The 140,137-nt window shown below is 44.7% G+C and overlaps 3 protein-coding genes across 5 annotated transcripts; 2 read left to right on the top strand and 1 right to left on the bottom strand.

Moving 5' to 3' along the window:
* Positions 1-45,976: 45,976 nt before the first annotated feature.
* Ahcyl1 (adenosylhomocysteinase like 1) lies at positions 45,977-85,845 on the top strand. Of its 2 annotated transcripts, XM_020176955.2 has the most exons (17): positions 45,978-46,377; positions 71,663-71,774; positions 73,927-74,070; positions 75,039-75,139; positions 75,540-75,642; positions 76,858-76,952; positions 77,731-77,837; positions 78,655-78,771; positions 79,026-79,089; positions 79,822-79,910; positions 80,285-80,355; positions 80,713-80,807; positions 80,891-80,989; positions 81,367-81,435; positions 81,981-82,059; positions 82,972-83,092; positions 83,825-85,845. In XM_020176955.2, exons 1-17 carry the CDS (start codon positions 46,258-46,260, stop codon positions 83,829-83,831), a joined length of 1,593 nt encoding a protein of 530 aa, XP_020032544.1. In that variant the 5' UTR covers positions 45,978-46,257; the 3' UTR covers positions 83,832-85,845. The 2 variants fall into 2 exon arrangements, with proteins under 2 accessions (XP_073906901.1, XP_020032544.1); XM_074050800.1 differs by lacking the exon at positions 83,825-85,845 and having other exon boundaries at positions 45,977-46,377; positions 82,972-83,096.
* Positions 83,023-109,846, top strand: Strip1 (striatin interacting protein 1). Of its 2 annotated transcripts, none has more exons than XM_074050799.1 (21): positions 83,023-83,092; positions 94,129-94,198; positions 94,894-94,968; positions 95,282-95,416; positions 95,520-95,640; positions 96,445-96,513; positions 97,773-97,879; positions 97,976-98,103; positions 99,789-99,971; positions 100,309-100,526; positions 101,768-101,833; positions 101,943-102,006; positions 102,951-103,022; positions 103,483-103,557; positions 103,746-103,843; positions 105,016-105,142; positions 105,345-105,445; positions 106,127-106,193; positions 106,689-106,793; positions 107,391-107,595; positions 108,917-109,846. In XM_074050799.1, exons 3-21 carry the CDS (start codon positions 94,929-94,931, stop codon positions 109,162-109,164), a joined length of 2,229 nt encoding a protein of 742 aa, XP_073906900.1. In that variant the 5' UTR covers positions 83,023-83,092; positions 94,129-94,198; positions 94,894-94,928; the 3' UTR covers positions 109,165-109,846. The 2 variants fall into 2 exon arrangements, with proteins under 2 accessions (XP_073906900.1, XP_020032548.2); XM_020176959.2 differs by lacking the exon at positions 83,023-83,092 and adding an exon at positions 91,339-91,547.
* A 5,093-nt stretch (positions 109,847-114,939) lies between these two features.
* Alx3 (ALX homeobox 3) lies at positions 114,940-125,353 on the bottom strand. The gene is made up of 4 exons (XM_020176964.2): positions 125,077-125,353; positions 119,433-119,749; positions 116,480-116,608; positions 114,940-116,087 (listed from the first exon to the last, which is right to left on the bottom strand). Exons 1-4 carry the CDS (start codon positions 125,351-125,353, stop codon positions 115,779-115,781), a joined length of 1,032 nt encoding a protein of 343 aa, XP_020032553.2. The 3' UTR covers positions 114,940-115,778.
* Positions 125,354-140,137: the final 14,784 nt, after the last annotated feature.

Raw genomic sequence — 140,137 nt, 5'->3', positions numbered from 1 at the left:
ACCGGACAGCATTGTTCAAAAGACAGCTCCTTAGAGAGACTTTTGAAGAAACTCACATTTTGTCCTTCAAAGTCCAACTCAAAAAGTCTTCTCCTCTGAGGAGCCTCCCCAGCCTGATTCAGGCCTCTGAGGCCCAGCTACGCTTATTTCCTTCCTTCCCTATTAGTGCCTATTTGTCTGTCTGTCCCACCTGGCTGTGATCAGGAATGGTACTGTGTTCCTCCTCATATCTCAGTACCTGGGATTATTTGGTACATGATGCTCAATAAATTGGGTCAAAGAGTTAACACTGGGCATATGAATAAAAACTTGGAAATGCAGTTTCTGACTAGGCTGAATTGGTGGCCTTTTCTAGGGGCCTCACTGGTGGCAGCCAACAGAATATCTAGTATTTACTAGTTAATATCTAGTAACTACAGGCCAGTACCCACCCAGAGGGGGCATTTTCAGCAGATGAGAGTCTCTGGCTTCAGATGGACATACAGCTAGATTAGACCCCTACTTGATCCCAGACTGTGATAGATAGAATGTAGATTTTAAAGCTTTTCAGTAAGGATGAGGGGGGAAAACCAAACAAACAAAACCCTTCCCCTTACCTATTTTTCCAGAAGCCCCAGAAGGCCAGACACTCTCAAAAGGCCTTTCCTGAGTTTTACTTGCTGCTGGGGCTGCTTGGAAAACATCAGCGCTATAGAGCACTGTTTGCTTTGGATTCACAATGACAGAACATAGGTCCTTGGCTTGGGTGTCTTATTGCCTGGCTGTGTGAACTTGGATAAGCTTTTAACCTCTCTGAGCCTCAGGTTTCTCACCATCTGTAGAACTACTTTTAAGTGTATGAAGCAGGTGTTCCTGGACTGAGGTTCAAATGAAGTGACAAACCGCAAAGCACATGTTCTGATGCTGCCCCTGTCCACTGGTCCTACAGTGTCTGAACTGAATAGTTCCTCAGGCAGGGCGCACAATGGGGAAGCACAATAGTGTCAGAGCCTGGCTGTTCTCCTTGGAAGGTGGCAAGGCTGGGTGCTCCCTGCAGGGGACATTAGGATTCCTATACCAGGTAGCTAAGGGTTTCTGACTGGAGGGTGAGAGGCCCTGGGTTGTGGCAGGACTGGTTAGCTGGCAGGGTTGGGTACTTGGAGTATATAAGCAGAAGGGCGAAGCCAAACCTCTAAACCCCCATCCGGCCAGAGGCAGGAAAGTGAATCAGAGGAGACCAGGAAGAAGCTGAGGTTAACCTCGAGCAGATTGGAGGGAACGCTGGGGTCTGGGTGAGGCCTGGTGGGCATCCCACGATCCCTGGAACAAGGGTGGGCAGAAGCTAAGCAGCCCTGGGGAAAAAGAGGCCCCTTTTCCAGGCAAGAGCCCCTCCCCTGTCCCAGCAAGGACCCCTCTGCCAGAGCAGTACTGTTGTCCCTTCATTTTCCTTTTCAGTTTCTCTGAGGGGGAGGATGTAACAGGCTCTGCTGCCCAGGATGCAGGGACTGCTGAGGGAGCAGTGTGGAAAGTCCCACAACAAAACAGCTGACAGGAGAGGCCCAATCTCTCCCCCTGTGTAGACCATGGCCACTGGAGCCTGGTCCCTGATCTGGGACTACAGGAAAGCCCACAAGCTGACCCTGTGGCCCTGTCTACAGACCACGCTGTCTCTGCTCCACAACCGGGTGACTGGCAATCAGAAAATGTTGTGGATGACAGCTGCTGGAGTACATAGAGCTCCGTACAGACAGCCATTGGCAAGTGAAGGCCTGACGGGCAGGGTGGGCTCTGTGCCTCCTCACTGGGCACAGCAAGCAAGGGTCAAATGTCATCATGTGCATTCTTTGTGAAAACTCCCCATAAGGAGCACAAGAAACAGCATCTAGATGCTTCTATCAACTTTCCAGAGTTTTCTAAGCAGTACTCAGAGAAGGGGAGGGCCATGGTCTGCAAAAGCTAAAGGAAAATCTGAAGACACAGCAAAGTCCCATAAGGCCTGTTAGGAAAAAAGACACAAAAACTTGGAGCAGGGCATGGTAGCACATGCCTGTGATTCCAGCACTTTGAGGCTGAGGCAGAAAGATCTCAAGTTCATGTTCAGCCTGAGCTACCCTGTCTCAAATAAAAGAAAGGAAAAGAAAAAAAAAACTCTAACAAGAAAAGAAGTTCAAAGATCCCAGTGTACCCAAGAGGCCTCCTGCAGTCTTCTTGTTCTGCTCTGAGGATCCCCCAGTATCAAAGCAGAACATCCTGACCCCATCATTGGTGGTGCTGTAAAGAATGGAAACGATGAGGAAGAACCCTGTTACAGGTGACAGTCTCATGAACAGACAGCTGCTGAGTTGAAGGAAAAACACAAAATGATATTGCTGCCTACCGAGCTAAAGGAAAACCTGACGCAGCAGAAAAAGGAATCCTCAAAGCCAAAAATACCAAGAAAAAAGGAAGAGGAGGAAGGTGAAGAAGAAGATGATGAATGAGTTGGGTCCAGTACAGTTTTTTCTGTTTATAAAACATTTAAACCCCCTCTGTACAACCCATTCCTTTTAAGGAAAAAAAATTGAAATGTAAGGCTAACATTTGTTTTACAACTTTGCAGTGACTTTTTGTTTGTTTGTTTTTCTATAATTAACACTCTGCCAAATGAGTCTTTATTTTTTGGGCAGGTACTCTGCTACTTGAACCAAGCCTCCAGCCTTTTTTGCTCTGGTTATTTTGGTGATAGGGTCACACTTTTTGCCCAGGCATGCCTGGACCACCATCCTCCTATTTTATGCTCCCTGCTGTCACTGGTATGACAGGTGCAAACCACCATGCTCAGCTTTTTTCTGTTGAGATGGGGTCTCTTTCAGAGTTTTTGCCTGGGCTGACCTGGAACTGCAATCCTGATCTCAGCCTCCCATGTAGCTTGGCACATACCTCTACTTCCAGCTATTAGTTGAGATGGAGTCTCACGAACTTTTTGCTGGGTTGGCCTCAAACTATGATCCAACCTCGACCTCCCAGGTAGCAAGGACTACAGGCATGAGTTGCCAGTGCCTGGCTCTAAAGTGTCTTTAGATGGCTGCATCCCAGTGGCAATTTCAATAGCCACTACCCTTGCCTGGTTCAGAATAGAAGTTGTAAATTGGCATGGAAGGTCAAAGCAGATTCTTGCTGGTACATAGCACAAATTAGTGATATTTGGGAACAGTAGTTCTTTCACTTTCTCTTGTCCGTGATGATGCAACTTATATGAAACAATTGTTCTGTTAACTGAATCCCGCTCTGTAATTGAAAAAAAAAAAAGAGTTGCAGTTTTGTTAACATTGTGGAAGCTTCTAAGTACAGTTTTTTTCTTACATTGACTAGTTTACCATGAAGGGCACAATTTAGGAACAGACAGATGGAAGAGATAAGTAGGCTGAGGTATGGGGTGGGTCAGCACGGTGCATCCATGCCCTCTCAAGACTGCTCCCTTCAAGCACCAACCTTGAAGTCCTACAATATTTGATTTAAGAAAAAATTGTTAAGCTGGTGCAAGTGGTTCATGCCTGTAATCCTAGCTACTCTGGAGACTCTGGTTGGGAGAATGGCAGTTACAGGCTAGTCAGTCCAAGCAAAAAGTTAGTGAGACTCCATCTCATCTGATACCTGGGCCTGGTGGTGTACTTCTGCCATCTGAAGTTATGCAGGAGGCTGAGATTGGGAGGATCACAGTTCCAGACCAGCCTGGGGGAAAAAAAAGTTTGGGAGACCCCATCTTATTGGAAAAGAGCTGGATGTGATGGTATGTGCCTGTCATTTCAGCTACTGTGGGAAGCATAAACAGAAGGATTGCAGTCCAGGCCAGCCTGGGCAAAAACAGGACCCTATCGCAAATACAACTGGCGGGGAGAGGGTAAAAGTGTGGCTCAAGTGGTAGAACCACGGTCTAACAAGAATGAAACCCTGAATTCAAACCCTGCTACTGACAAATTTTTTTAAAATGAGGTATGGATTGGGGTGGTGAAGGAGGCTGGGTCAGGGGAGTTACTGGGTGAATTCTTGGATAAGGATGGGTGGTGACTCTAAGTTGGACTCCAATTGCGTTGGTCTACTGTCCCTGCCCTGCTCTGATATCCTGGACACCTGCTCCTGGCCCATCTACTTTTTAGCCTCTTCATGTATGTGCAGCTAGTGAGGTTCGTGAAGGCAGCACCTTGCCCACATTCATTCATTCATTCATTTCCCCATTTGCTGTTAGATATTAAAGACAAAGTGATAATTGAAAGAATAAGTAGAGGAGGCAGGTATTAGTCAAGCAACCACACAACTACCTTGCCATAAAATGTGGATGGAGGTAGGAAGATATAGGTGCTGTGAGAGCTAGGGATGGAGGGCATGCAGGTAGGTCTTCAGGAAGATGAAGGTAGAGGAGGCCATAGAGGGGTTACAAGGAGTGAGAAATGGTCTACTGCTCTTCCTTTTCCAAGGCTGCCAACAAGATGGAATGAGAAATTATTTATTAATTACCTGGTATGTGTGAGACACTATAAAAATGCGATCTGCTGGGTGCTGGTGGCTCACGCCTGTAATCTTAGCTACTCAGGAGGCAGAGATCAGGAGGATCGTGGTTTGAAGCCAGTCCAGGCAAATAGTTCGTGAGACCCTATCTCAAAAAACCCCTCACAAAAAATGGCTGGTGGAGTGGCTCCAGGTGTAAGCCCTGAGTTCAAACCCCAGTACAGCAAAAAAAAAAAAAAAAAAGCAATCTTAGAACTGAGAATATAGCTCAGTAGTAGAGTAATTGCCTAGTTCAATCCCCAGCACCACAAAAAAGGCAATCTTAAGCCATTCTATTATCCTAACATATCCTTGAAGTCAAGTGCTAATGTCCTCTTTGACAGATATAGCAACTAAGGCTTAGAGAAACTTAACTCAGTCAAGCTCACCACAGCTGGTATGTGGCAAAGCCTGGATTCGATCCAGATCTGGCTGTATTCAAATCCCACACTGTCACAGCATCACACTTTAGTAGGTATTTAACAGATGCTTCTTGCACAAATGAACAGCTTGGGTCAGTCTGATGGGCTTAGAGGATCTTTGGGGGCTTTAATACTGTCTTTTTCTTCCCATCAGAGAATTGTGTAGCCTGGAACTGGCAGAAAGTGGCTGTGACAGACTCTTGCTGGTAACCCTAAATTCACCAGGGAAGGAAGAGGGGTCCTCCCAGGTGGTGTGCCCTCTGCCTGAGCATCTAAGAAAATATCTCTCTTGACCGTCACCTCCTCCCTCTGACTTCCTTTGGCTTGAATTCTTTGTGACCTGTGTGTTTTCTCCATACCCATTCTTTGGGAACCTTTGAAGCTCCTGGTTAATTATTGGCCCAGGTAACATCTGGACACTGATCATTCCAGCTGGCAGCAGGCATTGGTATTATTCTTCCTTTGCCTGATCATGACCTTCTTGGAAGCTAGAAAATTGTTACCCCACACCCAGCCAAATCTCTAGAGGAGATTTGGCCTGGGCTGGGAATGCATGGGCAAGACTGGATCAGGACCACTGAGTCTGCAGGCTCAACATGAGCATTCTAGTGATTCTGGGGAGGCAGGCCAAAGGCTGGAGGCTAGAGGACCTTGGAGGTGGAAACAGAGCCTCCCTCTGCTTATGGTATTTGAGGACATCAATGGGTTAGAGTGCTCAGTCCATGACAGTTATCCTGAAATGAGTTCCATACTGACATGCAGGAAGCCCTTTCTGTTTACTCCCCCAAAGAAAATCTTCAGGCTTGAAGATAATTGGTCAAGTCCTGCACGATGCTCAGAGTATTTTTGCATAGCAGGAACAACAGCAACCCATAGGGGAAGGGTAGAAACCTGATTTCCAGTGGTGCTGCACTTTATTATTTGAAATGTCTAGTTTTCAACAACAAAAATGCAAGGTACATAAAGATATAAGAACATATGCCCCATACACAGGAACAAAAACAATCAATAGAAACGGTCCCTGAGGAAGGTCAGATATTGGATTTACTAGACAAAGACCTCAAATAAAATGTTTTAAATGTGCTCAAATACTAAAGGAAAACATGTCTACACAGCTAAAAGGAAATATGAGCCTGTTGTCTCACCAAATAGAAAATAGCAAATAAGACGAGACATTATTCTAAAAAGAACCACACAGAAATTATCGAATTGAAAAGTACAATAACTGAAATGATAATTTCACTAAAGGGGCTCAACAGCAGATGAACATCCAGAAGAAAGAATCAGTAAACTTTCTAGGTGCTGGTGACCCACGCCTGTAATTCTAACTACTTGGGAGGCTGAAGTCAGGAGGATTGAGGTTGGAAGCCAGCCCAGGCAAATAGTTCACAACACCCCATCTCCAAAATGACCAAAGAAAAATGGACTGGAGGTGTGGCTCAAGTGGTAGAGTGCCTGCTTTGCAAGTGCAAAGCCCTGAGTTCAAACCCCAGGCCCACCAAAAAAAAAAAACAAAACTTTAAGGCAAATCAGTAAACTTTAAGGCAAATCCACTGAGATTATCTAGTCTGAGGAACAGAACAATGAAGAAAATGAACATATCCTCAGAGACCTGTGCAATGTTTTCAAGCACACTGACCAACACATGTCTAATGGGAATCCAAGGAAAGACTATTTAAAGAAATAATGCTTGAAAACTTTCCAAATCTGATGAAAAACATTAATCCATACATCCAAGAAGGACAAACTGAAGAGATCCATACATAAAAACATCATAATCAAATTTTTGAAAGGCAAAGACAGTCTTTTTTCTTTCTTTTTTCCGCAGTACTAGAGTTTGAACTCAGTGTTTTGCCTTTGCTAGGCAGACACTCTCCCACTTGAGGTCACTTTCAGCCCACAGAGACCCTTGAAAGAAGCAAAAGAAAAATGACTTGTCCAGTTCCAAGAATCCTGAATAAGATTAAGAATTGATTGTCATAAGAAACCAGCGAGGCTAGAAGATAGTGAGACGACATATTCAAAGTGCTGAAAGAAAAAATATTGTCAGGGCTGGTGGAATGGCTCAAGTGGTAAAGCACCTGCCTACCAAATGTGAGGCCCTGAGTTCAAACCCCAGTACCACCAAAAAAGGAAGAACAAAGAAAAAAATTGTCAACCAAGAAGTCTATACCTAGCAAAACTAGCCTTGTGTAATACCAAAATTAAGTTGTTTTTAATTTGAGTTGCTTCAAATGCTAATGGTAATCTCCATGTAACCAATTAGGAAAATAACTAAAAAATGTTTAATAAAATAAAAGACAAAGGAATTAAAATGATACACCAGAGATTCTTTTCTATGAAAGCCTCTTTCTCCAACAAATGGGAGGCTTGTTTTTGTTTTATTTGTTTATTTTGTGGTACTGGGGCTTGAACTCAAGGACTTCACCTTCAGCCACTCCACCAGTCCTATTTTTGTGAAGGGTTTTTTGAAATAGGGTCTCAAGAACTGTTTGCCCAGGCTGGCTTTGAACTGCAACCCTCCTGATCTCTGCCTCCTAGGCAGCTAGGATTACAGGCATGAGCCACTGGTGCCTGGCTTCATTTTAAAAACATAAGCACAACATTCTTACCACTTTTGAAAAAATTAATAATCCCTAAAGTAATCAAATATCTCAGTATTGGCTGGGCATCAGTGTCTCACACCTGTAATCCTAGCAACTCAGGGGGCAGAGATAAGGAGGATTGCAGTTTGAAGCCAGCCCAGGCAAATAGTTTGTGAGACCCTATCTTGAAAAACCCATCACAAAAAATGTGCAAAGATGTAATTTGTGATGTTAACAGTTTAAAAGAGGGATTCATTAAGCTACTTAGCAGGCAGGAGGTCCTGGGTTTGATTTCCAGCATTAGAGAGAAAGAGAGAGAGAAAGAAAGGAGAGAGGAAGGAACAGATCTTTACGGGAGCAAAGTCTGGATTTTTAATTAGAGTATGGGAGCAAGGACTGGTGAAGTGGCTCAAGGTGAAGGCCCTGAGTTCAAGCCCCAGTACTGCAAAACAACAACAACAACAACAAAAATCTAAGTATTAACATTTCTCTGTCTTCATGGTTTTTTTAGCACTTGTTTTAATGTGAACCCAAATGAACCTAAATATATATCACTCATACAACTGTTTGATGATAGAAATATTCATTCATGTAACTGACTGATGTCTTATTCATCTCTTTTCATTCATGAGCTTCATCCATCTCTTTCCCCCATCAGTCTACCTGCCCAAAAAAAACCCAAAAACCAAAACAAACCAACAACAACATCAAAAACAGGCTCATTTGACCTATAGAGTTTTCCAGAATTTGGATTTTTCTGACTGCAGCCTATTGTGTCACCAACATGTTCTTCTGTCACCTGCATGTTCCACTAATTGAAGTTATATCTAGTAGATGACTTAATCAAATATTTCATAAGTGTGGCTGTGTGTCCTCTGATTAGGAGGTACATAGGACTGCCACCACATGACATTTTTGTTGTTGTTTGGAGGTACTAGGATTTGAATTTAGGCCTTCATGCTTGCTAGGCAGGTGCTGTACTGCTTGAGCCATGCCTCCAGCCCTTTTTGTTCTGGTTATTTTGGAGATAAGATCTTGCTTTTTGCCAGGGCCCACCCAGAATGCAATCCTACTATTTTAGGCTTCCCTCTGTGGCCAGCTTTGTTCTTTTGAGATGAGGTCTCAAGAATTTCTTGCCCAGGGTTGGCCTAAAACTGTAATCCTTCCAATCCCTTAGCCTCCCAAGTAGTTAAGTTACAGGTGTGAGCCACCAGCACCAGGCTTCCTTATGACATTTTACTCTTGGAAATAGCTTAAATGTCTGATACTGGGAGAATTATTGCACAATGATAGCTCATCATTGCAGTGGAATTCCTTTCCTTTTATTTATTTATTTTTTGTGTGTGTGTGGTGCAGGGGATCAAACCTAGGGGCTTGCACATGCTAGGCAAGCGCTGTACCACTGAGCTACACCCCCAGTGCTACAATGGAATTTTATGTGGTCATTACTGATTTGAGTTTTCATACTATTGAGTGATATGAGGAAATACTTATCATATAATGATGCTAAAGAAAAATAGGAATAAAAGTTACATACAATGTAGCATGCATTTACCCATGGAAAAAAGATTAGACAGCCGCTAATTGCAAGGAAAAACAATTGTGTTAGTAAAAACTAAGGATGAGAATCATAGGTGATTTTTTTCTTCATTCATTATTTTCCCTTTTTCATAATACATTTATATTACTTTTATAATCAGCAAAAATATTTTGTAAAACTTCTATTTCTGGGTGTGAAGTTGTGATTTTTCTGAAGTTATCCACAGGACCACAAAATGTCACCTTGAGGCAAGATTTAAATCGACTAAACAGAGGAACCATAGAACAAATTACTAGTCAGTTGCTCTTTGGCCACTGGTTGTTTGATGTCTCTAAATGGTCATTTTGGTCACAGAAAGCAGTCTGCCTCACAGTGGGGGAGACAATTCATCAGGAAAGCTAGGCGAGCAGACCCGTTGGCTCAGTGGCCTGGCTGAAGGTCGTGAGTCTTCAGAAAGCTCAGTCTTTACCTCCTTGGATTCTCTTCCAAATCATTCATCACGAGACTTCACAAATACAGCCACAGATGTGCAGTCTCTCCCACAGAAAGGACACTGGGGCTGGACACGGCCTATTACAGGTCTTGGCAGCAGGCCTAGCCAGTGCAGCAGCCCACCATGGGCTCAGGTTTGAGGGTCCCTCCTCCAGAACAGCAGGACCAGTTGGCAGGTTTGACCTTAACAGAAGAAGAAACAAGATCTCCATTTCTGATTTTAACCTTTTTCTCCTTCCCAGTCTAGGTTAGCCAAGATAAATGCCCTGAACACAGTAAACATCAAATACTGATCTATAAGAAAATGTTTGATTGTAGGATTGGTGAGATCACATTCTAGCTTTAATCTTTTTTGGGACCCAGTTTCCTCCAAAGTCCAAGTGACACGGATCAAAGGGACCTACCTCCCTAGGGCACTGTGACAAGGGTTAATGCTATTGAGAATTTTAGGTGTTTTGTTTTTGCTTTTGTTTTTGTTTTTTTGGTGGTACTGGGGTTTGAATTCAGGGCCTCATGCTTGCTAAGCAGATGCTCTATCACTTGATCCACTCCATCAGTGCTGTTCTGTGTTGGTATTTTCGAGATAAGGTCTTAAGAACTATTTCCCCAGGGCTGGCTTTGAACCATGATCTTCCTGATCCCTGCCTCCTGGAGTGACTAGTATTACAGCGAGCCACTGGCACCCGGCTGAGAATGTTAATTTTGTGTTGAGCTTTCTTTAAGTCTTTTGTAAGCACCCTGTAATGTTTTCCATGAATGAGTGTAACTGCTGGGAGAGGGCTGTTCAGGCTTTTGAATGGCAGCAGATAGACAGACACTTCTCTTATGTCTGGCACCCTGGAACGGGAAACTGTCAGCTGAGCATCCCCTTCTCCCAGCCACTTTGAACACTTTACAATCACTGTGAGGGCACTCTAGCAGCTGCAGGAGACCACTACAACCAGGACCCTGCTTGAGGAGGCCTTGCTCCAGTCAGAGCTGCTCCAGAAAACCTGTGCCATCTTGGAAGACATCACTCCAAGACAAACCTGGGTGAACTCTGGATGTCCCTGCCTCACCCTGCAGCTACTCTCACCCAGGTGTGTGTGTGTGGTGGGGGGAACCTTCCCCCAGTGCCTTAGCAGAAAGCTTGTCACATTTGTCACATTCTTACAAATGTGAAAACTGTGATTGATCCTTGTGTAAGGCTGGTGATTGGTGGAACTCGAGGTTGTGCTGTGATTGGTGCATTACGATCACTACATTTGCATGCCACACCCAGACCATATAGGCCTCTTGGGCACTGTAACCAGGCTGTTCATCTTGTCTTGTGAGTTAGTGAGAGGCACCCTGTGCTGCCCCCTGGTGTTGTAACATTAGGCCCAACACAAGGTTTCCTCAAATGGCCTTTTCTTGCCTACTTATGATCTTCATGGGTAGAGCAGGCTGAGCTGGTAACATGAAGAGGAGATGGTGGCTGTGACAGAGAGCAATCAGCAGCAATGATGGTGGGGAGCAGAGGGGGCTGAGCTGATGGGCAACTGAGTTATGAAGAAGGCCATGAAGAGCTGTAGGCCCTGACTGCTGCCAAGAGCTGAGGATTAAACTAGTTACTGAATGGTGGAGCACTGGCAATCAGAGCCCAACACAATAGCCTCTAATCTGAGCATCTACAGCCATGACTTGGAGTTATAAGCTTCTGAGTCTGTCAGTCCTGCCCATCAGCCTTTGGCACTTGGGGGCCCAGGTCTGCCAATGCTAGAAGAGGTTACTCCTCAATGACTCATGAGTTCTAAGAACAGAAAAATTACTTTCTGTACAGACAGGCAGGGAAATGGCTCAAACTCCATCACAGGGTTTGTGGTGAAGTGGTCCTGTGGAGGAGGTTCCCAGCAAGAGAGCTGGAGTCCACAGCCACGTATAGATTGGGAGGAGATAGAGGGGTGGATGGAGAAGTCCCAGGAAGGTCACTGGATAGGATAATCCTCAGTGTCTCTCCAGCCCTCCTGAGATAATGGTTTGAGGGTGGGTCATTTTTTTCTAGGCCAAGTGGGGAGTTTCTAGTAAATAGCTAAAGGTGGCTGTCTATTTTTCTTTAGGGCCAGGTGGAGAGTTTCTAGTAAGTCACCTTCTAGAAAACTAGTTTTAACTTGTATTCCCTTTGTTCACTGTAACACCAGCTAGCTGACTGGTAACATGAGGATGATTTGAACTATACTAAGAAGTGACATTTTTGTTTCCTCGCTTATAAGTAATCCTTTAAACATATATCCCCACTTATACACCACCGGACTGCATCAGTGCCCTTACATCCACAAATCCCACTCAAGGAGCAAAATGCACAGAGGCTCAAATCACTAAGGCAACCCTCCATTAAACCAGACTCTGCCTTGGTTTTCCATTAAGTGGATGATTTAGTTTAAAGCTTTTATCTTTCTGTTTATAAAGTTAGCACAAGCTTATTGTATATAAGAAACTACAGAAAGGTATCAATGAAAAAATTAAAACCTTTTTTTTTTGGTAGGATTGGAATTTGAACTCAGGGCTTCATACTTGGCAAAGCAGCCACTCTACCACTTCAGCCACACCTCAAGTTCCTTTTTCTCTGGTTTTTTTGGAAATGGGGTCTTGAGAACTATTTGCCCAGGTTGGCCTCAAACTGTGATCCTCCGGATCTCAGCCTCCCAAGTAGCTAGGATTGCAGGTGTTAGCCACCAATGCCTGGCTGAGAAGATGAAAATCTTAATCCCACCATTCAGAGATAACCACTGCCAACTTTCTGTTGTATTTCCTTATAGTATTTTAATAGTATGTTTGTTTTTACATGGTTGATAATGAGATGTATATACAGTTTTAGGTCAGTTTTTTACTTAATGTCATAGTTATGAACATATTCCCGTATCACTTTGATTTCTTTTATGCAGATTTTTTTTATTCTTTAACTTTCTATGCTTTCTGAGCTAATTAACCAACCAATCCACATTCATATATAGAGCTTCTACAGGAAGATGCAGTGGTGTCTTCAATGGCACTATGTTTCTGTCTATAAGGGATTTGAGGAAAGACAAAGTCTTCAGACACAGCAGGAAGGAAAGAAACCACATGTTGTCTAAGGAGTGAGAAAGAGACCATGAATGATTCTGGAGACCATATCTTCTGATCCAAAAACTGGGGCACAAAATCTAAGCAAAGTGACTGTAAGTCATTTAATGTTTTTGTGCCTCAATTTCCTCATTGGCAAATTGCCATGAAGGATTATACAAGTATTTGCCTTTTCTCATTATTATTACTGTTGTTGTTATTTGAGAAACATAGAAATATTCCAGAAACTGTTGCTTAGCTATCAAAATATTTGCATTTCTAGTACATTCTAGTATGAGGAAAAATACTGGAAATTTGAACCGTCCTCCAAGATTCAGAATAAAAGATCACCCATACTTAGAGAAAGGGGAGGGGAAGAGAGAGAGAAAGATAGAGGCAGAGTCCTTCCATCTAAAGATCAGAAGAGAATTGGAATGGATTTTAGAATCTTCCTTAAAAATTATGACTCTTCGATTTCAAAGTTCAAGTACTGAGGTAGAGGTACTTTACCTAACACCTCCCAGCGCCACCAGACTGCACTTCAGGCACAGAGCTGGCCCATAGAAGGTATCAGAGACCTCCTTGGACTTGCAGAAGAAGACAGATACAACTTCCAGACCAATTATTTCCCTCTTTATTTTTCATCAGGAACTAAGCCTTGAATGGTGCCTTTTGTTCCAGAACAAACATTCTCTACCAAGTTTTCAGCACCATGTAATTTGATATGGCCCTATGAGCAGAGGTCAAATAGAACATAATTTAAACAGCGGTTGACTTTGTGGCTTACACTGACAGACCAGCTCTTCTCAGAGAATTTTCTTCTTGTCCTTTTTATGGTTTGACAATGAGAAATTTTCTCATTAAAAAAAAAATTTTCTTAATGTGAGGAGCATTTTTAAAATAATAATAATAATAAAAGATGACTGAAGTCTAGCACTTAACTCCAGCCTGGTGTTGAAATAGATTGCTGACTGGAGTTGCACAATCTGGGTTCTCCCCAGGACACTGTAACGAGGAGCTGGGGAGCTGCTCTCAGGTGGAGGTGGTGGAAGCAAGGAAGCCAAGGATTAATCTGAGGATTAAGAAGGTTTATGGAAAAGCTGGGTTCAGCCTTACAAAGGTGCCAACCTCCACACCACTACCCCCTTGAGGCTCAAGGTAACCTACAAAGGATGCAGTAACCTTTACCATTGAGGCCCAAGCTACCATTTATCCTCATCTCGGATACATGTCTACATACATGGTTTGTTTTCTCTTTCTTTTTTTCTTTCTTTCTTTCTTTCATGGGGCTGGGGTTTGAACTCAGGGCCTTGCACTTACAAAGTAGTTGCTCTAACACTTGGGCCACCCTCCAGTCCATTTTGCTCTGGTTATTTTAGAGATGGGATCTCACAAACTATTTGCCTGGGCTGACCTCAAACTGCAATCCTCCTGATCTCAGCCTCCCAAGTAGCTAGGATTACAGGCGTGGACTGCTGGAGTCTGGCCACATGTCCACATCTTTTGATGTTCCTCTTCCTTTCCTCCCTCAGGATCTCTACACTTGAGACTTCCACTTTCTGTGTCACTTGCTAAATCATCACTCTAGAAAACCTTCCTGATCCCTCTGGTTGAAAGGTGATATCATCTGTCACTCTCTCTGGCTCTTCCATAAGCGTTTTATCTTTCTCATATGTCTTGAAGCTATTTAGATGCTTGTCTTATACCTTATCACCTTTTACTTCTATAGTGCTTTGCTTTAGAAAAAAAGTACAAAGCAATTTTTTCATGTATTTTGTCATTCAGTCCTCACAACATCTGATGAAGTAACTTTTTATGATCGACCTAGCAGTACCTAAACCCAAAGAGTTTAAATAACCACTCCAATGAGACAATAAGCCAGGGATTTTACACCAAGTCTCCTCTCTGGACTGTCAGTGAGGACAGTAACTCTGCCTTAATCATCTTCATAGCCTATAAACCCAACACTGGACTTGGTTCAGAACAGATGTTTAAGAGATGCTGTTCAATGCAAGAGTGTGTATGACCTTGAACAATCCCATTCCTCTCCTACTGCGGAGTGCTAGCTAAGATGGCCTTGACAGTCCTTCCCAAGTTCCTTCAGTGAAACAGTTAATGTCATTGCCTCTCTGAAATCCCTTCTGGTGCACTATGTGTCAGCAGGGCCACTGCAAGGCATCCTTCCCATTCTACGGCCCTGAAGCACTGATCACTCATCTATTAGTTTCCTGTTGCTGCCATAACAAATTTAATGGCTTAAAACAGCACAGACTTATTCTCTTACAGTTTGGAGGTCAGAAGTCTGAAAATGAGGCCTGGTACAGTAGCTCATGCTTGTAATTCTAGCAACTCAGGAGGCAGCCTGAGCAAAAAATTCACGAGAATCCATCTCAACCCATAGCTGGGCGTAGTGACATGCACCTGTCATCTCAAATAATGGGGAAGCACAAATAGGGGGATCACAGTCCAGGCCAGCCTGGGCATACAGTGAGACCCTTTCTCAAAAACAGCCAGAGCAAAAAGGACTGGAGTTGAAGCTCAAATGATAGAGTACCTGCCTCGAAAGTGTGAGGTCCTAAGTTCAACTCCCCAGTCTGAAAAAAAGAAAGTCTGAAGCCTATCTCATTGGCTAAAGGCAAGGTATAGACCGGGTGGCTTATTCTGGGGAGAGAATGCATTTCCTTGTCTTTTCCGTCTTCTAGAGGCCTCCTGAATCCCTCGGCATATGGCTCCTTCCTCCATCTTCAGAGTACATCACGCCAATCACTGCTTCTGTGACCACATCCCTTCTCTCTTGTGGTCAAATCTCCTTCTGCCTCACTCTTATAAGGACCCCAGTGATTACATTTTTTGGCATACTGAATATGATAGCATTCAGGGATGTGACATCTTTGGGAGGCATTATTCAGAGTGATCTTTGCACTTACAAGTTTCCTTTTATGTGTACACTTGCTGTATCTACAAGACACTGTGAGCAACATGAGGGCAGGGCTGTACCTTATTTACCTCTATATTCCCATTACCTAACACAGCCCCTCACACACAGGAGATGTTTACTAAATAATTACTGTATGAATAAACAAGCCTACATCTATGGACTCCTATTGCTTCTGCCTTAAGAATCATCTCAGCACAACATTCCAAAGAATATAATCTAACTTCCAAACAAGGCCTTAAAATACATGTCAGTCTCTAAAGAAACTCTTCCAGGGACAAAAAGGAGGAGGTTACACAGTACATTACACAGCAGTGCTTCTTCAAAATGCTCTGGAGACATTTCTCCTTCTCCAGCCCTCTCCACTCACTCTCTTCCATTTGCTTACCCATCTGCCCAGCCAACTTTATAATTTTTCCCAGGGAAAATGCAAGAGCATGAGGATTTCATTTTAACACCTCAGCCAATGGGCAGACTGTCACCAGGACAGAAAAATCACTAGCTATATCCTAAATTCTTGCGTGTGTTCCTAGATCTACCTCTCACACAGTGGGGTCTGCAAGACACCGTGGTCTAGTGCCCAATGGTCTCATGACTCCAGTTGGGACCAGGCCTGCCTCACTAGAAGCAGTTCAAGAGGAATTGCCTTCAGCCAGGGCCCTGAGGCTGACGGTGACACCTGCCTGGCAGCCCATCAGAGACGGGAAGATTCAGGACATGTCCATGTACGTCCCCAGCCACCCCAGCATCTTCAGGGTGAATAACGTGAGGGTCTTTATTTTCCCTCCGCCTAGATTAACAGTCAGGGTAAAATCCCAACTGGTTCAGTCACCCTCATCTATAAATTCCTCATGCTGTCACCTAAGCCACCCCTTACTGGATCACTGTGCTATGTTTCTAGGCACTTTGCCACATGGGCAACAGACCCTGGGTGTATTACAATGACAAGAGGTAAGAGCTGATGAGAGTTCCAGTGCAAGAGCTTTCCCTGAGGTGTTGCATCCATCCACATGGCAATAGGATGAGGTAGGTAGTATTGATATCACACATTTTCCAAGCAGAAACTGAGTCATAGCAAGCCTAACTGACTTGCCCAAAGTCGCACATCTACTAAGTGGTAAAGTCAGAATTCAAATCCAGGCAGTCTGGCACACAGGTAGGCTGAACCTCTCATGTCCCTGTTAACCTTGAGTATGAGTTGGACAAATGAATGGCAGTCACTCTCCTCCTTACCATGTGTTCTAGTTAGGGCCTTCAGGCATTCTGGATCATACGCAGAAGGCCCTGGGTCCACACAGAATTCCCCAACATTGGACCCTTACTCTGGCATGTGTCCATCTCCAATGGCTGCCACCTCCCTGGCTCAGTGCTCCCTAGTTCTTTAGTTTCCAGCAGCATGGAGCCAATGAGATGATGTATTGCTTCCTTTTCAGTGGGCACACAAGAAAGCTTCCCAAAAATGCCCTGGAGACATTTCTCTGTCTCCTCCAGACTCCTCCTCTCACTCTCCATTTGCCTGTCCAGCCACTGCGCAGTCAACTTTATAATTATTTCCAGCATCAGGATTTCATGTTTATACCACTCTCCCATTCTCTGATTTTTCAGTCCTGCCTGCCCAGGTATCTCCAGGACAAGGACATGATGCTAAATGAAGAGCACCCATGACACTAAATGAATCAAAGCTGCAAAACTTAACCAGGAGTTTCTTGGATTTTTTTTTTAAGTCTGGAGTTGTGATATGAGCCTGTGTAAGGTGCTTTTTCATCTTGCACAAGTTCTGGACTGTTCATTGTCCCACAGACTAGAATTCTTATCCCAAGGGTGACCTCTCTTGGCTTTGTTACAGAAAGATCACATTTCAAGTTCAACATCTCAAATAGTACCTCTGCTGTGTTGACATTCGCATACTTGAAGGTTAAAAGAATGGCCCCACATTGTCATTTTTAATGGTCCAACATGTTATTAAAAGAAAGTTTACCTCCAAACTCCTTCATTATTTGGCATTTGGGTCATTTCCAATTTTTTACTTTTCTACACAGTGTAAAAGAGGTTGGTTATTTTGCTTGCTTAATTTGTGGCTTATTTGCTTCCTTGAAGATAAATTTCTTAAAGTGAAATAAATAATCCAGAAGAGCCCAGAACAGTGGTACATATTAGTAAACCCAGCACTCAGGAGGCTGAGGAAGGAGGATTGCAAGTTCAAGACCAGCTTGGACTACATATGGAGTTCCAGGCTAGTTTGAGGTACAGAGCAAGACCCTGCCTCAAAAAAACCCATAATAATAATAATAGCAGTAATCCAGAAGATCTGAACATTCTTACGGCTTTTGATATATGTAACTTTATTGTTTAAAAAATTGCATAAACTCGCATTGTCACCGAAAACATATAATTTCGTTTTCCCAATTCTGTCAACATGAATGAAGCTTATTATTTTTATTTGCTGTTTACTAGCTTAATAGTTCTACAAATGACACCATAAAGTTGTTTCGATATGCTTCTGTGTATTGCTTTCAAGTTGTATTTTTTTTATGTAATTATTGTTCTTCCTTTCTTTTGGGGAATAAACCATTCACCTCCTTCAGCAATTTCTGGAGTGGAATCCAGGCACACAAGCTACATATTTGTATAAGATCTTTCCTGGTTTGGAATAAGCTTTTAATAATTATATTTTTCATATGTCTTTTATTTCTACAGGTTTGTTTTATATAAGTCAACTGAAAATATCCTAACAGTTTATATCCATCTGTATTAGGAGAACCTCACTGAAAGATGACACCTGACCAAGACCTGAAGTTGGAGAGGAAACGGGCACGCAAATGTCTGGGGATAAGGATCTCCCCAGGAGCAGTTAGTACCTAATGTAGTACAGGCACAGCAAAAGGTCATGGTGGCAGCAGTAGAGTGAATGAAGGACAGAAGAGGAGAGGCCATCAGGTAGGGAAGGAAGGGCATGGACCTTGTGGGGCCAAGCCTGGTATTTACTTAAGAGAGGACTGGGAGGCCTTTGGATGATTTACACAAAAGAAAGTCAGCATCTGACTTAACAGCTTGCCAAGGCCAGGGCCACTCTGCTGAGAAAGACCATGAGGGAGCAATGGCAGAGACAGGCAGATATGTTAGAGGAGCCTGTGGTATGGGGCAGGTGCAATGATGGTTCAGGCCATCATTGGAGGTGGAGGCGAGGTGGCGAGAAGTGGTAAATTCTAGATGCATTTTTGATCTCTCCTATGGAGAATCAAAGAAAGAAGGCCAAGAATGACTTCATAAACTTTAACCACACCATTGGAAGGGTGGCTACATCAGCTAGATTTTGGGTTTTATTTTGTTTTGTCACTATGATAAAATACCTGGGGCAGCTTGACTTTGTAAAGTAAAAGCTTTATTTAGCTCACAACTTTGGAGGTTCAAGGGCGTGGCACCTGTGTCAGCCCAGTTCTGGTGAGGGCCCTCTCACATCTGGTGAGTGGCAGTGGGAGAAGCATGTGTGTGAACAAGTGACCACAGTGGTGAACAGGAAGCCAGATTGCTGCATGAGGGCAGGCTCGGGCTTTTATAATAACCCTCTACCTGGAGTATGACCAAGTGGTCACAAGAGAGTACCCTTTGTCCCTTCCCAAGGGCAGCATCTTCAGTGGCCTAGGCCCCACCTCTTAAAGGTCCCATCAGCTCAACACCACCACACTGAAGACCAAATTCCCAACACATGAAACCTTGGGGAACAAACCAAATCCAAGTCATAGTAGTGGTTTTGCCACAGTAGTGGTTTTACCAGGTGGAGCAGTCTGTAGGAAGGACAGAATTTGGAGCTGGTCCTGTGAAGCTTAAGATGTTATACCAGGTAGATAGGCTATGCTGATTTTTTTTCTATTTAGAAACCTAAAGTTTTGATAAATGTGGTTTTTGTAATACATTTTGAGTCCTATTTTTCCTCTTCTTTAAAATGAATATCAATTATTTGACTTCTGTAATCATTTTGTAGGGCCTTGAACTAGTTTTGCAGTAAATCTATGAACTTTGAAATACTGTCATATTTATTGAGTTTTGCTTTTCTAATTATGATCTGGTATATCTCTCATCTGTTCATATCCTCCCTTACTTTTCCTGTTATGGTTGAATAGTTTTGTTGGAATAAATCTTGTGGCTCAAGGAAAGTCCTCAAGCAATTTATTTTTGGTTCGTGGTGATGAATGGAATTTCTCTCTTTTTTATGTTTTTATTAATAAGCAGTTAAGCTATTTTTCACTGACAGAAATACAATTGCCCTATGTGGGTTTCTTTTGGCTCACATCTTTGCTGAATTCATTTATTATGTATAGTAATTTAAGGGATGCTTTTCTTGGAACATTAATCATGTCCACTGGAATACCTTTTTTCACCCTTATATTTTTATGTCCTTCCCAAATAGTTATTACCAGCATTTCCAACACCACATTGAGAAGACCAGCCATGAGAGAATCCTCTGTTGGGCTTTCGAGGACAGAAGGTCTCACACATCTGGGAGCGACATTATGTTTCATCTTAAGTACATGGTTCTTCTCATTTGAGAATAAAATTCTCTTCACCTCACTGTGAATAGCTAATAAATATTAAGCTTTAATAACTGTCCTTGCAACAACTTTTAAAATTGCTTTTCTTTTCAATTTTCCCTCTTTTAAAAGTGAAAAGCATCTAGTTTAATGAAGTGCTAAGAAATACAAGTGCAATTATATTTTAACTTTTCTCTTTAATTTTTACCAACTTTTTGCACATCATTATTATTACGTTATTTGGGACATAGAACCTGAGAATTGCTGATCACTCATTGCTCAGTGTATTTTATATTTGTGACTGTAAAATGTACTTTATTTGATTCATGGTTTTTATATACTTATTAGGGAACGTAGGATACTCCCATCATTTTAGTCTTTAAACAAACCATTTCTGGTTTTAATTATTTTTCTTGTAGGTAATGAATAGTTGTATGTCCTTTGAGTTTTTTAAATTCAGTCTTTAAACTTACTCCCTCCTCGTAGGGAGGTGAATACCCTTGGCATGAAATGTGAGTGATTTACTGATCTGACATTTCATTGCCTCTTATAGCTATCCTTTTTGATCATTCTTGACTTTTCTGTTTTTTCTAGCTGGACTCTGTCAAGAAAGAGAAGCATCAAACTCTGTGGTTACACTTTGACACTCTGGAATCCTCCTTGAGATTCTAGTTTTTTAGATAGGATTTGACAGATATTGGAATGCCAGGGATATTTCTTGCCTGCAGGGTTTCATTTATATGGGGTAACAAACCTGGGAAGTACATGTTATAATTCATTTTACAGATTTGGATCAAGGATCAAGGAAGTTAAGTGTCCTGTCAATGTTCTACATTTAGTAGAAATTATGGGTAGACCCATAATTTAAACTTTATTAGCTATCACATTACCAGAGGTTTTTACTTTGATTAATTAACCTTGCCTTTTGGTAATCCTAGTGGGTTACTGTCTCCTAAGGGGTTTTCTGCTCTTCAGACTTTTTTGTCCCTGGGTGTGGCTTTTGTGTTCACCAGACTCTGCTGATATACAGTGTCCAGGTCCCTTCTTTGATTTTCAAGAAGGGAAGATGAAATCGATCAATCTCAGTTGCTCACCAGCAAAGGAAAGGCTCAGATTCAAGCGCGCTCCTCTCTGGAGTAAGTAACTTCCATGACAGTGTTTCTGTAGATGAGGCCCTGGACCGCCTGCTTCAGATGCACCTGAGAATTCAAGTGCTCACTAACAAAACAGATCCCTGGGCCCCGCCTCAGACTTACTGAGTCAGAAATTCTGGGGACAAGTTCAGAATCTTAACTATTAACAGTCTCTCCCCACCACACCCCATCGTGATTCTAATACACACTCAAACTTGAGATCTGCTGCCCAACTTCAGCACAGTGACTGTCCTCTCTATCGAATACACCCTAGGACGACCCTCTGTGAGTCATGTCCTTGTGTCCCTTGAATATGGGTGGAATCTGTGAGTTTCATCTAACCAATAGAAAACAGCAATGAGTCACTCATGTTATTTCCTTCCATGTTGTGTTGTGTGGTGAGATGTGTTGTGATCTAATGTGATACGACGTTATTCATCGGACTAGAGAAGGGATTCTCTTGCTGACCTTGAAGAAGCAAGCTGTCATACTGTGAAAGCCTGTCAAAGGACCATATGCCCAGGGAACATGGGTGACCTGTAGAAACTGGGAGCCACAAGGAAAGGGGGCTTCAATCCTACAACCACAGGAACTGAATTATATTAACAGCCATGTGAGCTGGAAGAGGACCCCAAACTCCATAAAAGAATGTAGCTCCAGTAGAAACCTTGGTTGTCACCCAGCAAGGCTCTGCCTGGTCTTCTGACTCACAGGTGTGGTGAGATAATAAATGCATGTTGTCTTAAGCTGCTGAATTTGTTGTAATTGGATTCATGGCAGTAAAAAACTGATGCACCTGCTGCTACCATTTGGATCTAGAATGTCCCCCAAAGACCAATATGGTGAAGGCTGGAGCCTCAGCTTGGTGCTGATGGAAGATGGTGGAAACCTTTAAAAGGTGAGGCCTACTGGAAGCTTTGGGGGGCATGCCCTCCAAAGAGATAGTCTGTAGTCTGATGCTGGTCATTTTCCTTCCCACCACGGTGAGGTAAGCTCTATATGTCCTCCCACCATGATGTTCTGCCTTCTCTACAGACCCAAAAGCAACAGAGCCATACAACCATGGACTGAAACCTCTAAAACTGAGAGCTAAAAATAAACCTTTCTTCTTTTTAACTGGATTATCTCAAGTATCTTGTTACAGTAATGGAAAACTGAATAACATGTCTCTTTTCTCAAAATTTCAACACTCAACTTTCTCATAGCATTATTTACAAACTTGAGGAGAGAGATTTAAACTATCTATTTATCTTTTTAAATTTTAAATGTTAAACAGTTAACACACCACCAGATATTCATTATAAAATTTAAAAAAGACCAACAATACCAAGAATTGGCAAGCGTGTAGAACATTTAGAATTCTCATGTAGGGAATGGAAAATGGTGCAATCATTTTGGAAAACTGGCATTTCTTTCAAAATTAACATATAACTCCCATGTAACCTAGTAGCTGTACTCCTAAATATTTACCCAAAAGAAATGAAAATCTATTTCCACTCAATGATGTGTGGACAAATATTTGTAACAGCTTTAGGCAAGTAGTTCAAATCTGTAAACAACCCAAATGTTCATCAACAGTTGACTGAATAAACAAAAATGTGGTACATTCATAAAATAGAAAACAATTTGGGAAGGAACTATCAATGCACATAACAGTACAAGTAAATCTTGAAGTGATATGCAAAGTGCAAAAGCCAAATACAAAAGAATACATAGTGTATGATTTCATTTACATAAAATGCAAACTATGCTCTCATGACAAAAAGCAGACCAGTGGTTGCTAGGGACCAGGATTCAGAGAGATGGAGGGCGGCGAAGGGAGTGAGGAATCTTTTGGGAATGATGTAAGTATTTCCTATCTGGATGATTTTGCAAAGTATATACAATTTTCAAAACTCTCTGCATTGTGCATTTTAAACATTTTAAATGGATGTGGTTTATCTGTCCATAAATTATTTTCCAATGAAGTTGAAAAAAATAGGCAATACATCCGCATGGTATGAAATTCAAAATATGCAAAGTCTGCCTAACCCCAGAGGCAACCAGTGTTGACGGTTTTCCATGTATATTTCTGGAGATGTTTTTAGTTACAATAAACTGCAGATCTTTACCTATTTGTACCTTAAAAAAGAAACTTCCTCTTTATTTTTTTAAATAGCTGCATAATACATCCATTGTGGATATACCATAATTTACTGAGCCGGTCTCTAATTGATGGGCAGTGCAATGATTTCTGTTCTTTGTACATACAACAATGAGCAAGGCTAAAGAGTTCATGCATTTTTTTACCACCGAAGGTATTGCTAAATTTCCCTCCCATACAGGTTATATCAATGTATGCTTCCACCAGCAATGAGATTTCTATTTCTCCACATTCTTGCTGGGACAGCATGTTTTAAAACTGTTCAAAAATACAAAATTAATATTTAATATTTTTTGTAATATACAAAATTATATCACTATAATCTTGTGCTTCTTGTTAGGAGCAAGATTGAACATCTTTTTGCATTTTAAGAGTCACTTACATTTAGAGTTGCTTTAATAGTTTTGTGTGTGAACTACTCAAATCTGTCCAGTTTTCTGTAGGGTTGTAGGTTTTCTCATACTGTTTTAATGATAGCTCTTTATTTGTGATCTTGGCTCAGATTCCCTAGGAAACAGAGCCTGATGCAAAGCTTACATTCTTTTGCTTTATTGAGGAACTACAATACCAAGACAGCAGAGCGAAGGGGAAAAGCTGGGTGTGGTATGAAAACCTGTAAGGAAGGCAGAGGCAGGAAAATCATGAATTCAAGGTCAGCCGAGGCTACATAGTGGGACCCAGTCTCAAAACAAAAAGAGTGAAGGGAGAATTGGAAGTGAGACCCTAAAGGAGGGAGAACACAAAGTGTTACCATATGGAGTCAACCACACCTTCATGAGCAAACAGTCAGTTGTTCAGGTAAGTGAGTGTCAAGGGTGTGAAGACGTTCAGAATGATATACTCTAAAACATGCTGCATTGCTATGTTGATTATTTCAGGCTGAAAACACTGGAGAAACTGAAGTTGCAGAAAAGCTAACTGATGTGCATTTTCCTACCTGTAGCAGGCTGTAAAATTCTCTTAGGAGAAGCATCTTCCCTATACCTAGGCAAAGAATAGCCCTTAGCACGAGACTGGGAATTGTTATAGCAATGGACCTGAACGAGTAACTCACTAAAGTGAACGTTATTTCCTGTTAGCGTTCTACCCTCTAGCTGTCTCCTGGTAACTACCTTAGAATTCACTGTCCCTAGCCCAGATCCCTTAGTCCTGTGATTTCTTCACAAATTTATTACTCTCTGGCTAAAAAGTCTAAAACCTTTCTGCTTTGGCCATTTCTTTGGATCTGCACTCATTTGTGAGGGTTTCCATGGGCTGCAAAATTAATATAATTTTTGTTTTCCTCCTGTGAATCTGTTTTGTGTTAATTTGGTTCCTAAACCCAGCTGAAGACCCCACCTAAGAACTGAGATAGTTCAATGAGATAGAGGCAATGATTAGTCTCCTCTACAGTGGAAATGGGGAAGCACGGATTTCATCTGCAGTCTCTAGTCAACATTTGTCTCCACAGGCAAAGACCCTACACTTGTGAGATGCTTCTCCCTGTACAGCTGGAGGAAGCCAGGTCTCACATCTGGTGGCGTGGTGTTTCATTTGAGTCCCAAAGAGGAAAGCATCATAACTCCCAGATCTAATCATGGATACCATTTGGTCCTATCCCAGCCTTCATCCTGGTGGAGGTCAAAATGATAGCTATAGATACAGATAGAATGATATATAGTTACACTAATATACCAAATTATCCTTTTTGCTGTATTATAAGTTTCAGACTTCCTACTACCCCTGCTTGCAAGGTCTAAGACATGATTTATGGGAGAGAGTCATACAATTGCAGAACTTTGTCCTCTACTGTTGTCCACTCTACAGAGGGCAATAGCAGCCAAGTAAGAGGCAGTTAAAATATGATTAATAATGCATTTTATAAGACTGTATCCAAAGATTTATCTCCTTAATTTCAACAAGATGTTCCTAGTTATGGAGACATCGCTCTGTCTTGACATATTGTGGTTTGAATTATACCTTCTTTCCCTGGAGAACATTGTAAAATATAACACAGTTTTAGATGTGCTATTTTTACTTGGCATAGTCCATGAAATATCCTCAAAGGTATTTTTAAAGTGCAAAAAAAGAGAGAATAAGTCCAGTAAGACAGGGGTGAGTAGGAAAAAGAAAAAAAAATGTTGAAAAGAAATGGGACTTCAAAAAATCTTTTGTCCTCCAGACCTAACCAGTCCCTTGCTGGAATGTACTTTTACACCCATCACATTGCACAGGTGTACTTCTACACCCTTCCAGCATAACCCCGGTACAGTCTTGATGGCATTTAACTAATTATGGTCCATTTCTCCTGGCCAGACTGTAAATTTCTTATGAACATAGAAGGAGTCTATGCCTTTAAGGCCAGGATTTCACCTTGACCCTGACACAGAGCAGTTGCTTTAAGCCATTTCTGGATGAATGAAATAAAAAGCGATATGAATCGACCCAAATCACCTTCCCTGAAACCATTTTCTGACACCATCATTTCTCCCTTCACCCCACCTGAACAGGGTTCCACTGTTCACTTCTTCCCCACTTACTCATTTTTGTATTTAGCTTTGTCACGAGAGTGTGAGCTCTTTGAAAAAATAGATTCTCTTCGTCACTTTTTAATCCCTAGCACCTAATATGCATACACCCAGTAAACATTTTCAGAATGAGTGGATGAATGAATGAACTAATGAAGTAGAGTTACAAGAGGTAGACTGTGAAATGGTCTTTAAATTATTAAGGGTAGTTAGTGTATCTGGTCTTTATGTCCATAAAAGACAGACTTCTCTTCTTAGAGGAGAAATGTGGTTAAGTAGAAAGAGGATGTGCTTTGGAGAGACAAAATATGAGTTCTAGTTCCATTTCTGCCACTCACTTTGGGCAGGTTACTTCTCTGAGCGTCACACTATAGCTGGAAATGGTTGAGATTGGAGACAACGTTGGGAAAGTCCCACCATGGGGATGGGCAGGTAGGCAACTATACTTTGCTATTATTATTATTATTATTATTATTATTTACATTTGTTGTTATTAAGAGGTAAGGGAAATACATAGAATGAAACACTATTAACTTTGGAATTAGGTAGCTTTGGAGGAGATGGTTTGGCCAGGGAATGGAGTGGGATAGGGACCTCCAGTAATCATCATGGTGACAACAGCCAACAAATACTGATTGAATGTCTCTTCTATTGAGCACTCCACACACACCATTTCATTAAGACTTTACAACAAATCTTAACATCAGTAGCATTACCCCTGATTGTCAAAATCAGGAAGTAGAACCTTAGAAATCTCTGAATTTCAGGTCACAGAGCTGGTAAGTGGTCGAGCTGATTTCCACCCCAAATCCGTCTGATTGCAGAGTTTGTGCCATGTTTAACTCCTCTTCTCCTGAATAACCCAAGAGCTGATAATATTCTGGGAATAAAACATCGGTCAGAGATCCTTTAAGAACCTAGAGGGGGAGTGAAGCTAGGCTGAGATACTGTTTGTCGTCTCCCTGTGCTTATCACTCCTACTGTTGTAAATAAGTCTTAGCATTTTCAACAGCTGAGCTTCCACTGGACTACATGCACTGCTCTGGGGATGGAGGAGTGAAGAACTTGAGGGGGAGGAAAAATCTTCACCTGCATCCATCTCTTCAGCAGCAGAAAGTTACCAGTGGTTTTAGGAAAATGGCAATTTTCACAGATTTACCCTTCCCCAGCTCATATCAGATGTTTTTGTAAGCATGCCTTACATTCTCAGAACATTTGGGACGTAGAGATGCACCTCAGGCATGGCATTCAAAGCTTCATGTGGCTGCCATCTCCTTTGATCCCTTCTCTAGTGCATAGGCTCTTAGTCAAATATTTTCTTCACCACAGCATAATTTAGAATCTGATTCTGAATTCCTATGCATTGTTTGTCAAAATCACAGTAGTCTTCTCTCGTCCAACCAGATGGTCACATCTAACCTCACAATTCCCAGCAAGTTGCAGGGTGCCTTTTTAGGTACTCAGTAAGTACGCCCTGAATTGAGAGGTTAATTAAACCAGCAGGTTGTAGCAGTATCATCTCTTGGCATCAGTATTATATGGAGTCAGTGTTCAGGAGGGGCAGAGAGAATTGTGGAGCAGGAAAGACTTCTTTAAAACCTCTCAGTTTGTATGTATGCCTCTCCCACAGAGAGTCCTGTTGGAAATAAACTTTTCCTGTGTGTCTCCACCACAGGAGGGGCATATGGCTGGATACAAACTGACTTCTCTGCAAATGCCTCTCCAAAGGACACCATCTATTTACTCAGCAAATATTTACTGAGCAAAATGGGAGGAGGAAGAGCATACCAAAAATAGAGAATGGCTTGAATAAAGCTAAAGAGAAAAAGGGAAGTCAGGGGTATGCATGGAGTACAGTGAGTAGTGAAATTCAAGTGAGAGAATCTGGAAGGTAGGAAGGAAATAATTAAGTACAGCTTTGGATGCCTAGTGAAGCAGCTTGAGCTGAGTCAAGGCAGGGTCAAGAAAGATTCTGAGCAAGTGATGGACATAATCAAAAGAGCTCATTAGAAAAAATTAATCTGTCAGTAGTGTTTAGATTGGACTGTGGTAAAGAATAATCACATAAAACAGCCAGCAGTAATGGAGTACTTACTAAGCACCTAGCAACCTGCCAAGTCTTTAGATACATTGTCTCACTTAATAAAAGTAACAGAATTCATTTAAGATATAATGCTTGGCCCATGGTATTTTCCAATCCTCACAAACCACCCTGTAAATTAGGTGTTGTTATTTTTACTTCGATTTTATAAACCCAAGGTCAAACAGCCACAAGTGGCAAAGCCAGAATTTAATCTTAGGTTGATCTGACTCCAAAGCTGATTTTTAAGGCAGGGGATGTGAGTAATTATGAAAGTTCTGACAAGTTGTAATGAACTAGTAAAGGATCAGGAGGGAAAAAAATGGATGTAAAAACTAAGTTATGGATACATAATAGACATGATATGACAACTGATAACGCCTTGGATAGAGAGAGTGGATAAAGATGAGCCAAGGTTTTGAGTATGGTGATCAACAGAAGGCTGGCACCATACCAAAACTCAAGAATATAGAAGGTAAGATCAGTTAAAAAAAAATTCTTAGTATGTTGCGTGTAGTATGTTGATGACCTAATCAAGAAGAAATGCCAAGCAAACATTGGGAAAAAAATCATCTTATTTTTTACATTCCTTATTATTCCTCATTATTTTATTTTTTAATTAAGAATTTTGTGGTGAAAATACATAATATAAAGATTACCATTTTAACTATTTTAAGGGTCTTTTAAAAATAGCATAAAATTGATTTCCAGTTTCTCATCAAGTGTGTAAGGAGTTTAGAAGTCATCACTTCATCTTCATAGGTAAAAATCTGAACACACTGAAAAATCAACTCTTCCTAGATCTATCAGAGAAGAGAGGTCACAGGCAAAATTACTGTCCCCCAGATTGGAAAAACAGATATAGAGAATCACAATTTACATTGATAAGAACAGAAACCCATGAGCAGAAAACTCTCCAATAACCAGAGTAGAAAACCTAAAGTGTAATTGATGACTTGCTAGAGGCTCAATGTAGACCAGTCTGAGATAAAAACTCCGGTCAGAGATGGTGGGGAAATCTTTGTAAGTTTTATCTCAAGAGATCTACCAGGTTCTCACAAAGACTATGGAAGAAAAATCTCACACTTCTGGGGGAATGCAACCATTTTGAAATATTAATCCCAGAGCATTCTGTTCTTAACAGGGCCTACCCTCAAGGGAAACCATTTTCCTAGAAGCTAATGGAGTTTTATCAGAGCCTAACAACATGGAAAAGAGAAATACCCAACTCCAGCCCACAGTAGCCATCCTGTCCCACATAAAGTGTTAGAGAGAGAGAGAGAGAGAGAGAGTATTCTGTGAGGACCACAGCCTAGGGACCTAATTTAATTTTATAGAATGCTTAGCTTCCCCCCACATCCTACCATCACCCCACTAAAAACCACTTACCAGCGTTCCTTTCATCTATTACACTGTGTCTGAGAACACTAAGAAGGATAAATGCCAATAGATAAATAAATAACATCAACAACAACAAAAACTGCACCTGAGCCTACACACCTGGGCATATCCTGTTCACACTGCAGAAAATCAAAGGTGAAGAAAAATCTTAAAAGAAGCCAGAGGATACAATCCTTATAGATAGGAATTACATTCAACTTCTCAGAAACCATGCAAACAAGAAGAAAGTGAAGTGAAATATTTAAACTGTTGAGAGCTTTTAAAATATCAGCCTACAATTCTGAGAAGTTATCTTTCAAAGGTGATGGAGAAGCTGGGTGCAGAGGCATGGGCTTGTATGTAGTCCCAGCCACTTGGGAGGCTGAAGAAAAAGGATCACTTGAGTACAGCAGTTCAAGGCCAGACTAAGCAATACAGCAAGACCCTGCCTCAAAAAAACATAAACACAAACAAAAACAAAAACTAAGGGAAGTCAGCTGTAATGACAACACCTATGATCCTAACACTCAGGAGGCTGGGGCAGGAAGATTGAGAGTTCAAGGCCAGCCTGGGCTACATATAGAAAGTTCAAGGTCAATCTGGACTACCTAGTGATCCTGTCTGCAAAAAAAATTATAAAGATAGAAAAATTTAAAAAGCAAAGGAGAATAGAGAATTTCTCAGACAAAACTAGGGAAATTTGGCTTTATAAGAAATGTTAAAAGAAGTTCGAAGGGAGCAGCCCAGCTGAGGTCTCTTGCCAATGTTGCTGCCACCTGTCCCCAAACACAGAATGGATCTTTTCTAACTTCTCCAAAGGCCTTTTTGGCAAAAAAAAAAAAAAAAAAGAAAGAAAGAAAAGAAAATAAAAAGAAAAAGAAAGAAAGAAAGAGAAGGTAGAGCAAGAAGAGAAGGAAGGAAGGGAAGAGAGAACGAGAGAGAAATGAAGGAAGGAAAGAAGGAAGGAAGGAAGGAAGGAAGATGCATCCACACGGCAGCCCTGGAAAGATGACATTTCTTTACAAACTGAAGCTAGGTGAAATCATGACCACCATTTCCACCATAGATTTCAACATGGAGATTGTTGATTAAATCAGTTTCATCCTGTGGGAGCAATGACCGAGAGCATATGAATAAGGCCAGTGAGGAACTCATGAGGAGGCTGGCCGAGACTGTGTTCCAGAACACCAACCTCCTGGTGTTTGCCCAATGCCATGAACGCCACCAAAATCAGACAAACTAAGACTGTGCTCTCTATGCCACAGGAACTGGTACATTCAGGCCACCTGTGCTGCCAGTGGGGATGGGCCCTATGAAGAACTGGGCTTGCTGTCCGTTCATCTCTGCAACTAAAAGTGAACCAGAACTCCCTCTCCCTCTTAGTCCTTCCTCTCTACCCTCCATTTTCCTCTTATGTGGCAAATGTGTGATTCTGTGGTCTTGTATTCCAAAAGTTGTCTCCATGTACCTTTTCTTTTTCTTGTCTTATTAACTAGGACTTTCAATACAATGTTGAAAAGGAATGATGAGAGGGGACATCCTTGCCCACTCCTGATCTTCCTGGAAAGCTTCTAGTTTCTCACCATTACTATATTGTTAACTATGAGGTTTTCTGTAGATGTCCTTTATCAAGTTGAAGAAGTTTCTTTTTTTTTTTTCATTAATTCACTGAATAAATATTTATTGGTCAACTGCTCTGAGCCAGGCACAATTCAATAGATTCAGGGTAGATCCATGAAGAAAATCAACAGAATTCTTTCTTTTAATGAGCTTTCATTCTAGATTAGACAAGAAATCACAAATTTAATACATAAGTAAAGTATGTAGTATCCCAGAATTTTCTTTTATTGTGCATTGGTGTGAGCTGGGACTACAGGTGCTGTCGTTTGGCCATATGCTGACCTTGCAATAGCCCCCAGCTTACCTGTAGATGATCATGTGAGCACGACAACAAGTTCAGTGTTATGGAATGCAGGTGACCCAAAGAGACGTGAGTCCCGGAGGCTCTACAGTGACTATACAGTGGATGGTGGCTTATTTGTCACTGTCTTTCCAGTTCCCACAGGGCAACAGCTTATCTGAGGGACTAGCATTCAGGTGGTTACTATAAACCCTACACTAGACACAGTCTCCCTTCGGTGTGTTCAAGTGTTCTGCTTCTCTTGTATTTTTAACTATTTTTTTAAAATGCAATGAGTTCAGGTTAGTTAGAAGCTAACTAACAAATGGATCCTGACACCTGATCTACAGTCCAGGGGCTCCCAGAGACCAGCACCTCCAAATCCCTCCTCAATACTGGATGTTAATTAATTCTTTTTTTATAGTTAAGAAAAGCTGAGTAATATTGCATAGTACAAGAAACTGCTTCAGGAGAAGCAGAAACTATTTACATTAAGTAGAGGTCTGGTTATACACATATAGCATGGTTCGTGTATTCACACTGGAAATGAGGAAATAAACCTGTCTTCATTCACAGATGACATGATTGTCTATGTAGAAAATATGAAATAATTAACAAAAAACTGTAACTAATAAGTGATTACAGTAAAGTTTCAGGATTACAGTTAACATATAAAAGTTCAGCTTGGGCCTATATACCAGCAATGAACAAATGGAATTTGAAATTTTAAAAAAAATCACAATACTATCTTCATTAGCTCCCCCCAAGAATGAAACACTCTGGGATAAATCTAATAAAGTATGTATAAGATCAATATGAGGAAAACTGCAAAACCCTGATGAAATAAATCAGTGAATTAAATAAATAGAATACTCTCACGATTGTCAAGGCATAAGTTCTTCCCAACTTGATAATCACTACAGATTCAAGACAATCTCAACCGAACTTCCACAAATTGTTTAGAATATATTGATAAACTGATCTGAAAGTGGTATAGAAAGGCAAAATATCCAGAATAGCCAGGAACCATGGGATGGGGTGATGAACTGGCAAAGAACAAACAAGTTTTAGGGCCTTGAAGTTGTTCTGTGTGATACTATAAGGGTGTATACATGTTGTAATATATTTATGTAAACTGATAGTATGTACAATACCAACAGTGAACCCTAATTTAAACTATTGACTTTTGGACAATAATGATATGTTAATGTAGGTTCATTGTGTGGAACATATGTACCATTCTGGTAATGGATGTTCACAGATGGGGAGACTGTGTGTGGGAGGGCAATGGATACATAAGGAGTTCCTTTATCTTCTCTTTGATTGTTTTATGAACCAAAAACTGCTCTAAAACTTATTTTTCTTTAATTTAGCATTAGGTTAAATTGATGTATGTGTGTACTTCTGTACAATATAAGAATAGTTTCATCACTCCCCAAATACTCCCATGCAATCCCTTTGTAATTATACCTTCTCCCTACCTCTAACCCTTGCCAACCACTCATCTGTTCTCCCTCACTGGAAAATGTCACATAACTGGAATAACACAGCATGTAACTTTTAAGACTGGCTTCTTTCACTGAGCATAATGCCATTGGGATGATACACCATGTTACTTCACGTATTAATAAATTGCTCTTTTTTTTAACACATTGTGTGATAAGCCACAATTCATTTTATCCATTTATTTATTGAAGAACATTGGAATTATTTCAGTTTTGGCAATTATGAATGGAATATCCTTGCGCAGGTTTGTTTGTTGGTTGGTTTAGTGGTACTGGGGATTGAACCCAGAGCCTTGTGCATGCTAGGCAAGCACTCTATCACTGGAGCTATGCTCTCATCCCCCTTGTACAGGTTCTCGTGTGAACATAACTTTTCATTTCTCTAGGTTACTTATTCACAGGGGAAATTGCTGGGCCATGTGGTACTTTACGTTTCATTTCATAAGAAGTCAACTTTTTTTGGTGGCTGTACCATTTTGTATTCTCACGAGTAATGAATGAAAGTTTCAATATGTGAACACATCCTCACAGCAGTTGGTAATTTTCTTTTAGTCATTTGAATATAAGCATTGTGGTATCTCCTTGAGGTTTTAATTCGTATGTTTTCCAATGGCTAATGCTGTTGAACATCTCTGCTTTGTATGTCCTCTTTTAATTCTTGCTCATTTTTGATGAACCGTTTGCTTTCTTATTGTCCAGTTTTTTTTGTACTGTCTAATTTTGAGAGTTCTTTATATATTCTCAAGTCCTTTGTTGTATTTGTGAATATTTTCTCCCAGTCAATAGCTTTTCACTCTTGTGTATTTTATAGCAGAATTTGAACTTTGATGATGTCTTACATATTCATGGTTTCTTCTATAGATTGTGTTCAACATTCCCAGTGAACTGTCTCCCCTACCTTGTAAAATATAAATCGGCCATATTTGTGTCTATTTCTAGACCATTCTGCTTCATTAATCTGTGTGGCTCTTCTGTTGCCAATGTCATACTGCTTTGATTATTGTAACTTTGCAGTAAGTCTAAAAATCAGGTAGTATGATTGGTCCAACTTTTATCTTCTTTTTCAAAATTGCTCCAGCCATTCTACCTCCTTTGCTTTACTGCATAAACTTTAGATTGACTTGTACAGGTCTGCCAAGGGTTTTGATTGAAATTGAGCTAAATTTATCAAGTTTGAGAGAAATCCATATTTTGGTGGGGGAGGGGTACTGGGTTATGAACTCAGGGCCTCGCATTTGCCAGGAAGGCATGCTACCATTTGAGCCACACAACTGGCCCTTTTTGCTTTATATATTTACAAATAGTGTCTTGCATTTTTACCCTGGCTGGCACTGACTGAGATCCTCCTATTTATGCTTCCTGCCTAGCTGGGATGACAGGTGCACACCACCACAACCAGCTTTTATTGATTGAGAGAGGGTCTCGTGAACTTTTTACCCAGGCTGGCCTTGAACCTTCATCTTTCCAATCTCCACCTCAAGTAGTGAGGATTACAGATGTGAGTCACCACACCCAACCAAGAGAAATCTGTATGCTACCGAGTCATCAATCCCTGAATATGCTATGTCTTTATTTACCCATGTCTTCCTTCATTTCATTCATCAAAGTTTTGCAGTTTTTCAGCATATAGATCCTGTACATGTTTGGAGAGATTTGTATGTATATAGACATTTCATTTTTTAGCTATTTTAAATGGTGTTGTTTTTATTAATTTTGCCTTCCAACTTTTATTGCTAGCATATGGAAATAGGGTTGATTTTTATGTATTGCCCTTACATCCTGCAACCTTGCTGTACTGACTTATTGTGTGTGTGTGTGTGTGAATTCTTTGAGTTTTTCTACATGGACAATCATGTCATCTTTGAGTTGGGAGAGTATTATTTCTTTCTTTCCAGGCTTTATGCCTTTTATTTCTTTTTATCATAAATGTCAAATTTTGTCAAATGCATTTTATGCATTGATTGCTGGATTCATATGGATTTTTGCTAAATGACAAATATGGAATTACATCGATTGCTTATCAAATAAGCCTTTGTATTCCCTCAATAAACCCCACTTGGGCATGGTGTATTATTCTCTTTAAATAATGTATCATTAGATTTGATTTTCTAATATCCTGTTGAAGACTTTTGTGTCAATGACCCTAACAGACATTGGTCTGTGGTCGTCTTTCGGTTTGTTTTGGTACAATATACCCTGTTGATGCACCGATCCTTTACTTAAAAAGGATTGAACTTGAAAAATGACAAGGATTCTACAAACATTCCATAGATGGCATATCTTGGATTTGGTGCTGGTAGCATTTGCTGGTCTGTGAATTGATGCAACTTTATGTTTTGCTCCTAAATCCAAAACACGGATGGGAGTTATGCTATTCTCAATGATAAATGACTTTTGTAATCTCACTGTCTTTTTGCCAATCATTAAAACTGGTCTTCCTGGATGACACAGTGCAGTGATTGACGAAACAGATGTTTACTTTTTACCAACCTGATCTTTTCCTTCTGTTTTGCCACCACACCCAAAACAAAATCTACCAACTGTGTCACCCAAGACTCCTGTATTGATCACAACTGTAGATTCCAGATAGCCCAAGGGCATGTCTGCTCCTTTTTCTTCCAGAAAAGCACAAATCTTTCAGGTAGCCCAGACCTTCAGAGAAGCCTGCATTTGGCTGTGTAGACTGCCCACCTGAGGCCTGTGGTTATTCAGGTAAGGGCCAGCCCAGGTGGTGAGCTAAGGGAGAGGAAAGCATGTAGAGGGGAAACTTCTACCAGGAAGCTCTCCTTCAAATGCTGGGAGGAACAGATAAGAAGTTAGCATCCTTATTTAATTTTCAAAAAAATTGCAATTTTTCCTAAGAATAATGGGGAGTCCTAACATCTATGAAATAGTGGGAAATAATTCTCTGAAATACTTAAAACTCATGAAGAGCTTTATATAATCAAATCATTTAATTCTGGCAAAAACTCAATAGGGTGGGTCCCTTTGTTATGGTGATTTTACTTGGAAGCTGCTACAGGGCTGCAGGATAACACGGACTGTACCATATGTGCAATTTAAAAAAACCCACGTATGAAAATATCATGTGGAATTAGGGTCCCTACTCTAAGTCTGGAGTAGAGAGATATTTTTGCTTTTGTTACATATACATCTGCTTGTTTAGATTTTTTTGGAGGCATTGGGGTTTGAACTCAGGGCCTCACACTTGCTAAGGAGGCACTCTTACTGCTTAAGCCACTCTGCCAGCCCTTTTTTGTATTGGGTATTTTTCAAGATAGGGTCTCACAAACTATTTGCATGGGACTGTCTTGAACTATGATCCTCCTGATCTCTGCCTCCTGAGTAGCTAGGGTTATAGATGTGAGCCATCAGTGACAGGTTGCTCATTTAGCTTTTAAACAAGTATACACTACTTTTGTAGTTAAAATTTCTTATTAAATTTTTCTTCAAATCATTTTCCCGAAAAAGAGGTAATATGCACTTATAGAATTTTTTAGAAAATGAAAATAAGCGAAAATGAGAAGATGAGTGACCTATAATCTCAACACACAGAAGAAATAAGCAATATAATTATAAATTGTAAATCTGTAATTTTATGCTTATAAAAAAAGTCTTGGGGGTCACACTGTGATGCTGTTTTAAGAGCTAAGTTTTCTTTTTTTTTTTTCAGGTGGTAATATTATCATTCCATATCATTAAATATCCTTCTGCCTGGCTGCACAATATTGCCTGTGCATGGCTGACCCCAAATTTTTAGTTAGCTCCTGCTGAATTGTTCTTTTGCTTTAAGAAGTATAACAGGGTGAATTAATTAAACATTAAATGCGGTGGAATAACCAGATTGAGAAATCAGTCATATCTTGTTTTCTTGGCTGTGGGCTCTTCAGAAAAGAATGTAAAGTATTTTCCCCACATCCTCCCAAGAGGGTAGCCAGGGTTTCAAGTATGGGAGGTCAAAGAGGTTGAGAGATGGTTTTCCAGTTGGGAAGTAAGAGTTAGATTACCTGTGAACAGTGGCTTCCAAATCTGGGAAGAAGGTTAAGAGAGCCCAAGTGTCCACAAATGCAGAAGTTAAGATCCAACTGAAACCCCTCCCCTTCCCTGGGACTGGTAAAACCTGACTTTCAAATGGCTGTGAGAAGCTGGAAGAAAGACCACTACGGGGCCAGCTGCTGGGAGAGGCTGTGGTGAGTGGGCAGCTGGATAAGCAGCGCCTGCCCGCAGACAGGGAGAACCAGCATCCCACGGGTAGCCAGGAAGCAGCCGTTAACAGCTGGAGCTCCCCAGAATCAGGCCCAGTCTTACCAGATGAAGCCCTTTGCTGGCTTGGGTATTTCTGCTTTGCTTTATTTTGGGGGAAATCCAAGGAGTCAAGGGAAGGAGCTTTAATAATGATATTAGACTTCTCACCAACTGTGAATGGGGCTTGGGACCAGATTTTGATAAATGTGGGGAATAAACAATATAGGCCTTTCTTTCCCATCAGGTGTCACAGAGTTATTCATTCCTTGTTTATATGCAGCACCATAAGGGACACTCATGTGACTTAATCTTTGGTTCATCTATGATTGGTGACTTTACTTCAAAGGACATCTTGGCTAGCGTGTCAGGGCCAGCCTGACAGGCTTAAGCCTCCTGGTTTAAGAGACCTGAGTGGAATAACCTAAGCCTGATCCTTGCTCTATCATGAGTGTGCATTATGGCTCCAAGCAAGTTTCTTCATCTTCCTGTGCTTCCATTCACTGATCTGTAAAGCTCTGTGAACCAAGAAGTCTTTGCCACTTGGCAGTCCTTGGTCTCCGGGAACTCTAGACAAGCTCACACACCCATGGAAGCTGGAAACAATTCCATATCCTCCCATGTACTCCAGTCAAACCAGATTGCTGGCCATGTTCCAGAACATACCATAAACTTCATGCCTCCATGATTTTGCTCTCGCTATTCCCTCCATCTTGAATGAATGCCTGTCATTTCTGCATTTTGAAGTCTTACTCATCCTTTAAGATTCAACACAAGAACTCCCCTTCATAAGGCAGGTTCTATTCCTCCCCTAGGAAGCCATCTTTCTTTTTTCTTCCACAGGTATCCTATGCCTGTGAGCAGTCACCTGCAAGCTTCCAGAAGGCAGGGTCTGGGCCTCATTTATCTCTGCATCTCCCCACAGGACCCAGATCAAGATTCAGAGAGCTATAGTGCGGCCAAATATTTGTGGAACTAAATTGGGACTAGGCCTAGGCTTGGATATAGTTCCAGGCTATTTCAGGCCCTGAAATGGGTGGGGTGATGAAGGAATAGTGGGCCTGGGAGATAAGAGTTCTGAGCAGCATGGGACCTGGATTTCACTGCCTGGAATGGCCTCTCTGCCCCAACCCCTTGATGTCTCCCCCTCTACAGAAACAGGAAAACACTGTGTTCTTGCAACTCTCCTCGTGCAGTCTTTTGGGCCCATTGGGGCCCTCACTCCACCCACTCTTTCCCTGTGCTTCTATAAAGAAGGCAAAGCCTTGAGCAGGTCTTCCGGAAATGGTTGGAGGGGCTTTGGGGACAAGGTCCAAGCTCCTGGTCTCTGGCTTGAGCCCCACTCTTGGCCTAAAACATTGTGTTGACCCTTTGTCGGGACTCTGTTTGGAGTGTAGAAGTGGCATGAGCTCATGCTGGAGGCTGGGGAACTCTGTCCTCACCACTGCAGAATGGGACAAATGCTGGGGGTGGGGATGAAGGAGGTTAACTCTTTTCTCAGGAAAGAGGCCAGGCTTGCATTGGGTATGGTAGAGCCTGCAGGCGTTTAGAGGCTACCCAGGCAGAGTACCTGGGCATCATGGAACTCTAGAGAGGTTTTCAAGATCAGGGCAGAAAGACATGGGGGCAGCCTTGGGAATCTATGATGGTTGTTGGAAGGGCTAAGAGGGTGAAATGGTTAATGGTTTGTTGAAAAACAGGGAGAGTCTCTTCTCTAGGGGCCCAGCTGGCTGCAAAACCAGGAGCACAGACTCCAAGGGTGATGCAATGGGGCCCGCCCTGCACACCAGAGAGGGTGAGGAAGGCAGGCTCCCACCCAGCAGCAGTGTCTACACTACCACCAACTGACCACTTTCTGGCTCCAACAAACTAGCCACAGGGCAGGACCTTTGGGGTAAAAAGGACAAGACCCCGACTGCCTGAGCTTTGAGAAACTGCAGCTTCTGGCTATTCCACTCCATCCAACCTCAGTGCTTTACCAGTCAATGCAAACTTCTCACGAGATGTTCTGGAAGAGTACCCATCAGCGTTGCTAACCAGACTGGCCATCCACATCTCTTCCCATCCCAGGACCACTTCCAGCCTTAGGGAAAGGTGGCAGGTAAAGAGAGGCACAAATAGACAAGCTGGCACCCCTTCCCTGCTAGCCCTCTCACCATGGGAAATGACACAGTATCCCAAAAGGAGCTAAAAGATGCAGCACAACTCCAAGGGTAGGCAAGTGGAGGTAGACTGCTGTCCCCTCCCTGCCCTGCAGTCTGATCTAGTCTCAGTGGCAGGAGAGTAAGTATGCCATGTACCCCTGAGAAGGACTTTTCACTTGGAGCACACGGAGAAAGAAAAGAGGAGCCTGTGGGAACCCAGATTTTCTGGTAAAGTTCTGGTCTTGACTCTAAGCCCCATGAAGACAGGAATTGTGGCTGTCTTGTTTCTTATGAGATTTCAGGCACCTAGTACAGTTCCTGACACAAAACCAAGGGTCAATAAACTGACTAACCAGCCAGAGGCTGAAGTCCAAGGGCAGTTTCACAATTTCGGCTATTATGTAAATTCCTTAATAACCGCCATACACACGCACACACATGGACACACACACACACACACACACACACACAGAGGCAGAAAAATACACAAAGAATGACACAGGATCATCAGAGCAGAGTTTATTTATTTATTTATTTATTTATTTATTTATTTATTTATTTGCAGTACTGGGGTTTGAACTCAGGCAGGCACTCTATCACTTGAGTCATACCCCCAGCCCTTTTTGCTTTGGTTATTTTTCAAATAGGGTCATTTACACACACACACACACACACACACACACACACACACACACACACACACATACCAGGACCAGCCTGGACCGTGGTCATTCTATTTATATTGATGCCTAGATCATTCTATTTCCTGCCTAGTTGGCATGACAGGCACATGACACCACACCCAACTTTTATTGGTTGAGATAGGGTCTTCCTGACTGCCTGGACTGGCCTTGAACTGTGACCCTCCTGATCTCAGTCTCCTGAGCAGCTAGGATTATAGGCGTGAACCATAGCCGGGCAGATTCTTCGACTTTTGTTTATAATCACTGGATGTCTTCCCGGTCTTAACTTTAATAGGCTGCAGACTTGAGGAACGAAGAAAGATATATCAGGATCTCTGATTCAACCCAGAAGAAAGCATTTGAGGAAGCTTCCAGGGGCTCTGGACACACAGTGACCAGACCTAAGACCAGGTTGGAGCAGAGAAGTAATAGTTGCCCATGGCTTTGGCAATCATGGTCTTCCTTTTTAAGAAAACCGAGTTCAAGTGCAAACAAGTACTGAATACCAGCTAAGACTATCCTCTCTGGCAGGGAGCAGGCTTCTGCTTACTCCTGCCATTCTGGGAGGCAGGGCACAGATAGAGTTCCAAATTCTAGACAATAGCTCTTTTACCACTCAGATTTTTAGCTGGGACCCACATCTTAGTATCTTATGTTTGCACAAATTACTATTTGCAGTGCAGCTTGTTTAAAACTCTTTTGTATTTGTTACCTGCTTGGATTAGTCCATCACAAGCTCCAGTTGTGATGGGGCACAATTTTACATGAGGAAACAGGAGTCTGGAAAGGTCCAAGATCCTGGTGGCTGAGTTGGTAGCAGAGTTAAAATTGAAGCCCACATCTCCATTCACCACCCAGACCTCCTGGTTCCGCCACACCATTCGCTCCCCCTCCCACCCCTCCCACTTCCCACCTCAAGAGTCAGCCATCAGGAGTCCCCCAGCTCCTGATACAGGACCTCGGATGCCCTGTGGCCAAAAGGACCTTTATCCAGCCATTGTTTGCAGCCTGGACAACTGGCCCTATGATTTATATTATTGCTTCCTTTCTCTGTCAGGACCTGTGCTGTGATCCAACTTTGGCTGTTGTGCTTGAAAGGAGTCCATACCCACTCCCCACCCCATACCTTTCTCTCACACACACACTCAATTCAATTGCACTGAATTGGAACCAAGTCAAATGCACAACAACAGGAAAACAGTTAAATAAACTCCTAAGGCAATACAGAAAATGACAAGTATGTAGACAATCTCTGCATGTGATCATGTGTCTTTGAAATATTGTCACTCGAACAAGGCAGAGCACACAAAGCGACAGGCAGCTACTGATCACAGGTGTGTAAAAATGAGTTTCTGCAGATGAACAGGAGTGAACTTCGAAACATGAAGAGGGATTTTTTTTCTCATTACAGAATTTTCTTTCTTATAATGTTTAAAACAATAAGTTGCAATATAATGACAAATATGACCATAATGAGCAGAGAGAAGCGTGGAAAGAAGAGCATTTCCCTGCTGGAGTTGCAAGGTGGGAAGGAACGAAGGCTGGGAAGGGGTGTAGAAAGTGCAGTGGGAAGTAGGAGCCAGGCATGTCTGGGAGCCCTGCTCCAGGGGCTTCCTGGGGGCCAGCTGCTGACTATTAACTCCTGAGTGCTTCTCTAGGGACACCCTAAACATCAACTACCATGTCAATAGTGCCTCCTGGAGCTGTGCAACATGGCTCCTTCTGAGACTGAACGAAGATGAGAGGCCAGAAAGGGTTTACCCATTCTGGAGATCTGGAGGCTCTACTCTGTCACCGACTTCCACACTCCTTTTATCATTCAGCATCACTATAATTAGTCTGCACCTGAAGTGATGCCTGGCTGGCAGGAGGTAAAAGGCTTACAGAGCAAGTACAGTGCTTCTCTGGTGGGGTGCCAGGCTGGCAGGAAGAAGGCATGTGTAAAATGTACAAGCTAGACTCCCTCAGGGACTGTGCCCTGCCACCCAGACACATCAAACTCAACATGTCACAAGCTGACCCTGTATCTCAACGGCCCTTCCACAAAGACCTATGTCTCCCCTCATTCTTCCCAGCAAGATGGATGTCACACCATGGCGTGCCAGGCCCTACCCTACAGGATTCTGCTCCGGTTCAGCCATTGCTCTTTGCTGCTTTGCACCTGATGCCCCAGGTGCACTGAAACAGTGACACTTCCCATGATTCACCAAGCTGTCTCAATGGCTCACCTTTTCTAAAGGATTCAGACTGAATCCCTTCTCTGTCTCATCCAACTGCTTATCTGTCAAGATAGCTCACAAAACATCTTCCTCTTTGACACCTTTCCTGGTCATCCCCTCAGCCCCACAGCATCTGTCCCCAGGTAGTGGTCAGTGATTCATTTTGTGTCTCAGGTCCAACATCTAGCTCTGCTCCTGGCACATCTTCAGCATTCAGTACAGTCACGCATCACTTACTGATGGCGATACATCGTGAGAACCACACAACTGGGCCATTGCATCATGGTGCAGACACCTAGAGTGTATTTACACAAATCTAGGTGGTGCAGTCCAGTACACACCAAGGCCAAGTAGTGTAGCCATTGTATCTAAGCTATCAACCTGTACAGCCCATGACTGTACAGAACACTGTAGGCAAGTGTAGCACAATTGTAAGTATTTGTGCACCTGAACATATCAAAACAGCTGTGTTTACCTCAGTACCAACAGAAACACGCAAATGACGTGTTGTACATGAAATTTACAATGGCTGCTACATCACAAGGTGATAGGAATGTTTCATCTCCACGTGGAATATCTTATGGGACCACTGTTTTATATGGTCAGTCAGTCATTGAAACACCGTTATGCAGCACACGACTGTGTATATTTTATGACTAAAAGAAGAAATGAATGAACGAGGAGGATAAATTTTTGGGTGGACAAAGAGTGAACCTGATTAACCATACCAAGCCCACGTGTGGAACCCCAGGATCACATATTTGTTGAAAGCTTTCCCCAATTCATCTCTATCTTCAGGCCACTCCTTTCTAGGGCAGAGTCCCCTGTGGTCTCCAAGCCTTTTGAAGATTTCCCACCATCACACATAACAGGTGGCACTACCCTTGGGTCCCTGCTCTTCTCAAACACTGGCCCCTGGATGCCTCTCTCTTCTGTGGGTAGACTGTGCTATTCAAGTGGGTGAGCTTGCTAGCAGAGGCGCTGGAGTGGGGAGGGAAAGAGGCTGAAGACAAGTCATTTCTTGACATCCATGAGTAGCAGTCTCAGCTGGGCCATGTGGCACCATCCTAGGACTGTGGGGGCGGGGAGAAAGGGGAGCAGCATGCAGTGATTCTCATGCTGTTATGTTGTTACATTCTCTGGCTGGGTGAGCCTTTTGATCTCCAGTTCACACGTGGTTAGGGACAGCAGCCACCCATGTCCTCCACAGTGGCTAGTATCCAGGAATGCCTGGACCCTGGTCTGACATGAACACAAGAGGCCTATTTCCTCTCCAGCAAGAGGGGAGGGGGGAGGCAGACGCCTTCATATGGCCTCATGAAACTGAGCACCTTCAGTCCCCTAGGATAGCTCATCAGCCTCTGATCAGGCCCTGGGGTAAGTGCAGTCTGACCTGCAGGCTTCCTTCTAGGCCTAAACTTCTAAGTAAGGCCCTGTCTCCTCTAGCTCTCACCCTAGATCTAGATCTTATCCCCTCACCCCTCTAGATCTCATCAGCAATGGCAGTGTCACTGTGGGCCTAGATCTAGGGTGATCCTACCCCTAGCTAGGATCTAGTATGGGAGGGGGTAGTAGGGGGAACAGAGGGACAAAGGAAGTTTTAAAAACACCAAATTATCGGCACCAGTAGCTCATGCCTGTAATCTTAGCTACTTGAGTGGCAGAGATCAGGAGGATTGCAGTTCTAGGCCAGGTTGAGCAAAAAGCAAGACTCTTTCAAAAATACTCAACACAAAAAAGGGCTGACAGAGTGGCTCGAGTGGTAGAGCACCTACCTAACAAGTGTGAGGCCCTGAGTTCAAACCCCAGTGCCACAAAAGATAGAGACACGTGTGCTTGTTAATAACGATAATGTTATCTCAACTCATCTATTTTTCTACTCAAGGGACTTGGACTTTTCATCCCTGGTTTCAACAGGCTCTGCCTCTGGTCTTTAAGCAGGCAGCACTGATCCATGGACTCTAACAACAGTTTGGGCAAACCCACAAGGATGAACACTCCAAAGACACCTGAGTGAAACAGGTCATAGCTCCTGGTCCCCAGCTGGGAGATGAAGAGAGAGGGCCCTGTGGATGAATCTGATATTCTCGCCTCCATCTCTCTGCCCCTCCTGCTACAGGAATGCCCCTGACAGGGAGATCTGAGTGCTCCAGAGTGGGCAGATGAGAGAGTCCTAATGGCTCAAGAGCAGAATCTGCATCCTTCCAGGCACTTCCGCATCGCCTTTCAAATATATTGCCTCATGAAGCTGGATAGTTGGAACAGGGGCTTCTGAGACTTCAGGGACCCCAGAAGTGACTGTTTCACACCCTCCCCAACCTGGAACATAAACAAGTTGGGGGAAAAATGTCATTTCAGACCACATTTTTCTTGACAGTGTCAACTCTATTAAAAACCTGGTGAAGCCAAGCATGGTGGTACATGTCCGTAATCCCAGCACTCAGGAGGATGAGGCAGGAGAATGGAGAGACCCAGGCCAGCCTGGCTTACAAAGTGAAACCCTGCCTAAAAAAGCCCAAAACACCCAAACAAAACACCTGGGTGAGTTCCTGAATGTAAAAGAGTGGGCTTGGTTGGAGAGGAATTTAGGAAAAGGCACTTGGAAGACTTGAATTGCACAGCACCGTGGAAAAGAATGTTCTGAGTCCACAGAGGAGGGAGGGGGAGGGGAAAGGATGAGAGGGGAGTAAGTAACAGGAGGGAACTAGATGGGCAGTGGGATTGAGAACTTTCTGGCCATTGAGAAATCCCACAGTGGGGAGACAGCCAAAATAACTTTTTCAGAACATTTCAGAAATGTGATTTAAAATTGTTTGTTGTGTGATGTAACCTCTCCCCTGTGACCCACAAACCTTCATTAAAAGTTCTGCTGCATGTTACAGCCTCATTTTTGTGGTTGCTTTGGAAGAGGGGTGGGGGTTGAAAAGAGAAGGGACTGAAGTAACAGCAAGAGCTAAAGAAACAGCCACATGACCAGAATAGTGAATAAAATTCCAGACAAGGCAGAAAACTAGAGCCAGAGGTGACCATGAAACTCTAAGTCCCCCCAGTAATTCGCAGAAATCCTGGGGAGGGCATTGGACTTTCCACAGGACATGTGAATAGGAGCCAATGTCATTTGAATCTCAAAGGACAAGCTACCTCAGCTGACACTAGGTTACAGACAGGCTTTGCAAAATATAAAATGTGTCATGTGCGTTTTTGCCTTAGCACAGGGACTGCACATAGCAGGGCTCAGGAAGAGAGTGAGTGGTCCATCGATGCCAAGGATGGATGCCCACTAGGACCTGGCAGAAGCCAATGCCCAGGACACACGGAGCAGTAAAGCCAGTCCGGCTGGGGCTTCTCACTCTGCCTCTGCTTCTCCACCCTCTGATCCATTAGCCCCATCCTAATGACCTCTTCACATCAGCGCTCTGGTCTGAAGGTCTTGTAAACAGGCAAGGCCCAGGAGGACATGCTGGTGGAGGAGGTCACAAAGGGCTGTGCAGAAATCAGAATGCTCTGAGTTTGTCCTGTTCCCTATGAAGTCAAAGAGGAAAACACTGCCCCTTGGGAAGGGGCTTCTGATCCAAAGGGTCTGGGGCAGGGATAGAGAGTGAGTGGGGTGTTTTTTCCTAGAACTGGCTGTAGAATATATCCTGTGTGGCTCTGGCCTTTGCTCCCAAGCATCACTTATGCCCCTCTGAGGCCTCGCTGGGAACCCCATAGCCTAAAGACCCTCAGATTCTGGGCATCCTTACAGGAACCATGCGCGGCTCGCAGGGCTGATGGCGCCACCTGGCGGCGGAAATGGTACGATTCACCCTGGGAACCTCATCACCCGCGAACGGGAAGGGAGGAGGGGCGACTTCTGCGGCCCAGTCTAGCGTGGTGACGTCACGACAGGACGCCGTTTCTCCCCGCCTCCTCCCACCCCCTTCGGAGCTGCCAGTACTTGACGTGGCGTCACCGCCCTCTACCCTTACTTTGCGTGCGTGTTTGCGTGTGGCGGAGGTGGCTGCGCGGGCAGGTCGGGGCTGCGCGCTGCTGCCTCTGGTGCTGCTGTGGCCGCCGTCGCTGTCCGGCAGTCTTGGGCTAAGGAGCAGCCCAGGCGCGGGTCGGAGCACTCCAGAAGCCCACGCAGCTCCGCGCGGGGTCTGGCGGGAGGGTGGGCGAGCGCGTGTCGTAGGGCGCCGCGCGCGCGGGCGGGCGGGCGCCCGTGGAGGGAAAGAGGCGGGGGCGGCGGGTCAGCCGCGGGCCGGCCGGCCGGGGGATGTCGATGCCTGACGCGATGCCGCTGCCCGGGGTCGGGGAGGAGCTGAAACAGGCCAAGGAGATCGAGGACGCCGAGAAGTACTCTTTCATGGCCACCGTCACCAAGGCGCCCAAGAAGGTGCGGGGGCTCTGGGTGGCGGTGGGGGCCGGGCTCGGCCTCGCGGAAGGGGCGCGAGCAAGCCCGGGCTCGGGTCGTTCGAGACTTCAGGGACTAGGGTTTGGGGTGATCAGGGATGACTGAGATGATGTAGGGGGTGGTGGTGAACGACCCCTAGCCTATCCCCGGCTCAAGAGGCCGTCACTGACCTCGCTTTCTTTGTCCCTCGGCCTGAGTCTTCCCGGATCTTTTCGAAACCCTACTGGGCCAGGCCTTAAATTTGCGACTGACTTCCTGGACGAAGGACCTTGAAGAGGAAAGTGGGAGGGAGGTGAATCAACTCAGCTGACCCCTGTGACCTATCCAGGGGTGGGGGGAGGTGTACAGAAAAATCTCCCCTCAGGTGAACGGGTAAATCTGGTAGGGCTTTCTCGGGCAAATCTTTGGGATCAGTGGCCTTTTACCCAATAACTGCGTGATGGCTTAGAGGCAGGAGAAAGGAATGCATGGAACTAGCTCCTTTATGCAGGTGAAGGTGGTGAGAGCAGCTTGAGCTGGAAAAGCAAACCGTGATTTTCAGCTACTAAGGTCTTCCACTTGCTTCGAGCAAAGTATGTAAGAAACGGACATTTGGAGGTTGGTGACAACAGTCACTTGTCGTGGATGCAGGTTGATCCTAGAGTCATGTGAATAAATCACTTAGACATCCCTCCGGGAAGGAGCTTGGGTGGGTTGGAGCGGTGGGTGGGAAGGAATGATTGCTCATTCTTCTCAGCACTTACTGAGGCAGAACAAGTGTAATCTATTGTGCAGTCGATTGAGCTCAAAGGACATCCTTTTAGTTCTCTTACAAATGGCAACCTCTGGAGGTTTTAGTGCAGCTCGCTGTCTTGTGTGGTGAGACTGGTGTCCCCAGTGTTTTCACATCTTTACTTTCTACTTACTTGGCACCCAGTTAATGGAGAACCTTTGCAAAGAGGTGACCTTTGTGAAGCCAGTGAGAACTGGCACAAATATTTCCATCCTGTATAAAGACTCTGAAAGATTTCTCTGCCTACAGTGTTTGGTGGGATGTAAGGCTTGTATATGCTGAAGGTTTGCAGGAATAGTTAACAACCTTTGAGGCTCCCACACCTGAACTACTTAAGTGGGAGAGGTGGCTTGTTTTTGTAAGGGAACTAATGTGCTGCTTCAGAAATGAAATGCAAGATTGAAAAGACAAGGCACTATTGTGTGCTTTAGCTCTGTTTTCTCACAAAATTAAGATTTTATCAACAATGCATTTACAAGATTGTAGAAGATCCCTTGATCCTAAGGAGTCTGATTAACCTTATTTTGAGTGCTCTCAGTTCAGCTGACTATTAGGGCAGTAACCCTTTGTGATCTGCACTGTTCTTTATAAAAACAGTTAAAGTACTTATAAGAGGAATGCTTAACTCTCCTCAGATGAGTTAGGGGGAAAGAATGGGAAAGCCTAGAGAGCTTAATTCCCTAACTCTTCCTTTCCCCTGGCCCACCTCTTTTGTCTAGTTGCTTCAAAGTCTTAGACATCTTCATTGTTACTTGCCTTTACTTTAGTAAGCCTATATTCTTAAAAGGCCTGTACTTCTCAGCCAAAGTTTGTATTGTAGACTGGAAGCACTCAGAAAAGCATGGACTCTTGCTTACCATTGTATCTTGTGCCTGACTCTGTACCTTGCATATACTAGATACCCATCTGGCTAACCAGTAACTGAGAAGCTAAATTGCTGCCTACCAGGAATAAATACCCTTTTCCTCTCTCTTTCTCAGGAGGAATATCGCTAATGTGTATTATTGTGAGGCCAAGTGTTAATGATTTTAGAGACTCATGTTGCATTAGCTAAAAGAAGTCAGTCTGCCAGGAATGTGGGAAGACCCTGTTGTAAGTTTCTGTTTGCTGGTAAAAGTGCCCCTGTGTTATTAATCTTGTTCTCTCTGAGTTTTATTGTGCAGCATTTACGTAGCGCTTGTATTAAAGTGCTTTATGGTGACTAATTACTCCTTCCCCCAGTGATGATAAAAGGCATTTATTTAGTTAATGGACCATCTGAGGACTAGTCAAGGTCACATAGCAAGTTCTAGGTAATCTGTTTTTCAGAATTTCAGCTGAATTGGACATTATGATTTAAGTCACTTTTGTACCTCATCCATGTGTGGATAACATGAGAAAGCATGGGAAAAAACAAGAGAAAAAAAGTAGCTTGGCTTGGTACTGAATGGTGTGAGAAAAAGACCTCTTCAGATAGTGTAGTCCTTCACCCATGAGGGTTCCATCCGAGCCCTACACTAAGTAATTCTTGGCTCGTTCCTGTCCCTGGGGCCCCTCAGGAATTGAAGACCTTCCTGGTGCCAGAGGATATAGGTTACTTCAGGGTGACTTTAATGGGCTTCAGTCACATCAGATCCTAGTGTAATTCTGACCAGCTTTTTTTTACCGTGTTTACTTAAAGTAGACTGAGCGCCATCAATTAAAAGCATAGATACCTGGATGTTCAATTTTCTATGCCATGGGGTCCACCACAGTGCTATGTAGATTGTTAGCTTGACTTGAAGCTTGAGATGTCTGGCTATCCAAAAGTGAGCAGAATTGCTACCCCTTAAGTAAATAGCTCTGTACCTCAGTTTCCTCATCTGCCAAATAAGTGCCTGTTGTTTGGAACAGTTAGAGATAGGGACATGTTGGAAGTTAAACATGTTGGGGATTTGGGGGTTCCCCCCCCAGTACTGATGTTTGAACTCAGAGCCTCGCCCTTGCTAGGCAGGCACTCTACAACTTGAGCCCCATTCCCAGTCCTTTTTGCTTTATTTTTCAGGTCGGTCCTGGGCAGAGATCCTCCTACTTTTATCTCTTGAATAGCTGTGATAACAGCAGCACAGCAGCACTCCTGCCTTTTTTGTTGAGATGAGTGTCTCACTGACTTTTTGCTCAGGCTGGCCTGAACTGTAATCCTCCTGATTTCTACTTCCTTAGTGGCTGGGATTGCATGCATGAGCCAACACACCTGGCTATTTTTTTTTTAATCTATTATATTTATATTCCTTGTTTTTTTTTTTGTTGTTACTTTTTTGTTTGTTTGAGCTAGGATCTCATGAACTATTTGCCCAGGCTGGCTTCCAGCCGAGATCCTCCTTATCTCTGCCTCCTGAGTAGCTAGGATTACAGGCATCCACTGGTATCCAGCAAATTTGCATTTTTTTGGTGGCACTGGGGTTTAAAGTCAGGGCCTCATGTTTGCTGGGCAGGTGCTCTACCACTTGAGCCACTCCAACCCATATGCCCTTTTTGCAGTGGGCATTTGAGGTGGCCTATAACAGAACATAAATATGATGTAATTAGAAAGACAAAACTAGAAAAGGGGGGAGGGGGGATCTGATGAGATTGATTATCACAGGCAACTTGAAACATCCTAGTAGCCAGAGATGAAGGGAATCGCAGAAATAGTTTCCCTAGCAAGCACGGGAACACAACTTTTCCTGACACAGCATTCTAAAGGAAATTAGAGTATTTATGAGTCACATTGTAAGGCTCCTTTAGGACTTACAGTGATCACCATTGTGATCGTATGGTTGAGAAAATTTGAGTTGGGAAGAGGAGTCTTTGAGTTGTAAGAGTAAGTGTACATCATACCACAGCACAACTGAAGAAGATCCATTTAATGTTGGTAGTTATTAGTCAAATCAAATAAGTCATCTAGTCCCTATAACCACTGGCTAGTTATCCTTCTTTTTCTGCTACTTGGTATTACAGGGATGGTAACTGTCCTTGGACTTTCAGAAATTGACATTGTGTCAAATTGATTCTTTTTTAATAGAATAAACCCAAATCTCCAACTTGTTGAAACCTTCTGCAATAGATATGTTTCTCTGGGATGCCCATCTCAGAACATTGACTATTCTGAACTTCTAAACATTTGCAGAGGCCTGGGCTGAGTGACACATTAAGCATTGACCTAGGATCTGTGCAGCCAGACCTTCACCAGTAGCAAAAACAGGAAGGGAGAATACAAGAAAAACTTCTCTTGCTTATAGGCTATCCTTTGACTAAAACATGTAGCACTAATTCATCAGGAGGGTTAGGAAGCACACCAAGCATAGTCCAAGGAGTGCTGCATAGGTGTTAACTTGACCACTAAAGTCCAGGATGCCCCTTTTCTCTTTGGAGTTACCTTATGGTGAATTCTCGGGTGCAGTTTTGTAAAATTCTGTTTAGGATAGCTGCTGTTTTACTGGCTGTTTTTGAACAAGAGTCAAGATGTAAGAAGTTTTTGTTTTGTTTTGTTTTGTTTTTTAAATGATACTGGGGATGGAATCCAAGATCTCAAACATTCTAGGCAAGTACTCTACCACTGAGGTACATACCCAGCTCAGATTCTCATTTTTAGATTTCTTCACAGATAGTGATTTCCTTTCTTTTTCTTGCTTGGTTTGGTTTAGTTAGTTACACTCCGGTTTCCAAATTTCTTTGTTCTAAGTTCCTCCAGGCATTTAGCTTGTAACAGAAATCTGTTCATTGTCTGGAACTTTTGCTGTTAAGAGTATAAATATGCAGATGGGCGCCATTGGCTCCATGCCTGTAGTCCTAGCTACTTGGGAGGTTGAGGTCAGCCCTGAGTTCAAAACCCAGTCCCACCAAAAAAAAAAAAAGATTGTAAGGATGTACCTTTTCTCTTATCAAGGGGATATCATTTGGATCCAGTGTGTTACCCAGTATATTCTTGTCAAGTTGATACAGAGAATCATGTGACTCCAAAGTTGCCAGTGAGTCCCAATAAGTTTATTTTGCCACCTCTAATAGTTACTGATCTGTGAACAAGCACTTTAATGCACTTTGGGGGTTAACTTGTTTCCAGCCTGAAATCTAAGTATCCAAAGTCCAAGACAGATTCTTACCACAGACTTTCTTTCCACTTGTCACCACCCTAGCATAGTAAGCTGCTAATAAAAATTCACATAGAATTTCGGTCACCTTTTCTCTTCTGATTCTAGATTTCCCTTTCACTCACTCAGGTAGTTCTCTTTTTGTCTCAGACTGTTACATAAGACGTCTTTAACCTCTCCCTCTATTTCCAAAATCTGAGTAGTAGTACAATGTAAGTTGGAGTTAAGTTTATTTTCATTTTTTATCATGTAATAGCACTGAGATCTTGGACAAGTGACTTAACCTCTCTGGGCCTCTGTTTTCAACTGTATAATGAGGAATAATGATAGCACTATCTACGTAGATTTTTTTTGAGAGGACTAGCATTTAGTAAATACTAGCATTATAATGTGTTTACTCCTTCATACCTAGGGTGATTGTATATCATGCTGTGCCGAGGCAGTTATGGTCTATGCCTGTTATCCTGACATGCTGTCCAAGGAGTGCCTCCTTACATGCTAAAAAGTACCTTGGTTTATGTGTTCACCCTATTGGTGACTCTGGATGATGCAACATAATAGTTCAAGCAAGAGCCAAGTTTTGAAATATTCTTAAAGAGCCAAATCAGGATAATTCTATCGGCATGTCTTTTCATCGGGAAAATTTTCCGGCAAAAAAGTTACTTTAGGTGGTGCATATAGCTATTGAACACTTCAGTATTTGTTTATTTCCATGAGGTGCATAGACCATGAGAGCTAAGAGCTTGTGATGGAGTGAGATATGCTGTGCCCTAGCCCCATTCCTCATAACACTTAATGCACCCATAGAATGGTGGTATGTGTCAAGCGTTCAGTCAGCCTAAGTCTGGAAGTTTATGTCCTCAAATTGCAATCATTTGAGGGCCTTTGCAAACTAGAGTCTTTGAATTATATGAAACAACTCCAAAAACTCTTCTTAACTGTGACTTTATCATTTCATCATCACCTTCTGATCCCCTCCTTGTGTACTCTAACTCCTTCCCTAAGGTACTTTTTCTCACTACTGTAAACAGCCTGCTCCTGGTTACGTATCATGATTTTCTCCTGCAGGTTTGTGTGCCCTTCGCTCCATAGCATCCACAGAACAGGGCAGAGCACCCATGCCTTTGTTGAGACTCAGAATGGTTTCATTTTTCTTTCTATCTCTGATCAATTTTTCTGAAGGAATCAGCCTGTTGCTTTAATCTCAAAATGTGTGTAATTATTGGTTCTGCCTAGAAGTATACAGAAGGGCTTAATCATTTACTAGCCAAACCGGACTCAAGGTTAAAAAGCATAACAAACTACTGGTAATAGTATTCAGAATTCAAGATTGAGGAAAGGCCTTTGACAGAACCACAAATGTAGAACTCTTCAAGCATGTTCCTGCTTTCTTGTGGTGAAAGTCCCAACAAACTCCTCAGTTAACGTGCCTGTGTATGTAACCTGTGGTACTTACTGGACTTAGCATGTTCCCCTCTACCAGCTCAAGCCAGTTTACTTCTTTTAAAATGGACACCCTGTACTCAGTTTTGTGCTAGAAATGAGGCTGAGTAAACAGGAAGGTTTGGAACAACTCGCTGTTTCATGCTGTTCATCTTGGACCTGCCTCAGGCTTAATTCTTTACAATCTGAAGAACTGCCCAGCAAGAGCATGCCTTTTTGTTTATTTTTTTCCCTTTCTCTGCTGAACCTCCAAGGATACAGAGACATCAGTGGAATCCAACTGAGCCATGGAAAAGTGGCCAGTGTCAAGGAAAACGCTAGTGTGCCAACCCACAGTGGTGCTTGGTGCTTTGTGAGCTAGATGGTGAGTCAGTAAGTGGCAGAGAGAAGGGGGTGAAGCCTTGGAGGAGATAAGACTAACCTGCATTCAGACCTCCAGAATGAAGCTGTTCGTACTATTTTGAGCAATGAGAAGATTTTGAAAGTTCTGTATTTTAGTAAATAGCTCCAGCTCTTCCAGTACTCTTCCAGTTTTCCATGGGTATAATGGAAATTACTTTATCCCTTCCTCCCATAACTGGCTTGACCGCAAGTCACCTTCAAGCTTTTGGGCCATGACCTGTTTGCATTATGGCCCCAGGAGCCTAATTTTTTTTTTTTTTAAAAGACACCTATTGGGAAAGTTTGTAGGGCAGAGATTCTGATCTGCCTTCTTTGTCCAGCTCCGCTTCATCTCCTTCCTTAGAAGGCTTTAAGGAAAACTCATTTGGACTCTCATAATTTTTATTTTTGAGTATGTAGAAGAGATACTTGTTTTGAATTTCAAAATGCCCATGCCCATCTCTTTCTAATTTCAGAAAAGAGATAAGTAAGTTGACACATTTGTGTGGAAGGTAGGGAATAGGCTTTATTTTTGCCAGTTTGAGGGAATGCTCTTGGGAGTTAACAGGATTAACAGACTGTAGAATAATGGTTCTTAATCTTTTGAGGCACAGATTTCATGAAAATCTTAGATCCTTTCCTCAGGAAAATTCTAGAGTACAAAAATGCTCATGTATTACAGAAAGTTTATGGGACTTCCTGAAATTCATCGTGGATCCTGAGTTTATTGTTTTTATTTATTTTTTTGGCAGTAGTGAGGGGTTTGAAATCAGGGCCTTGTGCTTGCTATGCAGGCAGTTTACCACTTGAACCATGCCATACATTGGGTCCTGATTTTAAAAATCTTGACTTAGATGGTCAGGCTTAGATAGTCTGAGCCACGATATTTTTTTCCTTTGCAGGTCCAGAAACTACCTTTAAAAAAAAAACGTTCTAGTCTGCAGTTGTTTGTCCTATGTCTGAGAACAAAGCTGAGGCTGTTGGTGTTGTCACCCTCTTTGGGATGCTCCTCAGCTTTCCAAGAGACTCATTATAAACGCTTTGAGGATTTCACTCAGGAACTTTTGCACACCAAAACCAGCATTTCTGCAACTTCTGGGGAGTTTTGTACCATGTCAGCCCTACCGCTTTTCATGTAAAGTGTGGATGCCCCTAAGGCTCCAAATGTTTCTATAGAGTACTTGGAATAGGGAGCTCACGTACTAGACTATCAGTTAAATGAAATAATTTGCTTTACTTTGTCTCTCAAAAATAAGTTTGACTTCAGTATTGCACTTCTCAAAAGTATTTTAAGACTGAGCTGATGAAATCTGACTCTTACTCGTTTGACTTCTCTATATGGAACAGATTGAGGTCACACATGTCTTATATGTAGTGCCTGGCACGTGATACTGTCAATATATATGTATCTGTTATTGAATAAAGTAGTGTGAGGTGATTATCCTTGTGAGGAAGTAAGTTGGACTCATGTGGTGACTTTGACTCATTTTCCCTTATGTTGGGCCAGGCCTGTTTTACTAACTTAGATCCTTCCTTCATGGGTAGATAAGGGAGTACCAAGAACTGCAGGTGAGAAATTGATGAGAATTTCCAGCACTTTTGTAGAGCCCTTTCTGTTGCCAGAAATAGAAGGTAAGGGAGGAAACTGTACTGAATGTGCAGTCTGGGAACATAAGGCAGTGGGTTTAGACATAATGAAGAATGCGCTTTGGATTTCTCACCATTGAAGCCAGCAGATTTTAAGCCCTTTTCATTAGGGACTCTCTGCCCAAAGTTGAAGTTGGTATCCTGGTCTACATATGCTGTGGATTTACAGAGCAGGGAGCTTCACTTAGGGAGTTTGAGCTTTGGGGCCCAGGGATGAGCTGAACAGTTTGATCTTGAAGTATATGTTGAGACCCTGAAAGTAATAAACAGCAGCTCTGCCTGGCAGTGCTGGGTGCCTTCTGGATCATCTGTTCTACAACCCTGGCTGCCCATTCTGAGCACAGGCTGAGCTTAACATTCAAAAGCCATATGTGCCCTTGTGCTTGAAACACACCTTTATAATCCTCTGGGAACTGGGCCAGTGCTGTCCTAGCCAGAAGTTCTGGCTCTAGTTGGCATGAAATTCTGAGTTGTATCCTTAAAGTACATGACTTTGGCAGGATTCAGGGGAAAGGGAGACCTTCAGAATTTTGCTGTTTTGGAAGGTGAAAGAGCTGCACTGTAGAGATGGCAGATGTGTGCAGTTGCTCTGGTAATTAATTCAGGTTCCTGTCACTGGCCAGGTGGTTCCAACTTCTGATTCAGTATTTGAGTTCTCAGTGCCGGGCTTCAGAGCACCAAACTTAGCAGTCAAGACAGGAAGATGGTCAGTGTGCACTTACGGGGAGAGTAGCCCAGCTGGCTTTCACATTGGACTAGATGAATGGTGGATGTTCATTGTGCTGATCAATACAGTGGCCTTGGTAACAGACTTGTAGCTGCTGTAGAATCTGTTTACTTCAGGTTTGTTTCAGAAAAGAGACGAAGTTGGTTGGGGACATGGTGTTCTCACTGTAATAAGCCAAATTGTAAGTCCAAGGCAGATGCATCCTGGAGGAGCTGACCTCACTACACCCCTTCCCCAGAATTTCCCAGAAGGAAACATTACTCTGGAGGTGCTTTCTGTTCTTGTTTGCCAGCTGAGAACAAATTGAGGTTGGCAAAGGCTTGGTTATTTGTGAAGGTGGGGTGAGGGATGTTTACAGATCATAAAGGTAGAAGCAAAGCACCTGCCCCTTATTTCTCTACCTAGTTGGTAACTGGGAATGAATGGTGGACGAAATTAGTTTCAGCCCTTGAATTCAGGAGCAAGAACTCCTCCTTCTTGGGGAGTATGAGGTTCATAATTCTGCACATTCTTTTCTCAGTTCATGGGGAAGGGATTAGCTCAGTGCTGGGCATGATTGGAATGAAAGCATATTGCCAGTTTTTACTGAATTTGGACTAAACCATGGTGAAAATAGACTTCTACCTTCCTCAGATAGGCTTTTTGTAATGTTCTCCTAACCCCTTTTGGATCCTTCAGATGGGTTGTCTGTACTGACAAGTGGAGTTGTTATTAGAGGTAGAATCTCTACTTTCTTTGCCATACTTGTTTGATCTCAGAACAGGGCTTATCTAGCCCATTTGTTCCTTGTGCCCTTTGAGTCACTTTATCAAGCACCTGGTAAACTCAGTGGGCTTCTGTTTGCTTTTCAGGTCTTGCACAGATTGTTTTGTAATTCAGTACCTCTTATGGGATAGGGAGGAAAGGAAGGTGTAGGTCACATAGGGAGCTTTTTCAAAATAGTTATTACCTGGACCCTAAACTAGACTTAATCAGAATGGCAGAGGGGCTCAGGGAAAGGGGATGGGTGGAGAATGGGTTGGCATTCTGTCAGCTTCCCCAGATAACCTTTAAAGATTACAGACTTAGAACCATTCTTAGATTATCTACAAAAGCTGTCCAGAGTTGTTAGAAAATTTGATATTGGGATAGGAATGCAGCTACCATGTGTGATAGGTGACTTGGACCCTGAGGAAAGACTTTGTCTCATGTGAGAAGTCCTGAAAATAGTCTACCCTTATTCTTCTCCAAGGTGTTAAGAGTAAGTCATGAGCAGAAATCATGGAGCCCTATCAGGTTAAGTTTGAGTACCTGCTATGTCCCAGGACCTGTACTAGACATCAGTGAACATAGTTTTGTTCAGATCATGTAGAGCCCAGATCTTGTGAGGTAATTATTTGGGTCGTTTAAATCTGGTTCTTAATCATTGATGTTTAGAGTGCTGTCAGAGCTGTGTACACATTCCAGAAAAGAAAATGCACATATACATAAAAATTTGCATGTAAAGGGGAGTTGTCAGCCTGAAGCCCATCCATGGACCCAGGCTAAGAACCTAAACTGCTTGTCTGGAACTGAGGATGTGGTCATTAGGGTAAAAGTAGGCCCTGACCTGGGTGTTGGAGATAATTATCTCCTGGCCAAAATGGGCTGTAGTTTCTTCATCTGTTCAATGGAAACTGGGGGGTGTCTCCAGAAAAAAGAACGACCAGGACTCTAAGCCAATAGCATTTCTTGAGTCTAAATTCTATTTGAAATTGCTAAAAATAATTCTGACTCTCTGTACTCACCTCCACTCACCTCTAGTTTCTCATTGGCCAGGTTTCCTGAACATGGTGGATTAAAAATCAGGTCCAAATATGAAAATTTCCCTAAAATGCTAATTTATATTATGAATTCTTTAAAGCGATAGTAATATTATAAAGATTATGAAAGGACATTTTAGTGAAATTCTGGCTTCATCAAAAGCACAGAAAATTACAAAAGAAGTTGATTGAGGAGTTGTGAAAATAGCCAAAAAGTAAAGATCAGAAACAGAAGAGAGGAAAAAAAGGAAGAAAGAACCCAGAAAGACAAGTTGACTTAGCTAGTGAGCAAGGTAGCCATCCAATGTGAGCAGATCTGAGACTCAGACCAAAAAAAAGACATTTTTAGTCTTGAAGGGGTCTGTTGCTAAGTTATTATAAAACAAGACCCAGGATAAAAATATGAGGAGGGCAGATAAGGGTTTGCTTTATTTATACCAATGTTAATCTGTCTCTGTCCCTGGAAAAGTTTGTGTTTGACTCAAAGAATGGCCAGACTCTGCCAAAGGTTCAGTAGAATGTGTAACATATACCGCAGAGACGGGAATGAAAGTCAGTTCAGAGCACTGGAGAAAAGAATTAAGAAGAAAGACATGGTCAGATTAGAGGTTAGAGCACAATGGGCAACCAGAGCCCTGTGTCAGTTTTGCCTTTTCCTCTCTGAAAACTGATCCTAGGATAATCACAGGCCAAGACCTCTTTACTTTAGGATGATCAGTGCAGGAATATTCGTTTCTCTGCCCAAGGTCTCAGGGAAGTTTAGCCACACTGAGATTGCTGAATAAGGACTATCTATAGTGAAGGTGTTCCAAGCTAACCTGGTATAGACACAGATCCCATTAGCAAACAGAGCCTCAGCCTTCCTCAGAGAAGTCAGGAGGCTCTACCTGGTTCCAGTTCTAACTGCTCTGCAGCATGTGGAAAAACAGGAAGTCTTCCACCCCCTGCTAATATAGGAACATCTCATGGTTTGCTCAGTGATGCATTAAAGCTGAGGGGAGTATAGTCACACACCAATTATCTTTATTTTCTGTTTGTAAAGAAGCCCTTTAAAATAACCGATGAAATTTCAGACTTTGCTTACTGGGACTATTTAAGTCTATTTTATAGTTCTTTGCAGCTTGTGAAGCTATATAGTTAAAACCTGACGCTCAGTTTTTTTTAATTCTTCTTGTTTGTTTTATTTTTTATGATACTGGGAACTGAAGTGAGGACATTGCACTTGCCAGGCAAGTACTCTAACATACAAGTTATGCCCCAGCCCTCTTCTTTTTATTTTGCTTTTGAGATGGGGTCTTTGCCTAGGCTGACCTGAAGCTGGAGATCCTCCTGCCTCTAACCCCCAAGTAGCTGAGATCATTGGTGTGTACTACCCTGCCTAGCTGTTTTTGATTCTTAAAAATCAAACATGGAAATTTTTTAACGTGCTTTCATTGAACATTTTATTTTTTTCCATTTTTTCAGCTTTTAAAAAATATAATTGATAGGGCTGAAGGCATGACTCAAGTGGTAGACTGAGTTCAAACCCCAGTACCACCAAATAAACAAACAAATAAATAAAATTGATGAATAAAAAGTTGTGGTCTATATTCAAGGTGTACAGTGTGATGCTTTGATATATGTATACATTGTCAAAGGAGTATCGTGATCAAACTAATTAGTGTACCTGTTACCTCATAGTTAATTTTTTCGTGTACATGGTGAGAATACTTAAGATGTACTCTGGGCAAATTTCAGCTGTATGATACATTAGTATTAACTGTGATCACTGTGCTGTACATTAGCTCTCCCGAACTTACTCACCTTACTACAAGGTTACACCCTTGGTCCAGTATCTCCTCATTTCCCCCACCCTGCTGACCACCCTTCTCCCTGGTTCTGTTTTCTTGACTTTAGATTTCACATGCAAAATCATTAACTTTTAATGATTTTAATTACATCATTTAATTGAATACTTCAAATGTCAACATAGCTATGAAACCAAGATTCAGTAATCACATTACTTAAGTCCAGATTATTTCAATAAAATTAATCTTATAAGAACTGTTTTTTTAAGTCATGAGTCTGTAGAGAGATGTATGCATCAATGACAAAATTTATCTTTATTTTAACCTTACTCAGATTTAACTTTTTTGTATTGGGAAAATTCAATTTCACTAGATCTTTCTATGTTAGAAAGATTCAAGGTGGCTTGAAAAGGGTGTTTCTTGAGTGTCATACCACAAATGCACAAGGAACCTTAGTGGAATGTTTTCAGCTTGAGGGCAGGTTTTCTGATTGTGCTAAGTGTTGGTGTGCAAAAGAAAACTTCCCCCATCACCATTCAGCACAGGATAAATAACCCTTTAAAAAACACATGTAAAATATATTGTCTGTTGCATGTTTTAAAGTATGGTGCCTTCTCATGAAAATAACCAGTGAGTCTCCCAGGTGTCAGCCCCTTCCCCCCCAACAAAAGAATCATAGATCAGTTTTAACTATATTAAATTGAGGACTTCCCTGTACAAATAAATACAGGTGACATTAATGTAAGTAGGAAATACTGCATTGATTTTTGTGTAGTAAGTGGTTAGCATTAGATTGCCAGTACATTCTCTTCCTCCCCACTCCATCCCCAGAAGACCACAGAAGTATGAGCTGGAATGGAGTTCTGGTCCCATCAGTTTTGGATTCTGCTAATTCTCCTCCCTCTTTCCAAGTCTAAGCAACAATACCTCTCAATGGCAACTCATTAGCAGCTTTAGAACATTACATTTCTTTGTCTGGATCATTTTGTTTCTCCCAAAGTCAATTCTTTGACTTCACCGAAGCTCACAGATGTTCTTCAGGTATGGTAAACTCAGAAAGTTTTAATGTAACAGTAGCCTGTCCATAAACTGACCCCTTGAAAAGTCAGGGGAAAGCTGTTGTCCCTGGCCTATTCACAAAGAAGGAAAATAGTACTGGGCTGAGATTTTTTTTTTTCATTTTTTGCTTTTTTTATTTTTCAAATTGCCTTAAGCCAGTCACTTAACCTCTTTCCCTGTTCTGTTTTCTCGTCTGTGAAGTGTAGATGCAGCCTTCAAAAGATTCCAGAATGTTTTGAAAGTACAAATCCTCTGTAAACCATAAGTCACTAATGTTGAAACAGCGCTTAAACTAAAAAGTCAAGGAAATCTAGGTATTTAGGATCTTGTCGTTTGCCATACTAGTAAGTATAGATTTTCAGCTTTTCTAACCAGCTTTAGTAAAATACTAATCTAGTGCTCTTGCGTTGTGAAGCTTGTACTTTGTATGCCAAGAGTTCAACAAAAATGACTTCGAAACTATTTAGATCAATAATATTCTAACAGTGGTATTTATTGATACAATTTATCAAATAACTTTACAAGAGATCTTTGTCCTTATGCTTCTGTCCACATTACTTATTAGAAAATGGCTGTTCATAAAGTCATAGGTCAGAAAAAAACCAAATTCCTGTATTCTTTTCTGGGAGGTAGACAGGATGGGGTGTTGTACAGTATTCATCCTGGAGCAATAGGTAACTCTTAGTTTTAGATAGCTCCAGAGAGGCCTCAGGCAATAATCCTTTTCAGCCTGCTTGTTTCTTCCAAGCCGTCACAGGTCATGGCTTACTGAGATTGTTATGTAAAATTGAACATACACATCTCAGGTTAGAAAGCCAGAAAGAATGGCAGATACCACCTCTCTGGAATGAAGAATACAATTATGTTTTAAAAATGGCTTGACATCACAGAGTGATACTGTCTCTCTAGTCTTTCCTTCTGGAGGTTTATTTAAAATTGTTTTTAAGAACTCTGGAAATTAAAATCAGTTGTAGCTGATCTTTAAAGGGCTCTCGCTTTGTCCTTTGAACTTGGATGAATTTTGAAAGGTTCCATTGGTTTTTAGAGTGTTTAGAAACAGTTCCTTTCACTGCATAGTCACTATTTAACATTAGGTCCTTAAAGTTAGATTGATTTTATGTTGGGTTTAGATGGCCCTTTCTTCCCGTGAGCCTATAGTTCATGGGAAGCTGTGGATGGTGACTAAGAATCTGATTCGGTTCCTGTCGTATTAGCCTTGTTGGATGTCAGCCCGGAGTTCAGAAGACTGACTCTTATAGACTTGACTACCACACAGTGAGAGCTGCTTCTAGTTCATCTACCACCCATGCACACTTGCAGGTACTTTCCATTTCTTGCACCTCTATCAGACAAGCCCAGCCTTCCCAAATGCCAACCTGACTCGGCCTGGCAAGTTTCACTCACTTGAGCAAATACATAAACTGAAAATGTTGTAGACTTTTAACTCATTTAAGCCAGACTTCCAGACCAAGGAAGGAAAAGTTGTTGTTATACATTGCTAATCTTTTTCCTTCATGTAGGCTAAGAAATTACACAGATGGCATTTCAACCTTCCAAAATGCCAAAGACCATCTATCTTCTAGAGCTGTCCACTGACTGCTTGCTTTTGGTTAAATTTTCTTCCCATAGGCATTTGTTTGAAGAGTGCAGATATGCCTCTTTGTAAGCAATTGATAAATACTCATGTACCTTTTGTCTTCCCTGTGGTGGTACTGGTGCTTGAACTCAGGGCCTCACACTTACTGGGAAGGTACTCTAGCACTTGAGCCACACCCCAGTCCTTTTTTGCTCTAGTTGGGTTTCGTTAATATACTTTTTTTTTTTTTTTGGTGGTTCTGGGGTTTGAACTCATGGCCTCTCACGTGCTTTTCAGGTGCTCTACTATTTGAGCCACACCTGTATCCCTCTAGTTGTTTTTTGGATAGGGTCTCATGTTTTTGCTTGGGGCCAGCACAGTCCTCCTACCTACACTACCTGTGTAGCTGGGATCACAGGCATATGCCACAATGCCCAGCTTGTTTGTTGAAATGAGGGTCTTGCTAAATTTTTGTCCATGCTGGCTTTGAAACTTGATCCTGCTGATCTCTGCCTCCCAAGTAGCTGGGATTACAGGCATGCACCACCATGCCTGTAATCCCAGATACTTGGGAGGCATAGGAGAATCATGATCCAAGACTCGCCCTAGGCAAAAACAACTAAAGCCAAAAAAAAGACTGAAAATGTGGCTCAAGCAGTAGAGTGCCTGCCCAGCAAGGGTGAGGCCCTGAATCCAAACCTCAGTATTCGGTGTAGGAGATGGGGTTGGGGAAAATCCCAACATACCTTCAAATAGGGTATGCCAGGAGTTTGCCAGTTTACCTTCTTGTGAGTTTCACTTAACATGACAATTGGTTTTAGAGAGGACTGCAAATTGAAGCTAATGACTTCTTACTACCAATTTACAAGGCAAACGTAATAACCTGGCTTGGTCTTTTCCACATTGATTCTTATACTGTATGAACCGATCCAGAGATTTCCAAGGGAAAAAACAAGGTGCAGAATATTTTAGTATGTGACTTTTTGAGTAACAGGAGGAAAATAAGAATATATATATATTTACTTCCTCGCCCCCAAAAACACCACATAAGGAAAATAAACCAGAAATCGATGAAAATGGGATGGAGGCCTGGAATCACTGGGATAGGAAGGAAGGGAGATTCAAGCCTTTAAAACTTTTGAGCCCTGGAGCTGGGGGTATGGCTCAAGCAGTAGAGCACCTGAGTTCAAACCCCAGTACTGCTAAAAAACCAAAACCTTTTGAGTCATGTAAATGCTGTATATGTCAAAAATAAGATAAAATCAACAGAAAAACCTTAAAATTATTTTAAAACACAAACTAATGAGCCCAACTAAAATAGCAAATTTAACCTAAAGTATTAAATTGATTATGTAGGCTCCCAGAAAATAGTACTTTGACTGTACATCTTTTGTGAACTATAGCCTAAGGACAAAAAGAATTTCAGTGAAACCTTGATCACTCAGTAGTTTATGGTTAGTGAATTTTGTCATCATAAAATTATTTTATGTCTATTGTAGACTAAAGCCAATAAGTAAATATATTAGTGTTACTGAAGACCAAGATCTTCAGGATGAGAGAAAAAGATAGGAAAATTAAGTGTTTTTTTTAAAATAATGCCAACTTTGAAATGGAAATATCAATATGAACTCATGAGTGAAACAAAAATATTTCCTTACTGAAAGAACCCAGAAGCAGTGATACCTTTAATGGCAATCAACATGCCTTGTATCATTCCCCTGTAAAAGAAATGAAGGCCCTTTGGAGAACTGACTACTTCCGGGTCTACAGCAGAGAAAGAGCAAGGTGAGCCCTTTATACATTCATTTGTCAAAAAGGAAAGAATCACATCAAAAAGAAGAGTCAGCTTTTAAGAGGCTTTACTGGCCCAACTTGGGACAATATGAGCATTCAGTATACTTAGTATAAATTAAGTGTAACATACTGAGTAAATAAATATGAATGACAAGTAAAAAAGAAGTCTTTCTTTACCCAAGAGCACCTGCTAACATGTGGAAGGAATGATAGAACAATTTATGATTTTATGAGCCTCCCCAATATGATTGGTTCAGGCAGAGATTATTAACAGATGGTAAAGTCACTAGGCAACAAGATATTCACATGTTACTAGGCCTACCTCACAAATTAACCTTTACTTGCTAAAGAGAGAATGTATCTTTCAAAGTAGTGATCTGATTGCGTCACTCTAACCAAAGGTTCAGCCTTAGCATTAACTAATAGTGGAGCCATACTTTTGCAAAGGAAAATATACTACATCGTCTGAAAAATGCTCGCCAAAATTTTAACAATCTGAAAAATTCAGAATATGGGTAATTCTATAAGACAGCTGGCCTGATTCAGGCTCTGGTGGCTCATGCCTGTAATCCTAGCTACTTGGGAGGCTGATTGAGAGGATCACAGTTCAAGGCCAAGTAGTTCATGAGACCCCATCTCCAAAATAACCAGAGCAAAATGGACTTAAGGTTTGACTCAAGTGGATTTGTGCCTACTTTGCAAGTGCAAAGCTCTGGGTTCAAACCCCAGTCCCACCAAAAAAAAAGTCAGCCTGGACTCTTAGAAAAGTCAGTGTCACAGGTGGGGAGAGGGGAGCAGAGGAACTGTTCTAGGCTAGAGGATCAAGGGATCTACTAAATATGTTTAATGAACATTGGTTCCATTCCAGGTTGAAAGGTTGGGAGGCAGTTGGGTCCAAAGGTTGGGAGAAATTGGGGACATTTGAATACAGTTCATTGACTACAATTGATACAGAATTATTGTTGATATTCTTAAGTGTGATAATGCCATTGGGGTTCTGTAGGAAAGTATTCTTATTCTTAGAAGATGAATTCTGTAGAATTTGTTGGTGTTTTCCTGTTTGTAATCTTTTCTTCTTTGCTTAAGTGTGTGCAAACATGCATGTGTATGTGTGTATAAATACAAAGAATGAGAAAAGAGCTTAGTATGGAAAGCAGAAAGATTCCTCCTATGTCAAAAGTATGAAGGCATTCATTATCCTATTCTTCAAAAAAAGGGTTTGTTTGGCAGTACTGGGGTTTGAACTCAGAGCCTTACGCTTGCTAGGCAGGCGCTCTACCACTTGAGCCACTCCACCAGCCCCACTATTCTTTAAAATTTTTTGTGTTGGAAAAGAGCATAAATTTGGAAAAATAAATATAAAGTACAACAGTAGTGCTGGGAGAGGGGATGGGAGGAGGCTTCAGCATATCACTAAAGCAATGGGTTTGTTCCAAGGAGCCAGGATTTCTTCAGTCACGTGTACTTATTTCTTTTTTAAAAACATAGTCGATAATTTAACGTGAGGAGAAGAGGTATGGCCGGCATGTGGAACTGAGGGTGAGAGAGGTGTAGACAGACGAGGCAACTGGGCAGGTAGATACCTAAGTAAGCATTGAAACATAGTCTGGATGTGTTTTACATTCTTGGGAATTGTGGTTTTCAAAAGTTAAGAAACCCTTCCCTGCCTTCCTTATTGCAGATTTTTAAAACCTCTTAATTTTAACCTCTAGCTGGCAATCAGAGCCTAAATCACTCATTGACTGGAGTACTTTAAGAGACAGTAGAAAGCTAGTCAAGTGTTCTGTTTCCACAGGCTCTTTGAGAGTTTTTCAAGCTCTGTTTCTCACCTTCTAAGTGTCTCAGCAGTGTGAGGCCTTTCCTTTCCTCCCACTGCATTGACAGGATATCAAATGGAGTCCCATTTTGAAAGGAGTAGTTCTTCTTACTGTGGAATTGGATTCTTGGAGACACAGAATATATGTAAGCATTATCTGGTTACTGTTGAGACACAGAAGGGTAGAGTAGGGGAGAGAGATAGTGTTGTGATTAGTCAGCCTGTCTTCCCCCTCCCCCCATCTGGGGAGACTGAGAACTTAAGAAACTTGAGACAGGGAAGGAAGCCCGGGAGCAGCCAAAACCTGTTGAGTGTCAGAGGACTGGTTTCTGTACCAGGAGCGGGAGAAGTAGCTGAAGGTAGCTGTGCTTGATTGTCTTGAGACAAGTTGCTTTCTGGTGGTGTGTCTGAGGCAGTATGGTGTGAAGGGTTGCCCTTCATCTTTGGGAAACTGCTTTTACCTAACTGAGGTGAAAGATACCGTGACCTGTGACTTTCTTGTACGAAGAAGTTGGTGTTTATTTGCTCTTTCTTTAAATTCATCTGAAATGGGAATAAAAGTGATCACTGGTAAGTACTAAGAAAAGACACTGCACCTATTTAGGTCAACTGCAATGGCCTCTTCCCTTTTCTCTGAAAAGAGGGTGGATGAGAGCAGAACCTATAAAAGAAAACTAATTATCTGAAAGATGTGTGAAGCGGATTAAAAAAGATGTAGGAGTCTTAGAAGGTGTGCTAGCACACTGTATAGCAATTGACCTTGCTAAAACTTAGCTTCTAATAGTCACCTTTCTGTCACTGCTAAGAGTTAGCTTAGAAATATGCTGACTATAATTTCTAAGCAGAAAAATCTGTGTACATAGTATGCTAATGGAGATAGTGGGACAGAATATGTAAATTTGCTGGTACCATAGTGTACAAGGAAAGGTACACTAGCCCTTCACATTATCCTCAGCAGTAAAACTACTGATCCCTCTGCATACTTAGAAAGCATGCTTTCTTAATGATTTACTTTCCTGGTAATTGGTATTTACCTTTGATTATAGTTCTTTACCCTTAGGAGGAAACTTTTCTGAAGGAATTAAAAGCTGTTAGATAGGCATGTGAATAACAAGTATAATAAGATGTCTAGCCTGACCTGTAATTTTTAGAGGCCTAAGTTAAACAGCGTCTAGATAAGGCATAGAAGAAAGTCACCTGTTACACCTTTGTTAAGCTATTTGAAGAGGTACTTTAAAACAGCATCTTAAACTGGACTGATATTTTAATTGGGTATTTAAGACACAGCAAGTAGACTTTTGTCTTTGGGCCTAAGATAGTATCTAACTTGTTCCTAAAGGAACAGTGAAATTCCATGGCAAAGCCATTTGCATTATTATTACACTTTGAGTCAAAAGACATCTAGAGATTTTTAAGGGACCGTATTTCCTTGCATAGATTTTTTCTTGGGTATATTGGGTACTTAGTTGGTACCTAGCAAATATGTTGACTAAAAGAATATAATGCACCACTGATGTTATCCTGATCAATGACCCTTAGCTATAGGGTCTTAGTGGAATTCTGGTAGTTTTTAATTCTCTCAAATTCAAGAGGTAAAGGCAAAATTGGGAAAGACCTGGGAAGGAGAATAGTCAAGCTATTCAACATCAAGTATATAAGCCATGTGTTTGTAGAAGTAAGCTCAACTTCTGATGATAAAAATATTTGTTGGGAATAACTAAACAAGTAATATGCAATATTTTTTCTCTTGAGGCTTATAACTTTTGGGGAGTGCCTATGATCCCTTTTTCTTGGTAAGTTGTACACAACAGATTTTTCAGCTCACTTTCACCAGGCTTACAACTAGGTGGTAGATGTAAAGGACCCCAGATTATTAGGTAGAGCTTCTCTTTTACTGTTCTCAGTATTACAAAAAAGGAAGATAACTGTCATACCTGTTTAACTATTTGAAGAGGTGTTAAACTGGACTGGGTTAATTGGGTTTTTAAGACATGGGAAGTAGACTTACGTGTTTGGATGTGCTATTTGAAGAATGGGTCAGTCTATCCTAGCCTTTCTCAGATGTGCTGTTTGCAAGAATGGAACATTAGTGTGCTTGTTCAGTTGTGGCAGGGCTAGATGGTGAGTACCTTAGCACAAAAGAGTGAACATAAGAGTTGGATGCTAAGAAACTTTTTGGTGCTTTATCTTCTTTCCCTTCTTCCCTGTCCTACTTTATATTTAGGCTTAATATTCTTTGTTGATCTAGATTTGAAGAAACACCAAAACACACCAAATTAAGACTTAGGGATTGGAAGAAGTCATGATGATAGGAAATACAGCAGCTCAACTTTGCAGTCATCTTTTGATGTGCTTTTACCCAAATTATCTTTTTTGTTTTTTTAAATGCAGTGTGTCCATCCCAGTCAGAAAGCTGTTACTAAGATCACTGGAAACTGTGACATCCAAGAGTTGCTTTTGAGCTGGGTACAGTGGTGTGTGCTGGTCATCCCAAACTATTTGGGAGTCTGAGATCAGGAGGATCGTGGTTTTAGGCCACTCTGGACAAAAAAGTTTGAGAGACCCCATTTCAATGGACAAAAGCTGGGTGTTGTGGTGTGTGCCTGTCTGTCATCCTAGCTATGGCGGGAAGCATAAATAGGAGGATCGTGGTCCAGGCTGGCCTGAGCAGAAAATAAGAGTCTGTCTCCAAAAGAACCAGAGCACAAAGGGCTGGAGACTTGGCTCAAGCAGTGATGCACCTGGCGAGCAAGGGCAAAGCCCTGAGTTTAAACACCAGTACTGGGCTGGTGGATTGAGTCAAGTGGTAAGAGTACCTGCCTAACAAGCGTGAGGCCCTGAGTTAAACCCCAGTACTGCCAAAAAAAAAAAAAAAAAAAAAAAAAACCCAAAATTAGCATCTTTATTTGCAATGTAAAGGTGAACAACATTCTAGGAAGCTCTTCAACAAGAGGAAAACAGGGTACTAGCTGTTGAAGACAACCAGTAGAGCTAGAAGCCTAGAGGGAACTGGTAGGGCAGACAGATTTCCAGAGCAGCAGCTGTGATGCAGGTCTCTGCCACATGTGGCTTGGGGTGAGAGAGAAGATAGGGCTGTCTATATAAAGTGTTGCTGGGCCACCTTATAGACAGCCACCCATCCATGTCATGGCAGGAGTTATCCTGCTCACTTCAAATATGAACCATACTCATTGAAAAATGGGAGGGGGAGGGGCAGTGTACTGATTAGTAAGCTGCTTGCCACACAGTCTAATATTTTTAAGTTGGAAAGATATGCTAAGCTTCAGGCTGCTGGTGAGCTTTATTAATACAGGGTGAGATTATGTCTGTTAATTCAGTTCTAGTTTACCACTGCTACTTTTCTATTTTTATCTAAAAATCTGCAAATGTTACTGGAACCCCCGCACCCACCCTCATCCCCCATGTAGGTGGTATCTGGGAACTTGCCCAGAACCTTTTGGAAAAAAAAAAAAGATGAACAGGGGAGGGAATCAAAACAAGCAGTGAGAAGAGGGAGCTTCTGAACATGCCAGCAGCAGGGAGCTGGTAGAGAAAAGGCTGCCTCTGGAGACCATTAAGAGGTGCTATGGAGCTGGGTGCCAGTGGCTCATGCCTGTAATCCTAGCTACTTGGGAAACTGAGATCAGGAGGATCGTGGTTTAAGGCCAGCCAGGGCAAAAAGTTCGAGAGACCCCATCTCCAAAATTACCAGAGCAAAATGGACTGGAGGTGTAACTCAAGTGGTAGAGTGCATGCTTTGCAAGTGAGAAGCCCTGAATTCAAAAACACACACACACACACACACACACACACACACACAAAACAAAAAAACCCAGAAGGTGCTGATGGTCTCTTGGCTGTGTTTTTTCCATCACTAAAATAGCTGCATATTGGGTTGAAAGTTATTACCTTGGTCTTCAGTAAAACTAATTTCATTGATTGCAGAAGTCATGTGGACATTCAGTGGGAAATTCTACCTAGAAAGGCAAATGTTGATGTGTCAATTGGTTGATTTTTGCATTTAAGGTATTTAAGAAGTTTCTTTGGACATACAGAGATACCTGTTAATTGTACTCTGGTATAGTTTGTGTGGTTCAGCTTGAGTCTTTATTATTACTACTGTCTTTGAGACTTGATTGATTTGATTTTGCAGAAGAAAGGATTTTGAAAGGTTCGTTCATTCTACAGAAATATATTGAGTGCCTTCTTAACATATATTAGGCCCTGAGCTAGGTGCCAGGCCCCTTCCTGCCTTTAAGATTTGACCTTAGACTTAATAAAACAGGTTCTGGACTCTGCCTCCTAAAGGAAAACACTTGCCCAGTCAGATGTTGAATCAAGATGAGTTTTAAATAGTGGTACACTCAGGTTTTTCTGGTCTGTTGCTGAACTCTTGTCTTCTGCTTTCATTCTTGGTCTGAACCATGCTAGATAGAAAGTTGAAAGCACCAACCTGTGTTCCCCTGATTACTGCTTTATGATCCTACAGGTCTACCAACCCAGTTTCTGATCTTGTATTATTGCCTATGCCTCAACTACACACTTGGCCTGATTCTTTATACTATAGTCTGGTGCTACTCCACTTGGAGGGTTCATGTAACAGGAGGGGAAGGTTGTACAGCTGTAACTAATGTGTAATTTACTGTTCCTAGCTTGAAAGTGGCAACAACCATGTTGCTTAAATTATGCAGAAAAGATTTTAATCTGTAATTATGTATATTTCCAGAGATACTTGCTAAAGACTTAGCTTACTGGATTCTCCATGGGAACCTTTTCAGATTCAGACTGTGAAGAGAATCTCAATTCAGATTTACTTTCCTATTTATTTCAGGAAAGTGATGTTTATTATAGATTTTGAAGAAAGGGCTTATAAAAGTTTTAAAAAGTTCTAGAGGAAGATTTAAAACCATATGACAGAAGTCAGTGCTTTTATATACTTTAAAACATCCATTAGTTTGTCTATAAATAACTAAGCTGAGCACAGGTGGCTTACACCTGGAATCCTAACTACTTGTGAGGCTGATACCCAGAAGATCAAGGTTCAAGGCTAGCCCAGGCAAAAAGTCTGTGAGAACTCCCCCCCCCATCTCAACCAATACCTGGACAAAGTAGCACACACCTGTCATCCCAGCTATGTGGGAGGCTGAGACCAGGAGGACTGTGGTTCCAGGCCAGCCCAGGCTTTTTGTGAGACCCTATCTCAACAGAAAGAAGCTGGGCACGGTGGTGCACACCTGTCATCCAGCTACAGCAGGCAGCCTAAAATAGGATTGCAATCCAGGCTGACCTAGGCAAAAAGCAAGAGCTTCCAGAGGTGTGGCTCAAATGGTAGAACACCTGCCTAAGTGCGAAGCCCTGAGTTCAAACCCCAATTTGAACTCCTCCTTCCTTCAGATTTATCCTAGTTAGTTAATATTTACTCTGGCGTATGTGTTTTTTAATTTCTCTTCCATCAGTACATTCTGGTATTTTAAGTTTTTACTGGGTATAAGAGGTTCTGGGATGCTGCATTGGTTTTGTGAAGCATAAACTTGATCAAGCTCTGTGTGCTGGCATATTAATGTTTGTAGGCATCTCTTCATAAACCTTTCCAAAAGCAAAAGCAAAACGACTGCCAACTTCAGAACAAGAATGTGCTACAAGAGAATATGCTGCGGGTGGGGTGGGGAGACAAAAGCACTACAAGAAGGGTAAAGAGTTTAATGTGTTATGGTTATGAGATGGAAGAAAACAATGGAATGGAGAAAGTTTGGTAAAGATGGAAAAATGCTGAAAGAAGTTGGCTTTAATCTTTTCTGTACCCTAAGCCAAATCCTACTAGAAGAGTTGAGAAGAGGCAGTATTTGGAGTCTGAGGAGAAGTCAGAGAAGCCTCTGCACCCCTCCCCCCATTTCTGGTGGGAGAATTTGTGGTCTAGGAGGACCCACATAGTAGCATGTGCTTTTAGGAAAGATAATGGCTTTAAAATGGAATATTTCATAGAATTTCCTTTTTTTTTTTTTTTTCTGGTTCTGGGGCTTGAACTCAAGATTTTGAGCCACTCCACCAGCCCTTTTTTGTGAAGGGTTTTTTTGAGATAAGGTCTAGAGAAATTATTTGCCTGGGCTGGCTTCCAATTGTGATCCTCCCGATCTCTGCCTCCTGAGTAGCTAGGATTATAGGCGTGAGCCACCAGCACCTGACCATCATAGAATTTCCTTGTTTTAAGTTTTCAACATTCCCCCTCTTAGTACTGGGGATTGAACCCCTGGTCTCGCTTGCTAGTCTTAACACTGTACCACTTGAGCTCCACCCCCAGCCCAGTTCTCAACTTCTTGTCTTTGGTTTTTGGCTTTTTTTTTTCTTTTCCTTTTTTTCATTCTTGGTTTTAAGCTCAATCTTGTCTTTCTCTTATAGCAAATCCAATTTGCTGATGACATGCAGGAGTTCACCAAATTCCCTACCAAGACGGGCCGAAGATCTTTGTCTCGCTCCATCTCACAGTCCTCCACTGACAGCTACAGTTCAGGTAGGTATGAATTTCATGTACTCTATAATCTTCCTAGTACTGGTCACTTACCTAGAATCTGAAAATACCTTATATCAAGATGGCTTGTCAACTGTTAATTAGTGGTTGGGCAGTGGGAATATTCCTGGCCAGGCTTATTGGTAGGGAAGCTTTTGTCATCCTGAGACTTTTTTCCCTAGGCTGTCTCTGTGTGGGGTCTGTGGCCCGTGCCCAGTTGGTAATACTAGGCAGATTCCTGTTCCCACATTTATCCTCCCACATTTCAGAGGGAGAGGATCAATGGTATTTTGGCTGACAGAACTGGCCTTGAAAAATAAGTGTACTTGGAAGCATAATTTATTTTTATAAAATACGCCCTGCCACTCTTTCTTGTCTATAAGACTGCCTGAATAATAGCAATAAAATGATCATTTTCATTTACTCTCGGTTACCCTTTATCTTGATGTGTTCTCTCCTGTTATCTAGAATGGGAAATTACAAACTACTATAATGTGACTCCAGCTCTGGGTTTTTTTTTTTTTTCAGTTTTCCTTCCTATCTTAGCTGCCTCTAATAGTAATCTTTTTCTTATTGAACTATTGAGGAGGTAGAAGAGGGAAATGGCACAGAAAAAGATAACGAGTCTTGGGAAGACTCATGGAGGGAGATATTAGGCCCATTTAACATGATCCTGTCATTTTTCAACTGAAGAATTGTTGTTAAAAGATTAAAAGCCTTGCCCAAGATCCCAGATTGGTATTAATGTTAGCAATTGTCCCTTGCCAGAATATTGTTTGCATTGTATTATTAACTTTAAGGGCTGAGCTTGAGGTGTTCAGAATGTAAAAATTAATTAATTAACTGATAAAAGAAAATAAAATCAACAAAATAAAAAACTTATCTCCCCTATGCCACTGGTAACCCAATGTAGACAAGGTAGACTGACAAGAACAAATATGGTTAACTATTGAAATAAATAAATATGTGGATTCCGTGGGGGCAGAAATGTGTAAGAAATCATTCCAAATATAATGGCCATCATAAACGAAAAGGTGTCTTGGAGTGACACAAAAAAAGCAGTGGGTGACAAGCAGACTAATTATAGCTAAGAAAGGAGGGAAAATCATTTTGAAAGATTGAATTATAAGAGGAAGAAAGATGGATGAGTGAAGAAGCTTTCAAAAATCTTTCTATTCATGTTACCTAGAGAATTTTGAAAGCTCAGTGGTAAATAGAAGTCAGAGCGTTGATACTCTGGCAGAAACTGATGAGGAAACACTCAATTCAGAGAGGAAAGAAACGCCTTGAGAGGTAAAGAGTGATTATAAGCCCTCTTGCATATCTATCTGCAGGATATATTTAGCTTTTATGAGAAGCTGCTATTTAAAGTTGGTCATCTTGACAGATTTTCCCAGGACTGGCAGTAGAGCAAGATCTGCTCACTTTCTATCATTCCATTTCCCTCTTTATTCCCTGAGCACAATCTAGTATAAAATCCCTTGGAAGAATCTTGCTGCTTTCATCTATATCAGTGGTTCTCAAAGTGTGATCCTCTGACCAGCAGCATCAGCAGTACTTGGGAACTTCCTGGAAATGCCGTTCTTAGGCCTACCAAATGGGAAGCTCTGCCCCCTGGTGCCTAGCAATCTGTGTTTTAACAACCTTTCTGTGTGATTAAGACAAGGGTTTAAGTATGAGAACCAATGGTCTATAGAAATAGCATTCTCCATCTCTAAATTATCCTTCTATTTTTGCCAAGTCTTCCAATCCAAACTATAGGACCAGGTAGCTCTGTCATCTGGGATCATTACAGGTGATTCAGGATTAGGATCCACGACTCCTTATCACAGACACTAGTGTAGTGCAAAGTATCGTTAGGTTAGCAACACTGAGAGATACACAACAGTTTCATTCACACCAGCTGTTAGACTCTGGAGGAATACAACTGAGAGTGATGTAGAAGGGAGCTCTAATTAAGAGAGTTCTCTTGGGCTGGAGGCATGGCTCAAGTGATAAAGAGCACCTGCCTAGCAAGCGTAAGGCCCTGAGTTCAAACCCCAGTACCACCAAAAATGTTTGCGTCACCTAAATAACACTCCATAGGGAGTTGCACTCTGTGGATTTGGTGCCATTGAGGTTTTTCTGTCCTTGTTTCTTTCTTTACTGGCTCTAGCTGCATCCTACACAGATAGCTCTGATGATGAGGTGTCTCCCCGAGAGAAGCAGCAAACCAATTCCAAGGGCAGCAGCAATTTCTGTGTGAAGAACATCAAACAGGCAGAATTTGGACGCCGGGAGATTGAGATTGCAGAGCAAGGTAAAGAACGGGAGTGGGTCAAGGATCAGAAGCAACCCTCTTGCTGATTATCAGGACCTAGGCTTAAAAGTTAACTTCAAAGTATCTTTAGGGAAGATGGTTTCCTGGACTTTTGAATAAATATGTCTCTCTGTATGGAGCTTGTTCTTGTTTTCCATTCTTCCTGCTCTCAGCATGTGGTAATTACACACAGAGTCGTTTCTGTTTTCCTCCCCCAAGACACCATATTCAAAGATCTACAATGCAGAGTCAGCAAGTCTTAAATCACTACATAGTGGTTAGTTATGTGGGATCTTAAGGTAGCTGCCAATCCCTGAGACCCAGATTTCCCAGAAGCAGCTGATGTGGGAGTTTCTAAGTCAAGAATGTGGTGGCCTAGAGCCTCCTTTAGTCTTGCGCACCCTCTGCTGGAGCAAAGTAAAAGGTCTGGCAATCGGTGAAATTTTGGTTTCTCTACCCCACCCTGTTCCCAGGAAGCTCTCTTTACACTTGCTGTTTTCACATTGAAGGCATGTTCTATACTGGGAAGAGGGTAGAAAACCCAGACAGATTTATAGGATTGGGTAAGATAGCAGAGGAAAACAGAGGCAAATGGCTCCCACTGAGGGCAAAGTGAATTATGTATGGAAGTCCATCAGCCTGGATCATAACTACTTCCTTCTCTCAAAGGACCAGTGAAATTCACCCTCTGTTTGGTTAGTTTTGAGAGTTTACTTCATTCTCTCTGTTCAGTCCTCTGCATGTAAAGTGGAAGCAGCAGAAGAGGACAGAACTGCCAAGTGGTTGCATGATGACTCTCCACTGTTATTCTACTGCTGAAGCATCCAGTCATTGGGGAAATATACCTGGCATTTTCCTATGTCATCCCACCAGATCTCAGCAGAACCAGCCCAGCCCTGGCTGTGGCCGGGCAAGAACGGATGGTGTTGCTAGTGCAGACCTAGCTCAGATCCTCTGTTCTTCCACAGACATGTCTGCTCTGATTTCACTCAGGAAACGTGCGCAGGGGGAGAAGCCTTTGGCTGGTGCTAAAATAGTGGGCTGTACCCACATCACGGCCCAGACAGCGGTGAGTTTGTTGAAAGAAAATAGAGGGACTTCTAATAAAGGAAAGAAAGGAACAGATTTTTTTTCTTTTTTTAACTTGTTTCTCCTCCCCTATCTAGCCAACCTCTGAATGTTAAGTATTTCATGGAACCTACCTGTTGCACAATAACGAAGTGTTTTGCTTTTGTTTGAATAAGTAAACCCAGTTTCAGCAAACCTGACTTACGAAGATCTAAAATATGGTTGCTATGAAAATGTTAAACTTTTAAGAACTTATCTTTTGAGCATAGTTAAATGGATTACACCCTTTTGTAACTCCCCCATGTTGCACCTATTTTGGGGATTGTATTCTACTAAAGTTTACTCTCCACTGCTGGATGGCCCTCCTCTTCCTCACCCTGTCTTCCTACACATCCATACAGGTATTGATTGAGACACTTTGTGCCCTTGGGGCTCAGTGCCGCTGGTCTGCTTGCAACATCTATTCGACTCAGAATGAAGTAGCTGCAGCACTGGCTGAGGCTGGTAAGTTCAGCTTTTGTCACCAGCTTTGCCTCTAATTATCTAACCATAACTTTTATATTTCAAAATTGTCATTACATGATATATGTATAGGGTCTGTAACATTTGGGCAATGCTACAAACCTCAGCAGAAAGTGGGAAATAAAATCAAGATCTATACCTGTGGTGAAATATTATTTAGTCATTAACGATGATCTTTGAAAAGAATCTAAGGACATGAAGTGCTCAATGCTAACGTTAAATGGATGAGGAATAATATTAAACTGTGTTAGCTCAGCTGGTCTCTTTTCATCAAAAGTCTAACCAATTTTGAGAGAGAAAACAAGTAAGCAATGCTTTTTATACTAATAATTTATCAGATTACTTGGTATTCAATATTGCACTGAAATGTGTGTGCTACTGGTGAGTTTAATTGAACATAAAATAATTCTTATTGTTAAAATGTTCAGAACAAAATCGCCATGAAATTTCTTTGAGGACCTGCCATTTTCTTAGGAGCTTCAGAAAGTCACTTTATAATGTTTTTATCTTGTTTACTTTTTTCTGATAAGGTTTATTATAGAAAATTTAGAAAGTTCCAAAAATAAATCCATAATACCATTACATAGAAATATTTGACAAAATTTTTCGCTTTTTCTGTTTGCTTTACATTGAGTTAAATCTTAGTTCGAACATAATTTTATAACCTAATATTTTCAAAAACAATTTTTCATATTGCCGAAAACTGACAGCATCATTTGTGATGTCCGTATGGCTGTGTGATCTTACTTCATTATCTTCCTAACATTGATCATTCAAATTTGCAAATATGAATAGTGCTGCCAAATACAGTATCATGTTGTTTCCTACTTCATGTTATCTCCTTAGATTAGAGTTGTTTGTATAAAATTGGCCGAGAGATAATAGCATTTTATGATTCCAAAATACAAAAATCTCTTAATTTTGTAGCTAAGTGAGTTCTGAACTAAAAGTAATATTTTTGACTGACTTTTTTTTTTTTTTAGCTAATTTATTTGTTTTATAAAATGAAATAGAGTGAAAGATCTTAGTGTAGATGATCAAGAGGTGACAATTTCAGGTATCAACTTTTTGCTCTAAGTTGTTCCCTCCACAGGATAATTTATTTTGCCTTTTCCTCTTATATGGATCTCAGAAATTGATCTTGGTATCAGATACTCCTCAAAGGAAGAATTAGCTGATTTCTTTCTGTCTCTGTAGGAGTCGCAGTGTTTGCTTGGAAGGGCGAGTCGGAAGATGATTTCTGGTGGTGTATTGACCGCTGTGTGAACTTGGATGGGTGGCAAGCCAACATGGTAATAATGCAAGTCCATTCCATACTTTGACTATAGATTTATTTCCTTTTTTCCCTCAAAGCCAGGTTCCCTAAGTATGTTCTGACTGTTTGTCTTATGCACTGACTTTGTCGCTAAAGTGTTTAGCATGAAATCTATTCAAAATAGGTCTGAGATGCACAAGGCCCTAGGATCAATCCCCAACACCAAGAAACAAAAAGAACGGGTCTGAGTACTGAATGGAAAGGTGGGGGAAAGGTCAGACTAGCTGAATACGTGGCTCAAGCATGGCAGAATAAAATAGAAGAAAATTATGTAGTCCTTTTTTTGAGTAGGATTCTTCTTTTTCCTTCCTGCCGCAGCTCTCCTTTGCATTCAAAGAGACTGTATATTTCAAGACTCCAGATTAAAACGAGCCTTATACTCTTCAGTGTTAGCCAGGCATGGTGGCACATGTCTGTAATTCCAGCACTTTGGGAGGCTGAGGTGGGAGGATCACTTGAGCTCAGGAGTTAGAGACCAACCTGAGCAACATGGTGAGATTCTTAAGAAAAGAAATTTTAAAAGAAGAAAGAAAAAAGAAACTCTTCACCGTAGCCTAGGACAAACCTTGGAATCCTTTTAACCATTTTATACCAACAAATTTGACTGTATTTCCACTGTCTAAACCTGCTCTATGGAGCTCTCTGAAGTGCTCTTCTAAAACATAGGGCTCTCTTACTAGTGAGAAAGTGGGCTCAAAGTTCCCCCCAGCTCTAGCAGCCTGAATGCCCATAGAAGTCTTCTGGCTGTTCTGTAGATCCTGGATGATGGGGGAGACTTAACCCACTGGGTTTATAAGAAGTATCCAAACGTGTTTAAGAAGATCCGAGGCATTGTGGAAGAGAGCGTGACTGGTGTTCACAGGTAACAGATTCTGGAGTAGCTGCCCCTTGTGTCCTTGCCTCAGCAAATTCTTCTGGTCTCTCTTAGGTTTTAGGGCTGTGTTTCAGACAGTAACTAAAGGGGAGTATCTTCATGAGATAAAACTGAGGTTTTACTTTTGAAATAATCAAGGTGACCCTAGAAGAAGTTTTTGAGGTTCTAGTTCACGTTTGTCATCCCTGTACTCCCTGAGTAATTCTCAAATAGTGTTTGGGGGTAGGGGAGTAGGGGCTGAGTGTATCTTGGAAAACTGTACTTAATATTGTATTATAATTTTATATTTGAAATATTTTCTTTAAAAAGTACCCTATTGTAAACTATATGTTACCCACACTACAAAAACCAAAACTGGGGCAAAACATTCTTGGATTGTTGAAAATACATAAAAGATACCTGAAAGTGTTTCTCAATTGGGGGAACATTGTATATGCTTGCTTTCACACAGGAAACCATGTCAGAATCATTGTAATCTTGGTTTATGAGAAGTAGGCATGGGTTTTTAAAGATGGAAAAATGCTGGCCTAAGGATATAACATTCCCTTTATGGAAGAAAAGAGAATTTCTTCAATTGAAAAGTTTTTGTTTTCCTTCCTAAATTAAAGAGTGGAGGGAGAAGAAAATGAAAAGAAGTGAAGAGAGATGACAAGGAAATAATCATGTTTACTAATGTGTTTGGGCAATAAATAAGACTGGGGAGGGCAACATGGAACTTGAGGAGAGTTAGGAATATTTTGCTGTGTATTTTGTTTTACTAGCTAACTTGGGTTTTGTTTGTTTTTGTGGCCTCTTTTCCCTTTAGACTATATCAGCTGTCCAAAGCTGGGAAGCTTTGTGTTCCAGCCATGAACGTCAATGATTCTGTTACCAAACAGAAGTTTGATAACTTGTACTGCTGCCGAGAATCCATTTTGGATGGGTAGGTTGGAATGTAAAATATTCAAACTTAAAAGAGGATCAGTTTAGATTGGGTTGCAGTGTCACTCTGACATCACTGCAGTCTTGTCCCCTGTCTGCCTTTCCCTTTAAAAGTTCTTTAGAGTAACCCACTTCATACTGAGCTCAGCCAGCTTTCAGTCAAGGTTCTCTTAGGCATGGCCCCACACTTTAACTTTGTGTAGGGGACTAAATGAGCAAATAAAGTTTGAGCTGAACCCTTGTCTGTTTCCACAGCCTGAAGAGGACCACTGATGTGATGTTTGGTGGGAAACAAGTGGTGGTGTGTGGCTATGGTGAGGTAAATGGCTGGGCCTCAGTTTCTCTGTCTTGGGTGAAGGAGACTTGTGCCATCTGTGTAGGGTCACTGATGCAGGGGTCAAAATATGTTTTTAGATAATGTGTCTCAAACCAGTAGCAAAAGTCCTTCATTCAGATTCATGAATGGATACAAAGAGAATGAACTGAATGTCAGCTGTCACCCAGTAAATGAAATGTTAGTACCATTTTCCCCAATTATAACAATAAATTTTTATGAGATGTAACTCAAGTGAATATGTAGCATTTTAGCCCAGGTGACTTGCAGTGGATGAAAGGTGGAATGTGGTCAAATAGTTCTAAACTGGACTAGATTCCAGGAGATTTTACTATCTTCAGCAGTGACTCACAGAACCTCTAAGCTCTCCTTGAGTAGACGGCATTGCAAGTGAGCGTAATAAGTTTTTTCTGGAATAAGAAATTAGGGGTTCCAATTGTTCTTGCATGGTCTTGTTTCCCTCCTGGGAAAACTTACCTAGGCTCACTGTCCTCTGACCCTTGCTGACATGTCTGCTAAATTACCTCTCTCACTGAGGTTCACAACATGGTATGGATCTGTTTCTACTCTGAGTGAGGTTAGAGTTTCCCATAAATGCTCAGTAGATGATTGGTGATATCAAGAAGGTTGATATCAATCAACTCCCAATGAGTCTGCCTACCCCAGTGCCCATGCCTTTAACAAACCTGGCAACCTGACTTTTCTCATATTCTGCAGGTAGGAAAGGGCTGCTGTGCTGCTCTCAAGGCCCTTGGAGCAATTGTCTACATCACAGAAATTGACCCCATCTGTGCTCTTCAGGCCTGGTAAGGACAGAGTGGTGATGATACTATTAGATTTGCTCCAGGTACTTTACATTTCTGGGAGTTCATGGTTGATTCTATTAATCATTTTTACAGAAATCTTCCAGCAAAAGAGAAGCCTAGGATTGCTCTGTTCCTTTCACTCTAATCCTGGGGCTTTCCTAGAGTCTCTTTGCATTTTCTCTTCCTGATGGAGTCTTGGGGCTCTGAAGAAGCCAGTGTGTGTAGTTTAACACAACTGATCACTTTCTGTCCTGGGAAGTAGCACTGGCTTTGACTTCAGAAAGGGACTCTGATGTCTCATTTTGTAACCAGTTTGTGACCCTGCGTTCACTGCCTCCTTGTTTTTACCATAGTGTTTCTTCCTTCTCTTCCAGCATGGATGGGTTCAGGGTGGTGAAGCTAAATGAAGTCATCCGGCAGGTTGATGTCGTAATAACTTGCACAGGTAAGTTGTCAGAGCTTCAGTGAGTGTGGAAGAGTCACTAAAGCTCGAAAGTGACCTGAGTTTGAGACACAGGTGACACCTGTGCTCAGTTTGAAGTTCCAGCACTAGAGGGAGCTATGAGAACCTTAACACGTCTTCCAGCAGAAGGAGCCTTTTTCCCTGGTGACTTTTTAGTTTGATCTTACAACCAAATAATTGAGTTGAAGGAGCTACTATGCACTTCTTTTCTCACAATGTATACAAGTTTTTTAATGCCAGCACACTTCCCCTCTCCCATATTTTCCCTAAGTGAAAATCAACCCATACTTTTGTTGCCCAGCATCTGTCTGTTTCTTCAGCCACCCATCTTTACTTTAGGGAATAAGAATGTGGTAACACGGGAGCACTTGGACCGCATGAAAAACAGTTGCATTGTATGCAATATGGGCCATTCCAACACGGAAATTGATGTGGTAAGTCTTTTCTCAGTTGTTGGCAGTAATTTTTCTGCTGCCTTAAGTAATAGCCACCGTCATCTGTGTCTTCTTCCTTTCAGACCAGCCTCCGCACTCCAGAGCTTACATGGGAGCGAGTACGTTCTCAGGTGGATCATGTCATCTGGCCAGATGGCAAACGTGTTGTCCTCCTGGCAGAGGTACTCACAGAGAAGACTGGCAGACTGGCATGAGCAGTATAGTTAAGAGTCACAGAGTGAAGGGAGATAGGGCCTGAGTTTCTCTGAATTCTGTCTTTGGATGGGGTATCCAAGGTATATATCTCAAATGATCTAGTCTTCCCAAAAGAGAAGCACTCCAGAAAAATTTCCTGACCATAGCTGATTGTCAGCCTTTCACATTCAGGTGGATTTGCATAAAATGGAACAAAACCTACAGTCCTGATCTAGAACTGTAATTCTTCTCCTTCCAAGTTAGCATAGTGGAGTATAAAGTATTCCTGCATTTGCTTGATTTGCATGCCATTGGAGGATAAAGGGGTACCAGCTGATCCCAGTGCTCTCTCTTTCCTTCCCAGGGTCGCCTGCTCAATTTGAGCTGCTCCACAGTTCCCACCTTTGTTTTGTCTATCACAGCAACAACACAGGTATGTGGCAAAATGCCCACGCTTCCTGTCTTGAGACGTGTGGAGCTGGGCATAGATCAGCATTCTGATGAGATTGCTATGCTACATTCTTAACAAGTTGTTTTGTTTTTATGTCTTAACTTGTTGAGATAAGGCTTTCTCAAATAAACAAAAGAGTCATTAGTGAGGTGCTTATGATGGCGCATGCTATAATCCAAGCACTCAGCAGTCCAAGGCAGAAGGATCTCAAGTTCAGCATGGGTCTGGGCCCTGTCTCAAAAAACAAAAGAGAAAAGAGTCATTAATCAGTGTTTGTGTCTCTGAATTGTCTATTCAGTTAAGAATATAGTGTTCTGGCTTTGTTGTATTTAGTTTGTTCTTTTGTCAGGAGCTAAGCAAGAACACCAACAAATCCTCTTACGGTATGTGCTGGCCTGTACAGGCAGAGTCCTGGGTGCTGTCATGATGGCAGATCATTGTAGTACTAACCCTACGGCCCTATTAAACCCAGTTGTGTTTTTATGTCCCTGTCTAAGAATTGTTTTTTGGCCCTCTTCCCATTTTAGGCTTTGGCACTGATAGAACTCTATAATGCACCTGAGGGACGATACAAACAAGATGTATATTTGCTTCCTAAGAAAATGGGTGAGTGGAAAGCAGTGAAACCTATAGTGATCCCTAGACAGGTACATGGTTTGGTAAAATGACTATCATGAAGAATACTGGATTCAGAGTCAGGGTTATGATTTCTTTTCTAGTGCTTATTAGTACGTTAGCCTTAGGAGAAGGTCTAATTTTTATGAGACTCCGTTTCTTGATCTGTAAAGTGAAAAGAATACTATGCACGTTGTAGAATTGTAGTAAGAACTAGGGCTAATGAGCAACAGTGCGTACGTAGCACAGAGATGTAAGTAGATGGTCATATTAATTAACCCTGTGGAGGCTGGTAAACTTCAGTGTAACTGAGTACAGTCTGGGCCAAAATGAGAGAAACAGAAACATATTTCTGTCTTGGTTGGAAGATTACCTCAGATCCAGCCTCCTGCTATCCCAGAGGACAACTTGTGTTTGTTTTTGTGTTGTAATACATCTCTAATCCTTTTTCTTTCTACACAGTGGGGCCCATATCCCATCTAGTTGGGACAGCCCAAATGCCTGACTTTAAGATAAAAAAGATTCTTGAGCTGCTCTTCTCCAATGTCTTACCTCAGATTGATTTTTTTAAAATTCGTATTCATAAAAATCAGGGAAGCTTACTAATGGAAAAGTAGTAAATTTGTGTCAGCTACTTTAGAACCCATGATCCTAAGATTTGAGGCCTTTATGGATCTTATCCTAAGTACATGTTAATGAACAAGGCTCTTTGAGCTTATTGGAGTCTGCCAGAAATGCAGCTTTGAGGGTTTTTAAATTAAGAAAGTAATTCAAATTATGGATTCTTTCAAAGTTACTCCATCCCTGTTCTTCCTCAAAAGCTTCAAACGGAAGTAGGGAAGTTATATTCTGAGAGGCACATTTGACAAGGAGTCTGCTCCCCTGCTGCTTTCCTCTTTCTAGATGAGTACGTTGCCAGCTTGCACCTGCCATCATTTGATGCCCACCTGACAGAGCTGACAGATGACCAAGCAAAGTATCTGGGACTCAACAAAAACGGGCCTTTCAAACCTAATTATTACAGGTAACTTGGGGGAAAGCAATGAAAAACTCTTTTCCCTAATATTAAACTAACCAACCTAGCCAGCCTTCTTCAGTAAAGATCAGTGGCTATACCTGGTTTTGCAGTGGATAATAACTGTTGCAGATCAGCAGGGTCAGGGCTGAGGATGCAGTTCAGTGGATAGAGTGCTTGCCCTGTATGTGTGTGTCCCTTCCTAGGTTTAGTCCAGCACTGTAAAAAACAAAACCAACAACAACAACAAAACCATTTACAGAGTAAGCAGAGAAATTGTATCCAGTGGTAGATGTAGAGAAGTTAAGTGTATTCTGAATTTGAGGAGCTTAGGCCTCACCCCAGAGATTCTGGTGTACTTGGTCTGGGATGAGGCTCAGGCAAAGATATCTTATAAAAGCTTCCCAGACTATTCTAATGCATAGTCAGTATTGGAAAACATTGGCTTATATTGTTGGGTGTAGGAAGTAGTGCCAGAAATGGCATTGTCAGCAAACAGAGACAAATGGTGCCTGAGGTCTGCATACAGGGATCTCTTGGATAGGCTGGGAAAGGACCCTGGAGAAGGTGTTCTGTTTCTTATTCTTCTCTTGGAACTTTCATGTGGAAGACATAAGTGTTAGAAGCATGGCTCAAGTGGTAGAGTGCTTACCTAACAAGCTCAAGGCCATGAGTTCAAACCCCAGCACTGACAGACATACACACACAGAAGTGTTAACCAGTCAATTTCTTTCTTTACAGATACTAATGGACCATATTATCAACGATCAGTCCATATGAACCACACAACTCTAAAAGAAATATTTTTTAAGATAACTTTTATTTTCTTCTTATTCCTTTCCTGTTGATTTTTTTTTTCTATAATGTCATTTTTGTTTTTTCATCTCATTATCAAAATTTTGCAGACCACACAGGAACTTGCTTCATGGGTGTTTAGATGAACCTGAGGTTCAAGGTTCCTCACCCTAGTCACTAAAGAAGGATTTTACTCTCCCAGCCCAGAAAGGTGATTCTTTGCCATTTCTGGGGATTTTAGTCTTATTAGGTACTTTCTTAACAGGAAATGCTAAGGTACCTTCTATGTGGAACAATCTACAATATCTAAATTGCCTTAAAAGAGCCCATTTCTTAGCTGCTGAAATCAGTGCTCTTTCACTTCTTCAGAGGAGCAGGATGGTAGCTACCTGCCAGGTAGGTTAGGTGTAGGTGGTGCATGTTAATTCCCCTTAGAAGTTCCTGGCCTGTGTTCTGTGGGAAGGTGGGGGTGTCTGGCTTGGAGATGTGTCTTTGTGCTGCCTGTGAAAACCCAGCAGCCTCCTAGATCTGCAATGTGGCCTTGCCTCCACTCCCACCAGTGTCTTATTTTCCTAGTTTTTAACTAGACTGCATTCTATCAAGTTGAATTTTGTCCCCTAGCATTTATTTCTGTTGTATTTTTTTAATTAAGGAATTTTTAGTGTTAACACCAAGGAACTGCTCAGGTGGTCAGTTACCAGTTTCTCTTTTGAACCTTTGAAGTGAAGAGTTGAGTCTCAAGAAACTTTGTCTCAAACTCTGATGAGTCCCTCTGTTTCTAGCCCATAGTTTATAGCATCAGTGAACTGGAGCCATAAACAAATTTTTTCTGCTCTGCCCCATACAGCTTATGCTGAAGGCAAATCTCTTGAGCCATTACTCAGTGTAACACTGAGCTCTATCTTTAGGATTTATCCTCTTAAGAGCAAATTTCTAGTCAGCTGTGCTTCTGCAACCTAAAATATTTAAAGGGAAGTAGGTGTAGATAAGAAGAAAAATGATAAATTGGGCCACAATCAAAGAAATCTAACTATAACATGTCTGGAACTATAGGCCCTGTCTAATGTTAGTTTTACATTTAATTGAATGTACGCACCACTTTCAATTGACACATGTCATAAAAAGTTTATGAACTAAGACTTTAAATAACAGTTTGTGTATAAAGAAAGAATTGGTACATCCTGGCTCATACTCCAAAAGAATCCCCAGAGAGGCCATCTCAACGATCAGAGCAATTTCTCTTCATGCTGTGCACCCTGCTTACCAGCATTTCTGCATGGTCAAATGAGCTGTATGCCCATGAGTGTTAAATATGTAATCATACAGGATTTTAAATCTTCAACTTGTTCTAGCTTGTGATCCTTCAAAGTTGGGTCATGTATTAGTGCTAGATACTAGAAATTTTTACTTCTCTCTTTCCACTGATCAGAGAAACAAATGTTAAAAACAGGAATATTAAAAAGGAAAGCTTTTACCCTGAAGCTTACTAGCAAGGGACAATTATCTTGCCAAAACTTTTTCCCCTTTCCTCTTCCATTTCTTCCCACCCAGTCCTTTCCTTGCCAGTGTGACTATGCTTTCTTCTCTGTAGATGATAACATTTGAAGCCCTTTCTTCTCGGGCACTTAACCAGCCAATCAGAACACCACATTTTTAGGGGAGGTAATCTGGCCAACACTATCTATCAGGTCACCTCTGCTGGAGGGAAGGGGCCCAGGTCCTGTTGCCCTCTGGTCTGCCCTCTGATCCCATATCTGTTACTGTGTCCATAGGAATAATAGGTAAGGGCTCCGTCTCTGTCAAGCCATGTAACAGGACACTGTGGGAATGTCTGGCATCAGAGGAATGCGTGGAGAGCAACTTGGGAGGAAAACGTTCATTTTGTATTGAATGATTTTTAATGAATGCAATATTAATTCTTGCAGATGAGCAATAATCATTAAACCAATTAAAATGATAAGACCTTATTGGTAGTGTGTGTCTTTCTTGGTTGAATATAAAAACTTCATTAGAACCTGTTTTCTAACAAGGGACATGTCATAGGTCAGTAGTGTTTAATAAATTTGTTGAGGACTTATTGAGGCTTGATACAGAGTTCTTCATTAATATCTTTTGGGATTTTTTTTTTTAAGATCTCACTATTTTGCCCAGACTGACCTCGAACTCCTGGGCTCAAACCATCCTGTTTCAGCCTTCCAAGTTGCAGTGTTTATAGGGGTACACCACCGTGCCCAGCTATTATTAGTATCTAAGGCTGCTATAGTTTGGAAGGTGAATGCTCCCCAAAGGTCCACATGTTATAGCATGGTCTGGAGAGTATCACTGTTGGGAGTTAGAGCAGAACTTTAGGAGGTAGAACCTAGCAGGAAATCATTAGCTCACTATAAGTAGGCTTATAAAGAACTCCTAAAAGTTTAAGCTCCACTCCCTCCTAAACCTGTATCAGTCTCTGAAGTTGCATCATTGCATTTTGATATAATAAGATATCTTAGTTTGTTCCTGCTGCTATTTAAAAAAAAAAATGAGACTGGATATTCTACAAAGAACAGAAATTTATTTTCTCACATTTCTGGAGGCTGGGGTGTCCAAGATAAGGCACCAGCAGATTTAGTAACAGGAGCAGGCTGCTCTCTGCTTCGAAGGTGGCAAGTCTTGCTGCATTCTCATATCGTGGAAGGCCAAATAGGAGCTAGCAGGTTCTGTCCAGCCATTCACAAGGGCATTCATCCCTTTCATGTGGTCTCTACCATCATGATGTAATCGCCTCCTAAAGGCTCTACCTCTTAATACTACTACATTGATGATTAAGTTTCACCTGACGAATTAAGTGGGAAACGTTCAGACCACAACATTCTGCCCTGGCCTCCAAAATTCATGTTCTTACATATTAAAAGAAAAGAAACATTAGGCCAAGCATAGTGGGACATATCTATAATTCCAGCTAAGGAGGCAGAGGCAGGAAGGATTACAAGTTCAAGGCCAGTATGAGCAAAGGTGGTAGTGAGAACCTGTCTCAAAAACAAAAGGTCGGTTGCCTAGCATACACAAGGCTCTGAGTTCCAGCACAGGAAGAAAAAAACAATATTCCAGTCACTCCAAAAGTCTTACTTTTCCAGCACCAACTCAGAAGTCTAAGTCCAGAGTCTCCTCTAAGTCAGGTATGGGAAATACCAAAAAACAGTTCATCCTGAGGCCATTTGCTCTCCAGCTGTGAACCTGTGAAATCGAACAAGTTATGTATTCCCAAAATACAATAATGGGACAGGCATGGGATAGATATTCTCATTTCAAAAGGCAGAAACAGGGAAGAAGAGAGGAGTAACAGGGCCAGACCAAATCTAAAAGCAAAGTGAACACTAAGGGTTAAGGCTGCAGTGTAACTAGATTCCATGTTTTGCCTTGCAGGCACAATGAGGTGGCTTTTAGTCCCCAAGTCTGCACAGCCCATATGGCAGGCAGCTCTCACCTGGGGTCTTGTGCGAGCAATTTGGAGTTGCACCTGGTTTCTCTAGTTCTGGGGTCCCAGGCAACCCTAACCCTATGCCTGCATTAGGCCTGGGGACTGTGATGCCCCTGCCCCTGTAGTACTCTGTCTAGGCTCAAGACATGCTTTGAAATCAATTTCACTTCTGGAGTACTTCAGTTGTCTGGCAAACAGAAAACACTTTTTCAAAGTTCTAATACTGTGTATGGTTCCAATACTTCATATAACTTTCTAATACTGTATATAAAATTGATTAAAATTACAAAATTGCAAGTTAAAAATTACTCTCCTAGACATTCTAAACTGCAATACAAACTTACCTTCCCAAGAAATTAATTGCAATGTAAAAATTCTGTTTTCTCAGTTTGATTCTCAGATTGATTCTCTAATTGCAGAGAGAATGCTGGCCAAGATACAGGTAGATTTAGCTTCTGCTGCCTAGACTGGAATATCCTTTGTTCCATATCATGTGTAATGACATACCTAAGGAAAGGCTTATTTTCAGCTCATGGTTTTTGAAGTTTCAGTCCATGTTTGCTTGGCCCTGTTTCCTGTAAACTTGTGGGAAGAGAGTACATAATGGTACTAGGAGCACACAGCAGAGAAGAAGCCTGCTCACCTCATGGCAGTCAGGAAGGGGTCATCAGATTTATCACCCAAAGTTTGCTACTCACTCATTACCAGCCCCAAAAGACTGGGCCCAGCAAAGGGGCATTTTAACCACCACTGGCACACAGACTACTTTTATTGGCACTTGGGCTGCCCACGCACCAAAGAAACCAAACTGCACTCCTGAGGAGAAGGTCACAAGATAAGTTATCTGTTAGTGGTGACTGCCTTATTTCTGTTTTCCTCCTTTTCAGTCACTGGGACACATAAACTTACCATGATGTGCAATATTCCTTCCATACCTGCTGACTCCCCTTTAGACTATATTCTCAAAACCTAGACCACTTTTAAGCCAGAAGTTCTCAAAGGATAAAGCTCATCTTTTTTTACAATAGCCCTAGTACATATTAGGGGTGTAGAAAAAATGGCCAGTAAATGGGACTAAGCTTTAAGTATATTTTACGGTTGGATCTCATAAAAAACCAAACTACAAGTAGAGTGAGGTTCTAGTATGTACAGTCTTACATGTGCCTGTATCAGAACCCAGATCTTTGTGAAGGCTGTAGACTCTTAATGCCCATACCTTCTTGGTAGAGACAAATGGGAACCAGACAGTCTAGACGATACCTTTTTTTGGCAGGGGGAGGTCCACAAAACCCCTTAAATGGGGCTCAGGCCACAGAGGCAGACTTTCTGCCAAGTACAATTCTAAAGAGCCCTCAGTCACCTACAGCTCTTCCAGTTTCAATATCCTCTCTCTCTCCATATGCTCTCTCAGGCTTCTGTAGTCCCCGAGCCCCCAAAGAGCTCACCTAGTTTAACTGAGGTACCCAGAACTCTGGCCCTCCTTCAGATACTACCACCACTCCTTTATATCCCCCCCAACCAGAGGAACCTCTCCCTGCTAGCACCAGGAGCAGTACTTCTGGACTCTCCTGTGAGAGGTGGCCAACAGGGATGGTGGAACTATTCAGGTGCACTCACCTTTCTCCAAGTCCAGTCTAGCTAGGCCAATCTTCAGAGAGTCCCACCAAATTTATAGAAGAATTTCAGGCTATCTCCCTTTCCTTTAAATTGAGCCCCAACAGTTGTAAGGGTCTCTCTCTCTCTCTCTCTCTCTCTCTCTCTCTCTCACATGTACATAACATCCAATCATATTCCATATGAAAAGTTCCAGTCTATGTGGTCAATCACTTGCTTGCACTTACGTGCAGGCCCTATTTTTCAAACATATTAGTGTTACTGTGATTATCTTTAGTAGAAATGGGGGTGACTGTAGAGAGAGAAATTACATTTCAGTAGAAAACTAGAGTACCCATTACTAGATTTTACCCCTGTTCACTATCTTCAAGCTTTTGTTATCTACCAAAACCTAAATTCTAGTTTCCCCCCATCTGGCTATACTCTCCAAACTAATGCTTCCAATTTTTCTCTCACCCTACTGACTTTACATGACTGAAAACTAAAACTGTCCTCTATCTGAAACCCTTCAAGCTGAAACTGGATTAAGAATTGATAGAATCTTCAAAGAAATCACCATAATAGGTTATGTACAGACATCCTACCTGCCGCTGGGTGAGTCACTGAGAAAGCTTACCAGAATACCCAATACCATAACCAGAGATATTCAAACTGCAAAATCATCAGATTCCAGCTACCATCCTCATTCCACTATTTAAAGATTCTTCATGCTTAAGTCTAAAAATCTTGACTAACTGACATTTGGACTCAGACAACTGAGTTTGTAGTTTTTCTAACATTAATCTTTCTTTTTTTATTTTCATAGCAATTCTCATTAAATGCATGACTGCTTCCACTATCCAGAAAATATCTTTTGGATATTTTCCAAGAAATTACCAAGCCTCAACAAATGGTTTAGCTAGTCCACAAAGAATAAAAGCGATCTCAGAAATGGACTCCTGTTGTTTAAAGGAAAGAATGTCTCTTCTTTCCTTGAGTAAGAAGCGAAACTGGCAAAAACTTTCCTTTAAAACTTTGGTAAGGCTCTTCTGAATCCTTGTTTGACCAGGTCCAACTTTGGACCTGTCCAAAGAGCTAAAATAGGTCTCACAGATAAAATGACACTTTTTTTCTGTCCTTCTGGAACCCAATTTGGGCAAGAATTCTGCTAAATCAGTTTAGTGAACTCCCCACTTCCTCTCTGACACCCCTCCCCCCATATCTTGGCACTTTGGCCTATCTTCAGCAATAATCCTCCAAGTGGTTTAAGTAGGAAACCCTTATCTTCAATGTTGCCTCTTAACAATTTTCCATCCACTGACTTCACCTTGCTCCTTGGTTGTCAATCCCTATGTGGCTGTTGGAATAGGAGTTCAATCTAATCTCTCCCTCAGCAAAACTTGGTTGGAGTGGTTCTATACCTATTGTCATGGCCCCCTTTGAATAAAGCCTGCCTTATCATCTTTAGCAAGTTTCTGAACAATTTTTCTTTAATAATTTTTGGCTCTTACCTTTTTTTCTTTTTCTTTCTTTTTTTTTTTTTACTATTGTACTGGGGGAACATGACATTTACAAAAGTTCTTACAATATATCATAGTTGAATTCACCCCTTCATTATTCTCCTTTATCCACTTCTCCCCCTACCTAACATTTTTAAATTAATACATTTTAATTGTCACATAATTGCAACACATTTATGAGATACAATATGCATTTCAATACATGTATACATTGCATACTGGTAAGATCAGGGTCATGACATCATTTCTTTGCACAGGGAACGTTCAAAACCCTCTCTATAAGGCTAAAGCTATTCTGAAATACTCAATTCATTGTCACCACAGCTATGTACCCATTAACCACCCCTCTGCATCTCTCCTTCCCCCATTATTTCTCTAATATTATATATAATAATATATATATTTTTGTTCAGCCCACTAGGCACTTTATATATGAGTGCCCCATTCTATTCCACTGCCTGGAGCATAAGAGGCATTTATTAAATGTTTGTTAAGTGCCGACTAAACTGTTGTATTTATTTGTACATCTTCCCCACGTGGGTGTAAACTCTAAGCACTGGGATCCTATCCACTAGTTCACTATTACATCCGGGCATCACAGCCTTGAGCAGGACTGTGACAATATGAAGTGTAAAGTGATGTTAAAGGAAGGAGAGGAGCTGAGGAGCTAAGGCTGATCTCACAGATAAAATGAGACCTAAATGGAACTGGAAAGAAGGAGGTAAACTAACATAACCAAGAAACGAACGGTTTCTGGTAGAACAAAATCTCCAGAGGTGATGGGCAATCAAGATGGCTTCCAACACTTGAGGCCACACTCAATATGGCGACCAGGGAAATTTCCTGGAGGAAATCACGCGAGAGTTGCATGACGGCAACTGTCCGCGAATTAAGCCGGGGGTGTGGGACAGTCAAGATGGAGCCGGCTGCTGCCGGTCTCTGCCCGCTGACTGTGAACAACAAGCAGCCCCAGCCGCCGCCACCTCCGCCGCCGTCAACCGCGCAGCCTCCACCCGGGGCACCGCGGACTGGCGGGGGACTCCTTCCCGGGGGCAAAGCTCGAGAATTCAACCGCAACCAGCGTAAAGACTCGGAGGTCAGGAGCTTCGGGGGGCGAGGCTAGCTCTGGGCGGGCGGCGGCGGAGAGGGTCCCGGAGCCGCTTCTGGGCCAAGCTGGGCTTCGGCGGGCTTGGCCGGGCCGAGCGGGGAGCTGTCACTTTACCGAGAAAGGAGGAGCGAGCGAGGCTGGCAGCTCCCCAGGCGGGGGCGTGAAGCCCGGAGCCCGGCCGCCGGGGAGAAGGTCCCAGAGCCGGTGACCGCGGGTTAGCTCCCCTGGTGCGCGGGTTGTGGGTGGTGGCCTGGAGCCCAGCCCGGGGGCTGCAGAGTCGGTGGTCAGCCAGCACCCCAGAAAGCCGGGTAGCCGCGCCCCCAACCTCTGAGTACCTGGGAATCTCTGGTTTTGGGCGCGAGGAGCACGGCGCGTGTGGGCTGGGAAGGGACCCGGGGCTTAGAATGCGCTTAGAACGGAGCTACTTGTCGCTGTGCTGCATGGCCGGAGGTCGCTATTGTGGCAGAGAGAACGTACCTACTTCCCTCAGGCCGCGGGCAGACGGTGCCTTGTGGATGGTTGGTGTGCCAGTGTGTCCGATGCTGAACTGCTAACGATCAGAAATACATATTTTTAAACATGTGTTAGGGCACAGGATTCCCTCCTTTCTTGCTAGTGAACAGTGTCTCTCTTTCCGGAGACACCATAGTCTGGAGCTGACTATTCACCTCGCCCCAAGTTAAAATTCCTCCCACTGCTTCCCTTTGTAGAATTCATGAATGAGAACACACACATCGAGGCATTTTAGGGCTTCTTAATCAGCACATTACCAGAGCATTTACTATGCAGTCGGCCTCACCTGAGACAACTTCCAGGCTGATGAGCAGTCAGTCACTGATGAGAAGGAGTTCATTATCTAAACATGATGTCCTAGCTCATACTAAAGACTGAAGATACTATCTTTAGATCTGTGAAATCAGTTCCTCTAAAGTGTCTGTTGTTGTCCTTGCAAGCTCAAACCTATTTGGCCAAACCCAAAGTAGAAGTACCTTGATCTTGAAGACGCAAAGAAACAGACCTTTTAGGAGCCCTTGGGTGGTTGTATGATGGGACATCAATGGTGACTAGTCAGTAATCTTTCACGTGTGGAAGAGTATGGAAGTGGTGAGGTGGTGACCCTATCTTCATTAATGACAGGAGGCATCTGTGTGTGTGTGTGTGTGTGCGCGCTTAGGTGTGTTACTGGGGATTGAACACAGGACTTCACACATACTAGACATGTGGTCTACCACTGAGCTACACCCCTAGCCCTCCTTTTAAAGAATTATTTTAAATTTTCCTAAGTAGCCACAGAAAGTCAGATAAAATACCCTTCGGTGTATTTTATTTTTGTGGTGCTGGGGATTGAACTCGGGGTCTTGTGCATGCTAGGCAAGCTCTCTACCACTGAGCTACACCCTCCATCACCTGTGGTGCATTTTAATTTCTCTTTCTTTCTACCCTTTAATTTCCATGTCGACTGAATTCATGGAAGACCAGTCAGACAGGGAGTACTTTGATTTGTTTGTAACAGCCTCCTACTAGAAGGAGGGAAAGGGTTAGCGCTGCCATCCAGTGACATTTTCCAGAGCAGATTCTTCGATTCTTACTTCTAAATATATTTATTTTATTTTATTTGACAGTAGTGGGGTTTAAACTCATGCCCTCAAGCTTGCTAGGCAGTCACTCTGCTTCTTGAGCCACACCCCCATACCTTTTATTCATTCCTTTATTGCCCTCACCCTCTCTTCTCTCTCTTGCTCCAGTGCTGTGCATCTTCAAACTCAAGGCCATGCATGTGCTAGGCAAGTGCTCTGCCACTAAGCTGTAACTCCTGTCCTCCCAAGTAAATTTTAATTAAGCCTAGGGAGTTTACCTATTTCTTCCTTGCTTCTTCTCTCTTTCCAACACAAAATTTTCAAGATGGCAGTATCTCAGTAATCACCTATCTCCAGCAGTAAATAGATTCTCTTTTTCACATTCTCTCCTGTGAGTGGGAAGGAGGCCAATCTGTTCCATTTCTGCCTTCTCCCGTTTGTCATTACTCACTGACAATTGAGACAAGGGCCCGAAAGCTGAGGGTTTCAATACTTATTTTGTCCTGAGCTGTTGACATTCCACTATCCAGAAAGAAGTGAGATTTCTGGATTTTCAACACTGTAGAAAATGGTCATTCACTGCACAAAATAGATAGCTTTGTGTTCATTCATTCATATTTGAATATAAACATTCTTTTATTCATTCATGCTAAATGCTATGCTGAGCATCGTGGAATCGCTGGTGAGTAAAATAGATAAAGCTCCTGTTCTCGAGGACCTTGTAGTCTTGTAGAGAGTCAGACACTAAACAGCTAAACATGCCACTGTATAGTTACAGTTCATGATAAGTGCTCTGAAGGCCAAGTATAAAGCGCTCTGAGAAGACTTTATAGGGAGATCCCAACTAGCTCAGGAGACAAAATATTGTGATCAAATATCAAAAAAGTGGGGGGAGTGGTGTCCTGTAACACAACAGTGTCTCTGGAAATGTGCTTTTTCCCTTTGGGAAACTTGGGATGATCTTTTGCATAAAGCTGTCCTTTTATCAACAGGGCTACTCTGAGTCTCCAGACCTTGAGTTTGAATATGCTGACACAGACAAGTGGGCTGCAGAGCTCTCAGGTAAAACATAGACCTTCATGTTATTTGAGGAAAGTTTTTTTAGTAGATCTTTAAGAAAATTAAGAATGAATATCATTTTGGAGTTCATTTTTTTCCTAGTTAGTTCTGTCAATAATACCTAAAACCTGTTAGTTATTTGACTAAGGCCCTGTGTATCTCATAATTTATTTTTACAAAGTGTCTGTTTGTGGTCAGCTCAGTTGACTAGGACCCAGTCCCTATGTAAGGCAGTTAGTGATGCTCCTTGCCATAAACCGTCCCACTGACAGTGTTCTCCTTACAGCAGTGGATCATAAGGGGTGGCAGCATATGTGCACATCTCTTGCCGCCTCTGCTGTTTGTGTGTAATGTGAGGTTAGCATGAGCTGCTTTCTCTAGACTCCATAATTCAGGTCCTGTTCAGAAGGTGGCACTTGAGAGAGATATGTTCAAGATGACAGCCTCTGGTGGGTGTACAATCAAACTGGAAGTGCCCAGATTTATGCTCCACTGGCATTCTGGTCTTCAGCTACAGGGCATGTCAGCATTCTCTTCATTGTGCACATCAGAGCACTAAGACTCTCATTGTAATTAAGTTTCGTCTGAGTTACTATGACTCAGAGACAAAGTTGGAACTGGAAGCAAATGCTTTGCCTTCTCTGTACATGTGAGACCTGGTATGAAATGTGATAGTAATGAGATATTGTTCTTGACAGAGCTTTACAGCTACACAGAAGGGCCAGAATTCCTGATGAATCGAAAATGCTTTGAGGAAGACTTCCAGATCCATGGTGAGATGATTTCCCCTCACATTGGATTAGGAGAGTTACATGGCTCTGCTTAGTCATCTGAATGCCTTAAGTCATCTGGAGTGTGAGAAACCTGCTATACCGATTCAAGGCCTGATGCAACATTTAGAGTGAGCCTTGTGGGGCATTTTGATGGTGGCTTTTTACAGAACAGCAGTGAAACCGTATCTCATATAGAGAGAGGAACTTGTCTCCTTGGTCCTGTGACAGTCTTGATTTTGGAGGATTAACACTAAGTCCATTCCATTATACAGATTTTTCTGGGCTCAGTTATAACTAGTCTCTTGCCCTGCAGTGACAGACAAGAAGTGGACCGAGCTGGACACCAACCAGCACCGTACCCATGCCATGAGGCTCTTGGATGGCTTGGAAGTCACTGCCAGAGAGAAAAGACTCAAGGTGGCCCGAGCGATTCTCTATGTTGCCCAAGGTACTGTGTGGACCTCCTCAGGGGCCTCTGGCACTTCTGCCAGTGACATTACCCAGCAGTCGCATGTGTGGAGGGCTTGGTACCCTGTGCCCTGTGTTTGCAGGCACCTTTGGCGAGTGCAGCTCGGAGGCAGAGGTACAGTTCTGGATGCGCTACAACATCTTTCTGCTCCTGGAGGTGGGCACATTCAATGCCTTGGTGGAGCTTCTGAACATGGAAATAGAGTGAGTACTTCTGCTTAAGGGGCTTAAGGAAAGGGAAGGCAGTGGTGGGAAGGGTGATGGAGTTTGAAGAACTAATGGGCTTTGAGATAGGTAAATGGGCTACCTGAGGCTGAGGGCCTGGTCCCAAGCTGTTCTGATCATCCAGGTTGAGTAATGGGTGAGTTGCTTGAGTGCACATTGAAGACTAGTAGAGACTAATGATGGGTCTCTGCTCCCTGATGCTGGAACTTTTACACCAGACTGTGCAGGTCCTGCCCAGGCATAAGGCTCCCCTCAGAAAGACGCTTTTTGAACTCTGTTTTAAATCTATAGACTCCCCTGCTTGCCCTGCACTTTCCCCTTCAGCAGGAGGCCAAGCACAAATCTGACACATGGGCTCAACCAAAGCTTCTGTAGCTTGTGTCACTACTGGTCCCTTGTCCAATGGAAAGATCAGCTGCTGCTCATGTAAGGATAACAACCATGAATAATAACTAAGACTAGTCATTGAGTTCTACACATCCGAGGCATTGAGGACATGATATGTGCTAATTCATGTTAATGACATAGGTTCTGTTATCCCCATTTTGTAAATGAAGAAACTGAGGCATAGGGAAGTTGACTACCTTGCCCAGGTGCACACAGTGTTAGAGCAAGGATTCAAATTTTGAGAGTTGGCAGTCTTGCTCAGGGCTTAAGTTCTTACCTAGTATGTCCTATGATCTCTTAGACAGTATAAGCACGTATCATAGCATTTTGTACCCCTGTTGGGCAATGTTTGTTTACCTTGCTGGGGCAAGGTACTGACTCAGATTTCTCCTGCAGCAACAGTGCTGCGTGCAGCAGTGCAGTGAGGAAGCCTGCCATCTCCCTGGCGGACAGCACAGATCTGAGGTAAGACAAGCAGCAAGCCTAAGTACCCTGAGCATTAACTAGAAGTGACCTGGGAGCAGGGCTGGAAGGATGACTTTGGGTTTCCTGGTTGTGTGTGCATTCATTGTGCACATGTGAATCTGCAGATTTTTTGGACTCAGTGTGAGTAGACCATGCTGAGAGCTCTACCTGGTGTGCTTGTGTGTGTGTGCAGGGGAGGGGAGTACAAAGGAAAGTCAGGTCAGACCACTTAATAGAGATGCTAAGAACTTGATTGTAGGGTATTTTATATGTGTACAGAACTCAGGGTGTTGCCCCTTGGACTCTCACCTTCTCATATGCACATCTTGATCTCCATCTGCATTAGGTTAGTCCCGACAACGTGATAACGTTTTATAACTGTACAGGAAATAATTGCAATTGCTAAACAGCGTAGTCACATCTCCATATTGGAGTCTGCAAAGTTTTCAGGCTGGGTGTCCGCACCATAGTTAGGGCCCCTGGCTTTCACCTCATTTTCCACTGCATGATAGTAAAGTCTGCCTTGTGTTTGCTGTGATCCTGTCCTGCTTTCACTTCATAGTTTACTCTCACCTATTTTTTTTTCTTTTTTTCCGTGGAAGCTTAGGGCAATAATATTTTTTTTTATGATACTGGTATTTGACCTCCGGGCCACTCCACCTTGAGCACCTTGAGCCTTTCCACCATCCCTTTTTTATGATGGGTTTTTTTCAAGATAGGGTTTTGTGAACTATTTACCGGGGCTGGGTTTGAACAGTGACCCTCATGATCTCTGCCTCCCGAGTAACTAGTATTATAGGCATGAGCCAACGTGCTCGGGCGTTCTTTTGGCCATTGTTGTTCATATTCATTCAGCTTTGAGTAAGTGCTTGAGATAACAAAATTGAACAAGCTCTGGTCCCAGCCTGAGCAACCTCACACAGTAAAGGAAGCACCAGGCAGAAGGACTTAAACATTCCTTTGCTCTGTGGGATGCTTAGATTCACTTCTCAGTTTTCTCTGCGTTGTAGCTTTCACCCACCAGCTAGCCTTTGTACACAGGCTTTTTTTGTGTTAGCTGGGATGTAAGGAAAGCAAGGATTCCTCCCCACCCCCCGCTTTTTTGTTACTCTTTTGAGATTAGGTCTCAATATGTAGCCCAGGTTACTCTTAAACTGGCAGTCCTCCTGTATCATCCTCCTGAGCTCTGGGATTACAGACACTCAGGGTGCCCTTTGATCCCCTGTCCTACTCTATTATGAGCTGATTCTTGTGCTCAGGGTCCTGCTCAACATCATGTACCTGATTGTGGAGACTGTTCACCAGGAGTGTGAGGGTGACAAAGCTGAGTGGAGAACAATGCGACAGACCTTCAGAGCTGAGCTGGGTAGGACCCTGGGATTTTTCTCTGCAGGCCCTACTTGGAAGTCATTGGGAGGGTCCTGTTGCATCTGTGGTTCTGATGCCTTTGGGTCATCTCCAGGCTCCCCATTATACAACAACGAACCATTCGCCATCATGCTGTTTGGGATGGTGACCAAATTTTGCAGTGGCCATGCTCCCCACTTCCCTATGAAGAAAGTTCTGCTGCTGCTCTGGAAGACAGTATTGGTGAGCACCTCCTTGGGGGACTCAGATGCTAAGGGACCAACAGGAGGGAGACTTCCTTATATAGTTAGCCCTCCAGATCCTCAGATTTGTGTCCCTGGATTCAACTAAATGCAAATCAAAAATATCTGGAAAAAAAAATGCATCTATACTGAACATGTACTTTTTTCTTGTCGTTATTCCCTAAACAACATAGTATAACTACCAGTTACATAGCATTTACATTGCATTAGGTATTATAAGTAATCTAGAGATAATTTAAAGTGTACGGAGGATGTGCACAGGTGATATGCAAGGATCACACCATTTTATGTAAGGGACTAGAGCACCTGCAGATTTTGGTATTTGCGTAGGGGAGGGTCATGGATAATGCCAAATGATTCTATATCCCTTAAGTACTGAATTATGTGAATTATAACTGCTTTGGTTTGAAAAATTAATCTAAAAGCTGCTAAAAGGAGATGACAGAAGAAATGTCACTTTTGACACACTGCAGCCAAGGAAGACATGGCCTTTGAGTCAGAATCGATTGGCTTCCTAACTCCTCAAAACTATTTTCTCAGTCATAAAACAGCTTCACTCCCCAGACAATGTGCCTCTCAAGAAGCAGCTCCCAAACCTTAGGTTTGTAAAGTGATTTGAGGCAAAGATAGAGCTGATGTAGTTGGGGCCCTCAGTCAGATGTCACTTGAAGGAAGCAAAAGTGAGTAGCTTCTGTTTTCCTCCAGGTATGGTATGAAATTGACTGCTTCTACCTGGGGAGGGAATGAGTGCCAGAGCTGGCCTGGCCGGTACACTTGGCTTGGGGGCATTGTCTGCAGCCAGTCCCTGGCCCAAACTGGAGTCCTTCCCTCCAGGAGGAGCACTGCTGTCAGTAGGACTCTTCCCTTTCTAGACATGGCCAACTGTGTGGCAAGGGCCTCATGAGGCTGGGACCTCTTAAGGTCATTAACATGCTTATCTTAGCCAGACATCCTGCTGATTCCTCAGGAAGCCTCACTGAAGCCAGAGGGGAAAGCTAATTTGCTCAGGGACAGTGACACTAAGCAGCCTAAGATGACCCCAGCCTAGTGCTGGAGTTTGGGCTTGCTTTTTTTTTTTTTTTTTTTCTTAATCAACCAACAGTATATTTCTAGTTTGGTCTTGGAAGAGTAACATGCACAACTTTTGTTTTGATACCGGGAGTTTAGCCAGTATCATCTGTGCCAAGCAGATGCTCTTTTATTTTAGCTGTGCCCAAGCCCTATTCTTAGGAATTTTTGTCTCTAACTTTGCCTGAGCCAGCCTTGACTTTTCAGTCCTCCTGCCTTGGCCTCCCAAGTAGCTGGGATTATAGGTGTGTACCACCATGCCTGGTTTCATGTACAGCTTTTGAAATAAGAGTCTGCCAGTGTTTCTAGGAACTGGCTCCAATCTGCTGCTTTTTAAAATTAAAGAGTATCATGTAAACAGAGTTAAGTGTATCTGTGTACCAGATTTCATCAACCAATGTTTCACTCTTTCCTTGCTCCTTTTTCTCCTCTCCTTAGCTATGGTCCCTAAATTTTCCTTTTGGTGGCTTGTTCCAAGCCTGTGTGGGTCTCTGTTAAGATGTGGGTTATGAGGGTGTGTTTTTGAGCCTAACACTATGATCAAGGACCAGCCTTGCAGATACAGTGACCGTGGCTCTGCATCCCCATCTGACACAGTGCACACTGGGTGGCTTTGAGGAGCTGCAGAGCATGAAGGCTGAGAAGCGCACCCTCCTGGGCCTCCCCCCACTGCCTGAGGATAGCATCAAAGTGATCCGCAACATGAGGGCTGCCTCTCCTCCAGCATCCGCCTCAGACCTGATTGAACAGCAGCAAAAACGGGGCCGGCGGGAACACAAGGTGAGGGGACTGAGGGCCCAAGACTCCTGTAGGCTTATGAGGCACACACTCACAGGGGCAAGGCCCTAGAGGAGCAGGGGTTGGAAGTCAGCTCTGACCAGCTAGTCAGAATGAATGCCTCCATATCAGGGACACTTTCTAGCCCCAGACACAGTGTACAGCAGGCACTCTAGATGTGGCATTTTTGAGATTTGGCTTCCAGTCTTGACTCCCTTTCTGTTTTCTTTACTGTTCTCAGCTCTTTACCCAACCTTGCTGTGTTCTGTCCACTCATATTGCATTTCTCTTTTCTGTCTCATCAGTGAACTCTGATCTTCTCCCTTCCCTCTGCTTTTAGGCTCTGATAAAGCAGGATAATTTGGATGCCTTCAATGAGCGTGATCCCTACAAGGCTGATGACTCTAGAGAAGAGGAAGAGGAGAATGATGATGACAACAGTCTGGAGGGGGAGACATTCCCCCTTGAACGTGACGAGGTGATGCCTCCCCCGCTACAGCACCCCCAGACTGACAGGCTTACCTGCCCAAAGGGTCTCCCATGGGCTCCCAAGGTCAGGTAAGTTTCAGCTCTCTAGAACACTCTTGACTTCCAAAGCCAGAACCCCCACACCCCCAGGCCAGCACCTGAGGTCCTCTGTAAGGCCAGGCTGACCTTGACTTTGGAAAAAGGATTTCTTAAAAGGTCACCTTCGGAGGGTGACCTTGCTGGTCTCACACAAAGTAGTCCTTATATGGCTCCCGCATTGGTAATTTGAGTTAGCTTTTGGTCAGACTTGCTAGTGAAGGAGAAGAGGAAAAAAATAAAACCAGGAGCGTTGCCCAGCACCAGTGACTCACGCCTATAATCCTAGCTACTTGGCAGGATCTCAGTTTGAGGCCAGCCCAGGCAAATAGTTCATGAGATCTCATCTCCAAAATAACCAGAGCAAAATGGACTTGGAGGTGTGGCTCAAGCGGCAGAGCACCTACATTGTAAGCATAAAGCCCTGAGTTCAAATTCCAGTCCCACCAAAACCAAAAAGCATTTATGCAAACCCATCTTGGAGTTGTATATGATTTCTAACAGAAAAATAGTAGATTAGGGAAGAGTTTGTTTTTCTTCTTTTTTTTTAATGTAGCCCTGACTGGCCTCAACCTCTCCATCCTCCTGCCTTACTTAGTCTCCTCCTAAGTACTGAGATTAAAGGCATATACTACCATGCTCTGCAAGGAAGAGTTTCTTTAGAACCACAGTTAATGTATTTGAGAACTATGTGGGTGAATCAATGGATGGGAAAGTACTGGGAGACATAAGAATGTTATCTCTTTGATAGGCAGCAACTTAAGGAACAGGTGAGTATATGAAAGGTTATAAAAATCACTAACATGCAGGATGTGCCAGTTGTTTGCAAAGGGAAAATGTGACCCACATGAAAAGTTAGTAGGTTTTAACTCTCAGTTTAAAAATGTTAAATATTTAAGAAAGTCTGTTAAACTTATTACTATGTTAACAAAGTATATTTTTAAGGTTGATGTATCACCTTAATTTTGTGAGTAAAGTAGTTATACATTGTACATTTTCTATTGTTTATTGCTCTAGCAAAATTGTAAAGAATGTTAAAATAGCCAAAGGATTTCAGATTTTTTTTCCCCTTTGTGAAAAAGAAAAATAATTGTAGAGACTTTTCTTTCTCCTGTCTCACAGGAGTTTTCTGATAGAAACAGTGTTCTGTTTCTATCAGAATATGGATGTGTGACAATCAGAACTGCCTTGAAATAGTGTTTGATTACATCTTTCCCTGTTTCTTTCTTTGGCAGAGAGAAAGACATTGAGATGTTCCTCGAATCCAGCCGCAGCAAGTTCATAGGCTATACTCTAGGCAGGTGAGTGTGGCCTGAGTTTCTTCTGAAGTTCATTCTCTTGGCTTTTGGTGTGTGGGGATCAAGGTGAATTGGTGTCTGGACTCAGCACAAGGCCTTCTCTTTTCTCCAGCGACACAAACACAGTGGTGGGGCTGCCAAGGCCAATCCACGAAAGCATCAAGACTCTGAAACAGGTAAGTGGCCTTTGCAATTGTTTGGTCTCAGGTGAGTAAAGTGAGACTGGCTGAGTGAGAAGCCGTTCAGAACTGTTGTCTGCTGGCAAGAGCTTGGGCAGCAGCTCTTCATAAGTTTGACATCTTTTATCTGAGCTTTTGTTTGGGACTGACTTGAAAATTTTATTACTTGCCAGTCATTGGCGTTTTAAGGAGCCCAGCACATAACTCTCCCTTTTGCTCGCTCAGGTTCTAAGGCAGTTGAAAGGAGTATTCAGGTGGAGATTGCAGTGCCAGTTTTCCTGCTTGTAGAGCAGTCGGGAAAGCAAGAACACTGCAATGGGTGTCCTAATACCATACTTCTGGAATTAGGTGGGCTTCCTAGCCAGGCTCAGAGCTGGAGGTAGAAAGGCCACAGGCTCTCAGAAGGCAGGTGGGCGGATTCTAAAGAGAAAGGGTTTAGACTAAGACTTACCTGTTCTCCTCCCACCCTCACCAGTCCAAGAGAAGAACAGTGGGTGGGAGAAAGGGGCCTGGAGAGATCACGGTGTTGTAAACCCTCCACAGGGGAGTGACCATCAAGAATGAGGAAGAGGTGTCTCCTCTGCCAATATATGTGGAATATATGTTTAAATTATGGTCACTTGTATCTAGGCTTTTTTAAGTACATACTTGGTTTTTCTTTTAATAGTTTTTCTCCTGTAATTATTGCTGTCTGAGAACCTTGTCCCTCCCTTAATTTGATTTTCTCTAATATGCAGGCTTTTGACTCTGCTTGTAAGATGTAGGTGCCCACTTAGAGAAATATTTGGGGTTTGTGATTTTAGTTAGGGACCTTTGAGGTAACTTAGCCCTCTCTGAGAAGACTGTGTTGGAAAAAAAAAATGTGTCTTTGCCAGGGTGGGAGGAGTGTGGCCAGAGAATAAGGTTGTTTTCCCCGATGCCTCCTTCCCATCTCTCTCCAGCACAAGTACACATCGATTGCAGAGGTCCAGGCGCAGATGGAGGAAGAGTACCTTCGCTCTCCTCTCTCAGGGGTGAGTTGGAGGCCTTCAGCCCATAGGGTCCCCAGCTGTTCCCAGGTACTGTGTTGGCCCTGGCTCACAAAGCTTCCTCAAGGCTCTGGCCTTGCCTCAAAGACCTCCCAGATAAGCATCTAGTGCAGGAGGTGGCACATGTCTAGCAAGGGGGTTATAAGTGCAGACTCTGAGCCAGGCACCTGCCAATCAGTGAGTGGAAACTTGGACATGTGACTGGATCTTTCCATGCTTTGTTTTCCTTCCTATAAAATGAGAATAACAACAGTACCTTCTTTATAGGATTATAAGGATTAACTGAGCTATTCTAAATAAAGTGCCCCATACTTCAGTTTGCTGTCATTATCACCTATGCCATTCTTTACATCAATACTTAGGGATTCTCCTCTAGCCAGCTATCAGACTGACTTGGAGTGTAGCCTGGAGTAGGGTTTTGTATTTGTACCTGTTATGTTAAAAGGGAGAAGAGGAAGTCGAACAAGTGCCTGCAGAAACCCTGTACCAAGGCTTGCTCCCCAGCCTGCCTCAGTATATGGTGAGTGCTGTGTGTCCATGACCTCTCTTGGTGGCCACCAGGTACCTGCAGTGGGATCTCCCCCTATATTAGCTGATCTTCCTCCCACAAGAGCTTCTGCCACTTGAGAGGATATGGGATCACCACATAGCAGTGCTTCAGTCTGGTCCTGGCCTCTTGTGTGTGTCTGAGCAGTCTGTTCTCCTCAGATTGCCCTCCTGAAGATCCTGCTGGCTGCAGCTCCCACCTCAAAAGCCAAAACGGACTCAATCAACATCCTAGCAGATGTCCTGCCTGAGGAGATGCCGTGAGTTACCATTCCTGTGACTGGAGCAGATCTAAGGCGTAGAGTAGAGTGAAGGGCCAATGTTTTTTAGGCTGGATTCTTTTGTTGGCCCAACTTCTCTGCAGATTACATTTAAGATATTCCTGATTCAGACAAATGAAACTGTACTTGATTAGTTTCACTGGGAAGAGAATTGTCTTTAATCCACTTGACCTGGATTCTAGTGTAGACTGCCACTGAGTGAACTCTTGAGTGAACTGGGACAGTCATTTCTCCTTTGCAAAATGGTTGGGGCAGCATTACACCTTTTCAGAGCCCTCCCTCTAAAGCCATGTGATTGGGACACCCAGCATGGGAGAGTTAGCTTCTGGACAGCTTGCCAGTCGCAGCTGAGCCTGCACTGATATGTATGGAGCATGTCCTGACAGCTAGTAAACTGGCAGGCAGAGAATCCTGGCGAATGTCTCTGGGTAGAGTGTGAAACTCTTGGATTCTTCCTCCCTGGCTGCCCTTATCTCTTTGATTAAGAATACAAAGTGAGGTCACGTTCTACATTGAGAAAGACCTGGGACTCTACCTGATCTCTGCCTGCCCAACTCTCAATCGAATTCCTGTGTGGCTATGGCCCTGAAGTCTGGCAGTAATGGCCAGGTGCAGGAGGAGGCCGGGATAGGCTCATACCAAAGGGAGGGTCATAGACTAGTAGGTCATATTGATGGTCCTAGGAAAAAAAAGTCGCAGAGTCAAATATCATATTTTTTCTTACAAAGATTTACGGTAAAAAGACCTGAATTAAGAAACTGATGTAAAACTCATTGCTTCTTAAGTTGATCTAACTTCAACCTTTCTTTCCCCATAACATGAAATTTCTCAACATACTAGTGTTCCATGGAACACGCTTTTGGTAACTCAAGGTAATATAGTGGCTAAAACTTAGGGGAGATCTTTAAAAGGAGAAGTCCATTTTTGGAGGAAAGGCAGAAAAACAGGCCAAGAATGTGTTTGGAGTATCATAGGGAAGAAGTCAAGGTAGATTATTTGGGAGATGTGTGGGTAGAACCCTGGTCCTAACCTGAGATGTTCATGGGGTGGGAGCCTTTGCCCAGAGGTCTGAGGAATCCATCTTGGTTGTGGGCACCTAGACAGGAGGTACTGCACAGGCTCGCAGCTCACCCAGACCCCTGTGTTTGCAGCACCACCGTGCTACAGAGCATGAAGCTGGGTGTGGACGTGAACCGCCACAAAGAGGTCATTGTTAAGGCCATTTCTGCTGTGCTGCTGCTGCTGCTCAAGCACTTTAAGTTGAACCACATCTACCAGGTATCTGCAGGGCCTTCCTTCCTGTTCACTGGGCGGGGGCCTCAGGCAGTGCTGCTCTTCTAGCCCACAAAAAAGAGGCCTTGGGTTTTGACCCCACCTGAGCTCTACATTGATGTTCTGACAAGTCCTCTAACCAAAGCCTTTTTATCACTAGAGGGAAAAGGCTAAGGTCCCAACAGGCATGCTTTTTTTTTGGTTTCAGTTTGAATACATGGCCCAGCACCTGGTGTTTGCCAACTGCATTCCTTTGATCCTAAAGTTCTTCAATCAAAACATCATGTCCTATATCACTGCTAAGAACAGGTGATGAGGACCAGGGACCAGGAAGGGGTGGGTATGGCCAAATGGTAGGGCTCCCAGCTGGTGTCTCCCACTGAGTTCATTCAGCTAACATTTTTCTAGCACCTATGAGCCAGCACTCTGCCAGGCATTGGAACACAAAGATGAATGAGACAGGGCTCCTGCCCAAGAAGAAGCTAGTGTGTTAGACCTGACTATACTTAGTCAAGTGACAGGTGACTCAGCCTGTACCCTGGGCAGAGGCTGTCATCCCAGACTCTAGTATTGCTGTCAGTGTCCCTTCTACACTTTTCACCTGCCTGGTGTGAGTGCCTTGACAGTACCTGCTCATTAGTGTGAGACTTCACAGGGTGAGCTGCCAGCTACCATCATTTCAAGGAAGTTGTAGCATAAGTCCCTTGCCTTGAGCTGTCTCCTCCCCCACCCCCATATTCATTGCTGCAGTAGAGTTTCCACCACTTACACGATTACACACTATCCTCCATCTACAGGGACCTTACAAGTTCTCTTGTAGCCGGTATTTCCTCATCTTACGGCCTGGGAAATTGGAGTGGGACAAACAAGGTAGAATCCTACTTTTCCAACAAGTGAGGGAGGAAAGCCAGGAGCTGGCTCAGTTGTGGCTGCTCTGCCAGACCCAGGCCTTTGTTCACGAGGGTGCCTGGGTTCTCTTGTCCTCTGTAGCATTTCTGTCCTGGATTACCCTCACTGTGTGGTGAATGAGCTGCCAGAGCTGACTGCAGAGAGTTTGGTGAGTAGCGGGGCTTTCCCCAGCTGTCCCTCTGGCATGAGGATTTCCTCCCCCAAAACAGGGTATCTTCCACAGAGGAGGTCACTTTGGCTTTTAAAAAAGCATCAAAGGGGTGAGAAGTGAGGGTGGTGGTGTGGGCCTTGGAGAGCGGAAAGACTTAGATGTAGGGGTTGGTCAGTCAGGGAGCAATCAGGTCTTCAGGGACTACTGACCTAGAGCTTACCTGGTAGAGTTGCTTATTCCTCCTCACACTGGACTTTTGGGCCACAGTCCCCAGTTTTATGGCCCATATTTCCTTCAAGAAAAGGCTAGTAAGTCCCCTGTCCCCCTGCCAACTTGTGGGGTTGGGTCCACTGGGTGGCTCTGAGAGGAGGGCTTCCTGGTCAAAGCATGGAAACCTGGCTACTGTGATGTCATACATGTTGAGGGCCTTTGGACACTGCTGAACACCCACCAGCTGTGAAAGCTGTGATTGTTCCTGGGTTTACCCTGCAGGAAGCAGGTGATAATAACCAGTTTTGCTGGAGGAACCTTTTTTCTTGTATCAATCTGCTTCGGATCTTGAACAAGCTGACAAAGTGGAAGCATTCAAGGACAATGGTGAGTCAGTGGCACCAGCAGGACTAGAATTGGGAGCTCACAGAAGAGAGCCACAACCCAGACGTTCCCCCTCACTCAGTGGGGAGGACCCCTGGTGTGGGGTAGCTGTGTCCTCGCTTATGTTGCTGTAGCCATATCCTTGTATTTTAAGAGCAAATTCCTGGTTCCTTGCTGAGCTGAACTGGAAGCTGGAAGCAGCTCAGTCATGCATTAAAACAAATCCATCCTCACACTTTTTCTTTACCCTTTTAATCCTGATTGGTAGCATAACCAGGGGTCTGGGAGTCTTCCTTAATACTGGGATGCCTTTGGGATAGGTAGGTCCATGAATTTTCTGAACCGCATGTGCACATGGGAATGTTCTGGTGAAAGAGTGCATGGCTTTCTTTGGATTCCAATGTGACCCATAATTAGGATAACCTTCATGATGCTCTCCCAGTTAGCACTTCAAGTCCCATGTACTAGCAAACCCCTGAGACCAAGGGAAATGGGGATGGCTTGTCACCCTATTTGTAATACCAGGAGGTTAACTGACCCTATAGTGGTGCCTGCATTTATTCCCGTCCTCACCTTGGCTGCCCACTGTGCCCTGCCCAGATGTTGGTGGTATTCAAGTCAGCGCCCATCCTGAAGCGGGCCCTGAAGGTGAAACAAGCCATGATGCAGCTCTATGTGCTGAAGCTACTCAAGGTGCAGACTAAGTACTTGGGGCGCCAGTGGCGCAAGAGCAACATGAAGACCATGTCTGCCATCTACCAGAAGGTGCGGCATCGACTGAACGATGACTGGGCGTATGGCAATGGTGAGGCCAGGCATGACTGGGATTGGGGGAGGACTGTGGGGAAGGTGCCATATTTCACTCCCTGCCCATGGTGCCTTAGTAGCCTCTGCTTTTGAGTGTTTGGCTGGCTGAGGAACAGAAAGGAGCTCCGCTCCAGCTTTTGTGGCAGCATGATGGTGGCTCCAGGAAGGACTTTGGGAAGCTTCCCAGCTTTAGCATCTGTGGTCATCCTGATTCTTTCTGTCTCTCCTTTCTAACCATTCCTTTTGTAGGGATTAACACAAGACTGGGTCTCTCCTTTCATTCCCACTGTAACTGCCTAAGTTCTGATCACCTAAACTTGCAGCTCCTGACTGGCTCCCACCTCTAGTTTCTTCTCCTCCATCAGCATCTCAGATTTGGTTCTATTGATGTTAACATGCACACCCTGTGCTGTCACCTACCTGAGTAAAATCCTTTATTAGCTTTCTATTTCCCTTAGAATTGAAGACAGACTCTTTAACGCATGTGGGATCCACTCATCCTCCTGTCCTCCTGTCCCCACAGTCTGACCCAGCTTCCTTTTCAACCTCATTACCTGCTGGTAGTGCAGATGGAGGCCATCACCTTCATCAAACCTAGGGCTCCAGGCACGGAGTACAGTCCCTCCACAGGGATTGGTTCCAGGACCCCAGAGTTACCAAAACCCACAGATGCTCAGGTCCCTTCAGTCTGCACTTTGTGCCTGTGGGTTTGGCATCCCCATGTAGAGAGGGCCAACTACACTTAGTCCCAGAACATCAGCCATGGCCTTTCCTGCTGCTGAACCTCCATGTGTTCTGTTCCATCTCCCGCAGTGTCTTCCCCACCCACCCAACTTCTCTAGCTCTGTTGCTGCATATTCCAGTACAGCTCCTGGCTTGTACAGTGGCTGTGTAACTGTCTGCTCCCAAAGTGCCCTGTGAATTCGTGTGGGCTCACAGTGCGTAAGGCACCTGGTCTGGGAATTGAGAGGGAATGAATAAATGGAATCTTCGGGTTCTTGCCTCGGACCCTGGGGAGCCAGGGAGAGCTTCACCTTTAGAGAAGTAAATTGTGCATGTAGCTCTCTCCTCTGGGCCTGTGTAATCTCTGGGGACAAGCCTCTTTCTCAGTGGATCTAGTTTTTCTCCTTGTACCTAACTTTCCTTTACATCTATGAAAAATTCCTATTAGGGTTCCTGAGGATGGGCTTAGTGGTATCCTACTCCCAGTTGACAATGACCATTCTTAGCACTGAGCGACCTGGCCCTGAGCTGCAGAGAACCCATGGGGAGCTGCTACAGGGCCGGGCTCCTAACCATGTCTTCCTGCTTTGTCCCAGATCTTGACGCTCGGCCTTGGGACTTCCAGGCAGAGGAGTGTGCTCTCCGTGCCAACATTGAGCGTTTCAATGCCCGGCGCTATGACCGGGCCCACAGCAACCCTGATTTCTTGCCAGTAGACAACTGCCTACAGAGTGTCCTGGGCCAGCGGGTGGATCTTCCTGAGGACTTCCAGATGAACTATGACCTCTGGCTAGAAAGGGAGGTCTTTTCCAAGCCCATTTCCTGGGAAGAGCTGTTGCAGTGAAGCTGAAGAAGGTGATCTCCCACCTGCGGACTATCCTGTCATTGCTGCAGTGCTCCTGTCCCCCTCCAGGTGGCAGCACAGTCCCACTGTGCCAGCCCTGTGCTTGTGGGTGAGCCCAGGTTGGCTCTGGTTGATTCCCAGCATCCTTCTCAGGAGCAGTCATCTCTCTGCTGGGGTCTATTCTTCCCTCACTCCTCCCAGTTCCTTCCTCTTTTGGACATTATTGGTTATAATTCATTCCACAGTCTTAAGGCTGGGAAAAGCTGGACTGGGCTGGGCACCCTTTCTCATTACATTTGAGTTTCAGGGTCACACTGACTCCTCCTGAGACATACAACTTTGGCATGTCACATCACCTTGCCAAAAGCTTAGATGAGAGCCAAGACCAAAAATTTGGCATTTTGGTTGTGCTGTATCAGGAGGAGAGGGGAGTGGGTTGATGTCATTCCAGCCTCCTGCTAAGTTTCATCCAGAAGCAATAGCAGAGGCTACTGTAGCCACTACGTTATCAGATTTTGGGTGGGGTTGAGGTCTGGAGAGGGGCTTCCCTTAACCAAAGGTTCCAGTTTCCTCTTGGTTGCAAGGGTCTGTAAATATATAAATCTGTGTGTGTTCTCTTGTGTTACGTTGGGGTTCTTAATGTATTTGTGTATTCTGTTTACATTAAAAGGAACAAAAACAATCCCTGTTGCCTTGTCTGCAGGAAATACAGCCTCTGAAAATCTCCAGTTCTTGAAAGTAGCTTTTCCCTCCAGCATTAACAGATTACCCACTCGTCCCTGCTAGGGGCTGCCTGCCTTTCCTATCATGTGGGAAGGGTGGAGAAGTTGGTACTTGGCCAAAGTGTCATCTGCCCACATCAATCGGGGATTGCTGTAGCCATGCTCCAGGGTTCTGGGTTGTTAGAGTGACAAGTGGTCCTGCACTCCTGGCCTTGGTGTAGCTTTAGTAGAAGCCCCATGTTTCTCAGGATCACGCCCCTTGCCTTACCCAAACTAGTTTCTGGGCTGGGTTAAAGTTGGTGCCAGCTGCTCAGGCCCTCACTGAGGCAGGTGGTTGCGACTGAGTTAAAACGTGTGTTCAGGGCTTAGGAAGTAGGCCATCAGGAGTCAGCTGTGTGATAAGAGTGTTGGGGAATCTCAGAGCCTCTTAATGCTGAGGGAGGAACAAGGAAAATTTCCTGTGTTAGTTTGAAGTCCCCCATGAAGCCTAAACTTGCTCTCAGATCTCTGGTTATGTCTGCCTCTACCTTGCTCCATGGCCAGGCTCTGCCTCAGATGATAGTACCATTCTGATGCTGGTGAAAGGACTGTTTCCTTTTCAGAATTGCTGGAAGTTCCCTTATCTTAACTATATGCAATGTGTATGATGTCTTAAATCTCCATGGGGGTCTTGACTGACAAAGAATGCTTTCTGAGGGGAAAGTCCCCTTTGTTGGTTCTTAGACTCAGTGTTTGCTGGGCCTGGGACCTACTGAACCCCAGAATGGGCCTTAGTGTACAAAGCAGGGTTAGGAGCATCTGGGTGGAAAAGTCAGCCAGAGGGTCACACTGCTTATGGAATGGAAAATCCCTGTAACTGGCCCTTTTCCCCAAAGTAACTTGCACAAGACAAGGGAGTTTGATACAATTCTTGTGTATATGATGGATTTTCTGTTTCTGGCTAGGACTGATAGGAAGTAAGAAGTATCTTGAGATTTCTATTTGGGGAAGATGGATTTTCACATTCTTACTCAAGAATATGTCCAGGTCACTGAAACTGAGGCCTGAGACTCTGGCCCTCTTTTCTGTCTTGATTTTCCCTAGTGTCTCCTCTGACCTGCAGGAAAAAAAAAACAACAGGGCCATCAAGCTTAAGCAGGTAAATCCCTTCATCTGTAAGGCCCAGACCCTGGTCCTTCTCAGTGGCAGGTTGACACTTTGAACCCAGGTCCTTGAACAGAAATGTCTTAGAGACACACATGCTCCATGGCTTTACATTTCATCCGGTTCATAGATGGGCAGGGGTACATGAAGACTTACGTAAATGTGTGTGTTACTTGGAAGGATCATCCAGTGCTCCTTTGTCCACTGAAGGACAGGTTACCCTAAGGCTTGTATTACCTTGAGAATGGGAACTTTTTCTTGGCAATCCTAAGAGCCACTAATTGAACCTCTAACTTGGTGCCACACAGGGGCCTGGCATGTTATTAGACACTTACTGAAGGCATTTTTTTCTACATGCCAGCCACTTGTCCAAGTACACTTTATGTAGGGTTCTTTTGTTTTGCTTCATTTTTGTTTTTTTTTTTTTTTTTTTTGTGGTACTGGGTTTGAAATTCAGGGACTTGAACTTGCTAGGCAAGTGCTGTACTATTTGAGCCATGCCCCTAGCCTGCTCAAATGCCAATTTATTGTAAAAATCCAGAATGGTAAATACCATTGCAATCCCTATTTTGCAGATGAGAAGTCTGGCATAGAAAGAGTAAAGAACCTGCCCAGGGTCATAAAAAAAATTAAGACTAGAGCCAGGATTCAAACCCAGGTCATCTCAATATACAAGTGTTCCACACTCCTACCTTTTCTATTCATTGTCGTTATCCCCTGGAATTATCAGTGCCCTTATTTGCTCATTTGTTTACTGCACAATACTTAGTATTTGCTCTGGCATGGTCCCTGGCACAGAAGATTTGTAGCAAATGTTCCTTGCTTTAGCCCCTAACTGAGCCACCCATGCTTGGCCTTGGCTTAGTCTCGAGTTTGCTCTGACTGTGCCTTCAAAGTAACATGGGAGTTGCTGCTACCTTCCTCTTCTTCTTCTTTTGTGTGTGTCTGTGTGTGTGTGTGTGTGTGTGTGTGTGTGTGTATGTGTGTTTGTGTGTCTTTCTCCTCCTGAGCTTCAGTTTCTCTCTTGGTCCCAGAGGACTCGCATGTCAGCTGGTCCTGCCACACCTGTGGTGCTTATCTGCCTGGAGGCTGGCTTCCTGTCCATTCTCTAGTGAACTGACCGCTCAGAAACACAGTGGCTACAGCATTCATTTGGCAATGGGCACGGTCAGCCTTGGGATGCTGCTGTAAAACAAAAGGTTAGGTCCCTTTGGGAGTGACATAGCCCTGACTTCCAATGCTTGCACTGACATTTACTCACTGAGGGAACTTGAGCTAATCACGTTCTAAACTTCAGTTGGCTTACCTGTAAAATTTAGTTTCATAATAGCCCTGTTGCAGTACTAAGTAAGGTAATACATAATGGACCCACATGCCTGGCTGACAAGGGACAATAATAAATGGTAGCAGTTGCTAATATTGCTAATGGCCCTTCCTGACTCTTAATCTATGTGACCCCTAGCCAAAAAAAAAAAAATCCTCAGTGGCCAGAACTATCTGAGATTCCTTATATCCCCTGTCTGTCTCTAGGTTTAGAGCCAGCCACTCAGCTAGCAGCCTGCCACCATACCTCAAAGGCCTGCTCTATGTTAGGTGTCCTGGATGTCCAGATGGAGAGGACATCAGGTCTCTCCCTTCTGGTGTAGGTATAGAGACAGACATCTGAAGGGCCCACCACAGGTCCCAGTGGCCCCAGCCAGTGCCTTCCTCCTGGAAGAGAGGCCAGGGGATCCCACAGTCATGGAGTGGGAAGGAAATCTACCTCAGGAACAGGGGCTCTAGGAGCAGATGCTCTGTGCTCACTGCCTTCCAGGTGGAGGCTGTGGCTGGGGTAAGGGAAATGTCTGGCCAGTTCCTGCCTGTGCTGGGCTCTATTCCTGTATGGGATGCAGTGGGGCTGCACTTTGGAGTTGTAATGGAGGTTGATGTGTAAGTGGTTGGAGGAGGTGGGGAAGGAGGATTGAATACCTCTGATGGGAAGCACTTCCCACTACCCAACTAAGGTGGGAAGCCTGGATTGGTGGCCCTGCCGGCTAGTGTCCTCCAGTCCTGACCTGGCTGTCCATATCCCTGCTCTAGCCAAGATTTAAGGCTTGAATCTTTGGGCCTCCTTACAGTAGAGAAGAGCCTCAGCTAAGGGAGATTGAGCACAGAAACATTCCTAAAGATGGGGTTCCAGGTAGGGCCACTCCCCTTCCTTGTCTGAAGAGTGAGCAGAGCCCCAGTCAGGCCCTGGGGAACTATAGGACCTAGGCTGAGGTCTCAGGTCACCTCTGGAGTGAGCCCAGGGGCTATGTTTTAGGGGTGTGGAGGAGGAGGAGAGCATGGCTAATGGAAAGCAGGTGAAGGGCTGCCTGTGCCCCAGCCAGGTGACAGGCCAACAGGGATGGTCCAGTCAGTGGGAGGACTATCAGCTCACAGATAATCCCATGAAACAGGCTCCGGGATGCCCATTCATATTCATTATGTGTGAAGTGGGCGGTTGTAAAGTTAGCTTTCTCTTCATTTAGCTGTCACTGGACAGAAAAATATGAGCTGTGGGCAGATGCCCCTGGATGGGAGCCAGTAGCCAGTTTCCATCCTCCATGCACCCTCCCCCAGCATGCCTCCCCCTAATATGGGCCCTCCCCAGCCTCTGCCCATGGCCTGTGCTGCCTGTACCACTCTTGCTGCCTTGATCTTGGGCTTGGCTTATTTTCTTCTCCTGTCTTGCTTCCTTTGCTTGAGCTTCACGGATACTTTCCTCTTTCCCTCTTTTTAAGCTGAGAGAAGGAAGCTGGTTTTTCGTAACCATTGCTCTGTCTCTGGCACAGCACAATTCTGGCATTCTGAGTAGGACATCAACAAACGTCTGTAGCACACACTAACCTCTCTCTACAGCTCTCTGACTTCTGTGTGGCAGAAAGTTCAAGCCTTTGCTAACCATTCCTTGAGTGAAGAAACTTCTAATGCAGTGATGTGAATCCCGGAGTTAAGAGATGGAAGATGGGACTTCCATTTCTGACCAATAGATGAAAGTATAGGAGGTGAGGGAGCCTCTCCTTCCTGCCTGGCTCTGCCCTTCTGGATGGTCCCCTCCTGCTACCAGAGTCAGGACAAAAAAGTTGCCAGAAGCTAAGGAAAAGAATGGAGGAGAGGGAAGTTGCTGACTCCTCTGAGGATGTATGACCTTGTCAGCAGTGACTTTCTTGGTTGGGAAGTGCAAGCTGATGGGGGACTGGCTCCCTGCTTGGGAATAAGTGTTTTTGTGTGCTTGGGTTTCTCTGTGCCTGAAAGATGAGGCGTGGGGTGGGGTGGCTGGGCTATAGTTGAGTCGGAATTCTTCTGAGCAATGTGGTTGTGTTTACTGGGAGGATGGGAGGGCCAGGTCTGCTTTTTTCCTGCCTTTCAGGCTCCAGAGATAAGGCAGAAAGTGGGGATGAAGGATAGAATGGGTAATACCTTGAAACCACAAGAAAGAGTTCTGGCTTTTGTCTCTGCCCTATAGCTCAGAAGTATTCCTGGGGCATGTGGGGGAAGTACTTGCCCCCCCCAGTACTTGGGGTTCTAGTCCACAGGCACTGTGAACCTCTGTGGACTGACTCCTGTTCTTCCAGTCTCCCCTCCATTGTCAATTCAGCTACCAGTTTATCTCAGATTTTTCACTGCCCTTCCCATCCTCCAATTTCCCTACCAGATGAACCCAGCTGTAGAACCTCTGAGCACCTGCAGAAGCCACAGAGATCATGGCCGGTGACAGGACCAGGCACAGCATGCATCGGTCTTGAGGGCTCTGCAGCAGGCCCACCTTCCCCTCGGCTCTGGGATCCTTGCTGGCCTCTCATGAGGGCTTGACTCAGCCTGAATCCTAGACACAACCACCCCTAGAGCAACCAAGTGCCAATCCCTAGGGATAGACAGTCACCTGGTATAAAACAAAAACAAAAAACACCACTTTTATTACTACGCTGGGCAGCATTTTTTTTTTTCACAAAAGTATCTTTACAAAAAGGTGGGTGAGTATCTCAGGGCCTCAGAGGCTGCAGAAATTTGTTTTACTCTGACCAACACCCAATTCGGTTTCCATGTCATAGCCTGTGGCCTGATCCCATGGAAGCAAATACAAATATTTAGTGGTTTCTGATGGAATTTGTGCCCCCTTAGAGAAGACAGCTACATAGCATGTTGGGAGACTGGGCACATGACAGGAGTAAGGGATGCCTGGAGCAGGGGAGACCATTTTTTGATGTTGACCTTCATCTTCCAGGCTCTTGTCAGCTTGATGCTAGGCCCAGGCCCCCTAGTGGTGGGGAGGGGGAAGTGGGTGGACCCTAGGTGGTCATGTCACCAAAGCTCCTCCCAGTGCAATCTACATCCTCCCTTTTTCCTGAGCTCCCTGAATAAGAGGCCAGCTAAGCTGGTTCAGCCAAAGAAGAGAGGACAGCTGGACTTGGACAAAGTCTAGAGGAGCAGAGCAGTGTCTCCCCTCCCCAGCCCAGTTTGAGTGAGGGAGCTCAGTTTGTGGCAGGAAGAGTCCTGCTTGTTTTGAAGTCCCCTTTCTTCTAGGCAGCCCCACCTATTCTAAAAGAAGGGACCCTGTAGTACATTCCCTGGTTGAGGGTCCCAGCTGTTCCTCCAGGCCTCTGGAATCCCCCACCCAGGGGGCTTGGAGGCAGAGATGTATGCTCTTTGGAGTCTGGCAAAGGTGGGCTGGGAGCAGCTGGAAATTGAAAGGGGTAGGCAGCTCAGTCTGTGTGTCCATGTGACCCATCACGTGGTCCAGTTCAGCAGGCCGGGAGGCTCCTTGGGCTTCACCCTGAGGGAGACGAGGCTTGGAGACTTACAGTCACCATCTGGGGAGGGCTCGAAGCTGTGACCCCCCAGGGCAGGAGGAAAACTGTGGATGGAGTAGATGCCCGGATGGGCTGCGGGAGAGGCTGGCACCCCCATGAAGCCAGACACATTCCCATGGGAGTGGGCGTATGGAGACATGCATGGAGAGGGGATGCCCTCTGGAGACACAAGGCAGGGGCCCCCTGGGCTCCCAGACCCTGGACTGGGCCACAGCGAGTTCTGCAGCTGAAATGAGAAAGTAAAGATCCCATGAGTCTGTTGCCCCAGGATCTGCCTGCCTTTCCTAGTGGCTCTTTCTTTGTTTTTGAGACTCCTGAAAAGTTCCAAGAAACGTCCACTTGGCCCAGGGCTGCCCCTCCTACCACCAATAATGGCAACCAGGGTCATCCCCCCAACACCCCACCCCCAACCAACCTCTTCTCCAAGCAAAGTTTCCTTCTGTGATTCCTTTGTGCTCTGCCTGCAGAAGCAAGCAGTAGCCCCGATTTGCAGAAGAAAGTAAGTGACTTCCCCAGATCACATAGGACTCTGATCCTCCCAAGCCAGAGTTCATATTCTCACTGGCAACCCTATAGTTGATGGCCAGGTTCTGACTCAGGGTGGGTCCGGGTTCTCACCTGGGGGTGGCTGTCAGTGCGGGGCAGCACAGAGATGTCACAGGCAGCAGCGAAGGGGTTCCTCCCCTCCTGCATCTTCCCAAAACGCTCACGTTTCCGCCACTTGGCTCTGCGGTTCTGGAACCAGACCTGGGGATGATTGGGGGGAGTTGAGGGGCACTACAAAAGCCCTGAGGAGTGGAGTCTGGTGGGGAGAGGCCAGTGGTTGTGTCCTCTTGTGGGGTGGGGGCTGGCTCCAGACTGGAGGATCCCAAGCTGCTGAGGCTTGTAACTCTACACTGTTCTCAGGGCTAGGATAGCCTGGGAAGGGGCCTGGGAGAGGCCCAAACCCAGAGTGGGTTTACTGCCCCCCCAGGGCCCCCTGCTGAGTCATTTTTCTAGTCCTCCAGCTTGGCTGGTCTGGTGAGGGTGTCACAGAGGAGGGGGTCTGTGGATCTCAGAGGTTCAGGGCACGGCTTAGGTGTCCCAGTATGTGGGACTTAGGGTCCTCTTGCCTTTTCTCATCCTCCCATCTCTCAGCATCCAGGGATTCCTGCAAAGGTTATGGTCCTATTTTAGCCCTCAGTGGCTCTGTGGAGACCCTGGCCCAGAGCCCACTCCTTGACAAGGCCCCTTGGGACTGGCCCTTCACCCTCCACAGCCTCACACCCTGCCAGGCAATAACACTCAGTTCTCCCAAACCTCGTGCTCCTTCCTGCCTTTGCTTAGGCTTTGCCTGCCTGGGCTACCCACTCTCCTACACACATGGCCAGGCTGGGCTTCCCCACTGGAGGTCCACAATACCCTGACCTCTCTCACTGTGCTCACTATATTCTGTTCCTATGACCTATCTGGGAACCCATCTGTTCTGTTCATTTGAGAGCTCTTGGCAGGTGATACGTCTGTTTGTGTGTTGCCCACATCTGTGTGGTGAACCTATTGTTTGATGTGCACCCTATGCTGTTGTACTTATTTGTATCATTTAATAAACATTTAATTTCTATCATTTAATAAACATTTTTGTGTGTCAGGATCTGGGACAGACATTGGTAATATCATAACAAACCAAAAACAATTGCTATTTCCCAGGGATCCAGCTAGGAGTCCCCACAGAACAAGCAGTTTGAGTGTGTGTGTGTGTGTGTGTGTAACCCAACTACCCTGGCTAGAAGTGCCGTGGCCCTCACATGCTTCTCCACATGGGCACCCCCCTCATGCAGGCAGGTAAGATTCTGACAGTTAAAATGCTGTGCACACTTCTAGCCACCTCAATCCCAGGTTGCAGATAGCCCAGAGCAGACCTGGCCATGGTCAGGGAAGGTTACCCTGCCTGCCCATTCTGCAGGCAGATGAAGGGGTCTGGGGCCAGCCAATCTGATGACTTTCCTGGGAATTACTTTCCTGACACTACCCATCGCCCCAGTGCCCCTGACACTGTGAATCTCTGCCTTGGCTTTGGACCTTCCCTCTACATTATCTGGTGTATATTTTACTGTTCCTGTTGATGGAGTGGGGCTTATGGATGGGTGCCATCCTCTTGTCAGAGAAAAAAATGCCTCCTCTAGGGCCTCAAGCATGAGAGAAGCTTCCAGATTGGTTTGGGAGCCTCATGGCTACCCCTGCACCCTTCCAAGGTTGAAAAGGATTAGAAGAGGGGTGAGGGATGTATGTTCAACCACCCCACCCCAAGCATTTTCATAGGGAAGACCTATTTAGATCCCACCCCCAAAAGCCTTTACTGCGGCATTCCAGAGTTTCTCTGTTCTGGATTCCCATGTCTTATGTAATCTGGAGTCTTCTTGAATGCTGGGTCCCTCGCCATGAATGACCTGAACCTATGGGGGAACAGTCCTGGAAGTCTGTTTTGGATGCCACCTGGGAGGAACAGGGATGCAGGAGGACCCAGCAGAGAAGACGAGACAGCCCAAGCCCCTCTGGTCCCATGTTGGATCCAGCTGTCTGGCCTTCATCTGCTCCAAAGACTGGCCTGCGAGGCCCCATATGCTGCCAGTGCTGGCCCCGCCCCCGTACCTTCAGAGAGCCTCTGGAAGGGCCCCGTGCAGGGTGTGGTAGCATGTGCTTTGACTCTACCAAGTCTCCTGTGCGGTAGGAGAGGTGCGAGCAGTAATCTCACTTTTTCCCCTAGAACCGGCTTGGGAGGCCTGTGTAGTATCAGGGGGTCTGGTATGAAGAAAATTATTCAAAGCAGGGCCACAAATGACCATCATCCTCTTGGGCCAGACTGAACCTCCTTTCCCATCCCAGCCCTGCTTGCCACCTTCATGTTCTTTGTCACTTCCAACATGCTTGGGCACGGACTTCCCTCACTTCCCCCTTTCTTAACATCTGCCCACCCCTCCTTCCCCTCCCCACAGGCTGGGCTCCCCACTCATTCAGGCTGAGGCTGGCCACAGCCTCATCCAGGAAGCCTGATCTCTGAGGGGAAGAGTTTATTGAGGTGGAGCAGGGCTTCTGGCCAAAGTCTCCCAGCTAGGGTCCAGAGCTGTCAGGAGCTAAAGGCTGCAGGCTCGCAATGACCCTGACACCCCAACAGCCACCTCCAGAGCAGATGGCTTCTGATACATTCAGCACATCACTGCTTCCACAGTGCTGCCACATCTGTGACCCTCAAGGCTCTCCCTAAGTTGCTACTGTCATTCCCTTTTCCTAAAGTGAGAAACGGAGTTGATGACAGCCCTCAAAGCACCTGGCCGGCTAGTAAGTTGCAGTTAGGACTCCCACATAGATCACATCATCCACAAGAGCACATTACCCCAAAACCCATGCATAAGCCTTGACTTGGGCTGGAAGAGCCTGGAGCTGCAGCAGAGCTGGGGATGGAGGGTGAGCTCAGCGGGACCTGGGCTAAGCTGCTCTGTGAGGCACCAGCACCTCTCCCAGCCCTTCCACAGTCTTGGCCCATGGTCCAAGTGGCTGAGGCAGTCAGAGTGCCTGATGCTCAAGATGCCCTCACCTGTACCCGGGCCTCAGTCAGGTCTGTGCGCAGAGCCAGCTGCTCCCGGGCGTACACATCAGGGTAGTGGGTTTTCTGGAAGACTTTCTCTAACTCTTCCAGCTGGAATGTGCTGAAGGTCGTGCGATTCCGGCGCTTCTTGCTCTTGTTCTTGGCCAACTCCATGGAGTCTGGGAGTCCTGGGGAAAGAGGGACACGCAGGCTGGCCAGGCAGGGGCCCTGGGAGTCTTGCAAGTTAGAGGGCCCGTCTCTGGGGCCCCCTCGGCAGTCCAAGGGCAGCTGGGGAAAGGTGGCAGCTTTGGAGGCCTTCTTCTCAGCTGCAATGGAAAACAAAAAGGAGGATGGAAACAGAACAGGGGGTTTTGTGGGTGGAATGGAGGGAGGGGAAGAACGTTGACGCTTCAGTCCCCGCCTCCCCCTTCCTTCCCCTTCCCTTCCCTTCCTCCCGGCAGCCACCCTTCATGGGAGCCTGGCATTCAGAGGCCTGCCTGCTGAGCCTCCAGCTGGGGAGGGGGCCCTGGGGAACCATGTGCTCTGTGGTCTGGGTGGATCTGCTGGGGCCAGAAGGGGGTTCATTTCGGGGAAGTGCTCTGTGGTGGTGCGTCCCACAGGGTGTGGAGGTGCCAGGATTGGCGCCACAGCAGGGACCGCCACCCTGGCAGGGCTAAGAACAGGGGCGGGGGGGGGTGGTGAGGATGGGGTGGTTGACATCTCCCACCCCTGCCAGGATGTGCTCCCTTGTTCTGACTCTGCAGGCCTTGGTTCCCATGCCCCTGTACTCACGCCTTTGCTCCCAGGGCCAGGCAGGCAATGGACAGAGATGCTCAGACCAACTTTGGCTGGCCTGACTGTGCCTTCATTCTCTGAACCCTCCCCAAGTCTCAGCTCTGGGGTATAAAGGGCAAGTTGGGACAAAGAAGGTTCCAGAGAGATCGCTTCTCTCCATTCCTCCTAAGATGTGATGTCTGGACAAGGACTTAAGCTCCAGCAAAGAGAGGTAGAAGCCAGATAGGCTGTACTCCAAGAAGAGGTGGGGGACCAGTGTCACAATGGGGCACAGCTCTGTCCCCTCATTCTCGTCATCGCCTACCCTGCCCACCTCAGGAGTTTCTGACTGCTGCCCCACTGCTTGTGATTAACAGGCAGGGAGGGCTTGATTGCAGCCTGGGAATGGTTCCCAGCAGCCCCACTCTGATGTGCTAACCTTCACTCAGGAAGCTTGGCAAAACCCCACCAAGACTGACAGGGCATGGTGAAAAATAGGTCACCCTGATCGTCCTTCCCTCTCCCTCTGGTGAGGACTCCCAGTGGATCCCCATGAAATTCTTCCCCAACAGTTCGCTGGGATAGCAGCCATGATGCCACAAAAGATGTCCCACTGACTCATATGGCGCCTTCCCTGGCCCAGGCCCATCTCCAGAGGCAGCCTGGCTCCCAGGAGAACTAGCTAGCTGGCACCAAGAAGCTATTTCTTCCCAGGGACTTGGTGTTGGAATCATAGCTGCAGGGGATACGGGGGTGTAACCAGAGAGATGGGTGTCTCAAGATCTGGGTCAGATGAGTCTCTGTTTAGAAGACAAGTTGAGCAAGGTCCTATTCAGTTGGAAGGTGGTCAGTGACCTCCCAGGACCACCCAGGCTGTGAAATAAGTTTCCCATGTGTGTCCTGGAGGCCTGAGGCAGTCAGACAGGGCCTGGCCTCCAGCTACATCCAGCCTGCAGCAACAGCCCAGATGCCAGGTCTCCTTCACAATTTGCGTGGAACCAAGGGGAGGAATGGCTCCAGTTGCTGTCTTCTGTTCTTGGCCAACACATTTTGGGTCTAAGGGTAGTTCTGCTTGCTAGGAAGGAGGAATCAAGGAAGTAGAACGAAGGAACTGAAAATGGTCAGGAGAGTGGGGAGACTGGAAGGGGACATCCCAACCATGGTTAAGTCCTCAAAATGGCCTGAGAGGGAAGATTCTTGGTGTTATGGTCACTCTGACTATCCTGCAGAGAGCTCCCCAAAGCCCAGGGGCTTGCTCTCTGCCTCTTGCTCCCTCAACGTCTGTCCCGGTAAGAACCTGCCCAGAGGAAATGAGGGGATTTGCTTTCCTGATCCTGAACCACCCAGCTGACAAGTTCAAGGGATGAAAATGCAACACAGCAGGATTTTTCAGAGCAGCTACCCTCCAAAGAGGCCAATCCCAATGTCCTCTGCTCACCTCCCATGCCTGCCCTCTCAAGGGACATGAGAACTGCTCCCTTCCAAATCGCCATTGCCCCCAAACCTCCCTGATCTGCCTGGAGGACTCCAGGGAGAGGAAAGCACCATTCAGGTTTCCACCCTCTCCTCCCCCCCTACCTTGGGAAGATAGAATCACTTCTCTGAGAATACTGAGCAGTCTCTGCAAGAGCAAGGCCCAGGAGAGAAGAGAGGAGAAGTGCATAAATGGAGGGCAGTTGTCAAGGACAGGCAGCCCAGAGTGGAAGCCAGCAGTTTTGAGTTGAAGCTGTCAGGAGAAGGTGGAGTACCATTGAGGGCACACTGGAAGGGTGGGTAGGAGTCACTGCACCTTGTCCAGACACTGGGTGGGTGTGGGAAGGAACTCACGTTGGACATAGGAAGCCTGAGGCTCAGCTCCTGGAATGTCCTGCGTTTACACAGCCTCAGGACCGCAGCAGAAGACTTTTCAGTGAAAGTCAGGAGCCAGTACTGGGGCCTTTAACATGCCAAAGCAGCTCTCTGTTCCTGATCCGTCTTCACACCTGTGCACCCCTGAACTTACAGTGCTAGAACCCCCACTAGACACTGCCTCCAAGCCACTGTGCAGGTAATGCTCCAGGCTGCCTGCCAGGCAACCCACTGGCCAGATGAACAGCGTCCATCTGTTGCGGACTGGGGACGGAAGACTACTGGCTTTCACCTTTTCCTGCAGCCAGGCTTTGTGTCGCGCTGTTTCCTGTCGCCACACTGGGGTCCCTAAGCCTGCCGCAGGGTTTGCTGAGGCCTGAGCTCGCACAACTCTGGCCTAAAACCCGAAGCTGGTGTGAACATATATGCGCCATGTGCAGGACCCCGGCGGTGCTCTGGGTAGAGGTTCTCATAGCTGACCTGGAGGCCTCTGCCAAAGACTGTCTGCCACGTCCGTGGTCCGTCGGGTCTTTGGGCACACGATCTCAGCTTGGGCGGGCCAAACTTCAGTAGAAGTCACTTCCGGAGGACGCGCTCTGAGGTCAGAGAACCAAGCTTGGGGACAGATTGGAGGGCGGCTCCAGGGGAGCAGGAAGGCGCTTTCCCCATCCTCAGGGCAACCACCAAGGGCGCAAGGATAGCTGTCGCGGCCAAGACGTGGCCGGCGTCTGGAACAAGTCTGGGCGCTCTGCAAAGGGAGGCTTGAGGCGGCGCGGGCGCCGGGCAGGAGAGGAGCGCAGTGTGCCAGGCTGCGGAGTGCGCAATTGCCCGGCCTCCGCAAAGACCGCGCTGCAGATGGGGCGCAGCTGCGCGCTGCTCACTGGTCTGAACTGGAAACGCTTCGATGTAATTATTGATAAAATTGTTTTCAACCAGTTTCACCACTTCTGTATTTCTTTTTCTCGCCTCTCTTTTTTAGTTTTTGTCTTTGCCACTAATAAATTATTGATAAAAATTCTATAATTGTTTTCTTAAAAAAAAAAAGGTAGGGACATAAGGCGGGTTCCCCCTTCGCCTGCCACTTCTCACCAAGTACCTTGCGTGACCCGAGCCCGCGGGACTCTTCCTTCCCGGCAGACCCCACCGAGGCCCGCAGATCTCTAGCCAGGGCGTCCGGGGCGCGAGCGGCGGCCAGGATCTGTGCGCGGGCTCCGCTGGCACCGCTGCGACTCCTTTTCGTTTGGCCTGTCCTCCGCTCAACTCGAATCTTTAATTTTCTTATCCCACTTGTTCTCATTTTGTTAGATTCTGTTCTTTCGGAATGTCCCCTTTTCTTTCGTTTCTTTTTTTATTTCCTGTTCTTTCTCTCTTCGTCCTTTCTCTCATTTACCCGCTTCGTTCGATCTTCCGTTTACTTCCTTTTTCGTTCGTTCCTTTATTCTTTTCCGTTCCTCCGCCCAGACTGCCGTTTACCTCTTGTTCTCGCCGCCCTCCTCCGTTGTTTTGCTCAATTCCCCACTTTTTGACAGTTGTTTTCTCTTCTGGGTTTTCTTTCTCCACGTTTCGTTATGGATGACACCCTCGCCGTCGGATCCCGGGATGCTGGGTTCCTCTCGGCTGCTCTTTGTACCCTGAACCCTGGTCCTCTCCGTAGCGCGCTCAGCCCCGGGGCGGTCGGTGCAGGATGCAGCGTAATCAGAGGGACGCTGGCCCGTGGGCTCCGTGCTGCCCGATGCGGCGCGCTGAGCTAGGCCGGTACCTGTCCCTGGCCGTGCTGTCGGCGCTGCGCGGCCTCCGCCGTCTGGCAGGGATCAGAGGAGCCAGGCCAACTGCTTCTCATTAAGTCCCAACTGTGGTTTTTATCAGGAGAGCCTCTTTCAAAGGGCATAGACACGAAGCTCCGCGGAATCGCTCATTTCCTCCGCTGACCTCCGTACACCTCCCCGCCTTTCCCTCCACCCTCCCACCACCCGGGCCGGACGAAGGCCTAGGCTGCCCAGCCACTGCGAGGAGCCCCGCGAGGCGCCAGCGCGGTGCCGGTGACTACGGGTTGGCCGGATCCCAGAGGATCCAACTCTGGGCCTCGGCGTGGAGCTGTGGCAGCATGGATGGGGTGGGCGTAGGCGCTGAGACGCCTACAGGTCAGCGGGTGCAGTGGGTCGGCTGACCAGTCTGCGAGGCCGCAGCGTTCAGGCATGTTCCCGGGAAACCACACGGTCCACGCACAGGGCACCGGCCCGGGTGTCGGAGGCACCCAGGACTTAGGATCGCCCAGGGCTGCTCCCGACGGCCCAGCGGTGACGATCTGGTGCGGTGATGCCAACACTGCGAACAGAGCGACCATCACCGCGAATAACGACGGGAAGGCCAGGTTAGTCTGAGAAATAAGAACACGGTTATTCAGTCTTGAGAATGGACCCAATCCTGTGCAACCAGCTGCGGCCACTCCGCCGAGCGCCTAATGCGCAGGCAGCACCCTTACCGCCGAGGCCGGGCCCAAGGAGAGGCGGGTGAGGCCAGGCCGCAGCCCTCGGCTGAGCCCGGCTTGGCCACTCTAGGTGGCGGCCCAGCCTCTGCGCCCTCAACGGGCGCCAGACACAAAAGCCGACTGAGTCTCTCTCCTAGCGTCGGGGCTCAGTGTGGCTCTCGGGCCCTCGGCCCAGTCTGGGCTTCTGGGTCGGTGGCAGTTCCAGCTCAAGTCCGATCGGAGCATGGTCTCTCCTTCCCGGTTTGGTTCGGCCGCCTTTGGGTCCGACGGTGTCCCAGGCGGTCACCGCTCCACCCTACCTCGACCTCCCGCCTCTCGTTACCGCTGGCGGGGGACACGGGTGGCTCTGCCTCCCGCACTGCACTGGCCTTTGCCTGACCCGGGCCAGCGGCGATCTGGCTTCCGAGGGAGCCGTGGCGAAAGGTGAGAAGGGCAAAAAGTTGAGAAATAGGCGAGCGGGAGAGAGAAGCAGGGAGGCCCGGGCGGCCAGGGTAGGGAAGGAGAGAGGTCGGGCCGCGCGCTACCCGCCGCGCCGCGCGTTACCTTCCGCGGAGCCCTCGTAGAAGTGGCCGCCGTTGAGTGCGGGGCCGGGCCCGAGGTCCTGCAGGTATTTGGCTGGTGGCTTGGCGGGCTCTGGGAGGTAGGGCTCCAGAGGCCCGCAGGCCGGAAAGCGGGACAGCCGCGGGCCGCGGGGTGGCACGGGGTGCAGGTGAGGCGCAGCGTCGGGAGTTCCCTGGGGGCCTGGAGGCTCGTCCCCTGCGGCCGCATAAGGGCCGGGTGCGGGCCCCACAGAGAAAGGCGCGCAGCGCTCAGGGTCCATGCCGGCTCGGGGCGCACAGGCCGCCGGGGCTCCGGGGCTCGCGCTACCCGCCCGGCTTGTGAGCGCCCGCCAAGGGGGAGGGACCTGGGCTCGGGGGCGCGGAGCCCCCGGGAGCGGCGCGCGCCGCGGGGGGCGGGGGGGCTACAGAGGAGGGGGCCGCGCCTCTGACTTAATGCTGGAACTATCCACGTCACGTGCGGCCCCGCGCGGGTTAACCCCTCGGAGCCCGGGAACCCCCTGATTCACCCCGAACCGGGTGTCCCAGGCAGTTCGAAGAGAGGAGGAGGAAGGCTGCTTCCTTTAGAGGGCAGGACCCCTTTTGTCTACCCATCCGGTGAGTCCCTCTCTCAGAGCTTCACCCGGGATCCTGAAATCCAGCCTAGGAGCTGTTGATGCTTGAAGGGGTGAGGCAGTGTGGTGGCAGGCTCCCTCCCCCAACAAAGTCTTCTAGGCCAGATCTCCTGACTTCAGACTAGAAGAGCCAGGGTCAGGGGTTGGACTGCCCCTTTACTTAGCTCTTTTGGCTAGGAGCTTTAAAAAAGCAAGCCCACCTCCCTTAGATGCTTCTTTGCACAGGGACAGGAGTCATTGGGCACCTTGTGTGGAAACAGCTGTAAAGATGTGAGGGGGGGCCTGGAGAGCTTGAACCTGGACACTATCACAAATTAGCTGTGGGGCCTTGAACGCCAGTGTCCTCATCTGATGCGGAGGTGGGGAGGGACTCAGCCTCATAGCCTTTCTATATGTTCATTGTGAGTTTCAGAACTGAGGCAGGCCACAGTAGGGTCCAGCACAGGCAGCATTTGAATCAGGTGGAGATGCTGTTCCTCTGAGCAGCAGATGTGGAGTGAATTGGGGACCCATTGAAGAGGGATTGTCTGAAGCTCAGGCCCCATGGCTCTCCTGTTTTGGAGGGGGGTGAGGGTAAGACCTCATCTCCTAAGAGATGGGTCTGCTCAGCCCAGCTGAGAGAAAGCATAGGACTAGGGCTGCAGCTTAGCATTACTGAAAAGAGAAACAACCCTAGTATTTCTTCCCTAGCTAAGATTTGGGAAGAAATACCAGAGGGCCCTAGAACCCCCACTCACTTACAATGGATTGAGGAGCCCTTGGGTTTGAGTTAAGCCATTTATATTTTCAGTGCCCCAGAGATTAGCAAAAGGGGTGGGAAGCCAAACATCATTTGTATTTCATTTGAATTCTCATTTTTTAAAGGAATCCAAGAGGCCTGGTGTGAACACCTCCCTCTTCCGTTGGAGGCTTAGAGGGGGTTTCTTGGCTGTCCTCAGCCAGAGTTGGGCTGTAAATCAAGGCCAAACAGGAACCAGAAGCCTTGCATCTCACAAGGAGTCATTAAGCCATTATTAAACATACTGTGACTTCTCTGCGGCCTTATTGGTTTAAACACCACATCGGAGGCATTATGGTCATTAGGACCCCTAATCACAGACTGCACACTGGGCATAGAGATGGGAGCACCTGGGGCTGGTATTTCCAGCCCAGAGGGAGGCTTAGCTCAAAATTAAGTTTTCTCTCTGGCCTTGCCAAGGGAATCCATTCTCCAGAGACCAGTGGACTCCAGTTGGGGCAGCCAACTTGTACTGGTCATTAATAAAGTCTTCCAGTGGTTGTTGATTGGATATTGTTGACTTCCCAAGAGGATATGTCAACTCAGGATATCTGGTCACTAAAGTTATCAAGGAACTTACTTTGAAGGATGCCAGTAGGACACAGGAAAAATGTCACCAGCAAGTTAACAAGGCAGGGTGGATTAAATACCAAGTTTGTCACCTCAGGTGATAACTTTTCTGAGCCTCAGTTTCCTCATTATAAAAATGGGCCACACACATGGACAAAGGGTATTGAAACCCTAGTGTTTTGCTGAGCTGTGTTAAATTTGAGAGGAGACAACCATGATGGTGATGATAATGATGACTTCTCCAGAAACAGGAGCCCAGATTTCTGGGCTGAATTGGTGAAAGGCTCCTGACTCCAGGCTGAATGGTCCTGAGGTTGGAGCTGAGCAGAGAGACCCAGGACTCTGCTGCCCCAGGGACCCAACCCTTCTCACATCCAGAAGTTCCTCCTGACAGTCTCTCACGCTGAATCCAAGTGATTTTTATGCTGTGATGGTGTTACTAATTGAAAAGCCCAAATTACATTCTAGTTTGGTGGATATACAGAGTTACCTCTCCTGGAGGGCTTTCTACCAGGACCATGTAAGACAGAACACTGAGAGGAGGGAGCCTCTCCAGCCTACCTTTTAATCCACTGGTGCAAATTCACGCCTTTATCTATATCTGGTCTGAGAAGACTGTGATGAAGCAGGTGCATAGAAAACTTAACAGCAGAATCTCCAAGTTACTTAACTTTCCTCCTTAGGTGGGTTGGGAGATGGAAGAGTGCCCAGAGGCCCTCATTTTATAGAAAAATACACGTCCACAGTACTTACAGTGTGCCAGGCTTTGGCTCATACATTCTGCGTTCATTGATTTATTTCATCTTTGCAACCCGATGAAGTGGGCGCAATCATTAGTCCTGTTTTACAGAGACAGAGCCGGCACAGAGAGAGCCATTTGTTCAGGTGGACACAACCAGGTAACAACAGAACCAGAATCGACAACTTTGCCTCACATAGCTCTGTCCATACTTCCTCAGCTAAAATAAAAAAGTTGAAATCATTCATTGCACACCCTTGTTTTCCCAATGGGAAATTTAGGACTTCTTCCCAGGAGGAAAGTAGAGGCTAGGCAAGATTGGGGACAAAGTTAATCTGAGATGTGCTGCACAGTGCCTTCAGGAACACCAAGTGGCACCCAGCTGTGGTGGGTGGGGAAAGGAGGGAGAGAGTGGGTTTTGCTAAGTTGAGACCAAATGAAATGGAGCAGCTAACACCTGAGTGATTTTATGACCAACTCAGATGTGGGGCAGAATTGGAAGACAATTTGTGAGTTCAGCATTCGGGCCGTTTAATAATCAGTTGAATTACAATAGCATCTGTCACTGATATGTTTTCCACAGAGTAAGAGATGAGCTGATAGATGGCTCAGATAACTCTAGGTCATGTAATAAGAAAAATTAAAAGAAAGAAGAAAGAAAGAAACTCTCTCTCCATCTGCTGTGAACAACTACTTGTTAAGTGTAAAGGATATCTATTGAGTGATTGCTTCATTCATTCATTTAACAGGAGGGCTTACTGGTGACAGCCATTTGCTGGCACCAGTTTGCAGCAGAGAGCAAGACAGGCACCATCCCTGCCTGCATGGTGCTTTTGCTTTGCTGGAAGGCAAATGTGTCATCCACATTGAAGCAAGCCATCCCTTGGATGTGAATTAGGATGGGACCTGGTCTTGAGAGCAGAGTTCCTGGCTCCTGGCTCAAGTGTAAGGTCAGTTTTTTAATTAGGGAAACGTCAGTTCCAAATCCCTCTTTCCCTTTCATTTTCTTCTTCCCTGAGCCTACACCACATGAAGGACAGTATGCTTCTTCTTCTCCCAGTGGATATCATGAAGGGGCTGAAACATGGAACCTCCGATCTGAGATTTTCTTGACAAGGACAAAAATTCCTTCCAGACAGGAAAAACTCAGTTGCTTTTTTTTCTCTGAGGGGAAGACAAGTCGGCATTGCCCTGGTCCTGTTTAGACAATGAAATCCTAAATTGATCCCTATGAAAATTCTGGGTTTGAAAGCCCAAGTGGATTGTTTCTCATTAGTGACATTCTTCCTGGAAGGTCAGGCTAAGGAATGGTAAATAAACCTTCAGATCCGGAGCTCCTCACCCATGATATTTTTAAAATGGGGTTGTGCTGTGGATACCCAGGATCCTTGGCTGGGATTCTAACAGTACAGGCTGTACTTTGGGGAGAATTTTCTGGGAAGTTAGGGACTACTTTTCCTTTGCCATTGATTTGATATGTTTTATTGGGAAAGCCACTTAACCTCTCTCTGTATCTCAGTACTTAAAAATTGGGAGCAATTATTCTATAGTCTGGTTTTATGGACGGAATGAGCTAGTGTTTTTACAGATGTTTCTTGAGCCTAAATCCGCCCTGAACCTGTATTTTTCTGCTTATCCTCTCTATCCACTTCACTGGAAGGGGAAGAAGGAAACAGAGAGGTGGAGTTTTGTTAGTGGTGTGGTGGTTCAGAGGGCCTGGGATTGTCCTGTTATGTGGCCTTTGTATGAAGGTGAATGGGTTCTGTGGTAATTGACAGCATGGTACATGGAATTACTTTGTGGAGAGTTTTTTTCTTTTTTTTTTATGAACTCATTCTTGGTGTAAAACAGAAACGAGCAGGTTTAGACTTCTGGACAGTTTTAATACTTCAGTTAATTTTATGCATTCAGGTATTCCCGAAACCTTTGTGGAAAGCCTACCATGTCTGGATCATTTTGATAGCTTGACTAGAAAATAATGATAATGACACCTAGGCACTTACTTGGCCTAAGTCCTTTAAGACCTTTATCCACAGAGGATAGAATTGGATAATACCACTGACTCTCTGGGCTTTTCCAGAGTAGCAGGAGAGAGATACAAACCAGCAGGTGTTTATGCCATAGAGCATAACACCTGGTGTTCCCAGGTGGGAAAACATGAGGGACCATGAGAAAGGTATCTGTCACAGTCGTGGGGATAGCTGGGAACAGCTGATCATGGGATGCTCAAAGGTCGAATTCAGAAACTTGAGTTGGGTCTATTCAGGTGAAGGTGGATGGAGCGGGCAGGAGAGGGGCATCCCAGAGAGAACAGCCCATAGTTGAGAGAGAGGAAGCACAGTTGGGGAAATGCAGATTTGTTGACTATTGCCAGAGGACCTGAGTTGGGGTAGGAGCAAGAGACAAAGGTGGAGGAGTCTACAGGAATCCAGAGACACTCCAGGGGATGGGAAGGCTGTCCCCACAGGAATCAGCCCTGTCCCAAGTGACTGTTTAAACATAGCTCCAAGACTATTTTCACTGGTGCGAAATAAGGAAGAGGAAGCCCGCAGCCTTGGGAAGTCCCCTACCCAAGGGGGGTACCTAGGACACACCCAGTAGGCAGACATTAAGACAACACAAAAATAATGGTAAGAAGAATGATAACAGAGAAAGTACACACATTCTCTGGGAGCCATGAGGTGGAGAGGTGAGTGGAAGGGCAGAGTATATGATGTGGGCTAGGCTGGTTTTTCTGCTAGACCTTTTGTAACAGTATTTTTGTCTTATAGAGAATGCTGGTCAGAGCACCCCTTGAACCTATTTCAACAGGAAACCCATTGGTTCCAGAGTGCAGATTGCAGATTTCTTATTTTATAGGGCTAATAAGTATGTAATTATCACATTTGGGGCCTTTCTAAGGAAATACAAACACATAGCACTTAACACCCTGAGAAATGTGAGTGGACCCACCCAGAATTCTGGAAGGAGCTTATCACCCTGTGCCACGCATGTATCCATAACAGGCCAGGTTCTTCCCGGAATGGAGAAAGAGATGGAAGGCTGGGCCTGAACTTTACAAGGAGCTAGGAGGAAAGATGGGGTAGAATTGTGGAAGGCAAGTGTTCAAGTTCACTGGGCAGGACCATCTCACTGCCTGTTCTGGGGAAGACTGGGGAGACCCTGGAAGGGGAAGAAGGTGTGCTCTGGTTTTCACTACCCTAGTGTCCAGTTGTCATAGCAGGCAAGTTCTTAGGAGGGTCTCTCAGCAGTAAGAGGCTCCCTGCGTCTCTTAGTCCATGTGTGTGGAGGAAGGAAGAGGAAAGGCAGTAGTATTGCTGTTATTGTTTAGCAGGAGGATGAGAGGTATGCTTTGGGAAGATTGTTTTGGTAACTTGACCAGAATAATAATAATGATGATACCTAGCCACTTAGGTCCTTTAAGTATATTAACTTATTTCATTCTTGGTGTGGGGGTGTGTGGCTCAAACAATGTATACACGTATGTGAGTAAAGGTTAAAAATGATAAAGTAAGAAAATTTACAAAAACTTATTTAATTTTTACTTCCATGTGAAAGAATTATGTTAACTCCATCTTATAAACTAAGACACAGAGAAAGTAACTTGCCCAAGGTAGGCAGGGGCATAGGAGAAGGGGACACACTTAGCAGGCAAGAGATTGGTCCAGGCAGGAAGTGACAAAGGTGTGGCTGAGGGAATGGATGTCTAGAGAGAAGTGATGTTAGTGGGAAGAAATGTCCAGACTTACTGCCAGATAGGGGAGACGCAAGGCTGATGGGCAGCCCAGAGAGTGGGAGCCACATAGTCCCTCCATCAGGCATTACTAGGAGGATAGCTGCCTTTCTGGTGACAGGGCACAGAGATGTGACTTTAGGGGACATTTTGAACCTCTGAGCAGATTTGCATTCAGGAAGGGGCCCTTCCCCCAAGTGTGCCTTGTAAAACTGCAGACTCAGTACATCTGCAAAGTCCCAGGCCACTCTCTGGATTTTAAGGATCTCCTTAAGGGATAGGTGGAAGGAGGAGGGCTCAGAGTAGCTTCCAAGACTTGGGAATCCTGGGATCAGTGCCCACTAGGCATCAGCTCTGGTTTACTGGTGCTAAGTGAGAAGGGTCTGGCTAAGGGCATGCTTCCCCTTTAGAGGTCAAGGCTGGGCTGAGAGGCCTCAGGTGACATAAGAGATAGAGAGCCAGCCCCTGGGCTTGATACAATTCCTACAAAGCAAGAGGGATGCTGAGGGGAGAGGGCGGTGGAGGGGGCCCAGGCCTGTGTCTGTTTTGTCTCCCTGTGGTGATTATGAAACACCTGGAACACCTGGGCCCTTTAAAGGGGAGCAGAAGGCCTGAACCTCCCCTGCAGGGGGATGACAGTGATGATTTTAGAAGCAGCTTCAGCCTTTGAGACAGGCGCTATGCCAAGCAGATCCGGATGCCTGAGTGATGCCCGGGCTCTCTGGTGGAGTGTGAGCATAGAGTGTGCATGTGTGGTGGATGTGTCTGTGTCACCCTATTGGAAGAAGCCTTGGAGCTCTGCATCTGCTTCAGGGGCCCTGTGCAGTGAGACATTCACAAGGCCTGGATTTTGCAGGGTCCTTACAGGGGAGGGTATCCAAAACCACACACGGTCCAAGGGACGTCTGGGGGAAAGCAGATCTGTAGGCACATTCGCACCAGATCCATTGGACAAAGAGACCGGATATTTTGCTGTTTGATAAACTTCATAAAACAGTGGAGCTGAGTGATTTTGCTGCTGCCTGAATGGAAGTATCCTAAGAACCCATGCCAAGAAGATAAATAAGACCGTGGCTCCAGGAGAGGAGCTGAAACAAATGTGCAGTGAGAGGTACATCAAAGTAAAACTCTTCTGACTGGGGGCTCTGTGTGTGGTGAAGTGTGTATGCATGTAGCTTGCGTGTTTGTGTGTGTGTGTGTGTGTGTGTGTGTTGGGGCAAGTGTTTGGCAGACACTAGGCAACACTGAGAGGCCCAGAGATGTACCCTGGGCTGATGTCAACCTTTCCGAAGGCAGCCGTCTATGCACCAGGCTGGCCTGGGATTTAGCTAGGATGACGCCAGAAAACCAGCATTTGCCACTGTTGGAAGATTCAGGCCCTGTAATCAGCCAGCTGAGGGGAATTCAAACTAGGGTATTAACATTCACAGATCAGGAAGCTCACAGTGGGCAGGGTGACCAACCTCTGTAGGGCAGATGAAAGATTTATTCTGAACAGATGACAGAGGATACAAGCTTGGGTGTAAAACATCAGTCCTGTCATTTTTGGCTCCCAATACTCCAGCAAGTGTTGGGGAAACACAGGGGCATAGGATAGATAGAACAAAAAGTGTGGTCCTCACACCAGCAGCAGCAACATCTGAGAACTTATTAAAAACTAGGCAAATTATTGGACTCTACCCTACACCTACTAGTTAGAAATCCTTGGAGTGGGGTCCAGCCATCTTTGTTTGAGCAAGTTTTTTCTGGGTGATTCTGGCACATTCTAAAGTTCTGAGAACCACTGATCCAGTCTATCTTAATTTAGAAATGATGAATGGAGGCCTAGAGAGGGGACTTTTGTGAAGAACACACAGCTAATTAGGACACAGTCACTTTCACCCTCACCCATATGGTCTTAGGTTTATTTTGCAAATTACATGGGGGGGGAGAATTTAATAATTTTTTTTCTTGGAGGCAATTGTGTTTATATATTTTCCATTAGTTAATAAGCTATTTAGATCAGTAGTATTGCAGAGGTCCAAACGGGTGGAATTATTTGCTGGAAAGTTCAGGCTCTGGAGGCTAGAAGGTCCTTTTCCAGTTTAGCCCCAGGTCCAGACAGACAAATCATGCTCCCCAGCTGGTCCTTAAGTCAGCAGCACCACATTCTCAGTCAGTTGTGGATACTCTCTCCGTAACTCTCTCTGGAACACCACCAGCCTCAAGGTCTCCTCTGTGCGGATGTTTTGGTCAGTAATCCCTCCCTCAGTCAGCTGGGCCAAGTGATGGTGCACATGGCTGGTTAGTCTCGCCCACAGCCTCAGCTGCCTTCCTGGGAAGACCTGCCTCTCCTTCCGGCTCTCACAGTGGGCCCAGCGTGTTTCCAATATTACATGAGTGTTTTCCCCAACAGAGTAACTCTGTAACTAGGCAGATTTGTTCTCTGCACGGGAAACATGTGGGTCCTTGTCAGACATCGTGAGAGCAACCACTCTTTTTCCATGGCCATCTGGTCACCTCTTGGAGCTCCCGTGGCTGAATTCAGAAGGGCAGTTTCCTAGATTTGGTGGAGCAAGGAGGAGTGAGGGGGTGAGAATTTAGAATGAGTAACTGAAAAGAACAGCAATGACAACAAAAAGCCCACCATAGCTAGCACATTTATACTCACTCATATTTATGGGAGAGTCATACAAAAATTCTGTTTGGACAGAATTTCCTAGCAAATAGGGAAGGAACCATTTTGTCTTGTCTAGTGTAAAGTGCACCTTACTTGAAGGGTTTTAAATGTGGGTGACAAGAGAGAAACCCATTCCCTTACTCCTCCAAAGGCCTGGAAGGAGATAGAATGCAAGGGGGCTGGGGAGGACAGAGCTCCTGGTCCCTGCTGTCAGGGAGAGCCTTCCTTGGCCCCTGCCCTGCTGGAAATTTAGTTTTCTTTTCCTGAGCTCTGAGTTCTCTGAAGCATCCCTCCTCACCTCTGAGAGCTGTGATGCAGGGGAACTGCTGGGGTTCACCAACATCCTCCTTGGCTCCCCCTGTCCAATCAGGAGTCTGTATCCTGTAGTTAAATAATTAATACCGATTAACATTTATTTCATTTAGAGCGTTTCGCAAAACCCTGGAGATCTTTGGAGTCTCCCTGGAGCATTGTGAAACCAGATTTGGAAATCTCAGATGAAGAGGATGTTGGTCAGTGGATGACAGACAAAGGAGAAGCAGAGAGAAAGAGGTGAGGGGGAGACAGCTTTCAGTTTCCACTGGGTCTCCCAGATTGAGCTCCAGGGCCTTAGCTGGTTTAACAGTGATCAATCAATCCTCGATTCCCTTCTGATGTACGGAGAACAGAGATGGAAAGAGACAAGAGTCAAGGCCAGGCAGGAAAAAGACAAAGAGAAAGTCTCTCTGGGCCTTCCTACCCAGACAGGGACGGTATCCCAGTATCCCTCCCAGGAAGAGATACTTCCTCAATCTCCTTTCCCTGCTTCTCCAACAACCTTAGGGGACTTGAGGAGAGCCCTTCTTTATGAATTCCAAGTCTGCTGTTTTTATGCTGGCCCCTAAAACCTTGCCTCCTGCCCCGGAAGATTTGTTTTATTAAGTGGTCCACACCTGAAAGTAATTGAGTCTTGGCGTGGGTGCGGGGGCTGCGGAGGGAGGGGAGATGTGCGGCGGCGACTCTCAGCTATGCTCTGGCTCGGCTTCCCGCGCCTCCCGGGCGCCCAGGTCCCTTTGCACCGGCCTCTCGCGCCTGCTTTGCCGAGGGAGGCTGGGGGCGCGTTGGGGGAAGGAGAGGTATGTGGGGCGCGTGGACGCCGAGTATGAATGTGGGGAAGGGGCTGCGCCCAGCATTGCTCCCGCACCCTCGCGCCGCCGTGCGGGGTGGGTGATCCCGGTGCCCCGGTCCTTCGCCATTCGAAAGCGATTGTTCGCCGCGCTAGCACTTGAGTTCCTCTTGAAAATGGTAATGAGAGAGAGGTTGGGATAGATAAAAAGCATTCAAAGTTTAATGTCAACTTCAAGTCTCTATAAAATCAGATCAAAGGGAACAGGCGCTTGGTTTCTTCCCGGATCGCCAGGGGCCTCGGGACTCCAGCTCGCGGCCACCGGGCGCGCTCTTTCCTCCAGTCGGGGCAGAGCACCGCAGCCTGGGGCCTGATTTGGGCCAGGGCGCACGCGGGTGCAACAGGCGCAGTGCTCTTGAACTTGGGGCCCAGTACGTTGACAGCAACCCGCAGAGTGCCATCGAGCCCGCCAAGTCTGCAGGGAGTCAAGCAAGAGGTGACCGGGCAGTGAAACGCGCAGCAGGGAGAGGGTGCAATGGGACCGCGATGGACGGACAGACGTTTGACCGGGACAGTCAGACGGCTGTGCCGGCCGCACCGAGGCCCAGCTGCCACATGCGGTGCGCAGGCGGCCAGAGGCGCCAGCAGCAAAGCGCTACCTCCGGTCCGTTGTCCGTTGTCCTGCGCTGGCAGCTTGGACTCCCGATGCCTACCTGGGGCACTTGGGGTGTGGGCTGTGCCTGTGCTTTCATTTTCTCCTCTCCTTCTCAGTCCCACTCTTCAGTAGACATGTGTGTGTTTCCCTTTGTCTTTCCCTAACCAGTCTTCTAAGGTAAATGACAAATGGAGATTTCCTCCAAAGCCAAGCGGTTACGGGCAAGGCGAAATGGGCTCTTTTAAAATTATAAACCTGCAGTCTAACAGCTTTCAAGGTTATGGACACAAGAAATGTGAATTGAGATAAACACTTGCATCCTGCGAATAAATATGGAGAATTTTATTAGTAGTAAAATTATAGTCTCTTTCTCTCACTCCACATAAAAAAGAATTGTAAATTGTGACGTTCTCTGCCTGTACCAGTTTTATGTACTGCAGCATACCACCTCTCCCAACATAAATTTTCATGTCTGCAGAGCCTGCCTGTAGGTAAAAACACATCTCTGTCTTGTGTGCCTTTACCTGTTGGCACAGTTATATTGTGATGATGGGCAGTTCTTGGGATGGATGTTGGGAGAAGGGTCCTAGATGGGCATGCATGGAAGGTCGCCTGTGTTTAGACACCTGGGAGAAATACCCTGGACTCACATTGGTAAATAATCCAGCCAAAGAGGATCTTTACTTCTACAGATAGTCTGAAGTTGCAGGAAATTCACAAGCACATAATTTGGGGAGGGGGGAGAAAATGGGGAGAAAAGAGAGAGACCAAGGAGAAAAGAGAAAAGGGTATTGCTGAGAGAGAGAGTGAGAGAGAGAGAGAATGGTAATACACACATACACACAAAAGATTCTGATGGAAAAAGAAATAAAGAGAGATGGCTAGTTGGAAGAAGAAAAGACTAAGCACAAAAAGATGTAAAGAAGAAATGTGTCAGGAGGAATGAAGAGACAAAGGGCCCTTGCCCAACCTGGGGACAGGGTAGAGGAGAGAAGACAGAAATCTTGGAAGCTGGGAGCCTCCCAGGGCCAGGGCCTCCCCAGGGCCTTGCTTCTCAGGTTTCCCCATGTAAGGGAAATCCAGGGAAGCCTTTGTGGGCACTGTCTGTTTGCCCCATACCCGGATCTGGTGCTGCTGTTGATTTGGTTTTAAACACTGGGTTTGCAGTCTTCTGGGCTGGGGCAGGGGTCTGCTAGCCATCCTCAAACCTGCAGATTGGATTGAATTTCGGCCACTTTGATGGTTCTGTAATGGGCTCCCAGTTTTCCAATTTCCAGTCCCCTCCAACCGTCTGGGGGTTGAAAGGGGACTTTAAAGACGCCTTTGATAATGTCTCACGGTTACATATTTCCATAACAATTTTCTTTACCAGACCTTTATGTTTGATGCAGCCCCAGATGTTCTGGGGGTGAAGAGGGAAGGAAAAGGGAACCAGTCCCCTCTGTCCCAGCCTGTCAGACACTGGAAGTAGGCGTGGGGAGGCAAACTGTAATGGTCCAGGATGCACCCTCCTTCAGCAGTTCTTGTTTTTCTGCTCTTGGGACCCCTCCCTCCATCTCTTCCTCAGCCATGCTGTCTGATGGTTTTTCAGGGCCAGGGACCCATCCTCTGCGTGTAACTTTGGCACCACTGGACCCTTGATGCCCCCTTTCCACCAAAGCATCCCTATCCTGGATCCCCTTCCGTGCTCTCTGCTTGGTGACAGTTTATGGAGTCAATAAACTTAATGTCATAGGAGGTCAAATTGGTTCCAGGTGCCCTTCCTGGAGAATGTGAACTGGCCCTTCTGGAGACTGTCCTCAGGAGCGTCAGGTTGACCTTTCCTTCTTCCTCCAACATTAATTGAATGTTACCATGGGAAGGCACCAAGGTGTGTGCCAAGGTCAATCAAACCTCTCCTGCCCTTGACTCAGGCAGCATCTGCACTTGGGGAAATGAAGCAGGTATGCCAGCAAGGGAGGTGGAAGGCTGAGTGAGTGTGAAGAATGCAGAAGAGAGGTGTTGTAAAGTGGCTGCAGCTTTTAAAGGTAGCATATGGGAAAGCTTCTTAGAGGAAGTGGCATTGTTGTGGGTCCTGGAGGACATGCAGATCAGATTGTGTGATGATGGGGATCTTTAGGCACTGTGGTAGGCTGATGGGGGAGAGTATTTGGGGGCAGAGGTACTTTGTGATGCCCCCCTGCTCTGCTAAAGCCGACCTGGGTATTGGAATAAGTTTTTCTCATTTAATACATTTTGCCCAACATGTGTTGAAATGGGGCACCAGGCTGAGCACATTCTGGGCACTGGGGTGTAGGAATGGAGGAGATAGGACATGCACTGCTGCTGCAGTGGTGAGAGGGGAAGGGAAGCAAGCAGCAGCTACTTTCAACCACACCAATGCCACTCTGCGTGCACTGGGGCCCTTGTGAAGTTTTGTTTGGAAGAAAAGGAGAGCTCTGATGCTTAAAAATAAAGACAGAAAATCCCTTGTTCATAGGAGCTTGGGTGTTATGAAAAATAGCTATGTGATAATTAGCTAAATGAAAGTGTGAACATATGCCAGGGACTAAAGATTATCATTAAGCCGTAACCCAACTCTAGACACCTGAGTTTCAATTAAAATAAAACAAAACACCAAGGTCCTTTCTGAGCTTTCCTTGTCTGTCTGACCTGTGGCTAGAGCATGTATCAGGCAGGCCCCATGCTGCCATGTTCTCTGGCATGGTCTTCTCACATCCTACTCTTTTCTCCCATTCTCCAGCTGATTGGGAACGACTGGGTTCCAGCTGTTCCTAGAGAACTTAACAGCCCCATCCAAATAATACTCTGAGACCAGATCCCAAAGATGGGGGCATCCAGCCAGCTGAGCTCAGTCACTGAAAACCCACTCCTGCTTTCCTTTTATTCCATAAGTTGTAATATGACAAACCGCCACCAGGGGGCAGGACAGAAACGTGGGGCTCCACTCTGTGGGCCAGACTTGATTTGGCCTCTGTCACAGAATGTGCTAAGAGCACACTCAGAGGTCTTGCCTGTGGGCTACACCAAGATGAGTGCGCACAGATCCTACCTGCAGGACACGTACAGTCCCCTGGTGACTTAGTGGTGCAATCCCATCTTCCTTAGGCGGGCGGTTGTAGTCTTTCTGCCTCTTTCATCATCTCCACTTGCTCTTACCCTACCAGCAATCTGCTGTGCTCCAGCTGCATAGTCTCTGTCCAGGGACCCTTCTGGCTTCTCCAGTCCTAGGAATCAAGGCTTGGCTCACCCTCCCTAAGATGCCCCCCGGCACACTGGGGGCACACATTGTGGGCTTTCTATAGGTGGGATCCTTGAGGGAACAGATGCTGATGACCAAGGTTAAAACCTCTCAGCTAGGGGAAGACAAGCCAGCTCCTGTCTCCCCAACCCACCCATCCCAAGGGCTACTCTTCCCCAACCCAGGCTGCCTTGTTTTCCTCTTCTCTCCAGCGGAGGAGGGCAGATGCCTGCATGAGGACAAGTCAGCTCTGCTGTGCCAGGGCAGGGAAGATGGCGCTCAAAGACTAGATGTGCCCCATCGCATAGGTGCCTGCTTGTGGCAATGGGGTGGGTGGAGCACTGACAGTTGGCTGGGATATCCTTCCTCTAGCTTGTCCCCACTGCCAAATCCGTGCATTAGGCACCTCTGTGCTCAGGGCCTGTGCCAGGTGCCCACTGTGGGAGGTGGGCATTGAATTAAACACAGTCCTCACCCTTGGGAAAGAGCTTCCAGAAGCTTGGCCCAGAAACCCCATAGGGTGGGCTGGTTGGACAAGCAGAAGAGGTACTACCTCTTACCTGACTTTGTAGAATGTGCCATCTAAGCTCCAGGGTGGCAGGGGCAGGCCTGTCCTTTCACTGCGAGCTCCAGTGCCTAACAGGGGTCCTGGCACACAGTAGGCATTGCATTAATATTTGTTGAGTGCATAAAGAAGTAAGAAGGCCTTCAAACAAGGGGTGAGCAGGGTGGGGGTGGGTCTGACAGTCCCTAGCCAGCGCTACTCCTTGGTTTTGAAACTGAACCCCATGGTGTGGGAAGCCCCTGAGTCCTGGCAAACCTGGATGGTTGGCCACCCTAGCTGCTCCTCCCTTTGGGAAAGGGCCATATAAAGGGCCCTCCCAGCATCTTCCCTTCTTGGCAGCCCTGTGTCCCCTCTTTCTCTTTCTTTCTTGCCCAGCAGGGTCTCCTCT

Source organism: Castor canadensis, chromosome 12 (assembly GCF_047511655.1).
Source record: "Castor canadensis chromosome 12, mCasCan1.hap1v2, whole genome shotgun sequence".
In the NCBI taxonomy this organism is placed as follows: domain Eukaryota; kingdom Metazoa; phylum Chordata; class Mammalia; order Rodentia; family Castoridae; genus Castor; species Castor canadensis.
The sequence above is the reverse complement of the archived record's forward strand: the minus strand, read 5'-3'. Positions and strand labels throughout refer to the sequence as shown.

Coding starts and splice junctions, on each gene's coding strand:
- Ahcyl1 (XM_020176955.2), top strand. CDS start 46,258: ATGTCGATGCCTGACGCGATGCCGCTGCCCGGGGTCGGGGAGGAGCTG. Junction 79,090..79,821: donor TGGTGTGTGGCTATGGTGAG/GTAAATGGCTGG, acceptor CATATTCTGCAG/GTAGGAAAGGGCTGCTGTGC. Junction 80,808..80,890: donor CCAACACGGAAATTGATGTG/GTAAGTCTTTTC, acceptor TCTTCCTTTCAG/ACCAGCCTCCGCACTCCAGA.
- Strip1 (XM_020176959.2), top strand. CDS start 91,368: ATGGAGCCGGCTGCTGCCGGTCTCTGCCCGCTGACTGTGAACAACAAG. Junction 103,023..103,482: donor TTCGCTCTCCTCTCTCAGGG/GTGAGTTGGAGG, acceptor TTATGTTAAAAG/GGAGAAGAGGAAGTCGAACA. Junction 105,446..106,126: donor TATATCACTGCTAAGAACAG/GTGATGAGGACC, acceptor TGTCCTCTGTAG/CATTTCTGTCCTGGATTACC.
- Alx3 (XM_020176964.2), bottom strand. CDS start 125,353: ATGGACCCTGAGCGCTGCGCGCCTTTCTCTGTGGGGCCCGCACCCGGC. Junction 116,609..119,432: donor TGACTGAGGCCCGGGTACAG/GTGAGGGCATCT, acceptor AATCATCCCCAG/GTCTGGTTCCAGAACCGCAG. Junction 116,088..116,479: donor GCACTGACAGCCACCCCCAG/GTGAGAACCCGG, acceptor TTCTCATTTCAG/CTGCAGAACTCGCTGTGGCC.